This window comes from Mercurialis annua, linkage group LG4 (genome assembly GCF_937616625.2).
Source record: "Mercurialis annua linkage group LG4, ddMerAnnu1.2, whole genome shotgun sequence".
Lineage (NCBI taxonomy): Eukaryota > Viridiplantae > Streptophyta > Magnoliopsida > Malpighiales > Euphorbiaceae > Mercurialis > Mercurialis annua.
In genome coordinates, this window is record NC_065573.1 from 15414900 (window position 1) to 15549575 (window position 134676).

The 134676-nt window shown below is 32.4% G+C and overlaps 6 protein-coding genes across 11 annotated transcripts; 3 read left to right on the plus strand and 3 right to left on the minus strand.

The window, feature by feature from the left end:
- Window positions 1-16912: 16912 nt before the first annotated feature.
- Window positions 16913-18248, plus strand: LOC126678340 (uncharacterized). Its single transcript, XM_050373242.1, has 2 exons — window positions 16913-17315; window positions 17392-18248. The coding sequence occupies exons 1-2, from the start codon at window positions 16913-16915 to the stop codon at window positions 18246-18248; spliced, it is 1260 nt and encodes a 419-aa protein (XP_050229199.1).
- An 11840-nt stretch (window positions 18249-30088) lies between these two features.
- LOC126677240 (DNA topoisomerase 3-alpha) lies at window positions 30089-66799 on the plus strand. Of its 3 annotated transcripts, XR_007640487.2 has the most exons (25): window positions 30089-30474; window positions 31041-31219; window positions 31310-31382; window positions 31636-31758; window positions 31869-31990; window positions 32085-32157; window positions 32254-32370; window positions 32862-32945; window positions 33875-34054; window positions 34189-34317; window positions 36024-36098; window positions 40714-40803; window positions 41051-41155; window positions 41523-41557; window positions 52361-52490; window positions 52899-52951; window positions 53026-53125; window positions 54869-54907; window positions 57736-57814; window positions 58284-58355; window positions 61352-61423; window positions 63296-63460; window positions 64261-64381; window positions 64502-64886; window positions 66748-66799. XR_007640487.2 is itself a non-coding variant. In XM_050371772.2 (24 exons), exons 1-24 carry the CDS (start codon window positions 30187-30189, stop codon window positions 64827-64829), a joined length of 2832 nt encoding a protein of 943 aa, XP_050227729.1. In that variant the 5' UTR covers window positions 30089-30186; the 3' UTR covers window positions 64830-64942. The 3 variants fall into 3 exon arrangements, 2 of the variants coding, with proteins under 2 accessions (XP_050227729.1, XP_050227731.1); XM_050371772.2 differs by lacking the exon at window positions 66748-66799 and having other exon boundaries at window positions 64502-64942; XM_050371774.2 differs by lacking the exons at window positions 34189-34317; window positions 66748-66799 and having other exon boundaries at window positions 64502-64942.
- Window positions 66800-67335: 536 nt separating this feature from the next.
- LOC126677676 (pentatricopeptide repeat-containing protein At4g18975, chloroplastic) lies at window positions 67336-71064 on the minus strand. Of its 4 annotated transcripts, none has more exons than XM_050372426.2 (7): window positions 70802-71064; window positions 69608-69900; window positions 69349-69409; window positions 69073-69170; window positions 68738-68881; window positions 68303-68515; window positions 67336-67960 (listed from the first exon to the last, which is right to left on the minus strand). In XM_050372426.2, exons 2-7 carry the CDS (start codon window positions 69782-69784, stop codon window positions 67757-67759), a joined length of 897 nt encoding a protein of 298 aa, XP_050228383.1. In that variant the 5' UTR covers window positions 69785-69900; window positions 70802-71064; the 3' UTR covers window positions 67336-67756. The 4 variants fall into 4 exon arrangements, with proteins under 4 accessions (XP_050228383.1, XP_050228384.1, XP_050228381.1 ...); XM_050372427.2 differs by having other exon boundaries at window positions 69608-69912; XM_050372424.2 differs by having other exon boundaries at window positions 70659-71064.
- On the minus strand, window positions 70356-85743 carry LOC126678341 (uncharacterized). The gene is made up of 5 exons (XM_056105493.1): window positions 85716-85743; window positions 82075-84302; window positions 72150-72348; window positions 70659-70730; window positions 70356-70426 (listed from the first exon to the last, which is right to left on the minus strand). Exons 1-5 carry the CDS (start codon window positions 85741-85743, stop codon window positions 70356-70358), a joined length of 2598 nt encoding a protein of 865 aa, XP_055961468.1.
- Window positions 85744-98451: 12708 nt separating this feature from the next.
- On the plus strand, window positions 98452-102600 carry LOC126676669 (phosphatidylinositol 4-phosphate 5-kinase 4-like). Its single transcript, XM_050370926.2, has 7 exons — window positions 98452-99851; window positions 100630-100963; window positions 101028-101144; window positions 101476-101669; window positions 101751-101890; window positions 101970-102045; window positions 102123-102600. Exons 1-7 carry the CDS (start codon window positions 98689-98691, stop codon window positions 102409-102411), a joined length of 2313 nt encoding a protein of 770 aa, XP_050226883.1. The 5' UTR covers window positions 98452-98688; the 3' UTR covers window positions 102412-102600.
- Window positions 102601-118269: 15669 nt separating this feature from the next.
- Window positions 118270-120008, minus strand: LOC126678394 (uncharacterized). Its single transcript, XM_050373291.2, has 4 exons — window positions 119869-120008; window positions 119634-119757; window positions 119333-119405; window positions 118270-118626 (listed from the first exon to the last, which is right to left on the minus strand). Exons 1-4 carry the CDS (start codon window positions 119897-119899, stop codon window positions 118378-118380), a joined length of 477 nt encoding a protein of 158 aa, XP_050229248.1. The 5' UTR covers window positions 119900-120008; the 3' UTR covers window positions 118270-118377.
- Between the last annotated feature and the right edge of the window lie 14668 nt (window positions 120009-134676).

Consider the following 134676-nt stretch of genomic DNA (forward strand, 5'->3'; position numbering starts at 1 on the left):
CCTATTTAGTTTCAAACTCTACTAAATAGAAATCACTTTCTTATTCGAAATATATTAAGTATTCACTCAATTACTATATAAAGAGTTTAAAATATACCTAAAAACACAATTACATGCATGTACTCAAAACGATGTTGAAGCCTAAACTGACTTAAGTATCGGAGAGTTAATCGGACCACAACCGTCCGGTTAGCTTCTATCCTGTTTTGCAGGTTATCAACCGGATCAGAAGGCATACGCCATTAATTATTGTTAAATCATTAGTATATTTTGGAAATTGTAAAATGAGCATATATATTTGAAGAAGAAAAATTAGAGTGTATTTTAAAAAAAAAATCAGAGCGTGTTTTTATAAAAATTTCACAAACAATATATATATATATAATATAATTTTAAAAATTATTTTTATTTTAATAAACATAAAAGATTAACTTGCATTCTTCATATATGTTATAAAGAATTTAATTAATTAAACTTGACATCTTATGTTTATTACAATTTAGAAGAAATTATGTTTATTTTATTTGTATTCATTCTTTTAAAATGTAATTAATTTCAATTCATTTAATAACATATTATAGTAATCATAAAATTAAATAGTAAGATATTGAGAGTGTGAGTGAAATATATAATAAATTATTGTTAATTAGTTAGAAATTAAAATTATATAAGAACAAAATTTATAGATAAAAATATATTAAGAAAATATTTTTAGCTTTTTAACTTTCAAATGTGCTGTTGAAACAGCATAATTGAGAGAATGACTTTAAGAAATTAACACAATTGATTTTTTGTCTTTTTATGGCTGAATTAAAAAATAAATTATTGATGGTAATTTAAATGCCACAATCCACGAGTTCTACTTCATTTTACAAAGTGAATGTGACTTCATTTTAAACTTGATTATTATTGTAGTTATTAGTATACAATCCTCGCGTTGCTTTGGGAGAACCGTACTCTAATTCTAATATGATATTAAATATGACATTAAATTATAACTGTAACTTCTTGAATATTTTATAAGAGTTTAAAAATTTAGTATAAGTCTTATATATATAATTTTCATTTTAATTTATTATCTAATTAAAAACGGGAAGTAATTTTAAACAACCTAATTTGCTAATGGAAATATGAAATTTATTTAATTATTCAATTAAAATAGAAACATTTACTTTGACCGTTTGAAAAATAAACTTTAAGTTTTATGTTTTTATATTTTTATTCACGTGTCCATATTTATCTTTATAAATTTGATTTGCATACCACATATAATAAAAAAGAAGAAGTTATAAAAGAAGAAGTTCTGCATTCTGGAAATAAGGACCATGTGGTGTTCCGCATTCTTAGAATGCGAAACAAGTTAATCAGCTGATTAATTAATAATCAGCTGATTAATGCGTGTTCCGCATTCTAGAAATGTGGAACGCGCTGACATTACCGTTGGGAGCTGTCAATGCGGAACCCATTAAATGTTCTGCATTCCTAGAATGCGGAACAATGGCTATAAAATTAGCCATCCGAATCTATCATAACACATAGTAAATTTTAGAGAAAATAACTAAAGAGTGAAATATGATAGTTCGAGTGAGTCGGTTTTTATTTTGAGCGGAAAAATTTTTGGGTCGAGGTGTTTTTATTTCGGAGCTAAACGGATCTATATTTTGGAGCTAAGGAGTTATATTTTTTATTCGATACTAATTATTTTGGAGGATTACAAGAGGTTAGTACGTTTAATTTTTTATTTATTGCTTTAAATAATTTTAGTGTTAGTAAATATTAGAAATGTATGTATAAATTTGATTATAATGTAGGAAAATGTTAGATTTTAATTATAATTTAGAAATGGATGTATAAATTTAATTATAATGTAGAAAAATGTTAGCTTTTAATTATAATTTAGAAATGTATGTATAATATAAAAAAATTATATAATATTTATAATTGTTTTAATTATTAATATTTTTATTAAAATATTGTTAATATCATTATTGTTAGACTTTAATTATTAATATTGTTGTTGTTAAAAATTATTGTAGTTTTACTAAAATATTGTTAATTGTTAAAAAAATTATTTATCAATATAAATTGTTATTTCATACAATTATATTAGGATATGTTTAATTTAATTTTATAATATTTTAAAAAAAATATTAGAAATAAAGTAACAGTAATTACAATTGATATGTTCACGCTATAAATTTAAGATTCGCATTTTAAATATAGCAGTGATGTCACGGCCCAATTTCATGAATCGTGACCGGCGCTAGGGTATGGGTATAGTCGTACCAAAACCCGTAGCAAGCCTCGCGGAAATTAAATAAACATTTAAACCTGCAGAAAACTGCTTGGGGGCAACCGAGACTCCAACTTAAGTCTAGCAATTTATATTACAGTTCTAATATAAATAATTTAAATATCTGAAATATCCAACGGCATGCCTCAAATATAATAATAAAATAATTCAGAGTAATCATGCCAATAATAAATAATCGAATATATCGACAATCCCAAAGTGTAATATCGAATGTAATATATAAACTAGTTCTACTGCGGTCTAAGAGTTCGAAAACAGAAACTAGTTTAATAACATAAAAACCTCCGAAGAATCAAAAGAATCGGAGTGGACCAGCTTTCAAATCATAAACCTGAAAAATTTGGGAAAACAACGGGGTCAGATATACTGAGATGAGTTCGCAATATTATTTACATTTATTAAGTTTAAAACCCTTAAATCAAAATATTTTTTTTATACTAATATAATATGATTATGGAAAACAGTATTGAAATGATCCCAACGTAAGTATGACATAGCATACCGATAAACCCAGAGTGAACGGGAACAAATCCTCGTCATATAAATATACCAGCGTAAGCAAGACTTTAGTCTGCCGTTTCCTAGAGTACTTACCGGTGCACACAGTCTCGATACAAGCCTATCGAGTAGCTCGTTTCAATCCAGATCCATAATCCGTAAAAACAGTTCACAAACATTTTGTCACGACCCGATTTCCGCCTCGAAACTCGAGCCGAGACCGGCGCTAGGGAATGGGAATGGTTGTTCCGAAACCCGTAGCAAGCCTAAAACCTCTATAAATTTTTCGCCTCCTAAATATAAATATATATAAACCTAGATCGTACCTCGCATACGACCCGTTTTCAGAAAACACCGTTAAAACATTTTTCCGTTTAACGTGGAAATTACATTCTGAAAATATTCATATAGGCGATATCGCGTTTTCAGAAATGCTGGTTGAATAACCCTAGTTACTATGACCCACGCGCATTTCTGAAAACCGGTGCGGTGGTACAGGGACTTAGCTCACATGCCTTGCCTCGCAGGCAGCCCTGTTTCAAACCGCGCACCCGAACAATATGTTTAATAAAATATATCGAACACTTTCCTTTTCAAAGCGTTATATCAAACATATTTAAAAACATGCACAGCAGGCACACAAACGTAAGGCCAGCTAAAACTACACACAGTGTCTTTACAGACCAAAGACACGAAGCTTGGCCCACCCGTAGGGGACACCATAAAATACCATATGCCTATTAAGTAGCCACTTATTAGAGCTAGACAAAGTCAGGTTCCTATCAGAGTATATAGACAGAGGAACCATGACGTGGCTACAGGCATATCAAACCTATATACACTATTGCAGCATCTAAGAGTTTAAAGTGTTATTTACATAACAACAGGATAAGCTTCCCTGATGGAAAAGGGTGGAAGCTCGACCAGACCCGGTAGCTAGGTACCTAAAAAATGATAAACAACAACGGGGTCAGAAATATAAATATTTCTGAGTGAGTAGATAGGTTTACAGTTAAATACCAAAATCGCGTATAAACAAAATGTCGGTATATAAAAATATTACCAGTCCTCGATCCAAATGAAACCCTAATCCTGATTACGTTATAATGCTATCATATATATAATGCATATGCACAACTCTTGTTTAATACAGGATGTGCTGTATACGTATGTATCACAGCCATCTTGACTCTGTATAGGGTTGCTGGGCCGGAACTTAAATCACTGCCACCTCAGGACTACCCATTAGGTTTAAGCCGCTTTATAAGCATCTGGCTTAAAACCTAATCTCAATATGTATAGTTATAATATTTACCTCTCATCTAGTTCATTAACACCGGTGATCACACAGTCCTATTGTTGCCCAATAGATAGCTCGTTTCAGTGGATCTTCCTTGGCTAAGTTTCGTACTTAGTGCGATTTATGGATTTAAAAACAATTGATTACTAATATTCAAAAGTAAACAAATGAACTCACAAACACCGCTAGGTCTGGAACTTAATCCTGTGGTTGTGGTCAGACTGCTGGCTAGCTGGTCGGACTAAACACACAAAGCGAACAGGATAAAATACATCAATATATGTTTCCTATAAAACTTCTAGGTCTTTAAACCCAGATCTAGGTCGAACATATAATCATTTAAACATATAGCACTTATGGTCTGTTTTCTTTTAAAACCATATTATAGATTCTCGTTTTGAAAAAAACGTTCTAACTTCTCTCTGGAAGTTATTTTAGGTATCTCTATACCTAAAGAAAACCATTTATAGTATAGACCTAATTGTCAAAACAATTCTCGGTCATATACTAAGTATTTAGCAACACAATTGCTAAATATTTAAAACTGTTTAAACGTTGACTTTAACTCTTTTAAAGTCCATTATAAACGTTTAATTTTACTTTTAAAATCTCCTTTTAAAAGTCTTTAGGTTTATGTTATAAAACCTTTTCAGTTTCTTCTAACACAAGTTATTGTTTTAAAATATCTAACTTTGATTTAAAAACATTTATTAAAAATGTTTTAGGTTCGGTTGGAAAACACCTCGGGTTATTAGGCGAAAGCACGTCGGAATCGCCCCCGGAAAGTTCCCCGAAAAGCCCGAAAGAAACGAACCCCGGTAACCCGTCGGGGTTGTTGTGCGGTCGCACAGCTTGGCTGTGCGGTCGCACAGCATTTTCATGCTGTGCGTCCGCACAGCTGATGTTGTGCGCCCGCACAGCTGATGCTGTGCGCCCGCACAGCTGATGCTGTGCGCCCGCACAGCATAGTGTGCGCCCGCACACTATGCTGTGCGGTCGCACAGCGGGCTGCGCACCCGCACAGCCCCGGAAACGAATTTCCGGGACCTCCCGTCCTACTTAAAACGTCCAAAAACGCTATTCTAACGTCCACAATCACATATACACAATCCAAAATCAATACGGACGTTTAAAACGATAATTCGATACGGTAACCGTTTATAAACGAGTTTATATTCGAAATAATTCGAAATAAACGTTTAATACGGATATAATACCTCGATTACTTGAGTAATCGTCGAAGAAATTGAGTTAGAATCGAGAACGGATCGAAATCAATTCGAAACCCTAAGTTCGGCGTCGTCAGGAGAGGAAGCAGCTCACTTTTCTTTTTGAAATTGAGCAAATGAGTTTCTGTACTCATTTACAAGGCATTTGTAACATATATATAGTAATGGCTAAAGTGCAGTTTAGTACTAGCTCAATCATGCACTTTAAACCAACTTATAAACTAGTCGTCCGTAGCCTAAACGGAAACGATTTCCAAATTTCGTGAAAATTTTACCAAAAATCTAATAAAATATAGAAAGAATAAAAATATTATTTTTATTCCCATCAGACTTATATTTTATTCTTAATAAATCATTTTCAATTTATTAAGCTCGCATTGACAGCGCTTGATAAAATTTCTGCTTCCAAATTTTATTAAATTTTCACGATAACCTTTTTAAAATATTTTGCGAATATTAGTACCAAAAATATCCGCTAGGGACTTATGAATTATTCTGCACCCAATTCATAAATCCATATTGTCTCCGTTAACTATATAACTAATCAAATTTAAATTCTAAAAATTTAAATTTGCAATCCTATAGCCATATTAAAAATTTAGGGACACTTATAAATTAAATTTATCTTTAAATTTAATTTACCTACTCCCGTCTAATAAAATATTAGACACTTGGCTATATTTTAACTCTTAAATTTCCGGGTTATTACATTCTCTCCCCCTTATATAAATTCGTCCTCGAATTTACATATACTTAATTTTCACTTATAATCCAAACTTCACTTATACTTAATCTCACTTCATGCTTCGGAAAGCATAACACCATCTTGACTGGCATTCTCAATCATATCTCTCTTCCTTACTGTTGTTCTTATCATCTGTTTAAACTTCCGTTCTACAAACAGATTGTTCACCTTGTATACTCCTCTTGATCCTATAACTCGTATAGAATACCTTTACTCCTTAGTTTAGCATCCTGCAATGCATTTTCAAGGACTAGTCTCTAGTCTTTTTCTTGCTAAGCGATCCAAGTAAGTAGGTATAAGTTAATACCATTTAACTTATTCCAGGGTTATCATAAAACTAGGTTACCTTTGCTAGCTTCTGATAACTACACTTTTAGTATACCACCTTTGTCATACATACTCATTTACTTTATTTTTCTTTCTTTTGTTTTCTTTTCAACCTTAGTTGTTTGTTTATGGCTCATCTTATTATTGAGATGACTTTTAATATGTTTTATGATTACTGTTTCATAAACTACTCATTCATCTTTTAGTTTCCTTACATTTCTATACCTTATATAGAATGTCCTTTATTTACTCCTCAATCTATAGTAACTTCCTGTTACAGATTGGGTAACTGATCTTCTCTCTTGCCGGAATGTGGTTGAATAGGTATGGGTGTGGTTAGAATCTAACTATCTTATCGTAAAACACCTTTTAACTTCCTTTACAATCACCGCAAAACTATATTTCCATTACTAGTTTTCGGGATATCCAATGTTAATTAGACTTCTTAACTTCTTCTCCATATACATATCTTCCTTGATCACAGCTAACAGTTTTCATAACTGTGCTATAGCTGTTACTATCATGTTTAATTAACTAACTATCAACTTTAGCTCCATTTTTTCAAAACATTTTCACATTTAAACAAAATGTTTATTAAATATTTTCCACTTTTAGTCGGCCATGCACTATGCATTTCTGGCCCGACATTCAAAATACATGTACGTTACATGTATATTCCGTTACCAGTCAGCCTCGACTTTACAGTCATAAGGCTCGGTTCTCGGAATTTATCTTTTGAAATTACTGTCTCACTACAGTTTTCAAATTCTTTTTATACATATATGGAGCTTATGTTGATAATTCCAAGCTAACTAAAGTTTATACTTACTATCGTGATCACTTGCGCTTTTGGCTCACTGCCAAAATTCACGCAAGTTTCACAACATCACCTCCATTATCGAACACCTTGTAACGCTCCATTCAACGATCGTAACGGTTAAAACTTAGATAACCGTCCTGGGATTATCCTATCCCAATATCAAACCGATCTAACGGTTCGATCACTAGTTAATGAGGTTTTACTATACTCTGTTAGTTCCAGATAACATCTGAAACTTACTCCTTTAATTCACTATCTTTTTCTCTTTCTTACCTTGGTAACATTTCCATCTTATGTTAATCTAAGGTTTATTATACTGTTTAAGTATATTGTTTATTCATTAAATAATTAATAATCATTTATTAATGAATACCTTGTTTGACACGACTTCACAAAGTCTGTCTGTCGTTAACATAATCAACGACTCTCTTTATTCAGATCAGAACTAGTAGTGTAACTACTTGGTTCTGAGTATTATTTTCCTTTTCATCATCTAACCACTCGTTTGGATTTAAGAGATATGTCCTTTACTGACATCTGCTCTGTCTGTAAGACCAATCTCATATCCATTTTAATTAAACACATACGTATGACTTTGTTCACCGACAGTTACTTGAAGTCAAACTAACCGAGTTGTGTTTAATTAGATCCCACTCTCTCTTATCTTAATCGCAATTATCTTCTATTATCTACTCTTGAACTTTTATTTATCATAAAAGTCCATCACTAGACTTACCTCTTAGTCTATCTCAGAGTAAGAATGTAAATTCTTTCTTCCTACTCTTCTCAATCCTTAATAATTTCTGATGTTTCGGAATGAAACATTAGAATCCAGATCTTTATTGTTTATTATGAACAATAAAAATCACGACATCTTATCTTCGCTATCTTGTATCCTATCTTGACATTATTTCAGAGTTTTTGTTTGAGTATGCTTACATTTTAAAACAAATACAGTTTTTTTTTTGTAAACAAATTGTTTCTCAACAATTTATTTTCACAAAATTTTATTTTATAAACAAATGGTTTCTCAAACCAATCATTTCAAACATATGTGTATGTACACATATTCACCCACATATACAAGTATATGTGTGTACCAGCTGGATTTTCTTTAACTTTATCTCTTTAAAACTGTGAATCTAACAATTCACATTTTAAAACTTTTGTACAATTGTGGCTCAGGGTGATGACATCTCTCATCCCCAAAGAGTTGCTATATAATCCACTTTCTCTTTGATATACTAATATACATGATGCATGTCCTAACAAAATCATTTTGTATAAGTATATGGAATTCAAGTATTCCTTTTTCTATAGTGATTATTGCAATATGCATTCATGATGCATCTGAGCACAATAATAAATTCTTTTAAAACAAAACTGCAATACTCACTTGTAAGCTTCTTTCAAACTATTTCTCCGTAATATTTCAAGTTTCTTAATCTTAATAATTTATTCTCACATTAGGATTATTATTGCTTCATATCATTTGGTTGATTATCAATAGTTATTGATTTCTATATTTAAGGATGCACGTTTCTAACATCCCTAACTTATCAATTCTCATTTATCATTTAACTTTTAATATTTACTTATATGTGTATTTCTTTTTGTTTAAGGATATAATTTATATTTGTAGTTTATGTTTCCAATTCTGACGTGATATTGAAAACACATAAACAGACTAACTTAAACATCAAACACATAACTAAACATTACCTGACGATGATCGCGAAGACGGAAACGCCTCACGAATCATCGGGCCTTTACCTCGCCCTCCGCGGAATTTCAGTTTTCCCTTATCCTTTCCCCCTCGCGGAACAAAGTAGGGGTTGTAGTGCTTCGCTGGTCCAGAGTTTCCTATCCTAGGAAATGTAGCAGTAAGTTCTTCAGGTTTGGTGTAATAGTACGGCTGGAGGGGTATGTCGTTCCTCCTCAACTTACTCTCTATCTGCTTCGCACGCCCAGCCAGATATGCTACAGAATCAGACTTTACCGCCATGAGTTCCTCGAACTCAGGTCCCAAACCTTTGACGTACCTACTTGCAACTTCCTCACCATCACGAACTAACTCAGGTACTTCTTCGCATAAACGCATAAACTCAACAGTATATGCCTCCACATTCAAGTCTTCCCTAGTGTACTTATCCATATAATCCCTTAGCCTATCCAAACTTTGGTTTTCTTGCACCTCCCACTCGCTCACGTATTCCCATGACTGATTCGGCGAGTGTCTTATTTGCTGTTGAACCCTCCTTAGATGGTCCACCTCAGCTAAGAACTCTTTTACCTTAAATCCCAGATAAGCTGACGTAGCAGTCGATTCAGACACAGAGCTATGACTATTTCCAGTACTGTTTATGTCTTCATTCAACATTCTCTCTAATTCCTCTACTCCAATAGCATCCTCCCATATGTCCATGTCACATGCTGATGTTGAGTCAACAGCCTCTATGGGAACAGATGTATCAGGTATAACAGGCAAACCTGGTACATTATGTGGATCAGACCCCACATGCGTATGAGCTCTACTTGGCCCAGACATACTGAAACACATGAAATTTCAGCATAAGTACCGTATGTAATAGTTGTAGAAAAATCACATTTTCATATAACAAGTATAACCTATTAAACCCATATAAGCAAAACACATAACAATCACACACAATTCAGAGAAAATCTAACTATTTTCTCGAACAAAAATTCAAAAGAAATCTTCGCTTTGTCCTGTGTTCTAACAGAACCATTCTCCTCGAATACTGGTCATCTGTTCTGACCATTCCGCCTCATGATTGTAACGTGTTTCCAACTTAGGAAAATCTCACATGTTCTATCAGTTGTAACGTGTCTCGAACACAAGAACAACTCATGTGTTCCTGATCAAAACATCAATACATACTACACACATGTATAGTTGCTAAATATAGCTGAATGTATTCAATAACTGACAACTGATCAAGACATGACTCGAATCCTATGTTGCTGCAATAGTTCACTAGGAACTCTTATGACTTCTAGTACCTCTACTTAACAAATATCAGCAACAATACTTCGGACATTCAAGTCCTAAAACATTGCTCTGATACCACACTTGTCACGACCCGATTTCCGCCTCGAAACTCGAGCCGAGACCGGCGCTAGGGAATGGGAATGGTTGTTCCGAAACCCGTAGCAAGCCTAAAACCTCTATAAATTTTTCGCCTCCTAAATATAAATATATATAAACCTAGATCGTACCTCGCATACGACCCGTTTTCAGAAAACACCGTTAAAACATTTTTCCGTTTAACGTGGAAATTACATTTTGAAAATATTCATATAGGCGATATCGCGTTTTCAGAAATGCTGGTTGAATAACCCTAGTTATTATGACCCACGCGCATTTCTGAAAACCGGTGCGGTGGTACAGGGACTTAGCTCACATGCCTTGCCTCGCAGGCAGCCCTGTTTCAAACCACGCACCCGAACAATATGTTTAATAAAATATATCGAACACTTTCCTTTTCAAAGCGTTATATCAAACATATTTAAAAACATGCACAGCAGGCACACAAACGTAAGGCCAGCTAAAACTACACACAGTGTCTTTACAGACCAAAGACACGAAGCTTGGCCCACCCGTAGGGGACACCATAAAACACCATATGCCTATTAAGTAGCCACTTATTAGAGCTAGACAAAGTCAGGTTCCTATCAGAGTATATAGACAGAGGAACCATGACGTGACTACAGGCATATCAAACCTATATACACTATTGCAGCATCTAAGAGTTTAAAGCGTTATTTACATAGCAACAGGATAAGCTTCCCTGATGGAAAAGGGTGGAAGCTCGACCAGACCCGGTAGCTAGGTACCTAAAAAATGATAAACAACAACGGGGTCAGAAATATAAATATTTCTGAGTGAGTAGATAGGTTTACAGTTAAATACCAAAATCGCGTATAAACAAAATGTCGGTATATAAAAATATTACCAGTCCTCGATCCAAATGAAACCCTAATCCTGATTACGTTATAATGCTATCATATATATAATGCATATGCACAACTCTTGTTTAATACAGGATGTGCTGTATACATATGTATCACAGCCATCTTGACTCTGTATAGGGTTGCTGGGCCGGAACTTAAATCACTGCCACCTCAGGACTACCCATTAGGTTTAAGCCGCTTTATAAGCATCTGGCTTAAAACCTAATCTCAATATGTATGCTTATAATATTTACCTCTCATCTAGTTCATTAACACCGGTGATCACACAGTCCTATTGTTGCCCAATAGATAGCTCGTTTCAGTGGATCTTCCTTGGCTAAGTTTCGTACTTAGTGCGATTTATGAATTTAAAAACAATTGATTACTAATATTAAAAAGTAAACAAATGAACTCACAAACACCGCTAGGTCTGGAACTTAATCCTGTGGTTGTGGTCAGACTGCTGGCTAGCTGGTCGGACTAAACACACAAAGCAAACAGGATAAAATACATCAATATATGTTTCCTATAAAACTTCTAGGTCTTTAAACCCAGATCTAGGTCGAACATATAATCATTTAAACATATAGCACTTATGGTCTGTTTTCTTTTAAAACCATATTATAGATTCTCGTTTTGAGAAAAACGTTCTAACTTCTCTCTGGAAGTTATTTTAGGTATCTCTATACCTAAAGAAAACCATTTATAGTATAGACCTAATTGTCAAAACAATTCTCGGTCATATACTAAGTATTTAGCAACACAATTGCTAAATATTTAAAACTGTTTAAACGTTGACTTTAACTCTTTTAAAGTCCATTATAAACGTTTAATTTTACTTTTAAAATCTCCTTTTAAAAGTCTTTAGGTTTATGTTATAAAACCTTTTCAGTTTCTTCTAACACAAGTTATTGTTTTAAAATATCTAACTTTGATTTAAAAACATTTATTAAAAATGTTTTAGGTTCGGTTGGAAAACACCTCGGGTTATTAGGCGAAAGCACGTCGGAATCGCCCCCGGAAAGTTCCCCGAAAAGCCCGAAAGAAACGAACCCCGGTAACCCGTCGGGGTTGCTGTGCGGTCGCACAGCTTGGCTGTGCGGTCGCACAGCATTTTCATGCTGTGCGTCCGCACACTATGCTGTGCGGTCGCACAGCTCGCTGTGCTCGCGCACAGCAGGCTGCGCACCCGCACAGCCCCGGAAACGAATTTCCGGGACCTCCCGTCCTACTTAAAACGTCCAAAAACGCTATTCTAACGTCCACAATCACATATACACAATCCAAAATCAATACGGACGTTTAAAACGATAATTCGATACGGTAACCGTTTATAAACGAGTTTATATTCGAAATAATTCGAAATAAACGTTTAATACGGATATAATACCTCGATTACTTGAGTAATCGTCGAAGAAATTGAGTTAGAATCGAGAACGGATCGAAATCAATTCGAAACCCTAAGTTCGGCGTCGTCAGGAGAGGAAGCAGCTCACTTTTCTTTTTGAAATTGAGCAAATGAGTTTCTGTACTCATTTACAAGGCATTTGTAACATATATATAGTAATGGCTAAAGTGCAGTTTAGTACTAGCTCAATCATGCACTTTAAACCAACTTTTAAACTAGGCGTCCGTAGCCTAAACGGAAACGATTTCCAAATTTCGTGAAAATTTTACCAAAAATCTAATAAAATATAGAAAGAATAAAAATATTATTTTTATTCCCATCAGACTTATATTTTATTCTTAATAAATCATTTTCAATTTATTAAGCTCGCATTGACAGCGCTTGATAAAATTTCTGCTTCCAAATTTTATCAAATTTTCACGATAACCTTTTTAAAATATTTTGCGAATATTAGTACCAAAAATATTCGCTAGGGACTTATGAATTATTCTGCACCCAATTCATAAATCCATATTGTCTCCGTTAACTATATAACTAATCAAATTTAAATTCTAAAAATTTAAATTTGCAATCCTATAGCCATATTAAAAATTTAGGGACACTTATAAATTAAATTTATCTTTAAATTTAATTTACCTACTCCCGTCTAATAAAATATTAGACACTTGGCTATATTTTAACTCTTAAATTTCCGGGTTATTACACATTTATAATATTAAAATATGATGTGGTACTTAATAAAGCGGTAAATAGCACTACAAACTCACTGCTTGTTTATCCACGTGATCTTGGCAAACAGCTAACCCGGCGTAGACTCCGAAGCACGAGCAGCCGACGAGTCTAAATTAATAAATAGGTTAATATCCGAACGACCCCTAACTCTAAGATTACTAGACATCACGTAGGACTAGCACAATTAAATAACCAGATAAATCACAGAGAAACACAATTCTCAAATAAACTATAATGTCGTAATTAATTCAAGACTATTGAGTTCGCACTTAAATCCAATCCGAAAATATTATTAAAATGATAAATAAAATCAATTCCTCAAATAGTGGGTTAGCCGAGTTTTTTTCAAAACTACCAAGCTAAACCCACATGTCGGTGACCCAAGTCCAAACCGACCCAACTGATATTCCAGAATTATAAACCACAGTTTATAATCTAATATCTAATAAAATATTAATCAATATAAAAATGGAACTCAATAGCTTGAAACCCAAGTAATTAAAATTTACCGGCAAAACTATCTCCTTAAATAAATCAATAAATAATTAAAAAGGCTAAATTACAAATTTAGCCAAATCACGCTAAGCCAAAATCTCAAATTATTAATTAAATAATAATTAACAATAATTATTAATTTAATTTTTAAATAACTCAAATATTATTTTTAGGTATTAAAAATAATATATCTAATTTGACAATCTTTCAAATTAAATAAATTCCCTAATTTTTATTTAATATAGTCAATATATAAATCACAAATAAAATATAATAAAATTAATATTAATTTAAATTTAAAATATTAATGCCCAAGGTAATTTCAAATTATAAATAATATTATTATTTAAATCGTTAATTGATAAGTCGAAACTAATTCCGTAGATTAAAATCAAAAATCAATTATAAAACAATTACTAGATAAGTTAAGGAATAAATATGTTTTAGGCATAAATAATCAATGACCTAAAAGAAGCTTTAACCATTAAGAATTCAAATAAGCCAATAACACATTGACACAGTATCATCTCCAACCTTATGTTCATGATCCAAAACCATACGTACAAAGTAACAATACAGAAACTCAACTTTCACAAAATCATTACCTTTTAATTATCAATTTCTTTGAATCATAAACAATAAAACAAGAACAAATCTCAAACAAGATTAAAAGAGTCAAGCTAACACAATAAAAAGAAACCGAAACCAAACTAAGCCATTTACAGAAACTAATAATCTGACGAACACAACATCACAGGGACGACTACGGAGATCACGACCTAACGATTAACAATCCGCAACCAAGGAATTTCAGTCAAAATAATATCCCATTATCAAGATCAACAAGAACAGAAACCCATCGGCAATAATCAAATAATACTCACAGTTAATAACAAAACAAAACGGTGAGACGGCGGAGATTGGTACGGGTTCGTTTACGTACCGTTTGACGAATGGAAAGTGTAGCAACGTAGAGGCGTGAGTCTACTTTCACGGGAAACAAACGGAACTGATTTCGACCTCCGAACGGCTGCCAAACGAATTGAAATCCCAAGAGGTCGATTTAAAACTCAAAAACAGAATTTACGTAAATGCGGCAACGGTTACAGCAATTACGAGAACGATAACGTACCGATGTGTGAAAACTAAGCTCGGACTTGTAGATGGCTGAATCTACAATCTCAGGAATCAAACGGAACGAAATTTGGAGCTAAAACGAGAGAGTTATCACTTACGAACGGAGATGTCGATATTAAGCAAAACTGAAATATTCAAGCCTAAGGAAACTTACTGAACGGCAGATTTTTGAAGAGGATTTACTACGTTTTCTTCAGGAGATTCCAGGGTATAATGACGGCTAGGGTTTAAAGAGTATGTTGTATGAATTAGGGTTTGAATCGGTATTAAAAAGACCTAAAAATATGGAAATAACTAAGTTGCGTGCTGCTGAAAAATTGAATGAAAGAGCAGATGTTGATAAATTTTCTAATATTGAATCACGCACAATTATGGCCAAGACTAAATAAGAATTAGCCCAATTAATGAATAGCCCAATTAATAAAACCATAAAGGATGGGCAACAGTACGTGGAAAGGAAAAATGATGAAAGAATCCATGGATTTCTCTTTTCATGTATGACAATGAATATGTGTTTTTCTTTTTTTCTTTTTCTTTTTAAAAATATATTTTCGAAACCCGGACTTTAATTAACCCTTTTCGAAACCCGGACTTTAATTAACACATTTTCGAATCTAATCACAAAACGACTTTAAATTACGTAAACTACTAAATGTTATCGGAATTCGCAATTTTAATTTTTAAAATTTTACGGGATATTACAGGTGATATGTTTGCTGTTTATTAATTAGAAATGACGACTCCAAATATATCTTTGCTAATATGGTGTGATGGCCGTATTGTAAGTTCTCCATGTGGAATAGAATAACATGGGGGTCGTCCGGTTAATATGGCGCTTAGCGAGAGAATGAGTTTTGAAGAATTACAAAATATTTGTAGAAGAGCAGTTTCTACCGACGGGGAAGTAGAAATTTCAAAAATCTACTTCCAGCTTCCAAGAATAGTTGGGGGTGCGATACGCTCGTACTCGTTGTTTTCTGTGGAGAATAACGAGCATGTGTTTGGAATTTTGAACGAGGTTGTGCGGTATCCGCAACTGGATATTTTGGAATTACACGTGGAATACGAGGCTGTGGTTCGCAACGAGACTTTACTGGACCAGTTGGTTTTAGGTGATTCCAGCGGGTCTGAGAGGGGTAAGGAAGAAGAGGATTTCTATGACAGCAACGAAGAGGATGTCGAGGAAGACTTAGGAGAAGATTCACAATATCAGTTGCAACTTCCTGAGCATGTAAGAAGGGCGGATCTTTGCGACTTTGACGTCGCCCCGGAGGCCGATGAAAAGATTATGTGGGATCCTGGGATGGAATTCCAAGTAGGGATGGTCTTCCCAAATCGCGATGTCGTCCGAGCTTGTGCGACTTCTTATTCGTCGGGGTGGGAAGGGAGTACAAGGGTCGTCAGAATTACGAACTCCACAATATTGTTGGTTTGTAGGCACAACCCTCTTTGCAAATGGTGGTTGCATGCTACACTTCTGCAAACAACTCAGACGTGGACGTTGACAAAATATATTGGCCCGCACACGTGCAATCAGCTGTTACCTTCCACCAGAATTTTGGGTCTTGTCCGATCGCAGACTATATCAAGGGTCAAGTAATGCTGCAACGTGACATACATATCGATACCCTCAGAGCTGGAATTTGGCAACAACATGGAGTTAGGACTTCGTATAAAAGAACCTGAAATGCAAAGGAAAAGGAAATAGCTGATGTTTACGGTGGCTGGTATGAATCATTTTCTATGGTTCACAAGTTCATGAACGAGATGATGCATGTCAACCCTGGATCATTCTAGCATGCAGAAGGTATACGCAATAACTCTAATTTGTTATAGAACGAGTTGCTTCAAGTAATAATTCTAATTTTGTTGAACTTGTGATATATAGGCGCTAAGGTGTACACTGACGGGATCCTTCAGCCAAAAGTCGTAATGTTCATCAGAATGTTCTGGACTTTCAAACCGACAATTGATGGGTTTTGTTTTTGCAAGCCAGTTTTGTTCGTCGACGGTACTCATTTGTATGGCAAATACAAAATGACCTTATTGATCGCGTCGGCAATCGATGGGAACAGTCACATAATGCCACTGGCATTTGCACTTGTTGAATCTGAGAGTACTACCAGTTATGAGTACTTTTTTAAACATTTGCGTGAGCAAGTGATTTACGAAAGGAAGGTGGCCATTATATCTGATCGGCACGCTGGAATATTGTCGGTTCTGAAGCGTCCTGAATGGGCCGGTGTCGCTCACAAGTTTTGCATCAGACATTTCTGCAGTAATTTTAAGACCAAGTTTAGGAACAAGGTTTTGAAAAAGCTAGCGGAGAAAGCAGGTAATGTTTTTTTATGATTGAATATGTTGACAAAATATGTTATTATTATGCGTTAATATTATGGTTTGTGTTTTAGGCCGAGCATATCAGAAGAAGAAGTATACTCGCTACATGGACGCGATCAAGATTAGAAGCCCAAGAGCGTATGCATGGATGACTAAGAAAGAAAAGTGGACAAGGGTGTATAACAAAAAAGGCCAACGTCACAATGTGATGACAACTAACTATGCTGAGTCTGTCAACGCGACGTTGAAGAATATATGGGGGCTTCCGATCACATCAATGCTTGAGGCAATTTTTGATCGGATGGTTAAAATGTTCGACACGCGTTGGAAGACGTATGAGGAGTTGATTGCCACAAACGTTCACTACACTCCAATATGCATCCAACTACTGAAGCAGAGGGGGGAGAAGGCCCGTTTCAAAACCAGCCAGACATATGACCATTCTACGATGACTTGCAAAGTGGAAACTAGGAAGAACCACTCCAATGGGAGAGGAGGAAATACCCATACGGTAAACCTTCAGAATAAGAAATGCATGTGCGGTAAATTCCAGCAATTTAAGTTGCCCTGCTCTCATGCTATGGCCGTTTGTGCGAAGGAGAATCTGAACCCTCTTGAGTTTGTGCATTGGCATTATCAGACAAAGTTTGCTATTCAATGCTGGAACACTCCATTTAAAGTGTTACGTGCCCGCACATACTGGAGGAAGTCCGGCGAACCGCACTTCATTCCAAACCCTGAATGGCGTCAAAAAAGGGGGCGTCCAGTCAACCAGCGCTACAGGAACGAGATGGATCAAGAATACAGGGAAGATCAGAGTCCTAACTGGTGTAGCAGATGTTGTAACAGGGGTCACAATGCAAATGATTGTACCAATCCAATCCTATCCGAGATGAGTATATTATGGCTGTTATCGTGTAATAGATAGGAAGTAGTTATGATTGTTATTGTATTTGTTATGACTGTTATACGAAAATCACGAATTTTACACGAACTTTCATTTTAATCACGACTTTTAAAAGTTGTCATATAAAACTACGATCTTTCATTTTTTTTCAAATCTATCACCGATTATTTTCCGGTGTATTTTTACCTTTCATTTTTTTAAAATTGGCCGGATTCCGGTTGCCACATCAGCAAAAATACACTGAAAATTAATTTGATGATAGATTTAAAAAAATTAAAGTTTATGATTTTATATGGCAACTTTTAAAAGTCGTAATTAAAATAAAATTTTGTATAAAGATCATGATTTTTTTTATGAAATTAACCTTATTAAATTTACATGATTTAATTCCATATATATAAGGCTAATATATGTAAAATGCAAATCAATAAAGCATATAATATAATAAATAATGACATTAATAATGTTTTTAAAAATTGGCTGCTGCTGTGTTCTCATACATTGATCATCAAAGCTGAATATTTGCTTCAGCAAGCAAGTCATTTCCTATTTTCCATTTGCAGCATTTTGTATTTTTATAAAAGGGGAATTCCAGTAACGTGTACGGATCGTATATAATGACTTTTCAAAATCCCACTACAAAATTGAAATAATTAAAGAGTTAATCTCAATCGTTGCTTCAAAAGAGTGCAAATTTGGCCGCTCGCATCGCACCGTTTGATCACGTCGCATAATCCAAAAGCCCTAAAACCACTCTTCTCTTATCCAAAATAGATCCTCAACCGAAACGTTTCTTTAAACCTCAAAAAGGAGCACCAGAAAACTAAAAAGAAGAAACAATGCCTGCATCATACCTGTAGATATTGTTAAGACGCTATGAGATGCTTGTTGAATATATCAGAGAGATCAATGTTGGCAATAGAGGCTATAATATCATGGAAAAAAATCAAACGTGCTTTCAGAAATCTCTTCCCTTTTTAAGTTCGGTGCCACATTTATTAGTGGCAGTGGTTCCACCATTAACGATAGCACATCCGCCGTATTTTTGGTATTTAACTTTTGTTATACTCTCATGTCTTATCATTGGCTTGTAACCCATACATACTGATACTGCTTGTTTGGTGATGAACCATGGCTCAGCTTTATATTTGACATTGTTCGACTTTCATAGTGTCTTCTTTTTTATAATTTTTTAATTTACATGTAAATAACATTTCTGTCAAGTGCTTTAGCGCTTTTGGGATCATACATGCTTTCAGACTTTTTTATGTTAGAAATCCAAACATAATGGTGTGATGTTCTAATGGTTTAGGTTATATTTCGTTCATTATTGGTTTAAAACTCGATGCTTATCTTAAGTTCATTGTTGTCATCAAAGGTTCAAAGGTTTATTTTTAACATAACCACCATTTCTTTATTTTATTTTTTTCATCTTGGCTTTTCTTCAGATTTACATGGAAGCATACAAAAAGGCCTTGCCCAGGGCTCCAACAAAGTGTTAATCATCTTGAATTAGACATCATACATGGAGTTAGAAATTTGATATTACTTCGGTTCAGTAAAAGAATTGATTTGTCCATTGCACTTGAGACTAAATTATTATTTTATAAAAGCAATTTGTGAAAGATGTTTAAATAAACTTAAAGGCCAAATGTCGTAAAAATACCAAACCTTTCACAAAAGTTTCACAAAAGTCCTGACCTTTTAATTTTGTCGATTTTGGCCAAAAACTGATTATTTGGTTTCACAAAAGTCCTGACCTTTCAATTTTGTCGATTTTGGCCAAAAATAGATTATTTGGTTTCACAAAAGTCATGACCTTTCAATATATATGCATGCCACGTAGGCGCCACATAGGCAAATTGAAATCAAATTGAGAGTTTGCCACAATTGAAACCAAATAATATGTTTTTGGCCAAAATCGACAAAATTAAAAGGTCAGAAATTTTGTGAAACTTTCATGAAAGATTTGGCCTTTTTACGACATTTGTCCAACCTAAAATATATACTTCCATGAATTTTGAGAAATATAATGATAAATCAAATTGAAAAAGGCTAAAATACACAGTAAACATATGTGATAGAGCTAACCAATTTGTAGCTTAACTTGTAAGTGTGATCGACTCAACAATGAATAGAGATTATCACTTGATTGACAAACAATAATGGGAGATATGAATAATTGACACTACTTCAATAGGAAAGAAAATATAATGACTTTCTTTTGCCAAAAGCGTGTTTTCTCATTTTCTATACTTGGCTTATATAGGCTTTTCTTTGCAGGGGCAAAACTGGTAAGAGGACACCAAAGGTTGGTTAAAAAGTGAGCCATGTAGCTCACAAATCAGCTCGAGAACGTCCAATTCAAACATGCCAAATGTAAAAAAGTGGGTGGAAGAGTAAAGTTCAAATGGCTCCTAAGTGACCCCTACATACAATAACTTGCTGAGTAAGGAGATAAAGTGACCCTACACTTCTCCAAACGGCATGAGCTTGTAAGAGAGAAGCTAAATCATAAAGGACATTTAAGGACAAATAAAGAATAAACATTAACAAAAATACCTAACTGTTGTAAGGAATTGTTTTCCAATCAAATAGGGGCATAAAGGGAAAGCATTTTTACTGTTCAATGTACAGTGAAAAATGCTTCACTTTTATACTTATAATATAAATTGTCATCGTTATGGTTACCATCAAAATCATTATTAAAATTTAATTATAACAACTCTTTTAAATATATAGATAAAATGGGATAATAATGATTAGAAACATAAAATAATTAATTTATAAATTAAATAAAAAAAATTTGATGGTAAATGTTATTTATGTGGTATAATTGATCATTGGTAAATATATTGTTGGATCAAGTCCTTTTGATCTCTTCAGTTTTGACTTTTGAGAATCAATTTAAAGGTTATAATATTATTTATTAGTGTATAGGAACACATTAAAAGCATCGTGGGTCAATTCGGATTCTTTTGAAAAATCAGAAATTTGACATTTCCAGTAGCTTTTCGCGCCCGCTACCTTCAGTCAGATGCAGGCGCGACTCATGAGTAGCGGGCGCTACTAAAGCCTTTCACGGACAGTACCCAAAGATTTGAGAAATCCTTGGATTCTCTTCATGGGTCGCAGGCGCGACTCAGAGACATCACGGGCGCGACCTTCATACCTGTTGCAATTTTCAACGGTCATATTTGAATGCCCCAATGAAGAGGTGCCATGTGGCACATGACCGTTGGCTTTTTCAGAAGCCAAATGAGATCGCGGGCGCTACCCAATGCTTTTCAGCACAAATTTGTTCATCTTCTTTGATGACTTAGAGAAAAGTTGTTAGGGGTTATAAAATACCCCACAACCACCACATTAATGTGGTTAGACACCCTAAGAACAACAACAACTACAAGCATTCAATTCAAACTCTCTTAAACATTTATTGTGCATCAATTTATATTGATTACTTTTCTTCGTTGTTGATTAATCAATTTTAGTGTTTGTAGGTTTGTGATTAAACTTCAAAAGTCACTTAGTGAGTTTGAAATTAGCTCTAGAAAATCTCTTTATAATATTTTGTGTTTAGCTCTAAAATACACCTTTAGTGGATTATAACAAATCTCAATCTTTGATTGAGTAGTGGAGTAAAATCGACTTGTGATTCGAATCACTCTAAATCACTTGTGTTCTTTCTTCTATCCCTTAAACACTTAACCTAACTCTAGTCCTTTTTAATTTTAAAAATACCTTATTCACCCCCCTTTAAGATAGCATTTGGAATTTCAATTGGTATCAAAGCAAGGTAACTCATCTTATTTGCGAGTTCTTCGATCCAAATGGCTATCGAAAACTTCACTCATACTCTTCATCCCTACTTTGATGGAACAGATTATCCTAATTGGAAATTCCGTATGGAAAATTATCTTGATATGGATGGTGTATACTTATGGCACATGGTTCTTGATGGTTATGTTGCTCCTACTCAAGTGAAGGATGATACTATCATACCTTGGCCAAAAGGCGTGAAGAAGAGGTATATGCTCAAGCTCCCAAAGCTAAGCCATTTTTGGCTCCTAAGCCTAAGAACAAGGTGGGTACAAGACCCCCTAGACATACCCATGCCTCTCAATATAGTCACAAATAGAAGAAGAGAAGTATGAAAAAGAATTATTTTCATTTATATCCTTATGCTCATTCTCATAACAATGCTCATGCATACACATATGAACACTCTTGTGCACATTTCTATGCTCATATATGTGAGGCTCCTAGATCCAAGACTTACCAATATTCAGCTCACATGTCCCATAGGCTTCAATGTGTTTATTGCATGAGATATGGTCATACGAATGTTGATTGTTATGTTAGAAAGGTCCAATTGAGGTTAATTCCCTTAGACTATTCTAGTGCTAACTTATAAAGACTCAATGTGACTTGGGTACCTAAAGGTTGAGTTTGTTTTTTCTAGGTGCTGAAGGAAACCGTGGTGAATAAAATCAAATGGTATGTTGATAGCGGTTGTTCTAAAGCTTCTATTAGGGCAACATCTTACATAATGGCCACCTTCACAATAATGGCCACATGTCATCTTCCTCCCATGCTGCCCCAACTTGCCATTTTTTCTAGTCTCGTCCATGTTCCTCTTTTTACATCTTTTAGGCCTTCCGAGTTTTTTCTTAAATTGTGGAGGTTCTATTCTCTCCAACTCAGTTCTAACCCAATACAACTTTCCTGGAACATGCTTCATTGTATATGCATGACTTAAATGTATCTTTTGAGTAATAACGGTGCACATATTCTTGAGGCTTGTCACTGTTGGAGTAGATGGCACACACAACATGGAAACATGGGATCCCAGTAAGGTCCTACTCTCTGCAAGTGCAGGTCCTCATTTTTAAATCAACAATGTGTATGTCATCCTTATCAAGCACACGATTCATCTGATAACCAAAATCCCCATTTCAATCCATCTCCCAATCATGAGACATTTTCTTGTTCTTCTCTAGCTTCTCCATAGCTTTTGGAGCAATGTCTATTATCCATGTAGCAGCAGACTCCTTTTTAGTCCAAATTCTATTCATTACTAAAACTCTGATTTCTTCAAGCATAGTGATAATACTCTTGCATCTTGCTTCTAAGATCTAGCCATGAAGGTCTCAGCTAGTTTATTATCCACCACATTACACTTGATGGAGGTGTCAAATTATACTTTACATCATCTCCTAATGCCATAAGACAATGCAGCTTGTATAATTTCTTTACCTAATCCATCTAACACTTCTAACCTCTGCCTCAATTGAACCTCATATGTAGCCTTTGCACAATTCCAGAATGCCAACTTCCTTTCCCTGCCTCTCCAGTGCTTTGCCCAATTTGCATAAACATGCCTGACATATCTCATGTGCTTTGCATTTGGAAGCAGCTCTTTCATAGCAGATTATAGTCCCTGCAAAAAAACACAACACATTAAGAATTTATTGAACTAACATTGTCAAAAGCGGAATAAAACAATCAAAAAAGTAATAATTATCTTTTTCATATCTGAGATGAAAGTATACCGATCTCCATTTCCCAATGACAAGTCAGTGGTCAGTCTTCTAAGGAACCAACTCCAAGTGGTTTTTGTTTCCAGTTCAACCACACCCCAAACAATAGGAAACATATGATTGTTTCCATCCCTCCCCACAACACATAGCAACATACCTTACATATTCCTTTCAAAATACAACCATCTATCCTTATAATTTTTCAACAACTAGCCATCCTACCCTTTTTACAAGCCTCAAAACAAACATAAAACATACTGAATAATGACATGCCTTCTAAATTATTTAATTTTGATTCAAACAATCAATTGGCATGTAATTGTTTTCTAATATCATTACAAGTTTCTTTGCAGGTTAAGGCAGTTTTGTGCAGTTTTTAGGTCACAGACGATCGTCTGTCTTGATTGACGATCGTTTGTCACTTTAAAACTCACCGTTTTGCAACTCTGAAATCTCTGGCATTTTGGCATGAATCTGCGTACTGCTAACGATCAGACTGACGATCGTCTGTCCCATTGACGATCGTCTGTCCCATTGACGATCGTCTGTCTTGAAAAGACGATTGTCATTAAATCCAAAGTTTGAATCTCTTATAGCCGTTGTAGACATACGATCGTATATGATTTCGTGACGATCGTCTGTCGTGTGCAGACTACTTATTTTTGAAGTTTCTCAAAGATTTATAACGAGAAGAATTTTACAAAAGCCAATGGGACTAAGCCACATCAGTAAGAAGACTTTATATATGTGTTCTATCTCTTTTGGGAAAGTAAGAACAAATATAGCAAAAAGCAACAGCTCTCAACAACATTCCTTCATTCAATTCCTCTTTTAGTTTTGTGCATCAATTGTGTTAATCATTGATTGCTTTTGATTGTTCTCTTTGTGGGTTTCTTGATTTAGCCTTGAAAAAGTCAAGCTCTTGTAAGTTAGGGGTTTAGCTTTGGAAAAACTCCAAGTTGGGTGTTTAGCTTTAAAGCACCATTTTTGTAACTTGTAATCAAGTTTGATTTAGTGGAAAATCTCAATCATTGATTGAGTAGTGGATGTAGGATAGCGTTTTTATCCGAACCACTCTAAAATTGCTTTATGTTCTTTCTCTAATCCTTTATCCTTCCTAAATATTTTTAAGTAGCCATTAATATCTAATTCACCCCCCTCTAAGGTATTTCAATTATCAGTGCTGCATGAAAGGGCAAAGCAAGTTGTTCCAGGGTTGATTTGCTTAATCACAACAGCATAATCATGCAAGAGTCCATACTCATCAATATAATTACCCATCTATTCCTCCATGACATGTTTCTTAGTTGCCATACACATGTTAACTATGACTTTCTGTTTTAGTTCAGACCTAACTAAAGCCCTTAATTCCTTAAACTTGATGTATGGCTGAGAAATAATCCTGGCCCTGAATTGCTTTACTAAAAAGCAGTATTACACAGTTTGCTTTTATTTGTCATATCACATCTATGGTGGGATCTGTATGTTTTCACAGTCCAATTGTTATTAGTATTATATGGACTAGCATGTAAATTCCAAGGACATCCCAACTTACATTCAACTCTATCCCTACTTGTATCATGTTTCACCATATGCACACACGGACCCTTAAAGACAGTGTACCTAGCCACATCATCCTTAAGCTGCTCAAGATTTTGAAACTTTATGCCAGTATAAAAAATAGGTATTCTAGTAGGATCAAATTGGACATGACTATTACTTTTCCTCACTAAATGATAATCATCTTCTGCCCCTTCACCTAAGCTCTTATAAATACCTAAGCCTGAGCTGTTGTAATAAACACTACCATTAGTTAAATGATTGTGCTGATAGGGAGTACTTAGATGATTTATACTTACTTTTCCTCACTAAATGATAAGCATCTTCTGCCCCTTCACCTAAGCTCTCATAAATACCTAAGTCTGAGCTGTTGTAATAACATAATTTATACTTACTTGTATGTCGAATTCCAATAGCAATGTAGGAAGGAAGAAGGTGGTTCACTTTGATGATACCTAGCCTCTGATCAGAAACGCCTCCAAAAGAACGCGTCCTATACGAGTATCCACACGAACAAACCTTAGCCAAAACTAGTGCTTGTGTGCTAACACTATTGCTTCATAAAACAATTTCGAATTATTTAGTGATTGTGTATCTTGCGTTATATTTTGAAAAACACATATGTGAAAACTCTAGGTTTAAGAGTCTATTTATATGAAAATTGGACATCTAGGGTTTACTCAAAACATGTTTTGCAATCATATGCAAACACTACGTTTTTATAACTCTTTTGAGTTCATGTCTATCAAAAACTCTTTTTTGATAATTACACATATATATTAATTATTATTATTATTATATTTAAAAGATAATACCTTAAGGAAAACACTTATCCTTAAATTTTGAATTTCAATTAATATATATTTGTTATTATATATTACGAATTATATATATAATAATCTATTAATCATGTAAATTCATTAGGCTTATACAACCCATAACTGTTTTGGGCCTGTTCTTAGTGTGCGACCCTGTAGGTTCATATAACGTTGGCTGTAGGCCCGAAATTTCTATTTCGACCCACAAGTCATAAGTGGCCTCTAGCAAGACATTATGATTTAACCATTTACAATAATATTTTAATCCCTTTGTCTCACAATATCCTGATTGAATGTAAGACATAGTTCTGTCATCCTTATAATACTCAATCATTAGTTTCCTGATTTCAAGTAGACTGAAAATGATAACTCTTTATCAATTCATTTAGCATGGCCATACATTTCCTTCAGTTTATCTTTTTTAAGGGGCTCATAGATATCTTACTCAAATAAATGAGGGACAAATTCCTTCTCAGTCACTCATATTTCTCACATTGTTACTTTCATATCCAATGACAGTTTATTCCATTATCCTGTTAAAGATAATGTAAGACTGTAATGAGAATTACTTACGACAGTGATCTATGTAGTATTCTCAAGGTGGGTCATCCAGTGCCTTATTTCTCAAATAGCACCTATAATTTGACTTAATATCTCATATACATAATTAGTAAAATATAATCACCAGTCAACATCATACTAGTCTCAGTGTTCTATTAAGACTAGGGATAGATGTAATATAATTCTTTATTAAAGTTAAGGGTTCTACTCTCAATTCACATACTTGATGACCTTAGAAAGAATTAACCATTCAACTATTTTAATTATAATATAGAATGATTGACCTAGTGCATATCACTAACAAATATTCGAGTGTCTTTCCTGCCTAGATGCTCTAACTTTCTCCCTAACTTGTTGTAGTTATTGTTCCTCATCATTAGTGAGCCCTTCAACATTCACACAAATCTCATCAAACGTTTGCTGGTAATCATCTCCTTATACGCCCCCCCGGGTCAAAAACCCGTAGCTTTAAGCCCTCATTAGCTTCAACCCCTCTCTCTAACTCCTAATCAGCTTCAAACCCTTGATCTAAGTCATGTTGCTGTAAGCCCTCATGTTCTAAGTCCCCTCGCTCCAAGCCCCTATATTCTAAGCCTAATTCTACCACTTGATCTAAGTCCACCTCTTCTTCTACACCCTACTCTACCATCTGTTCATCTAAGCCCACCTCTTTTTCTACACCCAGCTATACCACTTGTTCTACCTTCCTAGTTTCTAAAAAGCTAAAAATGCATTGTAACTATTTTTATGATTAACATAAAGATTTAGTGTGTACCGTTCATTTAATAAAATCACAAACCTCAAAGAAAAGTATTTTCGTCTATTAATTTAACAAACAAGCCCACAATGTTTTTACAAAATAAATCAACAGATCTACCATTTGTTAAAAAATGGATATAAAATATTATATTGAGATAGTTCATTTATTTAGTGTCAGTATTTTTATCAACCACCACCCTACTCCCATCTACATAACTACATTTGTTTCCCTCTTTAACTAATTTATCCCTATGACAGATCACTAGTGTAGTGTTTGATTCATTCTTACCTACCACAAAGAGATAGATAATTATTAATATAACTATACAACATGACACCAACCAGGAAACAACAAATATATTATCAATTTAGTACACAAACAATCAAGCAAATAAATTCATTAAGCAATTAATCAATTGAAACAAAACAATGGAAGGGGCCATTGATGACAACAAAAGCAAATAAATTCATTAAGCAATTAATCAATTCAATAAAAACAAGGGGCCACTGCAATCCTAAACCAATACCAATTTTAACTAATATAAATAAACAGCTTTAGGGACCACTGCAATCCTAAACCATTATCAACAATAAATTAATTAAGATAAACAACTTAAGGGACACTACATCCATTTATTCGAAATTTTTCTCCACTTTGTCTTTGACATTTCTTCATCATTTGGAAGAAAATAACCAATCACGGTGCTCCGCCATATAATTTGCGATTAGACAAGTCTTCATTCCATTGGGTTTTTATGGTTCCAATTGGAGTAAAGGAATCAAGATGAATCAATTAATTTGGGGATTAAGATTTCAAGCGAGGGGTTAGGATTCTGAATTTGGGAGTTAATTGTATTTTGCAATCTGAATTTGTGAAGGACCCAAAGCGAATCCTTCGATGATTTTCCTTTTTTTTTATGTGGCAAATTAAATCTCAGTCAGCATATTTGTTTAACAATCATTCGCACTATAAATTTCGTGCAATGCGTGACTTAATGGGAGTTAATAAAGAGACTTACTATGGACATTTTGGATAATGCATGATATATTTTTAACGTTTTTTTAGTTCAGGGACCTAAGTTGGAAAAAAGAGATAGTGCAGGAACCCAAACGTTTGGCCCTTTTCTTACGCACTATCGGAACTCATACCTTTTTAACCAACCTTCTATAACGCTCCTTATTTGATAATATTTCATTTGTTTAATTTTTCAGTGTATAACTCACAAACCATCTTTTCAGTCATCAATTTTTTTATTGACACATTAGATGGATAATATAGCATTGTTTTTTTATATTCTCTCTCACATGTTATATCTCACACACTATATTTCATTTTTAGATTGAATATTAATTATTTTATATATTTTTTTTACTTAATAAATTTATCAATTTTTTTAAAACATATTATCATACTTTTATTCATAAAATTATATGGGAATTTTTTTCCAAATACCTGTTTTTGGCAAAGTATTTACAGCATTTTGCCCATCTTTTTCTTATTTGCTACGCTACCTATTTTTCTAATTTTTTTACAAAAGTACCACTATATATATAGAAGTCTTATCTCATTTTATGTTAAACTTTTACATAACCACTTTTTTTTCTCTCTCAAAGTTCTCTCTCTTTTCTCTCTTCTCTTTCAAAGTTTTCTCTTTTTTTCTTATTCTTTTTCGCTTGATTTTCAGTTTGTCTCCTCCGGTTATTTTTCCGTTCGTTTCTTCCGTTCGTCTACTTCCGATGGATTTCTCGTCGTTTCCGGTCGTTTTTCCATTCGTCTTTTCCGTTTGCACTATTCCGTTCGTCTTATCCCTTCACGTATGGATTTCGCGACTCGTTTTTAGATTTGTGTAAATTTTTTAGATTTTTTGTAATAATTTAAATATTTTGTAAATAAATTATTGTAGATCTATAATTTTTTGTTTATAAAATTATTCTATTATTCATATAACTATTTATTTTGTCTTTCTCTTATTCATAGATTTGTTTATTGCTACTGATTTTGTAAAGAATAAATTGATTTAGTGTGTTTTTGGTGTATTTATAGTGTATTTCTCGTATTTTTCGGGATATCTATGTTTATTGGTGCATTTCTGCCGTTTTAGTGTATCTATGGTGCATTTACAGTGTTTATGGTGTATTTACATTGTTTTCCTGGTATAAAACATAAAAATACTACAAAATGCCGTAAATACACTATATAAACACTATATATACACTTATCTTACACTATAAAAACACTATATATAATACTATTCTTATACTATAAAAAAAATTCCAGGAAAAAAATCTATAAAAAAAGAATAAATTATTAAAAACTGAAAAACAGGGCTGTGCAATCGGTCGGCTAGGTCGACCGAACCGAAAAAACCGAAATTGGAAACCAAAAAAAGTATTTGTGAAATAAAAAAAGTATTTTTCGTAAATAAAAAAAGTTAGAAAAAGTAAAAAATTGACAGGTAAAAATGTAAATAAATTACCAAAACATGTATTTTAGAAAATTACCACAATTATATACTACATATTTTAATTTAATTATTAAAATTAAAAAAACAGAACTAATCTGGTTGAACCGGTCTAACTATGAACCGGTCTATGCCAAAGAAGCCTCGGTTTTCATTTTGGGGGGAAATGCCACTCCCAAAAATCCCACATTTCACCTCCGCATTGTCTTCTTCACCAACAGCACAGAACTAAGACTGAGTGCACACTTTCATATCAGACATGATAAACGTCTTAAACGTAGCGGAGAAGCCGTCGGTGGCTAAAGCGGTGGCGACCATACTCTCAAAGAACCAGCAGAGCAACGGGCTCAGAGTTAGAGAAGGGCGGTCCCGCTACAACAAAATCTTCGAGTTCAACTACGTAATCAATGGCCAGCCATGCCACATGCTCGTCACTTCTGTCACCGGTCACCTCATGGAGATTGATTTCGACGATCGGTTCCGCAAGTGGCATTCTTGTGACCCCGCCGATCTCTTCAATGCTCCCATTCGGAAATTCGTCCCTGATGTATCTCTCTTTCCCTTTCTCTGTTCACATTGCTTAATTAAATTTCGAATTCGGAATTAGGGTTTTTGTTTTCGTTTTACTTGTTGTTTTGAGTTAATTATCAGTGCATTTTGCTTCAGCTGTCCCAAATGTAATTTTGCATTTATTTTTGTATAATGCGATAAACTTGTGATATAGAAGGGAGTTTAAATTGTGTTGAACAAGTTTTATTTATGCAACTTCAATGTGTTTATATATTTTTGAACAATAATTCTAATTCTGTTATCTCCATTTACAAAAAGATGCATGATTAATTTGTTAGTTTATTGTAGGGGCTCTCAAAGCCTGAAAAATCTGTGGTGAAAAACGATTAGTGAGTTGGAATTGGATTATAATATGATACTTTTATTTTTTAACTACATGGTCTAGGTGGTGGACCTTTAAAAAATCTTGCTATTTTACTAGTTTGTTGATTGTTGATGGTTAAAAGTTCTATATGCACTACGATAATGGTGTTGGCTATTGGTCAAATGTCAGGCTATACATATGTTTGCTGATGTATCTTGTTCATTTGGTGTTTTGTGTAGGATAAGGCAGACATCAAAAGGACATTGGAGGAGGAAGCAAGAAAGTGCCAATGGCTTATTCTGTGGTTAGATTGTGATAGAGAGGGAGAAAACATTGCTTTTGAAGTGGTGGAGGTATGTGGATCTGTGAATCGCTACCTTACTATTCGAAGGGCTCGGTTTTCCGCATTAATTGACAGGTTTTTATAGCTATCTTTTCCTTTTTCTGTGATTTTGTCATTTAATTTGACTTCATGTTTGCTGATGTTAATTGATTTTACAAATTCTAGGGACATTCATGAGGCGGCCCAGAATCTTGTTTCTCCTAATCAGTGGTTTTCTGATGCTGTCGATGCTAGGCAAGTAAGTATATTTCCTTCATTGAGTAAGGGCCGATCTCTTTTTTTAGACTCCATTCACAGTTAGTTTTGACAACTTTGTGTATAAACCAGAGCTATCTGAATGCGTTATGTCCCCTTTTCATTGATTTGCTATATTTTCTTTGTGGAATCACCTCTCATATAAAGACTCTAGGGCAATGTCACCATTAGTTTTTCTTAGCTTCTTCTTACTTTCTCTTTTGAGAGGGAATCAACTTGAATTTTTATATTTGCAGGAAATTGATCTCCGGATTGGTGCTTCTTTCACTAGGTTCCAGACCATGCTGTTGAGAGATAAGTTTGTTATTGATTCTGCTCAAGATGATAGAAACCTTGTTCTAAGTTACGGACCATGTCAGGTATGATTTTAGCAGACTAATGAAACAAAATGTACTTTAACTGCCTTGTATTTAAAATCATCATTTGTAATTTTACGAATTAGTCAGTATGCTTTCGTTTCAATTCTCAGTTCCCTACACTTGGGTTTATTGTGGAGCGTTATTGGGAGATTCAGTCACACGAGCCAGAAGAATTTTGGACCATTAATTGCTCTCACAAATCAGATGAAGGGATGGCTACCTTCAGTTGGATGTAAATTGTGAATGCTTGGTGCATTTCCTTTCCTTTTGAGTGAATGAAACTTGAAAGTCATATACTAAACACTGTCTGGTAATTCATTTTGCAGGCGCGGACATCTTTTTGACTACATTTCTGCTGTTGTACTTTATGAAATGTGTATTCAGGAACCAACCGCAACTGTAAGTCATAAAAATCATGAACTCGAAATGTTACCAACTTTAATATAAATTTTTTGGTATAGTTTTTGAATCATTTATTTCAAAATTTCAAATTAGGTGACCAAGGTTCAGCAGCAGGAAAAGCGGAAGTACCCTCCACATCCTTTGAGTACAATTGAGCTTGAAAAACGTGCTTCACGATATTTTAGGATGAGCTCAGAACAGACAATGAAGGTAAATTTAATGTTCTTTTTGAATATGGCATCTTTTCTACTACAACTTCATTATTATCTGAACAATTGTATCCTTCAGAATGGCTACTATTCTGAGCTGTTGAGCTAAACATAATGAATATTGAGTTAAAGTTAATGCATAATACAGCATTGATATTAGGTCATATACTTCAAAGCTTCAGCTGCTTACGAAAAGTATGTACTTTCGTTTTTGCTGGCATCCGAGGAACTGTAGTATTGCATATTAAATATTGATATTGCTGTCATCTATGCTGAAACTTCTTCTTTATTTTTTCTTTGGCTCTAATCTGATTAATTGTTTCCAATTAGGAGTTGAGTTGAGTTAATTTTTGTCTCCCTTTTCTCCACTCATTTGTGTACTTAGTAATTACTATATTTTTGAATTCTTTTTTTATTGGCTCATTTTCCTGGACTGTATTTCTTTGATCATCTTTGTCTGTAACCTATCCTTATTGTTTATTCAATGAATAGGTGGCGGAAGATCTTTATCAATCTGGTTTCATAAGTTATCCTCGTACGGAGACAGATAGCTTCTCCAACAGGACAGATTTGCATGTTGGTAACGTTGTTTCTGTTTTTATTTTTATTTGTTACTTGAAGTGACATTTATTCCGTATCTATTATACATAGAGAATCAAATATGGAAAAATATATGGCAGGGGAAAAAGTTATAACTTAAAAAATAGTTTCATAAGTGATGCGAAATAAGTAAAATGATAAGTATACATATTAATATATGTAAATTTTGCTCTATTGCTTGAGGCTTCTGTTATTTCAATTCTCGTTGAGGGTCATGTACGTAAACTTCTCTTATAATGCAAGATGCTATTTTTGTGATTTAAACATTGGTATCTAGGTCATGATAGAATAACCTTAGTGCACAATTAAGGTAGCAAGATATATGCATGTAACATAAAATTGTTTGGTATTTTGTGGTGCTCCTCTCTGATACTGTTAGTGTTAAATCCTGATTAGAATTTGAGTTGAGTTACTGCTGGAAGGCCATTTGAAATGTGATGTACTTGAATGATAGCTGACTAATTGCTGTTCTTTCAATTGTTACTTCAACTTTCTTTTGCTCAAGTATATGCTGGTTCAGTTTATATGAGTTTTCTGTTAGTATTGCATTTGACATTGGATAAATTGAAGGTGGCTTGTTTCTTCTGTTGATATTGGTCTACGTGTTGACTTTTTTAAAGAGCTGGAATTAGTAACTGGAGTCATTTCAGGATTGTGGTTGCTCATTTTTTTTTGTGGCATCATTGCTTTAGTATATATATGATGTGGCATCTTAGGGGCGTTTGTGCTAATTTCTAAAGCACATTGACAACAGTAACCGATTAAGAAGCAATATAAATTTCTTTGGCCTCTTTGCTGTTATATCTCCCACTTAACATTTTGCTAACTGGAGCTTTATGGGTACAATTTTTGTTTATTTGTCAGTGGCTATTGTCTGGTTAAATTGTAGTCTTAACATGATGCAGACAATTGTGCGAGACCAACAAGAACATCCTATATGGGGTTCATATGCTCAAAGACTATTAGATCCTGGAGAAGGACTGTGGAGAAACCCCAGCAATGGTGGACACGATGACAAAGCTCATCCACCCATTCACCCGACAAAGTTTTCTCCTGGTGAAACTAGATGGAGTCAGGATCATCATGTAAGTATTTTCTATGAGTATTATCACTATGAAATCTATAGTCCAGCTATATTTTGTGACAATATCTTTTGGGTCCAAATAATGGATGGAGGATTTTGCGCTGTTAATTTAATTTAAACTCCGAACTTTTGCAGAGAGTGTATGAACTGGTTGTTCGCCATTTTCTGGCATGTGTTTCACAACCAGCCGTAGGGGCTGAAACTACTGTTGAAATTGATATTGCTGGAGAACAGTTTTCTGCATCGGGGAGAGTGATATTAGCTGTGGGTATTCTGCATCATTCTCAGATTTTAATTTTTTCATATATTTTTTTCACTACACACGTATCACTCCCATTTTGAAATCTAGCTGTTTTGGTTCTTGGACTTGTTTTGTGCAATCCTTTGTCAACTCAATCTTTTTAACTTTTTTTAAATGAGCAAGTCGATCAGTTGGTTTAAGAGTCTAATAGAGTTATTAGTCTCAGAGTTGCTTTACTTATCTTCAAAGATGATGCGCATTTTACCTTTTATTTTCTTCAAAATCTCTCATTACTTAATTGGTCTTTTCGGGCATTTGAATGCTTTAAAGCATCTTTATTGTTGGATATTATACTGGTTGACTTGTTCTATACAACTTCTTGGATAAAGCTAGAACTTATGATCCTTAATAGTCACGGCAGTTTTCCAAGTCATTTTCTGCTGGTCATTTTCTTCAATTTCGATCATGTATTTTATATAGTTCTATTTGTTTGAAACCCTTTTATCCACCTTGCTCGAAGCTTTAGATTTTAATTTAATATTAGATTAAATGTTGTCTGCTTTAATTACACTGTCAACTGTGAACTTGCTATAAGGATCGTCATATGTTGAATTTTCCAGCTAGAGAGCTACCTCAAGGTGTTAATGGTTATCATTGGAGAAGATTATTTGCTAAGTAGCTCAGAGTTCTGTTAAGCGTTAAGTTAGGTACAAGCTGATTTGTGTGTTGCAGGAGCACATGTTTTGAAATTAATCATGCTTAGTCGATAGCAAACCATGATTTGTTTTGATCTGGATCATTTATTCTTTCGCGTCTTTAATCTCCTTCCTTATTGGACTTTCTGTCACTTTCCCCATTGATGTCCTATCTTCTCTTTCCCTTCTGCATGCATTTTGTCAAACTATTCATAAAATAATAGAAAAAAATAGGGCTTAATTTCAATCCTCTAGTTTAAGCAATTTTTGACAGAAAATTCTTTTATCTTGGGGGTTGACCCTTCATAACTATCTTCTAACATATTTCTCTCTCTAATAAATATTCTCGTTCAATCAAATGCCCTCTTGGACCTCTTTTGAAGTTGTCATATTCATAATTGAATTAACAGCATATGAATATTTCATGTCATTCCTTCTGTAATTATATCTCTGTACTTATTCATTATTCCCCCTGTACAGTATGGAACTATAACTGTTTTATTCTCCTGTCAGCATCGAACAAGCCTGTAATAATGCATTGGCATTCAGTGTTACAAAGCGGGCTTTATTGTTTATGAATATTCTGAAGAAATCCAATTAGGTTCCATCATAAAAAAGTGTTGAAGAGTGGGATTTCTTAAACATTTGCACCATATAGTATTTGTGACTGGTGATTGCTAGCACATGAACTTGCAGCTCTGCACCAGTGATGAAAACAAGGCTAAGACCTTTGCTTTGTATCTTAATTCCTGATTTAACTAAAGTATGATGCAATCTTTGATCTAAGGACCTGAGTTAGCTAATCACAGGAGCTCATGATTCATGTGTTTTTCTCTATGTTTCCATACATGTTGCTCAAGTTCTTACATAACTGCAAACTCCTTGATTAGTGCTTTTATTCATGTTTGTGGAACCATTGGTTTGCTGTAGCTTGCATAAGACTTCTGATATGTTTCTTGTAAACCAGTCTTCAAATTTAGTTTTTGTATTTGCTGTAATTTCATATTTGATGCATGTATATCTTTTTTGAACAGAAAAATTACTTGGATGTTTACCGCTTTGAATCATGGGGTGGTTCAGTGATTCCAACTTATGTCAATGGACGACAGGTTTGCTACTTCTCACCAAATCATATTTATTTATTTTCTTAATTTCTGTTTGGCTGGCCCATTTTGTAGTAAATTCATTTTATATGCTGCTAAAATTTGTCTGCCTCATTTTCTATTTTGATGGTGATGCAGTATTAGTTCTCTTTTTATTTAGTTTAAGTCTTAACTTCTATATTTTCTTAGGAAGCTTTATGATTGATATGAATTTTTACACCTTCTAAACTTAATAATCCTGGCTTTTGTATCAGTTTAAGCTTTCCTACTCCCTTAGTATTTTGTTTATAAGTTATTTAACAAAGATTTTTTTTTAAAATTTAATCAATTAATTTAATAATATTATATTAGTAAGTTAATTACATTAAATTTTCCAAGTGAAGTATATTTATATTAATAAGTTGATTAAATTAAATTTTGCCAAGTGGGGTCCCATATACTTCTTTTTATTTTGGGTTAATTTTATAAAAAGTCATGACCTTTACACGAATTTTCATTTTAATCACGACTTTTAAAAGTTTCCATATAAAACCACGACCTTTCAATTTTTTTCAAATCTATCAAAAGATCAATTTTTGGTGTATTTTTGATGACGTGGCCACCATAATCCGGCAGATTTGAAAAAGAATGGAAGGTAAAATTCAACGGAAAAATAATCGGTGATAGATTTGAAAAAAAAATGAAAAGTCATGGTTTTATATGACAATTTTTAAAAGTCGTGATTAAAATGAAAATTCGTGTAAAGGTCGTGACTTTTTCTGGAATTAACTCTTTTATTTTTTATTCTTTTCATGTAATTTTTTAGATTTTAAGAAGAAATTTACAGTGGATTAATAATTGAAGTTCCAAGCTTTTAAATGAATAAAAAAAACTCTCCATCTTCTAAACAAATAACTCTTCATCTTATATTATGAAAAATTTATTGTAAACTAAAAATAGAACATTTAAGGTTTCAAACTGATTCAACCATGAAATATAACTACCCATCTTCTAAACCAATAGTTTTCATTTTTCTAATAGTTATAGATTTAAAGCAGGTAGTCAAAGGTGATGCGCTAATGACTGAAAGCGCCTCTACACCTGCCAGGCACTCGCAGAGCCTAGGCCCTAGAAAAAGCGACCGCTTTTGAGAGAAATTGAATTTGGAAGTTTTTGACTCTTCACAGTTAATTTTGGAATATTATTTCAAAATTATTGATGTGATTTACTCTAAACTAGGCATCCCCTATTAAATAGTCTACATTAATGCTTAATTTGGTACTATTGACTTTGCTATTAATTAGATATCCCTATTCAATATCGGATAGCCTAGATTAATGGATTAGGAATTGTAAAAGGCAAAAATTCTTTAGGAAGTCTTAAAATCTTTTAGGTTTCTATCTAAATTTAGCTTCTAATGATTGACTTTAAGTCTCTTATTATGATCATTTTAGGACTGTCGTTTGCTGAAACTTGTCATTATGGTTTTGCATGATACAAGTTCTTAGGAAAATATTATATAGTTTTTACTTGTTAATGTTTATGGTTTAAAAATTATATATATATATATATATATATATATATATATAGATATATATATATTTAATGTTTATGGTTTAAAAATTATATATATATATATATATATATATATATATATATATATATATATCTATATATATATATATATATCTATATAACTAGTATAAAGATGAACCCAAAACACTGTTCATTTTGGATTCATTTTACTAAAAAACCAAATCTTTTGAAGTAATATCAAGATAACCTCTATAGGCAGAATAATTCAGGTGTCTAATTTAGTCTATTTCTTATATTTTTCTATTAAATGACTATTACTTTCTTACCTTATTACAAGAATACCAACCATGGCTAAATATAAAAAGCCAACTTTGCTAAATTAATTACAATAAAACCATCTGAGTGGCTGATTTATGTACACAGATGGGTCCACGGGTCCCACTCTTTTATAATCTATTTTTTTTAATAATGATTTTACCTACATATGTGAAATATAACAAAAGCAAAATCCTTTAAATCCTAATTAATTGCTATAGTTAACCACATTAAAAAATATAAATTTAATATTAATTTTAAATGATAAGAGTAGTATATTTTAAACTTCAAATACAATCATTTTTTAAAGTAAAAAACAAAAGAAAATTCACTAAGATATATTATACATATTTTTATTGGTTAATTACTATTAAATTTTAAAATGTTTGTTTATTCTATTTTTAATAATTTTAGAAGTACTTAATATAGATACAGAAACATCAATTTTCCTCGAGATTTTTTTTAATCTTGATTCATTTTTATTAACTTAAATCTATGAAATCGCTATATTTCACAGTTCAATAATATATAACACTGCAAATTATTACTAATTGAATTATTTAACCGATAATATTTAGTTATAATTTTTTTTATAAAAGGGCACCCTAAATTCTATAATTTTTTATTTTATATTTATATTAGCATTATATATATTACAAAAGTTCTTATAGTCTCATACATTTACATAAAAAAAACTATTTGAATTAATATATTTTTACATACTGTAAATCACAAGACTTAACTTCTTTTTGTTTACAAAAAATTAAAAACATTGGAAGGAATTACAAACTTGCTATCCAAGTTTAATTATAAACTTGGAGATCAAGTTTATTAATATTCAAATCTATCAAATAAAATTGGAGACCATATTTATCATTGAACGTGATAAACGTGGATAACAAGTTTTTCTATTCGTATATAAATAGCATTTTTAAAGGTTTCTTTCTCAGTTTCTTATTTGCTTTCATATAACTAAGTTTATTTAAGACTTGGTTTTTAATTTTCTTAAATTTTTGAATTAAGCTTAATTATCGACATATTCGATTAACGAATATATACGTGAAATGAACTATATACTTGATATTGATGTGTATTAATGTATTATTTTGATTGTATTTTTCAGATCTTATTTTATATGGTTCATTATTGATTTTATTTTAAAAAAATGTTTTTTAATTTGTTTATGATGAATTTGAACTTCTTTGATACATATTATACAAAGATTTATGAGGATTAGCTGTTTTTTGAGGTAATCATCTACAGTTTTTATGAAAATATTTTTATTTTTCATTTTCTTTTGATTATAGGTGTTTTATTTGTTTTTCATTTGATCACTTTGTATTTCTTTTAATCTATTTGCTTCAAATTTTAAATCTCACTTTAGCATACGTTTAATAAATGAAGATGCACCGAAAATATGAATTTTGAACAAAATATATGATAAGTTTATTGTTAGTTAAGATCTGAAATTTTCAAAAAATATAAAAATTTAAAGGCAAATTTTGTTGCTAATGCCTGCAGAATTTTTTTTTTTTTTGAATTTTTTTAATTGAGTTGAAAATTTTAATTTCAAACACAAAAACAATGTTTTGATGTTATTAAACTAGAAAATAATATTAAATTGATTTAAGTGTCATTTTCATATTTAATAATTTTTTATATTGATGAAAAAAGTAATACATATTTAACTAAAAGTATTTTTAAGTTTTAGAATATTAATTGATTTCATTTGATTTTATTTATATTTATCTAATTTACTATTATATAATATTTAATTAATATAGCACATTATCTATTTTTTTATTTAATTTTTTTTAACATCATACCAGTTCAAAATTAAATATAAATCATGCATTTATCCAGTTTTAATATTAAAATAATTTTTTTCTAATTATAAACATTTAAATAAAATAAATTATTAAATTCAAATTTATATTTTAATTTTAATCTGGTCAATTCCGAAGCGAAGCGAGGGTTTTACACTAGTATATATATATATATGAAGTAATATCTCTCATTACCATTTCAATTTATTTACTAAATTTCATTTTCTTTAGCTTTATGATTATTAAGCTATGCAATATTCTATTTCGGTATGTCAAGATTTTACTTTTTTTTTCTTTGAAATTGCGGTTATGTATTTCACGTTCTTCATTATGTGTAGACATAAAAATTTAAAATATCATTTTAATTTTTTTTTAAAAAAATACAATTTTTAATTTGCTCTCACTATTAATGTGCTTATTTACCAGAGTTATCTTTTTAATCTTTCATCATCATTGCCATTAGTTGATTATGTGTAAAAATTTGAAATTGTATATGATTATAAATATGTTCCATCTCCTATTATATTTAGCATTTATATTTCGCTTAAATTTATATTATTTTGTGTTGCTCAATTTTTTAAATTCGTACAATTATCATATTTGAAGTGTGAACTCTTTCTATGAAATGAGAAAGCTCCCAACCTTTTGAGTAAGGGTGAAGATTATTGGAATCTCCTTAGTTCCTTAGAAAAGGATGAGGGCGTAGCACTTCTGCGTTGTCTGGTTGGATATATTTGAAGGGATAACAATTAACATATCCTTATGATTTGAATTTTAAGGATGATAAACTAATTTTTGTTTTCCTACTAGGATGAAACTGATGTTACTTGTATACTATCTGATAAATTTGTTCATAGTTATAAACTGATACTTGCAAGTATTGATTCATGGTTCTACTTCGTGCTATATGGTCATTTCAAAACTAGAAATTAGAAACTTATTCCAGTTTTGTGATCATGTTGCAGTTTATCCCAACAACATTAACTCTTGATTCAGGAGTCACCAGACCACCACCACTCTTGAGTGAATCAGATTTGCTTAGTTGTATGGACAAGGTGAGATTTAAATTTGATGAGGGTTTTTCTTCTATTATTTCAACATTAATAACCAAAACCAGTATCACATATGGAGAAAAGAATAAAGAAAAAGAGGCTCAAAATGAAATGAAAGCCATTCTTCTTCTTCTATGTATTATTGGAACTAGAGAAAAGAAGAATTCAGAGAGTGTAAGTGTAAAATTATTTCTAGAAGTAAACCTTCAGCGCTAACTATGATTTTTTTCTGTCTTCTTGTGTTTCTGAGGCTGGTATTGGCACGGATGCGACAATGCATGATCACATAAAGAAGCTGCTTGATAGATTCTATGCAATGAAGGATGCAAACACTCGTTTCTCACCGACTAATCTTGTAACTATTCTTGTCTCTAACTCAGATATTGTATTACTAAATTATTTAGCTCTCAAAGTTTGGAGGTCATTATGTTATTGCATAATAGAAACGAAATTTTTAAAATAAACTCAGATATGAAAGTAAAGTATAAGTGGAGAAGACAGTAGAAGGACTGGGAAGTTCACCTATTCAATACTCTTCCCTGCATTAATAGTTTGATACAAAGTAACAAATATATCATGGCTCCCATCTTGCTCTCTTAGCTATTCCTGATGCCTGCACTTTTATTTTTGAGTAGCTTATTAACTGTTCTTCTAGAAAAGGATGTCTCAGCTTTTTATTTGAAAGGTTTTCCTTATTAATTGTACTTTTAACATAATTTCAGGGTGAGGCTCTAGTTATGGGATATGATGACATGGGGTAAGTAGTTATCTAAATTTATGATGGAATTTAAATTTACTTTTCTTAGTGTTTATGATGGAATTTAAACCTACTTTTCTTACAATGTTGGCCTAACAATTTCGGTCTCTATTCAACTCCTCACCATTCTTGGTAGATATTTTTCTTTTCAGTGAGTAGTTGAATGGAAGTAATGATACTTATTGTGAGTTGATGATAAACCACCTTTTTTTTTACTTAAAACAACAACTTATGGACACGATCGGTCTATGAACTTCTTTGCATGACCTGTGTAGACATCAACCACCAAATGTCCGTGTTTATTGAAGAATAGTCCTTTACCAGGATCCCCCTTTAGATATCTCAAGATTCTTTATACCGCTTCAAAATGACTTTGTCTTGGTGAATGCATGAATTCACTTGCTTTACTTGCAGCAAATGCTATTTCCGGTCGTGTATGAGATAAGTAGAGCAACCTCCCAACAAGTCTTTGAAACTTGTCAATATTCACAATATCTTCATCTCTAGCCTGTTCTAATTTTAGGTCGGGTTCAAGAGAGGTCTCAGCCGCTTTACATCTTAGTAAACCTGTTACCTTTAGCAATTGTTGGCCATGTTTGTGTTGAGAAACCAGAATACCTCTTCTTTAGATCGAGAGATCTCCATTCCAAGGAAATATTTCAATGTTCCCAAGTCTTTGATCTCAAACTCTTAGGCAAGTCTTTTCTTCAATTTCTCTAATTGAATATGATCATCACCCATCAAGAATATAAAATCCACATACACAATCAAGATTGCTATTTTCCTTGTGTTTGAATGCTTATGAAATATGGTATGTTATGCTTGACCATTGTACATCCAAACCGTTCAAACCAGGTATCCAATGATTGTTTCAGCCCATATAAAGTCTTATTCGACTTGCAAACTTTATTTTCGCCTAATCCTTTATCAAAGCCTCGAGGTAGACACATGTAAACTTCTTCTAAATCCCCATTTAGAAAAGCGTTTTTAACATCTAATTGATGTAGGGGCCCAATCATGGTTCACAACGAATGATAATAGAACTTGGATTGAATTGAGTTTATCAACAAGAGCAAAGGTATGTTGATAATCGATACCAAAGGTTTGAGTGAATTCCTTAGCTACTAGTCTCACCTTATATCTTTTCACACTTCCATCCGCATTGCATTTCACTGTACAGACCCATTTGCATCCCACTCTTTTTTTTGTTTTTGGTAAATTTACTACCTCCCAAGTACCATTCGTCTTCATAGCATTCATCTCCTGCATAATTGCTAACTTCCATTCTGATCATCTAAAGCCTCCTCGATAGCTCTTGAAACAAACATATTAGACAATTTAGTTATAAATGCTCTATGATGAGTTGAAATCCTATGTTAGGATAGGTATTTAGCAATAGGGTATTGGGTTCATGTTCGAGTTCTTTTTCTAATAGTTATAGGCGTATCAACATGTAATGGTGTATTGCTAGAATGTGTGAGGTCGGAATTATAGATAGACATAGGTGGAAAAATTAGATAAGGATCGAAGTTACCAGAATTAAGTGCAAAATTTTATCATGAGGGTTTTTAATTGGTCTTGTGTTAGAGTGATCAGCTCCTCATTATTCTTTTTTTGATTCTTTTATTTTTGTAAAATAAACCAAGAGCTCAAGTTGAAGACTTTTTTTCTACTTTTGTAGTATTTTTCCCCTTTTATGCGACTCATAATATTAAGATTTTCTCCTTGTTTAATATTTTGAATGTCTTGTTCCAAGACATAATAGAATTTGGCAAGAAGACTTGAAGTTTTCCTCCAAATTTCCCTTTATTTCTCTTGCTGCTCCCCCGAAATTTTTGTCTAGAAAAACAAGGCTGGTTTTTAAAGTGTGACATCCATACACAACAATTTTATTTTGTTACTAGATTATAACATTTGGTTCCTTGTTTGAGGCATATCCTAGAAGCTAGAATTGTCTTGATAAAAACCGTTAATCTAGGCGAGTTCACTAAACAATGAACACAAGTTATGTCTCTTTTGTCCGTCCAACTATCCGCCATATTAAAACAACTAAAGTGCTTTAACGTTTCTTGATAGGTCTTCAATTAAATCAATAACAACATCAATTTCCTTTTTGAAATAAGGGGGCCTCACCTCATGATAACTCGGTTGTTTCATGTTGTGTGAATGGACTTGTGTTTATATATTTGTTGGGCGCCTCCACTTTATACCAATATTTTAAGATGGAATCTAACATGGTATTAAAGCCTTATCCATTCACACAATTTGAGTTTAGCCCGGCCCACGTAAGATGTGCGTGAGGGGGAACTTTGTTGCTCAGCCCGTACACGCTACGCATGAGGGGGGTGTTGAAGTGGGAAATCCCACATTGGTTGTGTGTGTGAATGGACTTGTGTTTATATATTAGTTGGGCCCCTTCACTTAATACCAATTGGTTTTAGATGGAATCTAACACATGTCAACACCTTATTTCCTTATAAGATTAACCATCACATCAAAACTTGGATAATTAACAATATTAAAGGGTATTGTTGTGTTAGATTCCATCTTAAAACCTATTGGTTTTAAGATGGAATCTAACATGGTATCAGAGCTTTGTCCATTCACACAATTTGAATTTGGCCCGGCCCACGTGAGTTGCGCGTGAGGGGGGATTGGTTACTCGGCCCGGACACGCTACGCGTGAGGGGGAGTGTTGAAGTTTGTTAGATTCCATCTTAAAACCAATTGGTGTTAGGTGGAGGTGTCCAACCAATATATAAACACATGTCCACTCACACACACAACCAATGTGGGATTTCCCACTTTAACACTCCCCCTCACGCGTAGCGTGTACGGGCCGAGCAACAAAGTCCCCCCTCACGTAAATCTCACGTGGGCCGGGCCAAACTCAAATTGTGTGAATGGACAAGGCTCTGATACCATGTTAGATTCCATCTTAAAACCACTAACATGTTGCATCATACATCCATTTCTCTTTCTAAATTTCTTTCTTGCGTATGTCATTCATTCTGGTTTGTCTTGATGTCTTTGCCTTCTTTCTAATTTGATCCGCAGTAAGACTAAAATAAAAAATTATGGGTCCCTTTTGCTTTGGCTTTTTACGCATATACACTGACTTATTAATTTGCCTTTTTTGAACTCTTAGATGCACGAATCTCATCCAAGTCTTCATTATCTCCATTAGTCTTGTACTTTGTTAGCACATACACTAGGTGCCAACTTTTTTTCTATACATGCTTTTATTGATGTACTTGAGGTGGGCATTTTGGACAAGCTATAACATTTCTTTTTCCTCCCGCAAGATTGATGTTTCATTCGACAAATCCCACCCTTGCAAATTTTATCACAAAACGTACAAATTAAATCATTTGTCTTTGGTGGATTAGATATATGGCAATAATTTTATGCGGGATCTTTTCTAGTCGTAGGAGTCTCGCTACTACCTCCGTCCATTTATCTGAAAATCAAATTACATTTGAAACAAACACACAATTAAACTCACATAATACCATCATAACATTAAGTTAACCCATAATCAACATTTCAATTGGCATGTACAAGCTTTAAATTTAGTGTTACTTTTAGTTCAGTTGTTAAATTAGAAAGTGATGTGCAAACTGATTACAAACTCAAGGATGTACAAACTGATGACTATTTATTTTGTCCGGTAATTAAATTACATGCAAAGCTTTCCAATCAGTTTCTAGTCAATTACTATTTAAATTAGTTTCTAATCAATTTTTAATAAATTACCAGTTTCTAATCAGTTCAAACAGGCAACTCTTGTATAAAAGTTCCAAAACAGCATAATTGCCCGACTTGTTTCAAACAAGAAAATCAATATGAATGCATGGCATCTGAAAGGATGTATTGAAGAAGAAAACTTAGCAAACTGAAGAGATTGTGTTGTTTTGATGGCTGTTCGGTTGAAGAAGATGAAAAGAAGTATTGATTGCGTGAAGAAGAAAAGACGTTTTGCAGAAGAAAATACGCCTTGAAGAAAAAGACCGGCCAGTTGTTTTGTTTTGTTTTCTATTTTTACTCAAAATGAGTTATATTATAAGTGTTGTTAGGCTAAAGTTTTTTTAGGTTCATAGTTGTTAAAGCGCAAAGCGCACTTGAAGCGCAAAGGGTCCCATATCGCTTTAAGCGCAAGGCGCAAAAAAAGCGCACGCCCGAGTGAAGCTCGGCGCATATATGTAAAAAAATATTAAAATACCAATAACACACAATAATTGTCCCAAAATTAAATATATGCTTTTGATAAAATCATAAGTCCAATAAAGCTACTAGCCTACCGCTAGTTGCAACCTAAAATCATCTATTGGTATGTTTTATATTAAAGGCTTGCTTGGATGATCAGAGAAGAGAAGAGTTGATCCTTATGGAAGTTTGAAAGGTAGAAAACAGAGAATTGGAGAAGAGGAGCAGTCGTTTAAATTTTCTATGTGTAATCAGAAACACTAAAGTTGAGTTGAATTCTCAATGAATTGTATTAGAGAAATCAATAGGTATTTATACACAAGTAGATGCTAAGAGAAAGGAAAGCAATTCCTAAAATCAAGCTAATATAATCCCTATAAACATGCTAATCTAATCCCTATAAACATGTTGCCATATATGATGTATTCACACTAAGTATTCACACTATAATTCTAACACTCCCCCTCAAGCTGGAGCATAGATATTTGTCATGCCCAGCTTGTTACAAATATAGTTTACCCGAACCCCATTCAAAGCTTTGGTAAAGATATCTCCAAGTTGTTCATTGGTGCCAATGTAGTCTGTAGAAATGATGTTGGCTTCTAGTTTTTCACGAACAAAATGGCAGTCAACTTCAATGTGCTTGGTACGTTCATGGAATACGGGATTGGAAGCAATATGAATAGCTGCTTGATTATCACACAATAACTTTGCTGGAGTGTTGATTTTGAATCCAAGTTCGGACAAAAGATGACGAATCCATATAATCTCACACACAGATTGAGACATCGCTCGATATTCAGATTCCGCACTAGAACGAGACACAACATGTTGTTTCTTGCTTTTCCAAGAAACAAGATTACCTCCAACAAAAACACAATAACCAGTAATGGATCTTCTATCATCCTTGTCTCCTGCCCAGTCTGCATCAGAGAAGCACTCAATCTCAGTATGACCATGATTCTGGTAAAGTAATCCACGTCCAGGTGTCCCTTTTAAGTAACATAAAATCTGCTCAAGTGCATTCCAGTGATCAATGGTAGGAGAGGACATGAACTGGCTGACAGCACTAACAGAATAAGAAATATCAGGCCTTGTTACTGTAAGATAATTCAGCTTCCCAACCAAACGCCTATATTTTCCAGGGTCTGCAAAAGGCTCTCCTTCTGTTGTGAGATGAGAGTTTGGAGTCATAGGCGCGCCACATGGCTTGGCTCCAGACTTTCCAGTTTCTGCCAACAAATCAAGAACATATTTCCTTTGAGATAGGAAGATCCCTTTCTTGCACCTTGATACTTCAATTCCCAAGAAATACTTTAGAGCTCCCAAATCTTTCGTTTGAAAGTGATCATGAAGAAATGTTTTCAGAGATGAGATTCCTGAAAAATCACTTCCAGTAATGATAATATCGTCTACATAGACAACAAGAAGGATGATACCTGAAGAGGAACGCCTATAGAAAACCGAGTGATCACAATTACACTTCTTCATCCCAAACTTCTCAATTACTTGACTAAACTTACCAAACCATGCTCGAGGACTCTGTTTCAACCCATATAGAGATTTACGAAGATGACAAACTTTGCCATACTCCCCCTGAGCAACAAAACCTGGTGGTTGCTCCATATAAACTTCCTCTTGAAGGTCACCATGTAAAAAGGCATTCTTGATATCGAGCTGATGTAGGGGCCAATCAGAACTAGCTGCCATTGAGATAAAAAGGCGAATAGAAGACATTTTGGCCACTGGTGAAAAAGTGTCAGAATAATCAACCCCATAGGTCTGAGCATAGCCTTTTGCGACAAGGCGAGCTTTTAAACGAGCAACCGAACCATCAGAATTAAGTTTTACAGCAAACACCCATCGGCAACCTACAGATTTCTTTCCCACAGGCAAATGTACCAAATCCCAAGTATCATTAGCATCTAGAGCATTCATTTCTTCCATCATTGCCTTTCGCCATCCAGGATGGGATAAGGCTTCCGACACAGATTTTGGAATAGATATAGAATCAAGTGAAGCAATAAAACATTGTGAAGGGGAAGATAAATATTTGTATGAAACGAAAGCAGAGATAGGATAAGTACATGATCGTTTACCTTTGCGAAGGGCAATAGGAAGATCATCGGTATCATGACTTGACTCAGAAGGAGGATCTTCTGCCGAAACAGAAATTGGTATTGGACTAGAAGCCGGAGGTTGCTGACGTCGTGAATAAACTTGAGTAATAGGTGGCTTGGGCTGTTGCTGAGGTAACGAAGTAGGATGAATGTGATAAACCAACATATCATTATCAATAATATCATCCGAATTCAACACATTAGTGGACATAGGAAAGAAGGGGAGATGTTCCATAAAAGAGACATCATAAGACACAAGATATTTATCAAGAGAAGGGGAAAAACAACGATACCCTTTTTGAAGGCGAGAGTACCCGAGGAAGACACATTTTAGTGATTTCGGATCAAGCTTAGTAACATGTGGACGAACATCCCTAACAAAGCAAGTACTCCCAAATATACGAGGTGACATGTTAAATAATGGTTTATCAGGAAACAGAATACTGTAAGGAGTCTCACCATTCAACACGGCAGAAGGCATGCGATTGATCAGAAAACATGCTGTAGAAATAGCATCTGCCCAGAAAGGTTTCGGAACCTGCGTTTGAAACAAAAGAGCTCTAGCAGTTTCAAGAAGATGACGATTCTTACGTTCAGCTACACCGTTTTGTGAAGGTGTATTAACACAAGAAGTTTGATGAATAATACCATTCTGAGACATAAAAGTTTGAAAAGGACCAGACAAGTATTCTTTAGCATTGTCACTTCGTAAAGTATGAACTGAAACATTAAATTGGTTTTTAACCTCAGCACAAAAAGCAGTAAAATGTGTAAACAATTCAGAACGATGTTTCATTAAATATAACCAAGTGGTTCGAGAATAATCATCCACAAAAGTCACAAAATATCTAAAACCTGGTTTAGACACAACAGAGCAAGGACCCCAAACATCAGAATGAACTAATTCAAACGGAAAATTAGACCTTTTATTGACTCGAGGAGCAGAAGACAAACGATGATGTTTTGCAAATTGACATGACTCACAATCTAAGCTAGACAACTTTTGAAACTGGGGGCACATCTTTTTCAGCAGAGGTAAAGAAGGATGTCCCAACCGACAATGCTCATCAAAAGGGGTGGATACAGTAGAGCAAGCAACAGGTCTTCTAACGGTTGTATCCAAAACGTAGAGACCACCAGATTCTCGTCCACTACCAATAATCTGCTTCGTCATAAGATCCTGAAACAAACAATGATCAGGGAAAAATGAGATAGAACAATTAAGAGAGCGAGTAAGTTTACTCACAGAAATCAAATTGAATGAAAAACCAGGCACATTAAGAACATTTGAGAGTGAAAGTGATGAAGTTGGATTAATAGTACCAGAACCAGTAACCGAAGAGTGAGTGCCATCAGCTACGGTAACGTGGGAAGGAAAAGTATCATTACAAGAAGTGAATAGTTTAGAATTACCTGTCATATGATCTGTAGCACCAGAATCAATGACCCATTTTGAAGACGAAGAAACGAGGCACTTATTGGAATTACCTGACTCAGCAATAGCAGTGACGGACGAAGAACGCTCTGAAGCTAATGATTCTTGATACTTGGCATATTCTTCCGCAGTAAGAGTGTAAGATTGAGCAGAGGGTGTAGCAGGGGGTGTAGCATCAGTAGTAGCAACCTGAGCAGACCGATACCGTTTCTCCTTAGCCTTTAGAAGAGGACAAGTTCGTTTAGTATGACCAGGCTCATGACAATAATAGCATTCAACAGGTTTGCTTCCATCATTTGGACTTCTCATGTCCCGGGTGCTCCCCCTTGTTGGACCCTTAAAAGAGCGGTCAGAAGTATGCCTTTGGCTATAAAGAGCACTAGAAGGAGGAACAGACGGAGTGGCTGAAAGAACTAGATTACTGCGCAAAATACGAGTCAGAGCCTCCTCACCATCAGGAATTTCAGCACTAGAGAGAATCTGAGAAGTGACTCCTTCATATTCTGAACCGAGTCCACATAAAAATCGGAGAACAAACATTTGTTCTCGTTGAGCTTGAAGGACCGTAATATCTGTGCTCAGAGGTAGCAATTCATTTAATTGCTCAAAGGTGTCCTTTAGCTGCATATAGTAATCCTGAACAGATTGCCCTTGGCGATCAGTAGTATAAAACGACTTATATGTATCATATAAGCGAGAAACATTACCCTTTCCAGCATACAAAGACTTCAAATAATCCATAATTTGTTTGCAATACCCACAATGACGAACCAAGCTAACAATCTTGGCATCAATAGAGTTCTTGATGCCAAGTAAGAGACAAGCATCATCAGCCATCCAATCTTCATCATCTGTTTTCGGGTCATCAGTCAAATGACGTGATTTTCTGATACTCCGAAGATACAACGTAACATTAGTGGACCAATCAACATAATTGGACGCCCCAGTCAATTTATGATCAGTAATCCTAGGAGATACTGCCATAATACCACTAACCATAGGTTTATTAGGTTCATTTTTCTTTCCATCAGCCATACTATCACACCAAACACAATTTCAGCAATCACAAAAAATAATAATACAGCAGTAGCCCTTTACTCACACTTTAGGTTCAAAAAAAAAAAAAAATTTCTCAGTAACTGAAAACTGACCAGATGGGTAAACTGGAAATAAAGTGCTGATATGGAAAGAAGTCGGTCGGAGATGAACCGGTGGCCGGAGGTGGTTCCACTCGCCGGCGCGTGGCTGAGCGTGGCGGGAGGCGGCGGCGCGTGGCTGGAGCGTGGCTGGAGGAACAGAAACCGGAGCAGCAGATTCCGGCAGATCGGAGGACGGCGAGTCTTGTGGGAGGGGTGGTGAGATTAGATGATGGCCAGAAATTGGTCACAAGAAGGAAAGTTGAACCCTAGTTCCTGAACTGAATAACTGAACTGTTTGCGCACAGGGGCAAACAAAAAAAGAAGAAGGATCTGCACACTAGGGCAGCTCCGATACCATGTAATCAGAAACACTAAAGTTGAGTTGAATTCTCAATGAATTGTATTAGAGAAATCAATAGGTATTTATACACAAGTAGATGCTAAGAGAAAGGAAAGCAATTCCTAAAATCAAGCTAATATAATCCCTATAAACATGCTAATCTAATCCCTATAAACATGTTGCCATATATGATGTATTCACACTAAGTATTCACACTATAATTCTAACACTATGCATTCTTTTAATATTTTTAAAAGCCCAAAACCCAACTAACTTTTTTGTTAATGTTTTGTTTTTAAAGGCCCAAAACACAAGCCCAAAATTATTAGGGTTTCTCAGATGCGCTAAGCGCGCCTCAGAGGCTCGCCTGAGCGCTTTAGCGCGCCTGAGGCGCGCCTTGATGAAGGTGGTTGCCTCAGGTGTTTCTGAGGCGCACCACCTGCGCTATGCGCTATTGTAGCGCCTTAGCGCGCCTCAGGCGCGCTTTTAACAACTATGTTTAGGTTGCTAGCCTTTTTCAGAGTTTTAATTGAATAAAGCACATTAAGCAACAACTAGGAAAGTTTTTAGGGTTTAATTAAAAAAAAGTAAAAAAAAAAGGCCTATTTAACCATGAGTTTGCCTGGCCAGTGCCTTGCCTTATCGTGGAGGCGCCAGAGGCGCGCGCCTTAGGATTGTTGCCTACCCCTCGCAGGTGAGGCCCCTCGGCCATCGCATGAGGCGCACCTCTAACAACTTGGGAAAAGAGAATAAGAAAAATGATAGTTTTTCTTGATTAATCACATTAGCTCTTTAGTGTTAGATTTCATCTTAAAATCAATTGGTGTTAAGTGGAGGTGCCCAACTAATATATAAACTCATGTCCATTCACACACAAACAATGTGAGATACTCCCACTTCAACACTTCCCCTCACGCATAGCGTGTACGGACCGAGCAACCAATCCCTCCTCACGCATAGCGTGTACGGGCCGAGCAACCAATCCCTCCTCACGTATCTTATGTGGCCGGGCCAAATTCAAATTGTATGAATGGACAAGGCTCTGATACCATGTTAGATTCCATCTTAAAATCAATTGGTGTTAAGTGGAGGTGCCCAACTAATATTTAAACACATGTTCATTCACACACACAACCAATGTGGGATACTCCCACTTCAACATATAGCACCTATATATAGGCAGTAAATCCCATATAGATCTAGGAGTAAATGGAGACTTTCCTAATCTATGCAATTTGACTACTATCAAAATTACAATAATATATGGCTAGCATATCTATAATTAATCTACCTTTCTTTTCAACAAATAAGATTGATGAGCCTAGAAACTAAATGAATGGATATAAGATGTACACATTAGTGGGTGAATACCTTTTTGGCATAAGGAAAAGTTTGTAATGACTAGTCTGTCAAACTGTAATTGTTTTCAGTTAAAACCTACCTAGGAAAACATTAGAAATGTGGGGTAAAAGTGATAACTTTATTGATTTATATTTGTATAAAGTATAGTTACTGATGCACTCTTTTTATGGTCTTCCATTGATGTGGAATTTATCTATTCAGGTATGAACTCTGGAAACCAAATCTCAGATCAATGATGGAGTATGACATGAAGGAAGTAAGCGTGGGCAATAAGAGTAAAGATGAAGTTTTGCAAACTTGCTTGCAGCAAATGAAAGCTTGCTTCTTAGATGTAAGTTTCTGGATTATCTCAAGAACGATGGATGAGAGCGTTTTCTAGGTTGTGTCTGGTTAGTGAGAGTACACAAGGAAATAGATAGAGAAGAGACAGAATATATGAGTTACCATCTGTAAAACTAATTATTTTTATAGTTTGACTGCTATTAAAATATTAAAATGGAAAATGGAAAATGCCAGTATTTATATCCAGTAAGACATTTAGTACTGTTTTTTCATGAGAAGTGCTCAATTAGTTAAAATATAACTCTTTAATACTCAATAGAAAAAAGAAAACTTTATGTGATTGCACACTCTCCTAAATTTAGATTTTGATTGTATTTAGCCTATACTATGCTACTTTTGCTTTTGTTGCTTACACGGATCTATGTTAATTTTGCAATGTAACTCGCACTTCTTGCAGACAAGGATAAATAAAGTAAAACTTCTAGAAGCCATGGCTGTTTTCTTTGAGAGGTGGGTTAGTATTTGTTGTTGCAAATAACATGTTTTAATTTTCATTTAATGCGTCTTCTTTTATTTGTACACAGTTCCGATAGATCTGGCGGAAGTGACAATCATGCAGCTGTTGACATTGTCCGGCCATGTGGACTTTGCCATGAATCCAATATGGTGCTAAGACGAAATCGGGTAATTTTGTGTTTTAATAATTTTCATGGCTAAGAAAATTTTCATTTCTGTTTCCTTGTGTTTTCAAGTCTTTCCTGACAAACCCATATTGGTTGCTTGTTTGTACAATCATCAATTTCTTTCCAAGGAGGCATCAACTTATCTATAGGTTATTTGATTATTTCCACTTCAAATTTAGAGCCACTATATGGAGTTTCTCTTAATAATCAGTGCTGATTAATTGATTACTGAATGACTAAAGGGTCATTGTAAATCTCTCCAGTAAGCAGTTCACTTTACATGTTGGACTTGTTAAACCTTACATACCTAAAAAAGAAAACTTAATATTAGATGAACATTATATGTATCTGAGATGCCTATGATATTCTCTTCTTCTATGTTTTTAGGGACTCAGTTTTCCGCCATCTCCTGTTTTGTTTTATGCTGCCTAAATATATGATCGGATTAATTTATTTTTTCCTAATGATATAGCCCAAAATGTGGACAATGAAGAAAAAGCAATTGATCCTGACTAAATCAGGCATAGTTGGATTGAGTTGACATTTTCTTAATGATTCATTCTTTTTTATACACAGGAAAAAGAATCTTATTTATCATATTAATATTTATATATTGGAGGAATTGCTAACTTTTAAGCCTAAGATACACATGATTAAATTTTTTTGGTAGCGAAAGAATCTGAAATATGATGTCAAGGCATTTATATATTGGAGGATAGGTTAACTTCTATGCCTAGGGAAAAAGGGATAAATGGGAAGCGTAGGGATAGGCCACCTATTTCTTCTAAAAATATTTCCTATAGTTCCTTGTTGCCTTCATGCCGTGGTCAGTCATGACACAATTCATGATAAAATTGTCAACAGATTTAAATCTTTTGATCTACTTAGTATCATGAATCAAAAACTTCAAATCAACCACGACTCATCAAATATTGGTTGGAATTCTTCGGGTTCATTTATGCTTGCATTATCACCCACTCACTACTCCGAGCTTCATAGAAATAAGCAATCAGATGATTATCTTGACTCCGTTTCAAGGTTCATTAGAATCTGTAGTCCTTGCTCTCTTCTCTGTCTATCAGTTAGAAGTATTATATGTTTGGACTTGGGATAGAAGATACGAAACATCTGTTGCTTTTGGGAGTAATTATTGTCTAAATCACGATGGTGGACAAAAATCACCTTTTTTATTCAAAGTTTACATTGATTATTGTTTGTAACCATTTGAGAATTAGGCATAACAATATTTTCCTTACAAAGATATGTGGTTTTTGTTTTTGTAGAGACTTAGACTTTGTACTAAAAGATGCTGTCTAAATATGCTTGATATAAAGGAATTGAAAATAATATTTAGTACCCAAGTAAAAAGATGTAAAATAAGGCTTGATTCTTTGAGTATGAGCTAGATAATGGCCCATGAAATATCTTGGCCATCCATATTATTGAGGCATCTGTGTTAGTTGAATTTTTGTATGAAAAATACAACTATTTTATATTCTGGTTCTCTTAAAAACAAAGGCAGTAGGGATTTATAGCTTTACTGAGGAAGCAATTTGTGCTTATAATGCAAGCTGCAGTTTCCTTTACTTCTTATGCCTCTTTATTGATAATATTTGCTAGAGTCGGGTCCTTCTTTTAATATGTAATTTTTGATTTTATTATCTTTCAGGTGTTAAATATTCATTGTTCTGCTTATGTTTTTAATATGTTTAAAGTTGTGAATACCATTTTTTTCATTTCACAGGATGGCAATTTCATGGTTGGATGCGTGGGATTCCCACAGGTTTGCATACAATTCGTTTAACCTGTAAATTTTTCAAAATTAGGGTCGCGTGTTTTATCATTAATTAGTTTATAAACATAGCGGCAATGCAGGAAGTTTATTACATGTGATAGTTTATTCATCTTTTTCTTGTTTTAGTGTTGTTGAGTTATGCAAATGTGTTATCTGCTCTTTTAATATATTTTTTTTGGGTCAAGCCAACTAAACAGAATGTACTGTAAACAAGCAAAATATATCCTAAAAACTGGCTTAGGCTATAATTTATCTAAGCCTTTGCCTTTAAATCCGCAAGTCTCTATATTTACATTTATTCTGCATCTTTTCCCTTATTCTTTACATAACAGGAAACCTTACATAGCTCAAAATTCTCGATTCCCTATAAAGATCTTGCTGAAACACAGTCAGGTTAATTTCTCTCCATAAAGCATACACACATTACTTAAATCAATTTAACTTGGCCTTATTCTAAAGTTAATTGAAAACGACTGCTAGATTTTTTTTTTTTCACTCATTGCAAATTTGGGTGACCTCTTCAGTAAGATCAAGAGCTGCTAGATCATTTTGTACCATTTTTAGTTTTTCTCTACCTTTTTTCATTGAATTTGACTTGTTCGATCTTACTAATCGGAGGATCCATTGGTTTATGACATCTTAACATTCTCGTTTGAGCTACACTCATCTCAAATACATGATGCCCTTTCATTACCCAACACTCACTACCAGTCTACCATATATCAAAACAGATATGGTTAAACTTGCCTTCAACTTCATGGGGATCGTAAGGTCACATAAAAGTCCCGTGGCCCTCCTCCATTTCAACTATCCTGCTTTAATTCAATGACTACATCCCCTCTGCAATCACCATCTTCTTGGAGATCGAGCCAAAATATATAAAGCGTGTGCATTGAGGCAGTGCACCATTGCTTAAGGTAACTCCACCTCCCTTATTCGTACACTCACTAAACCTCTAATGCATATACTGTCTTAGTTCTAATAAGCTTAAACCCTTTTGATGCTGAAGTGCTCCTCCACAGCTCTAACTTGTTGTTAACTTCTTCTTGACTCTTATATTAGCACGATATTTTCCGCAAACATCATGCACCAAGGACATCATCTTGTACTTTTTGTTAATTCATCCATTATTAGGGCAAAAAGGTAGGGATTAATTTACGACTGTTGGTGTTCGTGGTATTGAGAGAACTTGGCAAATTCATCAACAGAAATTAGAAGACTGACCAATGTCACTGACTCTTGTATTGCAGCTTTCTATAGTCTTGATGTATCAGGCTATGACAATAATGACACACGATCTCCCTCAAATTTTGCCCTTTCTTATCAAAATTACTTGATCCCTATCTTTGGTCTTTGCAAGAGCGGTATTAGAATGAACAGATGGAGACTAGACAGAACAAATGGAGTAGTTTTTATACGGAGCATTTACAGAATGTATCTTGTAAAGGTGATCTCAGAACCAGAAAGAATCTGAGATTTTGCAGCTTCAAATGCAAAGGGAAGACTAGCTAGAAAGCTCCTGACATCCATCTTATCTGGTTAGCTTGTTGAACTTTAACACAAGGACCGAAAGGCAGTAACATGTTAAGCTCTTCATGGATCTTTTTAAAATCCATGAAATTTTTGGTCAGGGATTTATTCTGTTTTCTACACGATCAAAAGCTTTGCACACCTCATGTTAGAAATATTTCCTTTTCCAGAGTACACGAATTTCAAATAAACCATTAACTCCTTAACAAATTTACAATGATTGATTAAACCAATTACCTCAATTTCAATAGACTTCCTTACATATAGGAACAATTGAGCATCATCTTTAAGCCAAGACCGTTTTAAATCATCCGTAGATGGGTCGTTAGTCGAGCGATCTCCCTTGTCAATGCTTCGTAAAAGTAGCTGTGCTGTCTTGCTCCTTTCCAAATAGTTAGATGGATTAAGCTTGTTCTTCTGTGATCCTGGACGTTGCTAGAACCAAGTCAGAAGCAATAACAGATATGATTTCCAACCCATTGGAAAAAAAATTACGTCTACTAACCACATTTGAATCTGTTTTCAACCATCTCACAATCAACTGACCACAAATATGGATTGTAGAAGGCTAGGTGAATAAGATGGTGGTGACTGAAGATATTTCCGGAAGTAGTATCAGTCTCACACCAGCACAATGAGAAACAGGTGAGAAGCTTTGAAGGTGCATGAGGCTCAGACACAGACTTTTTGGTGACTGTAAATTGGAGACTGGTGGAACTGATGAAGCCGCTCCTCTACAAGCTGGTGTGGTCAACAAATGATGATTTTAGAAGGGTGATCAAATTTTGCACAAACCCTGCTCCTAGAGCAGAAGTGAAACAGACGAGAAAACTATGCATGCAGAACTTTCCTAGGGCTCCGACACCACGTAACTGGACAGATATGAGAGGAAGTGATTACTTTTTTAATTTATCATATTGACGTCTATATATACAAAATTTCAATTCTCAATTAGGAAGATTTCCTAATTGCCTTGATTCCTACAATCAAGCTCTCAATTGATTCCTATGTAATATTCTCTTCCTAAATCATTATGTACATATTGTAATGTTTTCGAACTTTGGAAACTAATTCTTCATCCAGATATAAATGACTGGACTCCTGTCTTTGTTTCTTATATTCCAACCAGGATGTTGCTTGCATGCTTTTTATTGTTGTACTTTAATGGTTAAGAATATATGATTTTTGATATGCAATGAAGTTCTATTTAGTTATTTGTGCTTGAGGATTTATTTTGTAGTTATGTGGCCTTGGTTACAATTCTAACATTGGTTTCAACTCTTCAGTGTAGGAATGCGATATGGCTCCCTGGACCTGTAATAGAAGCTACTGTAACTGCCAATATTTGCAACCATTGCACTCCAGGTTCTTTTGAGACTTAACTTCATGCATCATTCATAGCTTACTTTAACATTAGTTTTGCTTCATGCATCACCTATGGCTCTTCATTGTCTATTAAGGTGAAGTCATATATTCTTTTGATTTAATGGGGCATATCTGAAATGTGAAATATCATTAATAGTCAGTTTTTGTGTCTGTATTTATATATGAAAATGACATTAATCATGAGATCTATGTTTTCCACAGAAATTCTTAAATGTACAAGAACATAATGAAAATTTTCTAATAAACATGCTTGGTGGGTTATATCAAGTCGGCACTAGCAAAATTAATGTTCATTGTCTTAACACAGGTTTCTTCACTTTAATTAAATTGTTCTAGCAATGTATATTGTTGTCCCATAATGTCATCAATTTAATAGTTTCTTTTTTGACAACCTGTATTCTTCCTTTCTTGCTTGAAATCTTGATTGTTTTCATTTCTCCTCATTTAGGACCTGTTTACTTGATTCAGTTCAAGTTTCGGCAGCTTGAAATACCACCGGGCTTCGGTGTCAACCATTTAGGTAAATGCTGTTCATCCCAATGGTACTTTACTTTCATAAATATTGAATTTTCCTAAGTTTTGCTACATGAATAGTACCATATTTTACATATTATATAAGTGTTTTTTAATTTTGAAATTTCAAGTTATGGGAGGTTTTCAGTTAAATGTACATATTAGAAATATTGGTGGGTGTTGAATAATTCTCACTTTTTACAATGGAATGCTACTAGCTATTTATACAAGGATTTTAGCTATGTGAGTAATACTCTAGAACATTCTAGAGTATGAACATTCTAGAATATGAACATTCTAGAATGCTTGAATATAAGACTATAAAAACTATCACTTTTAAATCTAGAAGTTTCTAGAAACTCTTAAATCCGAAATCTTCTAGAAACTTCCTAAATCTAGAAAGAATCCAAGAAAAAGGAAAGAATCTATTCTAATTACTTTACGAATACAGTTGTATATTACCCTATAAATTAGGCTCTAAATTCCAAACCTAAACTAGGAAGATATAGAAGAAGGAAGTCAACTAACCCTCCCCTCAAGTTGGAGCATAGATATTTATCATGTGAAGATGTCATTCAATTTGATGAAGTCTTCCCTTTTAAGTGCCATTATAAACATATTAGCTATCTGTTCTTTAGAAGAGGTACATAGAGTACATCTCTTTAATAGCATCCCACATCTCTTTAGCTGTTGATGCCAGACAAACCAAGGCAGCGATATCAGGTTCCAATGAGCTCAATAGCCAAGTCTACACTGCAAAATTAGATTGATTTTAGGCTGCATATTTAGGATCGTTACAATCTGTCGTAGTTTGAACTATATGATGACCGCGGCCTTGAGATCCCAAGAACGTATGAAACGCTTGAGACCAAAGAGCATAGTTCTTGCCATTACATTTAACAATTGTACGGACAAAAGCACGGAAATCAAAATTAGGCGCGTGGTCTGCCATGTGAAATTAACAATTGTGGTAGCCAAAAAATGCACAACCTCAAACGCAGAGGTATGACCTGAAACAAAGAGGTAGAATACAAATAATCAATCACACAAGAGGGGACTAATTGACCCTCGCAAATAAAGAAGAATAAAAAATTTAGGTTAGGATCAGAGGTGAACGTGCTCTAATACCATGTTCAGAAATAGACTATGAGAGAAAGAAGATAGTATACTTTTGGCCATATGTACGGATTGGACCCTCTCGTTTGGTTTGGTTTTGAATTTGGACCCTAATGAACTTTTTTTTCTTCGATGGAGGTACTTAATGTTATAAAAGAATTTCACATCGGACCCTCCGAACCTAAAATACCACATGTCCGTTAGTGACTGACCAACTCATCGCTAACATATTAGGTTTGATGGCTCACATTGGCCAGTCACTGACGGACATGTGGCATTTTAAGTTCGGAGGGTCCGATGTGAGATTTTTTATAACGTTAAGTACCTCCATCGAAAAAAAAGTTCATTAGGGTCCAAATTCAAACCGAATCAAACGTGAGGTCCAATATGTACATTTAGCCTATATTTTTTCTGTATATGCTTACATCTAGGCTGGTATATTTGTATACAAGAATCCAAGAAAAAGGAAAGAACCTATTCTAATTACTATACTGATACAGCTGTATATTAGCCTATAAATTAGGCTCTAATTTTCACACCTAAACTAGGAATTTATAGAACGAGGAAATCAACTTACAAATGTTATATAAGTAGTATGAAATTGTTCCTTGTTTTAGGTAATTATGGAATTTTTGTAATATAATTTAACCAGTACAGTCAAACTAATCTTTGAAATAGTTTATAGTGTTAGAGATAGTACTATAGTTTTAGCCTCACTTAAGGGTTTGAACTTTTCAGTGATTTGGTTATTTGATATGGTATCAAAGTCTGTATAATTGAAAGATCTGGAGTTTGATGACAATCCCATTTGACTAATTACATGTCTGAGGCAAAGTGGACATGTACTTGTTCACACTTCAAGCCCAAAAAGCATTCTTGTGCAGGGTGTGTTGAAGTTAATACTCTAGTTGGAGCCTCACCTAACATCTTGAGATTTTGGGTAGATTGGCTATTTTACGTATAGGTCTATAACTTGATATAATTAACATCATATTTACCGCAAAATAAAAAAAATTAACATCATATTTTTGAACAATATGCAAACAGATGGAATCTTCTGAGTATTATTTGATCCTGTTTAGAGTGAGAGTTAACAGAAGTGACTTGGAATTGTATTGTGAGGGTACATCTCTCTTTAGCTGACTGGCCCTTGTTACCTATCTTAAGGTGTGCTTGTGTGTTTGCAGCACCACTTTTCCTGGTTGCCACAGCTATTTAAATGATTGATAAGACAGGCGGCCTTAAAAATATGAGCAGCTTACAAGTCAAGAAATAATGTACATCGTTACATTATCTTTCCTTTGCATGAAACCCACTGGAAGAATTGCTGCTTCATTTGGTTCTCATTTTGCACTAGCATCAATTTCCATTCGAATACTGGTTATTCTTGGAAAGTTCTTTAAAGTGTTTGGGAGGTATATGTTTAAACTCAAAGTAATACCTTTCTGGGAAAGGCAATGCTTAACATTCTTAGATGTTAAGCTTTGGTGGGATTCTGACTGAACTAGAAAAACATATACCTTCAATCTTTGTAAGCGCATAGTTTCCTATGTTGATAATATGTTCATAAATATTTTTGAAGAACTTACAGTTTTAACCATTTCAGTATACATTTTGCTTGTATCAATGATGACTATATATAGTTTGATCTCAACTCGTCTTCTAGAAATTCTGCTTCAGGTTCCTCATTAGCCTTTCTCATGTTATATCTTTCTGTTGCCGTTACTTTGCATTTTTTTCTTCCTGTACTCATTTTGTGATAATACCCATAAGAATGTGCATATCACTCTAGGAAATAATTTGTTCTTTAGCCATAGGTGATCATTATCATACAACTTGCATGTGAAATTTGCTCTAATAGATAACTTTCCTTCACACGGTGATCAGGTTGCATTGGTGGCTGCGATGACATTCTAAGACAGTTAACAGAGTTATGTGGAACTGGTTCTCGTGCACAAGGTTTGGGAATATGCTTATTTTGAGTACTTAAACGTGGTTTTAGTAATTCAAAAGAGACTATAATTTCTTTTCATTATCATTTTCTTGTCTTTGTTATTTGTAATGCATTGTGCTTGTGAGAAATGGATTTGTATCATTTATTTTCAGATTACATGATATTATCCCTTAATGATTGCTGTAATATCTTTATTTGAAAAATTGCTGGCTTGACTGGCTGTCATGGCAAGTGATGTGCATGTCTGGCTTCACACCTATGTTGACATGTTGCTACTACCACTAGAAGGATCACCAATCTCTGAAATTCGGAATCCAACTTGTATACTGACTTTTTCAGAAAATAACGCTCAAACTTTTGACAAGAAGAAATATTTGTTAACACAATTGAAAACTAAATGCAACTAAAAACAACGATATACTTGCATGTTATTTTGTTGACGAATGTTATACTAGCTACGGTCCGAACTTAATATGTGTTATAGGACAATCAACTGACTCTTGCTTCAGTGTGAGGAAAACTTGAATAACATGGACTGTAATTGAAGTTTAGATGTATAAAAGACTCATGGGTTTATAAGTTGAACTGGGATTTGGATATAAGCATTATTTGATGTAAAGTTTGAGAATTTTTGCAGGAAGAAGTTGAATTTAACACAATTGAAAATAAATGCAACTAAAAACAGTGAAGTGCATGCATGCTATGCTCTTGACAAATGCTAGGGAAGCAAAGTTCTGAACTCAATCTGTTTTATGGAAAATTTCTTGAGTCTAGCTTCAGTGGTTAGCAGAACTTGATTAACCAGTTTAAATCTAGAGAACAGTAGAACACTCATGGGCCTATAAGTTGAATTTGGATTTTGAATGTAAGCGTGTTTTCTTGGAGAGGTAATGGATGGTTGTTGAGTAAATTATAGATACCTGGCTGTAGGATATCTGAGGCAATATATAAATATTGATATTTAGGGTAATACATAATAGTTTGATTTAGCTAAAAATAAAAAAAGTAGGTACATTGATGAATAACATTTTTGTTGTCTTTGTCCGAAGAAGAGTGTTGTAACACTCTGAATATGGTGAGCAGCGACTTCGCTTTAGGTAAATCTAGCTCTGAATTTTTTGTGAGGTAACTCGGGCAGCCTTTGAAGAAAGAAGTGAGAAGCTTCAATTAGTGGTTGCTATTTATGGGAAAAAAACTAGTTCAAGGTTGTGGACATCACATTTTGAAATAAAGGAAAATGAGCAAGACAAATAGAGGAGAAAGAAATGTCAAGGTTTTGAGAAGATGAAAGATTTTGGTTGCACACCTTGGCGAACCATCTACATGGATAAAGAAAGTGCAATCACACGGCCAACATGGTTGGAGTTGATTTAACTGCTTAGCTGAATGAGCATAATACCATTACTTCTGTTGTTTAATTTTCTCTTTTATTCAAGAAAAGTAAAACTATGTGAAAGAATAAGAATTCTTAAACATCTGGCATGTTGCATGTAATAAGTGAGGAGTCTGTAATGGTTGAGCAAGGCCATATGTAAAACACAGCTTGGTTGTATGTATGATTTTGGGGCTTATATTGTTTCTAGCCTGCTAGGAAATTGATATATTTGTTGTCTTGTAGGAAAAAAAATATTCTTATCATTGGTGTGTGGTTATCAGTCCTGTATTGTTAGGAGTTAAGGGAAGATCAGTTTCATGCACAGTTCTTTAAAATCCCTCAATTCAACTGTTTTTTTTTTCTCATTTATTAGTGGCCCAAATAGCTCCACAAAGAAGGAAAAAAAAGAGTTGCAGCTAACAGATTGCTTTATTGTTTTGTTATTTTGCAATCCTTTGTAGTCTCATGTCAAAACTTTAACTACATTTCATGTGTGCTGCAGCAAGAGGTCGAGATACTAATGCATCAAGTAGCAACTTCCAACAAAGTACTGTCAGGACTGGTTCTTGCATTCACTGTCAGCAAACAGGACATGCTTCAAGTGATTGCCCTTCGCAACTATCAACTTCTCGGCGAGTTCATTCCCGCCCAATGAATCAACAGATGGGTATATATTGAACTCTAATTTCAGCTGATCATTTAAGCCATCTTAAAGAAGAAATGTCTCATTTTTTTAATTGAATTCACATCATATTTTCGGCAGGGATATATAAACATGGCATGAAATACTACTTGTAGATGTGATATCATTGCATCTTATTCCTTTTCCTTCTGTGCGTCCTCCTGCGAGATTTATAAAAGTTTCATGCTATTGAGTACTATTTTAGAATATATATCAGATGCCATAATCATTATGGTTTCCTTTAGATATTTTACTTAATACTGTGCTGATTGGAAGAAATAATTCATACAGCTGACCTTAGTTGACTTGGGATTAAGGCTTAGTTGAGCTGCCTTAAATATTTGATAGCAGATAAGCGTGTCTTGTTTTGAATAGGACTGTAGGTTAGTTTTCTGAAGCCATCCAAAGGCTTTATGGACTCTGGCACTCTGCTATTGATGAGATTACATTCTTCTGTCCTGTCTCCTAAATTAAATAATAGACCTAGTTGATATTATAGTATGTTGTTGAAGACGAAACATAAATGTGTATCTATGCAATATTTAGCTTAAATGACTGATTTTGGAATAAGGATTGTTTTATACTTTTTTTTTTTAGCGAACTTTTATGCTCGTCTATCATCTCTTTTGAAGGTTCCTTTCTAGTCATGGCGATTTTCATGCAAACGTGCCTCTTTTTTCTCCTATAAAATTAACGTAGAAGCAAATAAGTCTATCATCAGGAAAAGTGTATTTTGGTTGCTAGTATAATTTAATGGCTCCTGTTGTCATTTTTCTCTGATGCAGGGGAATCTTCAGTTTCATGTGGGACATGTGGAACACCCTGTGTTTTACGTACTGCTAATACTGCAAATAACCGGGGAAGAAAGTTCTACTCATGTCCATTGCCAACGTGCAACTTCTTTGCGTAAGCAAACACCAAAAATATACAATTTGAAACCGTCTTAGTTTTATAAAATTTGTCTGAGTTGAATATATTGTGTACTATATACTAAGCCCACCTGATTCATAATTTGTTGTGATGCAGATGGGAGGATAACTTGAACAATGGCGTCAATGTAAGAAATGCTTCCGGTGCAAGTAATAGTAACTCGGCATCTAACCTGGGTAGGAGGGGTGGGCGTGGCAGAGGTGCTCAGAATGGAGGACGTGGTGCTGATATGACTTTTGTATCAGCCACTGGTGATCCTATCTCTGGTAGGAGGGGTGGGCGTGGCAGAGGTGCTCAGAATGGAGGACGTGGTGCTGATATGACTTTTGTATCAGCCACTGGTGATCCTATCTCTGGTAGATCATGTTATGTGTGTGGCGATCCATCGCATTTCGCCAATGTTTGCCCTAGTCGTAGATCCTGATGTAGGGCAGATGTTGTAGACAACATGTATATGAATTTGTACACACTAACCTTTCAGGTATGTCTTTGTTTCATAAGTTTAAACATAAAAAAAAATGGAATATTTTTGTTTTAGGTAAATTTTTTATTTCAACTTGGGCATTATTGTGTTATAAAGATGGATTAATATTACAAGATACAAAAGTATTGCGCACTTTTGTCCCTTTATCCTGCATAAATGAGATCCACAAATTGTAAATGCACATCACCACATGTATTCTGAGTTCTTTCCTCAGAAACTTTGCACAGCACACCCGGCACTTCAAAGTTTCATACCTCTTGCTCTTTTATGGTGACTACACAATCATCTATATTTTTCCATCCTTTGAAAATTTTAAAATTTTAATTCTGATTAAATGCCATTAAAATACTATTGCATAATTTTGTAAAAAATCTATTGGCCGTGTTAGAAAAGTGAGCGACAATGCTAAAGATATTAGAAGTGTAAGGAGGAGAGGCGTTTCTTAAGAAAATAGTTCTTCTGGTGGTCATTCTCTGAAGAAAGTAAAATCTTATGTTGATGACTCTTAAGGATTTAGGAGATATTGAGTTATAAATTTATTGTTTAATTTATTTTTGCTCGACTGTTATATATTTTTTCTTATGTTGAAATCAAAAGTTGGTGTTGAAGATCTTTTTTAAGAGTTTAGAACTGATGCGAAGGTGCTTATTATTTCAATTTTAGTTTGTATATTTTACAATTATTAGCAGTAAATGTATTTAAATATAGTGCTCAGTAGATAATCTATTATATCTACTAGTTTTTTATATTCTTAATTGTTAATAGTTTGATTTTTATTGTTTTTTTATTTTAGGTCTTAGATCGCCAGTTTAATCTTTTGTAAGACTAAGTATGATTTTCATATAAAGCGTGATGTTTTATTGTGTATTAAGGAATATTATATAAATTTTCAGTTGGAATTGTTTCATCAAACATGTTTAAATTATATTTTTGATATTTTCTTGTTTTATTGTTCAGCTGCAACTTTTTTTATTTTCTTTTGTTCATGGGATAGGAGTCGAATGATTCTTTCTGAATAATAGTTCGATGTTCGTTCTTATGATTTAAGTTTTAGTATTGAAGAGTTTGTTTTGTTACCGGGTTGGAATGTTTAGATGGGTTGTTGTGAACATGATGAAATTAGCTTGTTGCCTAAATACTTTGAGTAGTTTGGGTAAAGTTAATAAGCAAAGTATTGAAGATCTTTTGAGTACTGCTGTTTTGTATGTTAATTGTGTTTGTAGAAGTGATAGATTTTGGTAAGTAGAATGAATGATTATATATCATCTGTGTTTGAATGTTTCAATAAATTTCATTTTGGAACCACCACTATTAATGCTCCTTATTATAGTTTTCTGTTTGTGTTTCAAGTGCTGTCATTTTGCTGAAGATTTTAGACTTAAGTAGCAATATGCCCCCTGAACTTGCAAGTAATGGGCAATTAACACATATATTAACTTTGTGGGTAAATCAGTACACGAACTTGATGATTATGGGCAATTCGCCCCATTTTGGCAATTTGCCCCCTCAAATTATAAGTTAATTGTCTCTTAAATTGGCAATTTGCCCCCTTAATTTGTAAATTAATTTGCCAAAATGGGCTAATTGCCCATAATCAACAAGTTCGTGTACTGATTTGCCAACAAAGTTAATTTGTGTGTAAATTGCCCATTGCTTACAAGTTGAAGGGGCAAATTGCTACTTAAGTCGAAGATTTTAGCTATAAGTTGGATTTTAATTGCTTGCATATCGTGACGGAGTACTGATGTTCTACCTACTTACAAGAATCTCCATTTCTTTATTTTAGAAGAACAATCTGATTAGTTTTCGAGTCTTTTGTTTTTTAAGATTTTTTGTTTTTAATTAAATTAATTTGAAGATGATGGCGTTATCGTTATTGATGTCATTTCACCAAAGAACGGATGTAGTTATGGCGTTTTCAGCTTTTATTTTTAGATAATGATTTATTTATTTTTCTTTCAAATTATCTTCAATAATGAAGGTGAGAAATTGAATATTCAAGATTCTGAAAGCAGTGATGATGAGTTGATGGTTAAAGAGGGGAAAGATAAGCGACGAAAATAATATCTCAAAATTGATGTATCCTAGATCTACTATTGAGAATCAACTTTAAATTTTATCTAAATAGAATCCAATTAAATAACATTTATTTAGAATATAATTACTACTTGATAACGTAGACTACTACAATTTTATTATAAGTAATTAATAATCAAATAGTAAATGATCATAGGACTTTTAATTAAGTAACGAATAAATTGTAGTTCAGAAATTAATACTTTGTAAATTTGCAATTCCCCATTTAAGAAAATTATTTTATTATTTCAGAGTATTATTTATAAATTTCATGTGTATGGTAAAAATAAACAAAGCCTAAATGATTGGAAAAAATTCTTGAAAAGATCTCCAAGATAAAACTAGGAAACCAATTTCTTAAGAAGTGCCATTTAGATCAAATCCAAATTGAATTCCCTTTCTTTCACTAAATGTTTTGCCATACAGTCATCTAATGGACTTATATACAGTAACTCACATGCCCACCTTACTATTCTCCCACCATCAACTGGTTCTAAGCTTATCAATTCCAACTTACAAGCCATAACAAAATTTCAGTCAAGTGGTGACTTTTTGGCTGCAAAGAAAATTGAGCTTCAAGCAATGGCTAGAAGATACAGCAGTACTGTATTAGCTGAAGCTCCAATCTTTTTACCAACCTGGACATGAATGGAACACAAATAGGTTATATGGTACACCATTTGCCCCTGCCCCAAAGTAAATTGTCGTTACCGCTTGTGCGCCTTCATTTTAACCGCTAATGTTGTCAAACAATTTTCCGTCTGTAACTTAAAATCAAACAGCTCGACAACTTAGCCGAGGTTTCTTTCATCTGGTATGTTTCTTCTCACTCTAACTCTTTCACCATTAAAGTGAATGTACTTCCATCGATGCATGTATTTTTTCAGAAACAACTTTTGCTTGCCTTCTTGGCCTAATTCCTTAAAGGCACCAGCTACTCTTTTGACAGTGTCTTCATCTGGTCTCACACCCAATTCTTCCATATCCGCAAAGATCTGAAATAAGTACCATATAAATATTTTGTATATGAATTGCAGTTCATACTTCGCATATTCTATCACAATGATTTTTTTTTTACAGATTTGTCCACCATGTCATTTGTGATCAATAAAAATTATATCACATCATTAAATGATTGAAACTTCAAATCAATAAGTCGTATTATTGACAACATTTAATGATGTGTAACAATAACATTGAATGTGTTTACAGATGGCGTGGTGGATAAAATCTAAGTAAGAGTTTCTCCACATGAAAGATAAAATAATAGCAACTGCAGAACGGCTTTCATAGACAACTAGGACATGAGCTGGGAATTGGGTTGGATTTTTAATTACCTCGATCACCTCTTCTGGCATGTGATGATGATCGTAGAGAGATATCATCCTTGAAAATAACCACTTTGAGATAGAACGCGCATGTGTGTGCAGAATCATGTTCCACAATGATGCAGCTTCGTCTACCCTGCTGTCCATATCAAACGCCAATAGAAGCAAGTCATACGTCCCCATGGTTGTTCCTTGACCTTTACTCAACATCCATTTTGCGACCTGAGAGCCAAACCAAGCAATAGCACACTTTTACAGTTGTTATTTGTTCAGCATTCACGAGTCATGTTTATGCCGCCAAATAAATGCTAATAACAGATATGGCAAAGTTTATTAAGAAAGTAAATAAGACACTGGTTATAAAACAACATTCTACCTAAAATGACATTCAATAAGAAACTTTATGTACTTTTTGTAACAATAGTATAATTCGAAGAATCATACTTGAATTACACGCTTCCACTGACGGTGCTTCCTCAATATTCTTAAGGCTTTAGCCACAGCAATCAAGGGAAACTCCGTCTCCCAGGCTGTCCATTTATCTAACGCGCCATAAACAGCATCTTTCTCATCAGGTAGTTCGCAGACCTACATTTTGAAGCCAGCGGAGAAGGAGAATAAGTTTGGAAGCAAATGTAGCATTATTTTGTTTTTGGTTTGCATAAAACATTGTGTTGAATTAAATCTCACTTAAATTCCCAGCAAACGTTCTCAAGGATGACAGCAATTGAAACAGGTTAAGCTATGAAATAGAATGAAAATTAGGGAAAGAAAGTTACAATTCGAACAAGGGTCAACGCCTTTTGGCCAGATCTAGCTGAATCCCTTTTCTTCCACAAGTGTTTTTCTGTATTTGCTGCCTTCTTTACTGGTTTTCCTGCATTTACGTGAGGATTTCTAAGCGAAACAATGATGACAGAGCTAAGAATTAAAATTTGGCTGCAACGCGCATATATTGTAGAATTTGGTGAAATAGCAAGAAACAAAATTGTATACATAAAAGAAAATGATGAAAAAGCTTAAGGTAGACATATGAAGAAAGGGAAAGCACCTACTGTTATCTGCTGCGGAATTAGACTTCGATTGTCGACTTTGATTGGCTGAATACTTGGCAACCTGGAGATTAGAAAAGGGAAGAATTTGAGTTGAGCACTCATCCACATAACTCACAAGTGCAACAAAATGTTCTGCTACAAGTTTAACCCAAGCAATGCAATTACATAAAACCAGCTAAATGCGTTGAGATTTTCCATAAAAACAGCAAATAAATCAAGCATGTAAATTCATTCATCAATTCCAGGAAAGAAGCAATACCTTAGGTTGTGGTGACAAACTGTTATGAGCAGTCGATAAATTGGAAGAAGAAACCCCAAATCTTCTGCTCAATTTCTTGGATTTACAATACAATCCAATCAACTTCATATTGCCTACAACCCAACCCGGAGCCTTTGAAGTAGTTGAGTACAGCATCGACGTTGTTTGCAGAGCCATCGCATATACATCAAAACTTATGCAACTTTTTGTTGGCCAAACCCATACTAAGGTCCTTGTACTTTACACTTTTTTTTCGGATAGTCCTTAACGTTAAAGTTTGCTTTATCTGGTCCCTGTATCACACTCTCCGTTATTGAGAGTGTGTAAACAAAAAGTAGGACATTTTAACTTTAAAACACAATAAAAAATACATTAAAACTCTTGTATTTAGTCTATAATACATTAAAACCCTTATAAAACATAAATTATAAATTAAATTAATTAATTATATTATCAAATAAAAAAATACAATGTGTCTACACAGCACCAACGTGGCAAAAATTGTTCTCACCCCTCATCCTTTGCTATATAAAAATGTCCAAATTACACAATTTACAATTTTCAATCAATTTAATCCAAACAATTAATAATGAACAAAAATTAAGTAAAAAATAAACTCTGCAGATTATGATAGCCTTAGAAGAGTTTAAGCAAATACTACAGATCTAAAAGTTGAGTAGAATCGTGCCTTATACTGGATTTTACTGCTACTCTACTCTTGCATCCTACGCTTATACGAGAAATACAGCTAGAAAACCACCATAACTTGTTCATTTCGTCGAACACATGGTGTGCACTCTATCAACTGGACCATTGCATCTAATACCATCCAGTTTAACCATAAACTCTTCATCTTTGCAAATTCTTTATGAAACTATATTATTTTACTAATACACAAACAAATTTTTAATAAATATAAACAAATAAAACTCTATTGAATCCAAATTCATTTTAAATAGATAAATAAATCTAAATTTAAATTCAATTTAAATTAAATTAATTCATTTAGACTAATAAACCAACTTTTTATCATTTACAGCGCTATACCAACCTGTGGTAAAGTGAGGCCAATATTTGAACTTGGTGTTGAAAGGCAAATGATCAGAAAGGAGTAACACCAGAGCTGAGCACATTCACGCGGCTCAAAGAAATCAATAAAATGAATTGGAAGAACAAAGGGAGAACGGAACCGACCGGCAAGCGACTGGTGGGTGACTGCTGTTCTGGCGAGATGTGTGGTTGTCTAGTGAGTAGCTGGTGGCGAGCTTCTGACGGCGGAAAAAGGTTAGCGGCGAGCTTCTGACGGCGGAAAACGGTTAGCGGCGAAGTTGTGACGGCGGAAAACGGTTAGCGGCGAAGTTGTGGAAGACGCGGTTCCCGGCAGAGCATCGGAGGCGAGAGTTTGATGATGGTAATGGTGGAGATGAAGGATATGAACGAAGAAAATGAAAAATAGATTAGGGTTAAATGTGTGAAGGAAAAAAGTGACAATTGATTCCTAAACTTTAGCCATATTATTTTTTTGTTTTGATATATCATATCAATGGTAATTTATCATTTGACGGAGAGTGTGACACACTCTTCAAATTAGAGGTGGCCACGGTTCATAACCCGGCGGTTCCGGTTCGGAATCGCCGGGTCGCGATTCAACAAAATATGGAACCGGCCCGTACCCGTCTAAGTGACGGTTCCATGCCGGTTCGGAATCGAACGGGGTTCTGGTTCTGGGTTATTGGCGGTTCAAAAAATTTAAAATTTAATTATTAAAAATTAAAAAAATTAATTTAAAAATAAAATAACACGTATAGATAATATTTTAAAAAAATAAAATAAATCAAATTTTTTAATTATTATGTTAACAAAAAAATAACTAAAATAAATTTTAATTAGATAACATCCAAATAATACATACATACATATAATATATTAATGTATTTATTTAATTTATTATTAAGAACACATTATTATCTAATAAAATATATTAATATATATATAATTTAATATTAGTATATAGTTACTAAATGCAATATAATAAAACTAATATACATAGATATATAAATATACAATAATACATATTTATTAATTTTTTTTAATGATAGTTATTAATTTATTATTAAGCTTTTGTATCTAATATATATAGATATATAAATTATATTAAGCTTTTCTATATAAATATATAAAATAATATATAATTATTAAGCTTTTGTATCTAATATATATAGATATATAAATTATTGTCACAATTATTTATTAATTTATTATTAAGATCAAATTTTTATAATTTTTATAATTTTTAATAATTAAATTTTTATTTTGAATAAATATAATACTTTTATTTATTAATTTTTAAAATTGATCGACGTCAATAATTTTTATTTATAATTTATTATAACCAGTGGCAGAACCATAAATTTTTGAGAAAATTGTAAGAAAAAGCCAAAATTTAAATCTATTTTCGCACAGTACTTTTATTTCCAAAAAGTTTACATGTGTATTATTTTTATTACAATTTTATTATTTTTCTTTAATACTTTTCACCCACCACGTGAGCTTTCTATTCTATGCCTACACATCATCACTTCTCCATCATCGCTTCCTTCTTCATCACCATCCTCGTCTCTCTTCTCTTCTCCATCATCGCATCTATCTTCTTCACGCCTCTCCCTTACATTTTCTTCCTCTCTATCTTCTGTTCTTTCCGTCGTACTGGCCGGCAATTTCACGGTGTTACTTTGTTGTCTCTGTCGTCACAGTTATTCCCGACGAACGAACGAAGCAGAAAATAAATTAAATAAAAGCTAAACACTTTCAAAGCCATGGTGAGAAGTTGAGAAGTTGAAGGACTTACCAGAGACAGAAGGTGAGAAGTTGAAGGACTTACCAAAGACAGAAAGTGAGAAGTTAAAAATGGTGGTGGTAGTCTTTATTTTAGTGGTGATCGGCGAGTGAAGAACAATTTAGTGTAAAAGGGATGGGCTTTGGCAGGTAGTGATAAAATGGTGAGCAATAGTTGAATTAGAGTGTAGATTAAAGAGTATGAGTTGGGTCTTGATTTGGTGAATGTGAGCTTGAGAAATGAAAGTTTAAAGGAAATAAATGATTTTGTTTTCTTTAGCACTGTTTGAATTGTAAAAAAGTTGATTTCTCAAGAATATATCTCAATTTGGGTTGATGAACCACAGTTCAAGACTATCAAATCTGGCGGAATATACGGTGGTGGAGATTTTATAATTTAATTGATGACGAAGTCTTTAAAATAATAATATATTATTTGATACATTTGCAATACATAATTTGTATATAATAATGACAATTATTACATATTTATACATAATAGATATATTTTAAAAAATATATTTGATATTTGCCGATACATAATTTATACAATATATATATTTTTTATAATATATTTTTTAGTTTTATTATATTTTTATACATATTTGATACATCTCCGATACATATATTTTTTCAAAAAGAAGAACGACACGGTTTATTCGATACATTTTAAATACATATTTGATACATATATGATACATTCTACGATACAAATTTGATACATCTCTAATAGATACATATTCGATTGTCATAACCTTTTTTCTTGTTTTTTATACGTCGTTTTTGGTTGGTAATATTGCATATATTTTTATACATATTTGATACATCTCTGATACATATCGAATACATAATTTGTAGTTAATAATTATTTTCAATTTTTTAATGTAATCCGGATCTCGTAATTTAATGGATACATATTTGATACATCTCAAATACATCTACGATACATATTTGATACATCTCAAATACATATGATACATATTCGATTGTCATAACCTTTTTTTCTTGTTTTTTTATACGTCTTTTTTTATGATATTGCATATATATTTATACATATCTGATACATCTTTGATACATATTGAATACATAATTTGTATTTAATAATTATCTCCAATTTTTTCAATGTAATTCGAGATCTCGTAATTTTATGGATACATATCCGATATACAATAGATATATCTCTGATATATAATTATACGTGAGACATGTATTCAGTATATGTATTTACAATGTATCCAATAAATAATTTATTAAAATTGTATCATTTTTGTATTTTGAATATTTCTGAAATTTAATATATTTATATTTTTTAAAATAAAGATAATATAATTATTTTTAAAATTATACTATATAAATAAATTAGGGTTAATGTCATAAAAATTCACCAACTTTACACGTTTTCTCATTTTAATCATACAGTTTAAATTTTCTCATTTTCATACACGAACTACCATTTTTTTCTCAAATTCATACACGGTGATGAGGTGTCACGACTCCATTGGTGTAATTAGCTGAGGTGGAGATCATTTTACACCAATGAATGAGTGCCACCTCAGCACCGTGTATGAATTTGAGAAAAAGTGGTAGTTTTGTGCATGAAAATGAGAAAATTTAAACTACATGATTAAAATGAGAAAACATATAAAGTTCGTGATTTTTTTTGACATTAACCCAATAAATTATTTAGATATATGTTAGATTTGAGAGAGAGAGAGAAAATAAAGAAGGGAGAGAGAGAAGATAGACCATGTGAGAGAGAAAGAGGTGAGAGAGGAGTGGTGGACCACGTGGAAGAAAGAAAAAAGGAGAGGAAAGAGAATAGAGGGGACCACGTGGGGAGAGAAAAAATGAGAGGAAAGAGAAGAGGTCCCCACGTATGAGAGAGAGAAAATAGAGGACAAGTTAATGCGCTCACATCACGTGGTGATATAAACTATTCTCCAATTTTAGTGGTAAACTAGCATGACACTCGCGCGTTGCTGTGAGATTATTTTAAAAATTAAAAATTAAGCATATATATACATATATGTATATATGTTTTTTTTCAAAAAAATATCTAAATATAATAATTTGATCTTAGGAAAAAAAATAAAAAATCACATTATTTTCCATCCATAATAAAACATAATTATAAAATATTTTATTAATTAATCATAAATAAAAAATTAAATTATATTTAATTTCAATTCTATATAATTTTACACCATTTTAAAAAATATTATAAAACAATATTTACCAATTTATAAAAAAAATTAGCAACATAAATAATTAAGTAACTATTTAATTTTAATGTATCATTTTCTAGAATTTTTTATTTTATTATTTAACAATTTATTTATTTAATTAATTAGTTATACTACTTTTTAAATATTAAATGACAACTGTTCACTATTACTAAAAATAAAATAAAATAGTTATTAATTTGAATTATTAATAATATTTATATATAATTGATTAACAAAATTAAATATATTTAATATCATACATATTTTATTTTAATATATATTATGAATTAAATTAATTGAATTAAATAAATTATTAATATCTTAATTTTTTTATTTTTTATTATATGTAAATAATAATGGATTATAATTATTTGAAAAACTAATAAAAGAAGAATAAAATTTTGAAAAGTCCATATTAATATAAGTCATAAAAAATTTATTAGCATATTTTATTTTTTATTTTTTAATTGACCTATTTTAATAATTGATAAGCCAAGTTTTGCTTCTTTTTAAAAAAAAAATGATAAAACTCTGTTCTCTCCGTTTAAATCCAAAAACTTAACAGCTCTAATTTTTAAAAGCTTTGGTATTCGATTAAAATGCATTATTATTTTCTTTTATTAATTAAAGGTATTGTTTTCAAAATATAATCTAATTATCCTATGTTAAATAAAAAATAGTTTATAATTATTTATTCAAAAACAATATATATTTACAATTATATGTATTTTTATTTCAAATAAGAATTAAAATATTCAATATCGTAATTCAAAGCTTAAAAATAATAATTTCATGTGATAAATTCTAAATCAATTTGAAAATTCAAAACTTCAATATATTTTTGTATGATGAGATTATAATAAATAAAAACATAAAAATGTATAATATTTACCGAATCAAAACATTATGCAATTTTGTTTTTTTAAATATATTTAATTGTTAATAACAGTCAACTTATGTCAAAGAAAATGTTATAGGTAATTATTATTCAATCATAAATTATAAATTATTTTTAAAATTTAATTGGTTTCTAGAAAAATTATAGATTAGAGAAAATTATGGATTGCATTAAATTTTATTTTTACAACAATGTGTTTTAATTAAGTAAATTAATATAATTAACAAATGGAAGAGAAATATAATGAATTTGATAAACGTTAACTGCAAAAATGATTTAAAAAAACCGAGTCATTGTAGCATTTTAAATATAAAGTGCGAAAGATTGGACAGAACCGGTAGTTAGACCAATAATTAGTCCGATTAGACAATAAATTATTTTTAAAATTTAATTTTTCATATTTTCTTCATCTTACAAAGATAAAAAAAAATTATTTTAAATGTTCTAAAATATAGATAAATTTTTTATTTTAATTTGGTTAGTTAAATAAAATGTCAATTTTACCCTTCATTAATTTCTAACACTTATATTCATTGTTAAATCTAGGTCGTTATAAGTGTTAATAATGACCATTTTTATAGTCATTATTAATTATCACTTAATTCAATGTTAAAATTAATACTTTTTCGTCCCATTTTATAACCTTCATTGTGTGTTATAAATATTTTTAAAAAATTAAATTATCTTTATTTTTAGAGTAAATAACAAAAATGCTAAAAAATGGCATGCAATTACACACAATACCACTCTTATCACTTATTTATCATTTTTACCATGAAACACAAAAAGTTTTCATGAATGCCATTCCATTCAAATAAGAACACGCGTACTACTAGAAAGTTGCTCTTCCTAAACTGACGCGCTAGTCTATGACACCAGATATTTGTAATTTGACCCCATGGACCCCACCAATCGCGTGAACATAAGTTTAGACATGATGTCCCTGTTTACATTAACTCATTTACTTCTTTTTTTATTATTTTAGTGCGCATATGTTAAAAATTGGTCATCCCCATTTACTTCCTTTTTTTTAAATACACGATTTATTTATACACTAATTTATATAAATTATACCGAAAATTTATTTAAATTATCGGATACATTATTGATACATAACAAACACGACTTTAATATATAAAATAATATAATATTATTTATATAAAATGTAAATTATTATTTTTAAATAGAGAATATATACTTTTGACACATATCATATACAACTCAAAAAAACGTATCTACCATGTATAATTTTTGTATCGGAAATGTATCTCTTATGTATATTTAAAAAGTACGTCTATCATGTATAAATTATAAAAAATTAAAAAAATGTATCGATCAAGTATAAATTATGTATCTCATTTTTCTTAATTTGATTTGGTTAAGAAATGAAAAACGTATCTACCGTGTATAATTTCTGTATCAAAAATGTATCTGTAAAGTGCATCTATCATGTATAAGATAAAAAAAATATATCGATCAAGTATAAATTATGTATAAATCATGTATCTTTTTTTTTCTTAATTCGATTTGGTTAAGAAATGATGTCCATTTAATTTTTTCTCTATACTTTTGAAGCCCATTTGCATATTCGTTTGAACTTAAACATATACACAATAATATCAAAAAAGGATAAAAAAAACATAAGAGTTTGATAACCAAATATGTATCAAATATGTATTTATTATGTATACAACAACTCAATAATTATATGATATATATAATATGTCTCGAAAATATATCTGCTCTATATATACTCTATAAATAATACTCCAACAATATTAAAATGGAGGAAGAAAAGCATTAAAGGTCTTTATATTATGTAATTATTAAATGGACTTTATTTAGAAGGTATTATTAGAAAGTTTCAATATACTTGCAGTGGCAATTGACACTTCAACTACTACTAATCCTAATTACTCTAATAAACCCACCTTTTTCCTCAATTTTTCTTCTAACAATCACTCATTCTCTCTATCCATTCTTTCTCCTCCAAGCTTAAAAACCACACTCTCTTCCCTTCATTTTCAAGAATCAAACACAGAGGTTAGTACTATTTTTCTCTAATTAATGATGATTGATTTTCATCTGGATAATTTTTTTCTTCTTTATTGTAATAATTTCATTGTTAAAATTATTGTTGTTGTAATCAAATCACCGGAACACCGTACCAGTCCGCCGCTCCATTCTATTTTCGGACTCCAATCTAATTTTAATAGCTACGTGTTTTTGTCTCAGCACCAGCACTGAGTCGAATCGGACCGAGTTTCCGGCATGTAACGAGTTCAATATTTTTGGAGTTTCAGAGACTTGCTCATTCATTTAAATCAAAAGCTTCGATTTGGAAATTAGCTAAAGAAACTCATCGTGAATGGAGGAGGCGGAGAGGTCGACTAACTATTCTAATTATCGAGTCGGAGAAGAACGTGTTTGAACTGAAAATTAGCGAGTCAAAGAGAGAAGAAGAAAAAGTGAGAATATGACATGTGGAAAAGAAAATGGCAGTGGGTGAAAAGATTTGATGAGTTGTGGTACAGATGATAAACTTAAAATCAAAATGGTAGTTGATGTAAAAAAATAACATTTTATGGTTTTTCTTGTTATTTTCTCTTATTTTTATTCGTTTGTCACTATTAATAATGTCTTGAAACTGTGTTTAAAATAATGACATTTATTTGAAGAGTAAAATAAAGGGTTAAAAATTACTAATTTTTAACTTAGATTTTACTTAAAAAAATGAGATTTGTAAATAAAACTATTACAAATAATTTTTTAAAATGAAATAAATGGAACGGATAGAATAATAAATTTAATTTTTTAAAATTTATTTGTAGTCTCAAAAAATAATTAGTGTTTTTTATAATATATAATTAAAAATATTTAGACAATTAGATCAATAATACAATAGAAAATTAATTAAAAACTAATTTAATTTTTGTGTCATGATAAAGTATTTACTTAAGGTTTAATTTAAAACACTGTTTTAGTAATTATCCTTGTTTTTTTATCGTGCAACAAATCTTTGAACAAAGGGTCAACGCACCCCCTGAACTTGTGACACGAGATCATCTAGCCCAATTTATACTTTTTTGAGCAACTAACCCTAAAACACTTCATTTTTGGGTCAAATAACCCCATAATTTTTATTTTTATTTTAAAAAACAGATTTAGAATAATTATATCGCAACAATTAGGGAAGTATCTAATTACTTTTTTGCATTCCTCATTTCCGATTTGTATTTTACGCGTTTTAAAAATATAATTATGGGTTACTTGACCCGAAAATGAAGAGTTTTGGGGTTAGTTGCTCAAAAAAGTATAAATTGGGTTAGATGATCCCGTGACACAAGTTTAGAAGACGCGTTAACCCTTTGTTCACAAATCTTTTACCTTCACGTGGAGTATTTGTTTTACCCTTTAAGTGAACACGTGGCATTGTTTGGTCATATTTTCAATTTGTTTAGCTTCAACGTGTAATTTGTATTCATTCACGACTAATAATCACCCATGACCCCTCATCTTTAGGGGTACGGGCGCTAAACCCCCTGATGTCTAAAAACGGGCGCTAAACCCCCTGATCTTTGTGGCGGCGCTCACAAAACCCCCTAAGCTTCAAATTTGACCAAATTACCCCTAGCGCCGTCTTTTCTGGTCAACTGACATTTTTTATTAAAAAATAAAATTGACGGCGCCACATCAGCTGCCACGTCAGCAAAAGACCTTAAAACTTTAAAACACCCAAAATACCCCTGATTTATTTTAGAAAAAGAAAAAAAACCAAATCTAACCTAAACCTCTACCTTAACCCAACGGTCGACCGAACCACTATCCGTCAACAACCCGACCACCGCCGGAAATTTTTTCGGTCATCTTCTCTGATTTGAAGATGACCGGAAAATTTCCGGTCATCAAAAAAATTTGTTCCTCAGAGGAATAGAGATCTATTCCTCAGAGGAACAGAGATCTATTCCTCAGAGGAACAGATGATCTGTTATGAGGAACAGATCGATCTGTTCCTCAACATGAGGAACAGATCGTCGGATCTGTTCCTCTGAGGAACAGATCGTCGGATCTGTTCCTCTGAGGAACAGGTCGTCGGATTTTTGATGACCGAAAAATTTTCCGGTCATCTTCGAATCGGAGAAGATGACCGGAAAATTTTCCGGCGGTGGTCGGTTGGTCGGGTTAGTTGCTGGGTTAATTCATTAGATTAGATTGAGTTGGTTTATTTTTTTTGTCTTTTTCTAAATTAAATTAGGGTATTTTGGGTGTTTGAAATTTTTAAGGTATATTTCTGACGTGTCAGATGATATGACAGTGTAAGATTTTTTTTTTTAAAATGACAATTGACTGAAAAAACGGCGTCAGGGGTATTTTGGTCAAATTTGGAGCAAAAGGGGTTTTGTGAGCGACGCCACAAAGATCAGGGGGTTTAGCGCTCGTTTTTAAACATCAGGGGGTTTAGCGCCCGTACCCCCAAAGTTAAGGGGCCATGGGTGATTATTAGCCCCTCTTGCACCATCATTTTGTCTTGTTGTTTACTAATGTTATGACTACTAACCTGGCCTTTCTACGGTCTTATACAGCTAATTTAGACTGTCGTTTCAATTTTATGTCGTTTTCTTTCAGTTTTAATGTATAATATAATGTAATTAAGACTCAAAAAAGTACCGTGTGTAATATAGGAACTATTTTAGGATATTTCTGTTATATTCTCTAAATGTTTTTTTCAGCCCGAGCTAAATGACATGTAATTAATAATAAATATTTAAATTATAAACAAAATAATAATAATAAATATTTAAATGATGTATAGATTTTTTAAGAAGCAAAAAGTAAATATTAGAGTAGACTCCTATATTAGTTTCGATAAAATAAAATAAATGACGATAATTAGAAATACTTATTGTAATATATCCACTTTTTTATTTTTTTCATAAATAAATTAAGTTCAAAAATATAAAAAATTAAATTATTGTAATTATTCCCACAATATTACAAAAAAAATTAATTATATAAATAAAATTTTTTAAAAAAATACTTACTCAAAATTGAAAATTGTTTGATTTTGGAGAAGAATTTGAAATTAGAGAAATTATATTGAAAATTAGGTTAGAAATTGTGACAATTAGGTCATATGAATTAGATGAAAAGTTTAGTGAATAAATGAAAAATTGATAGATTAAGTGGAAAAATTAATGAAATTAATTAAGAGTTTAATAAAAAAATTAAGAAAAGAATTAATTTCTTGATGGTGTGGTAGTGGGGCTTGATGAGTATAATTAATTCTCAACTATTTTTTTAAATTTGGCGAAGGAGCTGAAACGGGACAAAGCAATTGCAATTATTTAAATTTTGTTAAATTAATGAAGGCCAAAACGACATGCGTCAGCTACTTCTTTACTAAGAAAATAGTTATATTCCACTGCTACGGTTTAGGGCATGATCATGAACAAAAGTAAATTACACATAATACAGCTGTATCAAGATGAATTAATGTTAGACAATAGTAAAATATAAGGAAAATTAGCCATGAAAAGAGCCAACCCAAACCTAACATTGTCTTGTGCGAATAGTGAAGCACTTATGTTAGAATTTTGAAGTTATTAAACATTTATAGTTTGCGGTTCAATTTGATTTTAATTATGATTCTAATTAGAATATATTTTTAATAATTAATTAAATAGCTAATGATTATAAAACCTTAATTTAGTATAAATTAAAAAGAATTATTCTGTAAATTCCCCCCCCCCCCCCCAATCTGTGCTTTTATATATAGTATAGATATAAATTAAAATGACAATTTGATGTTTGAATTAATATTTATATCAATACTATATATAAAAGCACAGATTGGGGGGGGGGGGGGGGAATTTACAGAATAATTCTTTTTAATTTATACTAAATTAAGGTTTTATAATCATTAGCTATTTAATTAATTATTAAAAATATATTCTAATTAGAATCATAATTAAAATCAAATTGAACCGCAAACTATAAATGTTTAATAACTTCAAAATTTAGTGTTTAGCACTAGTATCAATAAGTATTTTACTAATACAATTAACGGGAGATTCAAAAGCCATTAATACAACCGAAAATGACAATTTGATGTTTGAATTAATATTTATATCAATTTAGTGTTTAAATCGTATAAAAACTGACAAATAAGTATTTTACTAATACAATTAACGGGAGATTCAAAAGCCATTAATACCCTTTTGTTAGTGATATGCACTAGGCCATTGACGAAGCCAGCCCCAAAATTGAGGTAGGACACAAATTCAACTTGAAAAAAATTAAAATATTGTACCATAAAAAATATAATCAAAATATATAATTATTAAATTTTCTAATGTAAAAAAAATGAAAAGTAAAAAAACGCATTACAAACTTAAAGAATTATTGCTTTCTAATTAGACGCAATTGTATCCTACGAGTCTTCATATTCTGAAATCTTTGTAAGATGTCCTCACCATCAATACTCTTAATTTTTTTTTTGTAAAACATACTAGACAATCATTCATGAATTGATTTGCCATCTTACTCCGCAAATCTGTCTTGACGATATTCATAGCTGAAAATACTCTCTCAACTGTTGCAGTCGCAACTGGTAATATCAATGCCAACCGAATAAGTAGATAAATCAAAGGAAATAAACGGTCTTTTCCCTTCTTAACCATCATTTTAGCAAGACCACCAATATCACAAAGATCACAAAAATCGCTTGTATTTCTAACATCAAAAATATAAGTCTGAATTTGATTTTCAAGAATGATAATATCAGTACTTGAAAAATCTGATGGATATAGTTCAGCAAGTCGAAGTAACTTAACATGGGCAAAAGCTTCAAACAAGTTTTTTGTATCTAGACATGATATGCATAAAAGCAATTCTCGATTTGACTCTGGAAAACGATTATTCATTTCGATGGAAATTAAATCTATTACCGCATAGAAAACGTCAAAGCAAAAATGATGAAGGTATGTAATTCGGAGCTCTCCTGCTTTCAACCGACTACGTGTAAGAATAAAATCTTCCATATTGGGCATAATTATGCCATGCTTCGCACAAAAAACATCAACTTCATTTAAGAACTTATCCCATTCATTCATCCTCAAAGCATTCAATCGGTGCTTAACTGCTTTAACTAGACTCATGGCATTGGCAATGTCTTGATCTTTTCGTTGCAAGGCTTGTGATAACTCATTCGTGATTCCCATAATTGTTTTCATCAGATGCATTGTAAACACATACTCATACTCTTCCATCTTTAATATCATACTCCCAGCCATGGATCTTTGTGCTCCATCACTACCTTCTAATTTTATAGTTTCAAGAACATCTAAAACTGCAGGATACATATCTAAGAGTCGAATGATTGTACCATGGTATGAACCCCAACGTGTGTCACACGGACGTTTGAGACTAGTTTGTTGATTTTGCCCTGTTCCAGTACATATCTCTCCTGTTTCCAACCTCTCGAGTGTCTTTTGATGATGGGAATGCTTGAGAGCATCAGATCTTTTGCAAGAAGCTGCAGCAATATTGACAATAATAGATGTATAATTAAAAAAATTACCAACTGCTAGGTTGTTCTTTGAAACAGCGACAACAACTAATTGGAGTTGGTGAGCAAAGCAATGCACAAAAAAAGCTGATTGATTTTCCTCCAATATTATTGACTTTAATCCATTGAACTCACCACTCATGTTAGCTGCCCCATCATATCCCTGTCCTCTCAATTTTGATATGGATAAATTATGCTCGAAAAATAATTTATCGACAGCGCTTTTCAAGAATTTAGCACTAGTATCACTCACATGTTTAATACCTATAAACCGCTCGATAGCTTGTCCGTCTTTATCCACATATCGTAGAACCACAACCATTTGCTCTTGTATTGAGCTATCTCGAGACTCATCAACTAAAAGAGCATAGAATGAATCACCGATATCTTTAATAATTGCATATGTCGTCAATGATGCGCAAGCATTTAGCATATCTTTTTGTATGTCGGGAGATGTCATCTGGTTGTTTCCTGGAGCGTGAGGTCCCACATGTTTTGCAAATTCTTCATTTAAAGACGCAGCAAAATCAATAGTTTCCAAGAAATTACCTTTATTATCTGAATCAAAAGTCTCATCATTGCCACGAAAAGCCAAACCTAGACGTGAAAGATAGCGGACACATCTTAATGTCACGGTCAATCTAATGCGGTATGATTCTTGCATTTCAAGATTTGGATTTGAAAGTAGATATGCCACACTTTGACGTTGATTTTGTAAATCTTCGCACTTTCTTCTAGCCACATTATGGAAACTATTAGATGCACCAATATGAGTTTTAAAGGCTTCCTTAGCGTTTTTCCAATTGATAAACCCATTCGATACAAAAGCTTCTCCACCCGATTGCAATCCATAACCTTGTTTGAAAAGATAACAACATAAACAATATGCACTATCTTTAGATACACTATATTCCAGCCAATTAAACTCATTGAACCAATACTCTTTAAAACTTCTTTTCTTTTCTCCAAATTGTTTTTTAGGAAAATCATGTCCTTTGGGTTGACAAGGACCTTTTAACAAATACTCCATACGAACTTGATCTCTGATATTAGGATCATATGAATTAATAGGTTTACGTTTTTCAGGATCGTGAATAATATCATCATTATTAAACTCTACTCGTGCTCTTCTTGAATTATCAGTATCCCGAATATTAGAAGATTCTCCGACTGAGGGTCGTTATCTTTTTATCAAGAATTTATCTATTATCTACAAAATTATAAAATTTCACAAGAATTAAAAAATAGAAATTATTGCGGTACAACATACACTAGTAAATTCATATTATAATTTTTTATAGGGAAAATGGGCAAATATGCCCCTATCGTTTAGGGTATAGAGCAAATAGGCCCTCTTTGAATTTCGGATCTCAATTAAGCCCCTAACGTTTTAAAATCATACTATATAAGCCCCTCTGTGTAACAGCGTCAACAAAACGTTATTTTCGGTCCACGTGGAATGTCCATGTCATATTCCACGTGGCTAAAAGGGGGCAAATTTGCCCTTATGGTTTAAGACGGGAGAAGATATGTCCCTATGGTTTACGGAAGGAGCAAATAGGCCCTTTATGAATTTCCGATCTCAATTAAGCCCTTAACGTTTCAAAATCAGCACATCCAAGCCCCTTTGTCTAATATTGTTAACAAAACGCTCTATACTGTTACTTCATGCTTACGTCTGTTTATTGTTTGTTTTGAACCCAGCTAGATTTGATGACATACATATGATGTGTTTGTTAGCTCGAACCTATCTAGATTAGAATCGACAAACAGAGATGGTTGTATATTGATATGACAGATGGAAAAAGACGTGGTAAATATGGTGGATAACCAACAAAAGAAAGGAGAAGAGTCGAAGAGAATTATATAATATGAAAAAGGGCTAAAAATGTCTCTAAACTTTTATTTGAAAAATAAAATGATTTTAAAATTATGTGATTTTTTTATCCGAGATATTAAATGATATGGATATTCCACGTAACCATGTAATGACATATAGCGTTTCGTAAACGATGTTAGACAAAGGAGTTTTGATGTGCTGATTTTAAAACTCCGGGGGCTTAATTGAGATCGAAAATTCATAAAGGGCTTATTTGCTTCCACTCTAAACTATAGGGGCATATTTGCTCTCATCATAAACCATAAGGACATATTTGCTTCCGTTTGGCCACGTGGAATATGATATGGACATTCCACGTAGGCAGAAACTAACGTTTCATTAACGCTGTTACACATAGGGGCTTATTGTTAGTGACATGCATTAGGTCAATCATGTTTGACCATGTTTTGACTTTATCATTTTGTTATTTATTGATTGACAGTTTTTATCATTTTATATTAATGATTAAAATACTTGAATGGTTAATTCTTTCTAAGGTCATCAAGTATGTGACTTGATAGTAGAACCCTTAAGTTTTATAAAAGAATTATATACCATCTATCCCTAGTCTTAATAGAACATTGAGACTAGTATGATGTTGACTGATGATTATGTTTTACTAATCATGTATATGAGATATTAAGTCAAATCATAAGTGCTATTTGAGAAATAAGGCACTGGATGACCCACTATGACAATATTACATAGATCACTATCATAAGTAATTCTCATTACAGTTCTATTAGTATAATCCCTTGACCTTGAAATCATCATGGATTTCTACATAGCTATTTCATATTTTGATACAGTCTTACATTATCTTTAACAGGATAATGGAATAGATTGACATTGGATATGAAAGTAACTATGTGAGAAATGTGAGTGACTGAGAAGGAATTTGTCCCTCATTTATTTGAGTAAGATATATATGGGCCGCTTGAAGAAGATAGACTGAAGGAAATGCATGGCCATGCTAAATGAATTGATAAAGAGTTATCATTTTCAGTCTACTTAGAGTCAAGAAATTAATGATTGAATATTATAAGGATGACAGGACTATGTCTTATATTTAATCTGGATATCGAGACAAAGGGATTAAAATATTATTGTAAATGGTTAAATCGGATTGTCGATATTCGTATAAGTTGGGTAGTCATAATGTCTTGCTAGAGGCCACTTATGACTTGTGGGCTGAAATAGGGATTTCGAGCCCACTGCCAACATTATATGAACCTACAGGGTCGCACACTAAGAACAGGCCCAAAACAGTTATGGGTTGTACAAGTCCAATGTGATTAAGTGATTAATTATTATATATATATATATATATATAATTCGTAATATATATATCTATATATATAGTAATAAATATATATTAATTTAAAATTAAGGATAAGTGTTTTTCTTAATTTATTATTTTTTGAAGATAATAAATATAATAATAAATATATATGGATGATTATCAAAAAGGAGTTTTTGATAAACATAAACTTGTAAGAATTGCAATGAGATTGAAATTCGAATTTGTCTCAAACCATAGTGTTGTTGTATCACTATAAATACACATTAAGCAATTGGTTTGAGAATTACGAAATTCATTATTCACTAAATCACTAAAATTCGAAATTGCTTGTGAAGCAATAGTGCTAGCACACAAGCACTAGTTTTGACTAAGGTATGTTCGTGTGGATTCTCGTAGAGGACGCATTCTTTTGGAGGCGTTTCTGATCCGAGGCCAGGTATCACCAAAGTGAACCACCTCCTTCCTTCCTATATTGCTGTTGAATTCGACATACAAGTAAGTACTAATTCTGTTGTTAATCTATTTATTCGAATTACATGGATTTTGGTTTGGGTTTTAGATAAATTTTTTGAAATTCCGCTACGTTAAAAACCTAGAAAACCAACACTTATATGATCTGATTCTGAAACGTTAAGGGCTTAATTGAAATTCTAAATTCAAAGAGGGTTTACTTGCTCCATATCCTAAACGATAAGGGCATATTTGCCTCTTTTCCCTTTTTTATATGATAGTCAAAAATAAATTTAATTGATACTATTAAATATAAATTGAGTTAATATAGAAGTATATTTGTAAATTTAGATTAAGACTACAAAACATAAATTAAATTGATCTAAAAGTACAATTGGTATAAATCTAGATTGAAATTATAAAACTAACAGTAAAAATTTAAAATTTTGTGAAAGAGTTCCAAAAGTTATAGAAATTGAGGGACTAACAATGATAGTTTACAATATTAACTTTTTCACTGTTAAAATTAATTGTTCATCCCATAATGCACAAGTCAGGTTTTGTAGGAAGCAAAAGATATTCATAATTAATAAATAAAAATACCATTTAACAAACATAAATAGCATGTAACAGTTCATAATATGAACGAAAATTAGATTGGTGATGAGAGTTGTTACTAATCACCAAAAACTAACTAATTATTCTAGATTTTGCTAATTGGTTTTAGAATTTAATCTTTTTATTTATTTAAAAGTTCAGTTTAATTTTTCTTTTACAATATTGGCGGTTTTTAAACAATAGTTTGCTACATACACTAATTAATCATTATGTAAATCAACTTAAATTAAATTTGAATTAACACTACAAATGTATATTCAAAATCTTACCTTCAAACAAACGTCCGGCGAGCGGTGAATTCTGACTAGCGATTCATAATTTTTCAAACTAATATAGGAGGATTTAGAAAAAAATAACAGATGAGAAACTTAATAACTGAATTCCCACGTGTGCTAATTTTTTGGCCGGATTTGCTTTGTTTGGGTCCCACCAAAGAGCCTTCTCACCTTATTATGGTTCATGTTGAAAGGAAGTGGAGGTCTATCATGGCAGAAGTGACAGAATGTTAACAATTGTATATTAGTATTACCTGTAAAAATTTTTTAAGTGAGGTAGGGTCCAGGCCCTGCCTGGCCCTACCTCACCTCCGTCCCTGCACTAGGCCAATCATGTTTGACCATGTATTGAATTTATCTTTTTGTTATTAATTAATTGTCACTTTTATTATCATTTTATATTAGGGTTAGTAATAAAAATTCACCAGCTTTATACGTTTTCTCATTTTAATCACGCAGTTTAAATTTTCTCATGTTTATGCACGAATTACCACTTTTTTCTCAAATTAATGCATGGTGCTGAAGTGTAACGGCTCTATTGGTGTAATTTGCTGAGGTGGAGGTCATTTTACACCAATGAATAAGTGACACCTCAGCACCGTGCATGAATTTGGGAAAAAATGATAGTTCCTGCATGAAAATGAGAAAATTTAAACCGTGATTAAAATGAGAAAACGTGTAAAGTTCGTGATTTTTTTTGATATTGACCCTTTATATTATGATTAAAATACTTGAATGGTTAATTTTTTTAAGTTATCAAGTATGTGATTTGCTAGTAGAACCCTTAGACTTAATAAAGAATTATATTCCATATATCCCTAGTCTTAATAGAACATTGAGACTAGTATGATGTTGATTGATGATTATATTTTATTAATCATGTATATGAGATATTAAGTCAAATCATAGGTGCTATTTGAGAAATAAGGCACTGGATGACCCATCTTGAGAATACTACATAGATTATTGTCATAAGTAATTCGCACTACAGTTCTATTAGTATAATCCTTTGACCTTGAAATCATCATGGATTTTTACGTAACTACTTCACATTTTGATACAGTCTTACATTATCTTTAACATCATAATGGAATAGATTGTCTTTGGAATTTATCCAGATATGGAAACCACGATAATGAATATGATTTTCTTGGGAAATATAAATGGAGAAACTTGGAAGACCACATTCATTCATCGAAATATACTCAATATGGGAAAACTCTGCTCATGAAAAACTATGGAATGAAAAGAAGAAACAAACATGAATATTATATTGACTTAGCAAGTAAGCATACCTTTAAAACATTAACTTTTGTGATAAGGGAGAGAAGATAAGAAGAACCACCACACCAGGATGCCTTGGTAATATCAATAATAGTGGAAAACGTTTGGGTGAAAAAGATATTAGATGATCAAGAAAGCTCTATAAATCTTATATCCTGGAAGGCTATCTCGAGATTGGTGGAACACTAGAGAAACTACAATAAGAGTGTAACCCGATTTCAAGAAGTATGGGTTAACTAGATTACCCTCGAGGAAAAGTAGAACTGGCGCTGGAACTATGTGTGATATTCCGTGTGTTTCAAGTTAGTTTTGTTGAGGTTTCAGATAGTTTCTGATTATCTATGTGTTTGATTTTGATTGGTGTGATGCTTGGTATTTGTTTTGAATTGTGTTTTGGAGTGTTTGCATGTATGCATATGAGTTTTTAATCGGGTTTTAAAACTGTGACGTTTTTTAGTTTTGTCCAAAAAGAGAGTTTTTGGTGTTGGATGATCGTCTAAAATGTTTAGACGATCGTCTAGATTTTGGACGATCATCTATCTTGGTATGTATAAAAATGTGAAACTTTATTTTAAATTCATTTTTCACTCGAGTTTCATCTTTAAACACTCAAATTCTCTCAACTCGGACCCTATACACTTGATGTAATACCCCAAAAGATTTAATTGTCTAATTGGGCCACGTGTCCCGCTTTGATTCGCCGGAGTGGCGATATAGAAAAGTTTTCCGAGAAAAATTAAAATAAATAAAATTTTAGTAGGTCGGTTTTGAGAAAGTAATGATACGGAAATTAATGATATATCTTAGTTCTAAAGTTAGAATTGGAGCAGAAAGGAAAAATATTGAGAAAAGCCTTAAAATAAAATGCAGGGACTAAAGTGGTAATTTAGCCAATTACGACTTGGGAATGGAAATTTTAGGTTTTGACGGAAAAGTATTAATATCGAGCTTCGTATTATTTATTGGATATAAATAATACGTATAAGTTATAATAAAAGTATTAATTGATTTAGTTATGGATTAAATTAAACAAAAGAAAAGTTCAAAAGTTATTTTGTAACAAAGAAAGAAAAAAAGGACTAAAACGAACTTTGAAAGAAAGGATCAGGAGGTAAAGGAAACCTCCAGAAGCTATATTCATTTACATAGATAAAAACTTCGTTCGATCGCCGATCTCTTCGAAATTGGAAACTCTATCAATATCAAGCTTCGTTTTAAGGTAAAACTTCGAGAATTTTGTTGAATTTCGAATTTAAATGGCTGTTTTAGTGAGGATAACGTGTTAGTATCAAATTTGACGTTTTTGAGGTCGTTTTGGTGTTTTAGTGAAAACGAAAATACGGGTTTTGTCGGAAATGATGTTAAAGGGGTGTTGGAAGTAGCGGGAATCGGTGAAACTTTACCGGGGCTGCACACCGAAGTGTGCGGACACACACTACACTGTGCGGACGCATAGTGCCTTTGTGCGCCCGCACAGTGGGTCCGGAGGACCAAAATGTGCTTTTAGCCCTATTTAATCGAGATTTCGATATTTTGGATATTAGACCGTAATATTTAATTAAGGACCCCGATAAGTTAAAAATTGAGAATTTAGCTTGACGTTTTACGCGATTAACGATAATAGAAAACGCTAAGGATATTATACGATTTTCGAGTACGAGAAACAGAGTTCGATATATCGTGAATACGATAAAGGAATATCGAGTTCACGAATAACATTAAGAATGAAACTAAACCCTAGAATTTGAAAGTATTATACGTATAAACACGTGGTTAACGTCTAACTATTAAACATTTTATCGGACGTGTCAGCGAGCAGAGAGGTCAGTAGACGTGGGATAGCGAGAGCATATCATTACATCGACCACGTTATTGATTGGATAACGGTCACAGTGAGTTGCACTTTACTTTCGTGTATTACATATTAAAGTTATTTAATACTATATTTTATACGCATTGATTGGATAATTTATACGCATCGCATTATATTTGATTTGATTAAATGTTATATGTTTCTATCAAGTTTACATACGATGAACTAGTATGCGATCCTAAGAAACTAGCTACCTATTGAGTGTTAATAGGTTGTGTGATAACCAGTATCGAGTCAGTCTAGAGTGTTTGCATATGATAAATGGTTTGATGTACATGTATGATATGAATATGAATTTCGAAGCCGGACAACGAATTCGATACGAGTGAGCACTCGGTTACGGTGTAGCCTGGAGTCCCCGTATCTAGTGAGTTGGACTCACACTTTGGGATTAAGAGATAGGTCGCGATCGACAAGGTAGAGTGTGAACGCTCCCGGGTCGGACCATTTGGATCAGTATGATTTGATTATTCGAAAGTTGTGTCGCATGCTAGGATATTAGTTTTGAACGGATCAAATACATGTTTATATGTACTATTTTATATTATTGTTTCCTTTAAATACGATGTTATGTTTTTATAATAACGCCGTTAGTAAATTGCAAACTCACTCAGTATTTCCCAAATACTGACCCCTCACTTTTGATGTCTTTCAGGTGCTTAGTGTGTGGACTTAGCTAGAAGCCAGTTTTGGAATCCGGAAGTCAGCTACGTATGTATAGTCCTCTGACTTCCGCAGTGCTGCAGTAGTGGTCCAGTGTTGACAGAGTCGTAGCCTAGACAACAATACATTTTGATTGTACATACTACTTGCTGTCTTGTTTATATCTTTTTGGTAGGCTATGTACGATATATGCTGTTCACGGCACCAGATGCCAGTGATATGTTTTATACACTAACTTATGTATATAGTACTGCGAGGCCAGTTCGTACAGGATACGGTAACTAGAGCCCGCGAGGTTTTTGAACAGTTAGTGTAAATATTTGATTATATGTTATATATATGCGTATTTTCTTTCGTTGTGTTATTTGTTTATTATTTGCAAAAAATTAATAGTGGTTTGAGGGTTGCTACGGGTTCCGGAGTTACCACTCCCGTTTCCTAGCGCCGGTTGCGGCTCAATATTTTGGGTCGTGACACTTGATCTTCATCATACCTTGATCCTTTGAAGGTTTTAAATGATCCTTGGGCCTATTTATACAAGATTTTGTAGGTTTTAACTACATGCATCAACTTTGAATACTTGGGATTTTTAAAGAGCTTTAATCCATCAATTTCAAGTTAATATTCTAAGTTTTTGTGGATCATCAAGAGGTACAATTTCTGGGTTTTGTGTTTCATGTAAGTTTAATGCATGGTTTTCATGATTTTGGTTGAATTTTCATGCTTAAGTGCTGGCTAAACTTGATTATATGATTTTATGCATGATCACCATGTTTAATTTGACATGCAACATGGTTAGAGATAGTTTTATAATCTGATGCTGACATACAAGCATAATTACCATGATTGAAGTTAATTTGGTGATTGATTATATAGTTATTTAAGTTGAATTTGGTGATTACATGCTTAATTTTGAAGTTTATGGTTTAAAGTTTAGACTATATTGGCGTGATTTGCAAAGTTGTGGTGTTATTATGTTGCTGGAATTAAGTGCATGGACTGTTTGTATGATTTTGGTGATTTGGTATGCTTTTGGTGTTATTTAGCGAAAATATAAGTTTAGGTACAAAATTGTCATTTTTGGGAATTTGAAAGACCAATTTATTTTGGCCGAATCTGAGTAGTTTGACATTGACTCTTAGGGGCTGTTTCCATGTTATTCTGAATGAATGTATGTTTTGGTTTTATTTCGTAATTTTCTTTGAGTCAGTTATTCTCCGAAACGGTTTTAAAGGTGTTTTTACGAAAAATAACGTTTTCGTGATTTTCCAGATATTTTGAGATTTTGAAAAAAATATTGTTTTTAATGATTTGGAAAAAAATAAATATCTTTTCGTGGTTTAGGCGAAATCATATTTTTTTACGAGATCTCGGATTTCGAGCTCAAAAGGAACGTGGTTTTCGATGTTTGCGGTTTGTATGCGAAATTTTGCATGACACTCATTTATTTTATGTGAAATTGCAGTTCTTTGCGGTTTGTATGATTTTCGATGTTTTGAGTTGTTTCTTTGCTCCTTGCTATGTGTGGTTTAGAAATCTCTAAAATTAAGGGTTTTGTGTTCCGTATTGTAATTTGAGTTTTTTTGTAGACCCGTCGACGTCCCGTGGTGTGGGACCAGACCGTGCTTGCATGGAACTTACGTCAGAGTTTATTTTGGAGTTTGCAAGCAATGAGTGATACTTTTATATTTTTTTATTAACTAATATTTCAAATGCAAGCAACGTTTTTACGAAATATTTTGAAACGTATTTTCAAATATTGTTATGGAAGAATTGAAATGTGCTTTCCTAATGGGCGACATTAGGAATGCGTGCACACCGGTTTGATCGAGTTGGAATATTGATTTTCATATACGCGTATTGTGCATGTTCTTATAGCGATGCACTCGATAGATTAATTTTCTCGGGCTTCGCTAGTTAGGGGTGAGCATTAAACGGTTAAAACCGAATAATCGAACCGAACCGAACCGAATTAATCAAACCGAAATATAATTTGAAAATATGGTTTGGTTACGGTCCGAATTTTTAAAATTTTGACTATTCGGTTCGGTTTACGGTTTTTACCAAAAAATAACCGTAATAACCGAACCGACCGTATTTAAAAACTAAATTATTTTAAACTTTCATATACACACATTTATATATTAAACTTGTTTATTTTTATAGTTTTAGAATAAAAAACGATAAATATAGATTTAATTTAAACCACATATACTCTCTAGGTTAAATTTCTCCATTTTTTTATTTATTTTTTAAAAAACTGTTTTTTTTTCTTTCTAAAAATCATACAAAAAATATAACGGTTTTCGACCAAACCGAACCGAACCGAACCGAAATATTTCGGTTTGGTTAATACGGTTTTGATATAATTTGGTTAATACGGTTCGATGACCGAAATTTTTAAAAAACCGAACGGTTTTGAATTTTTAGGCGGTTCGATGACCGAACCGACCGTTGCTCACCCCTATCGCTAGTGATCTACTCGATTAATTAAATTTTTTGGCTTCACAACTTGTGGATTAAGTGAAGTCGATGATGTACTTGTTGGATTAAGTTCTCGGGCTTCAAGACTCCTTGATATTGATCGGGATTAAGTTCTCAGATTGAGGGAATTCCCAAAATTTAAATTTTAAATCCTACAGCCACCTTATATTTTTTGGGAGACTTGTAAAATAAATTTACCTTTAAATTTAATTTACATACTCCAATCAATTAAAATATTTGACATGTGGCATAAATTAATACTTTAAATTTACGGGGTGTTACAAATATCATGAATCAAATATAGCTATGGGAGTTTAAAAAATGGGCCGTCACGAGGACAATCTTGTACTGGCGCCATGGCGCCGGTCCTTAGGTGGAGCATGATTTTGTGTTGAAAATTTGACTTCTGGACCTACTTTCGGACTATTTCTTTACTGGTATTAACGAGCTTGGCGTTCTTATAATTTCAGGATAGAGACGCATTTCGTACGTCAGGTAATTTTCCCTAGGCTCGATAGTGGTTTGGAACCAAAACCGAAGGTTCTGATTCTAAGAAAGTTAGAACCAGCCCGAACCTGGCCTTCTCATGGTTCCAAGCCGATTTTTGCCTAGTTCAGAGTTTAACCGATTTTGGATCGAATTTGATAGTGCTAGTTCACAGGTTAAACCAGTCCATGACCATCTCTATCTATACGTGCATTTTTTTTTATTTTCATACGAAAACAAAAACCTTGAAAATTAGTTAATCCTCTAAAATCTCTTTAATTGAAAATGTCTTTTCGAATTCAAAATAAATTCAAATCTTGAATTATATGTTTAATTTCAAAAGATAAAATTAATTCTATTAATAATTGATAAAAGGATAAAAAAACGATTTTTTTTGAAGTTTCATATAATTCAAAATTGAGCCACAATTATTTTAAAATTCGATATTTAATACATAAATTTATAAATTAACTCCAATTTAAATAAAAATTGGCATTTAGGTGCGGAAAATCGCAATAGACCTCTTAACTTTCTTATAAAACAAAAATCAATTTTTAAAGTTATTAATTAATTACAAACGTTGAAAACTTTCAATTGAGTTCAAATCAAATTATCTTTTAGAAAATCATATATTAACTATCATTATTAGACATTAGCACATCATTAAAAAATCTGCATCAAAATTACAGTGCTTACAATATTTAAATCCTTACCCTAACGAATAACATAATTCTAGATATAATATCATCTTTTATGTATAAAAAAAGAATATAATAAAAGTTTATTATTACTATATATCCCTATTTTTAGCGTTTTTTCCAATTTTTAGCCAACATATATATACTTTGATTAATTGTTAATTTGCTCCTTGTGACCTATGCATCACTTTAATTCAAATTCTTAATTATTCGTCCATAGCCTTTACGGAAACGAATTTTAAATTTCGTATAAGTTAACCCAAAAATCTAACAAAATATAAAACGAATAAAAATATAATTTTTATTCGCATTGGGCTGACTTGTTTACGCACAACACTTTTTTCGGTAAAATTTACATATTCAACATTTTTATTATATTTTCACCTTTTTTGGCTAATATTTTACACCTAACACCTTTTTCTTTCAATTCCTACACGTGCTTAAAAAATTAAAATGCAATTTACCCTCTTTTGCTGACATTAGCGACTGATGCCAATATTTAGTGGAAATCTCAATGTTTAATTGAGTAGTGGATGTAGGATAGTGTTTTTATCCGAATCACTCTAAAATTGCTTTGCGTTCTTCTCCTAAACCTTTACCTTCTCTAATCTTTTCTTAAACTTATTTTTGATTAGCCATTAATCCTAATTCACCCCCCCTGTATTTCAACTTTTAATACTTCAAATGTAAATATCGATATAAACTCACAACTTGCTATTCCTAAAAACTCGATTAAATAATTCCCGTCAAAATTCCTGAGCTCCTTGCCCGATAGTAGGTTACCTTGCCGGATCTAAACAAATATCAAATAACGCTCGAGTAAGGATCTATTTCTATAGACATCTTATACTCGAGGTATGCATGTAGCCATAAATTGTCGTATTTTATTTGCATCTAGCTCGATGCATTTCTTTTATTTATTTATTGATATAACATTTTCCGATCAATTCTTAATTTTATTCCACGAATGTTGACGTGAAATTTATTAGCTCGGAATTTATATTTTGTCTTTATTATATTTATTTTCTTTAATCCCGCTAATAATTAATTTATCAAATAATAATTTCTAACTAAAAATTATTATTTCGCTATCCGCTTAACAAATTTATCCCGATTATGTTTCTTAACTTAGTTCTCATTTCCGACCTACTTGACCTAAATTTTCTAATTTAGAACGTGTGGCACAATATATTATCTTATTGATTTCTGGGTTATTACAACTGAAATAAAAAAAAATGCTAAAGATAAAAATATATAGTAGTAATAATTCTATAATTAAATAATTAAAAAGTTTTAGGTCAATATTGTGATAGTTTATTGAGTATCCTTTTAAGCCAGTGTCACAAGAAATTATTACTAGACTACCACACCATTCATGTTCTGAGTTAATAATATTATAACACGTCACTAAAATGATGATATTATTGTAATATCACTATATAAAAAGTAAAAAGAATAACAAACGAAATTATACTAATACCATTATTTTAAGAGCTTAATCACTCAAAAGCCCCCCACTTTTTTTTTTCAATTGTACTATGATGTAGGAAAATCCTTTCAGAACCCCCTATCTTTAGATTCTGTTTCAGTTGTACCCCAAAGTATTAAATTGACCTCTTTTCACATGAATTTTTTTTAATTAATCTTTCATTTTTAATCTATATTCTAATTAAATACTAATATTATTAATAATATAAAAAATCATTCTTCCTAAAATTATATCCAATAACTTTTTAAAATCAAAACCATAAAAATTTCCAATTTAGGGTACAATTGAAAAAAAATCTAAAGGTGGGGGAATTTTGAGAGGATTTTCCTACGTTGGGGTGCAATTGGAATGTAACTTTAAAGGTGAGAGGGTTTTGAGAGAGTTTTCCAACATCAGGGACGTACAATTAAAAAATAAAAATAAAAGTGGAGGGTTTTTGAGTCCTTATTTTAATGACGTGTTATAATGTGATTGTTTTTGTATATGAATAATGTGGTAGACTAAGTTTATGTATAATTTCTCCCCATGTCACCACTCACCTTTAAAACCAATTTCTAAACTCAGTTTGATTTTACATTCACTTAGTTTAATAAAGGCGTAATCACCAAAAACACCCCCACTTTTTAGCCCCTTTTCAAATGCATACTGACATTACAATTTTGTCAGTTGCACCCTAATTTGCACTTTTGGTTTTCAATTCCACCCGCAAGTGCTAAATTGATCTCTTCTCCATTTAAAAAAAGTTAAAATAAGTCATCCATTTTTAACTTTTTGTGTGGAAAAGAGTTCAAACAAGTACTTTATAAGAGTTTTTATGAATTTTTTCCGAGTGAAAAAGAGTCCAATTTGATTTTAAGGGTGGAATTGAAACATAAAAGTGCAAATTAGGGTGCAACAGACAAAATTACAACGTCAGAATACAACTGAAAAGGGGTTAAAAAATGGGTTTTTTTTTGGTGATTAAGCCTTTAATAAATGTATTGAAATGAAATTTTTTCAAGCTGAGTTTTGAATAGTTATTACACGATTTTGATTCATTTACAATTCTAATGACACTAAAACCATGTTTTTTTATATGAATAAAAAAGCTACGTTTGGTTAATCGAATATAATAGTATGAAATGGATATCATGCAATGAAATAGCTAATAGAATAGCTCTTTCATTGCATAATATTTCATTTCATGCTATTATATTCAATTAATTAACCAAACATATAGTTTTAGCATTATTAAAATTATAAATATTTATTTCATAAAATTATGAATTAACAATTCTATAAAATTATTATTATATAAAACAAAGCAAAGAATAATCATTTTATATGGAATACTTATTTTATTATGTACCAATTTCATGAATTAAATATAAAAATTAATTGACTGCTAATAAGTTATCAATTGACCGTCAGTAAACTTTAATTTCTTTTATCAGAGATAGAACTACTCTATGTTAGGTTAGGGGGGGTTAGCAAGAATTAATTAGTGTCACTATTCATTTTTTCAAATGACAATATGTGATCTAAAAGCATCAAAATTCTCATCTCTAGTTATAATAGATGATAAATTGACCAATATCCAATTAAAATGAATATATCTATTTTTTTTAATAGTAGAAAAGCGAATTTACTATTTTAAAGTGAAATGGTTTATCCATGCACCACATGTAAACGCAAAGATATATTTAAATAAGAAAGCTTTTCTTATTTCAGAAAATTATGGTTAATTATAAGTTGTGAATGATTTGCATGGAATTATAGTTTAAATTTAGAAGTTGTTATGCATGCCCACTTAGCTTAAGCCAAATGTCTCATTTTCACCAAAGATTTTGCATCAAATGAATGTGTGAGAATAGAAAAGAAAAAGAAATCCAAAATAACTAAAAAAGAAGGTGATGAAGCAAAGACATGAACAAAAATTAAACACATAATTTAGGATTAACATTCTTTGATTTTTTTGTTCTTTTCTTTAACATTTTTTTTCATGATTGATCACAAAAAAGAGTTTTCAAATCCAATTTCATGTCTCATCATTGACATATAGAACAAATTTGGAAATGAGTAAAGAACAAAGCGGAGTTATAAAGGCATGGGAAGCCACCATAAGGAAGACTCAGGCAGCCAAGAAAAGGGCCAACAGCATCTTCGGTACGATCTCTGTCGCGCATGCGGACGATGAAAATGAAGAAGATAATGACAACAATGGAGGCGTTCAGCTGGAACCCTACCATGCAGAGAAAATCTTACCCAACGGAGATTATTATACAGGCCAATGGAGCGATAATTTCCCATGCGGACAAGGCAAATATTTATGGACAGACGGATGCATGTACATCGGAGAATGGAGCCGAGGAAAAACAATGGGCAGAGGCAAATTTAGCTGGCCATCGGGTGCAACTTATGAAGGAGAATTCAAAAGCGGCTATATGGACGGTACCGGCGTTTATACAGGGCCTAGCGGCGATACATATAAAGGACATTGGATCATGAACTTGAAACACGGGCATGGAATCAAGAGTTTCGCCAACGGAGATTTATACGACGGGGAATGGCGGCGGGGTTTGCAAGAAGGGAACGGAAGGTATCAATGGCCGAACGGGAATTACTACGTTGGCGAATGGAAGAACGGGATGATAGCCGGTAAAGGAACATTTGTTTGGAGCAACGGAAATAGATTTGATGGAAATTGGGAAGATTGCTTGCCTAAGGGGAATGGAACATTTCAATGGGCCGATGGGAATTTTTATGTTGGAAATTGGAGTAAAGATCCTAATGAACAAAACGGGACTTATTATCCTTGCTCTTCGACATCGTCACCCGAAGGACAATTAGACAAATGGGATCCTCAGGATGTGTACAAGGTTGATTTATGTGAATGTCACATTTGCCCGGGAGAGAAGGTGTCGATTTTGCCGTCGCAGAAGAAGCTCGCGGTATGGAATTCGTCGAAAGGCGGGGTCGGTGAGAAACCGAGGAGGATATCGGTGGACGGAAGGGTGAGTGTGGGCGGAGAAAGGGCATATGATAGGATGAATATGTGGGATTGTAGTGGCGATGAAGGTCAATGTACTTTGGAAGGAGATCAATCTTGTAATGGTGAAGATGGAAATTCAAGATTTGTTCCTATTAAAGTACCAAAATTTGTTAAGAGACAAGGGGATACCATTTGTAAAGGTCATAAGAATTATGAGCTCATGCTCAATCTCCAGCTAGGAATCAGGTAACCAAAATTCATACTCATTTTTCTATTTTTTTTTCTTTATTGTTTCAATTGTGAACATTTATTTTCTCACTATGCTTTTTGTTGGTATTATTCATGCTGGTTAAATATATTTTATTATATATGTTCAATATGTGTTTGTGTTTTAAGGGAAATGGGAAATGATTTGTAAATTTTATTATATTTTTTTTGTCTAACATTTCTTTTCCATTGTCCATATGAGAGATCTACGTGTATATAAACATATATTGTAACATATATAATTGTAACAAAACTTTGAGAATTTTTTTAGAAAAGATAAAAAAATTTAGTTATATTCAGAGACAGATACAATACAAGGCCAAGGGGGGCACCCTGAAATAAAAAAAAATATTAAATGAAAACTCACATACTCAATAGAATATCTATCTCCTAAGTTTGAAATGGTAAGATGTTGTGTCTCACGTAAATTGCACAACACACACAAAAATGTCACCAGTATTTCACCTAAATTTCTCAAATTTTATATTTTCGTTTAGTTTAGATTTTTAGAAAATGCTTTTAAAAATTCAAAATTTTGTATTTATAATTAAGCACATATAAAAATTACCACTTTTGTACTAACGAATAATGCTACTACAGCCTATTTAACCTTTAAAAATATTTCAAACAGTTCTAAAAGTAATTTATATAGTTTTAATGTTTTTATTTAAAATTCGGACTCCCTCTAAAAACATGCATGCGTCCGTCACTAGTTATAATTGATAAAGAACGCAAAAGTCTGAATTTAAATTGACAGGCATTCAGTTGGAAGACCTGCTCCAAGTGCATCTCTTGATCTGAAGGCTTCAGCTTTTGATCCGAAAGAAAAATTATGGACAAGATTTCCTCCGGAAGGAACTAAACATACTCCGCCACATTCATCATGCGAATTTAAATGGAAGGACTACTGTCCATTGGTTTTCAGGACTTTAAGGAAGCTGTTTAAGGTGGATCCTGCTGATTACATGCTGTCAATATGCGGGAATGATGCGCTTCGCGAACTGTCGTCTCCCGGAAAAAGTGGCAGCTTTTTTTACTTGACAAATGACGATCGATATATGATTAAGACAATGAAGAAAGCTGAAGTCAAAGTGAGTTCTTCAATTTTGCCTTTTTATTGGTTTCTTTGATTCACCATATTTGGGTTTGGTGCAGGTGCTTATAAGAATGCTTAGTGCCTATTATAACCATGTTAGAGCCTTTGAGAACACTTTAGTCACCAAGTTTTTCGGTCTGCATTGTGTCAAATTAACTGGGACTGCACAGAAAAAGGTACTCCCTCATTAACATTTTCAATTAAAATAAGGTTGACATGCATATTATAAAATATATTACTATGTAAGGCGCTACGTCAGATAGCGACCAACGTTACAGTATATTCTAATAATATGTTTTATTTGGTTGTCAAATGTGATCGAAAAATGATGAGGTATCATAGTCTGGAATAAAAATTACCATATTTATATCTGCACCACATTAATAGTGATATCAGATTGAAATATAAGAAAAAAGTTTGAAATAAATCGGACTTTTAATCCGAAAAGCGTAATTCGTGAATCTAGTCCAATATAGATACATTGATTTAGTTTGATTAAATTGACAGGTGAGGTTCATCATAATGGGAAATCTATTCTGTTCCGAATACACAATCCATAGGCGTTTCGACTTGAAAGGATCTTCTCTCGGGCGGACAACAGATAAACATGAATCAGAGATTGAGTCAACAACCATACTTAAAGACTTGGATTTGAATTTCATATTCAGATTACAAAAAGCATGGTTTCAGGAGTTTTGCAGGTTCATATCCATAAATTTATTTACCTTTTTTATTCATTTACGCTCCTCGAATGAATCAACGTATTCAATATATGTGAACAGGCAAGTAGATAGGGATTGTGAGCTTCTTGAACAGGAAAGGATTATGGATTACAGTTTACTTGTCGGTCTTCACTTTCGAGAAGTATCACCTACAGGAGATCTCATTCCCTCGCCATCTCGCCCTGTTACGACTTCTGGAGGTTCATTTTGTTTAGTTTAATTCATCCATAAATCTTCATCATTTCCAAACCACTTACGAATAAGTATCTTGATCAACAGGGGAACTTGAGATCAATGACGCAGCTCCTCGCCTTTCACGAGCAGATATGGACCATATTCTTCTTGACCCGGCCAGGTAAATTGCGACAATAAATAGCATAACACGGGTTCTAAAACTGTGTTTGATTTTTTTCTGAAATCGAAAAATTGCAGGTGGGCTCGGATTAGATTGGGAGTAAACATGCCTGCGCGAGTTGAAAGAACAATGAGAAGAAACCATTGCGAGTATCAGCTTGTAGGAGAACCGACAGGCGAGTTTTATGATGTGATCATGTTTTTCGGTATTATAGACATCCTTCAGGATTACGACATTAGCAAGAAATTGGAGCATGCTTATAAATCCATTCAGTATGATCCGACTTCCATCTCAGCAGTCGATCCTAAACAATATTCGAGGCGCTTTCGGGATTTTATATTCAAGATTTTTAAAGAAGATTCTTGAACCTGACTGCTCCAATTTTCTGCCAATTAGTACCTACAATATGTTGTTAAATATCCTTGTATATTACCCACAGAGTTTATTTCCCAATTCCTTCACCGATTTTGTTACCTTCAACTCAATTCTCTGTTTATAAATATATATTCAGTATTTACATAATGGGCAAGATTGGACAGGTTTGTTTGGATCCAACTGAATTTTGACTATTTCATATCCAAATCTAAATTTAGTTATATATATATATATATATATATATATATATATATATATATATATATATATATATATAAGCTCTAAAAAAAATACTTTTAACACAATATCGACATGTGGACTCCTGTACTTTATGAAGGTGTACTGAACATATAGAAAGTGAAGTATTTTCATCATAATTTTTCACTTCCTCTTAATATAAACATCATCGTTACTTTAAAACTATTCGTCTCCCCTTCTCAAAAACATCATCGTTATTTTAAAACTATTCGTCTCCCCTTCTCAAAAACATCATCTATCAATTCAAAAAACATTAATTACAACAATCAACACTATATTTTTTTATCAAACTAACGTTACAATAATTAAAACTCTTTACAAAAATCTTAAACACACTCACATTCAGTACAATTGCATATGCACTTATATAAATACTCAACATCCATTTCACAGAAAAAACAATCAATCTTCTCACGACCATTACCTGCTGAATATAGTATTTCAGCTGTCTTTATGGCATATATTTCAGCAAATCTCTTAAATAATGAGTTCTTATACACAATCTCTAGGTATTCCCAGCATTAGATTTTTTATTCTTATGCAATTGTGGTTCTAATTCCGATATTTGGAATTTTGTGTTATTGTTTATATTCTTTGTATGGCTTAGCTATATATATATACTAGCGTTAGGCCCGCGCGTTGCACGGTTTTTATTTAAATTTTTTATTGATTTTAATTAAAAAAAATCTAATTAATAATTATAAAAATACTATATATAATATATAAATTTTTAATTACTACATATTTTACATATTTAGAGACACAAACATATCTATGTATTACAAATTTTCTACAATATAAACAGATAAAAAAATTTAATATAAAAATTGCATATTAATATTCTAAAAAAATCATGATTTTATTAATTTATTTTTAATTTATATAATATACTATATATTTTTTAATATGACATTAAATATAAACAAATACTATTTTTTTTTAATTATTTTCTTTACCAATCGTCCTCAATTTTTATATTTTTTATTAGATAATAACAAATGTTATGCATAATTGTCAAATCATATATAGATTTATAATATTTTTTATTGACCGATTATTAATATTTTAAAAAGATTGATAAGAATTTTTTTTTATCAAATCTTAAGAAATCTAATGCTTATAATTTACCCTCATTAATGCACATTACACTTTTTGAATTCCAACAAAAGAATAGAAAAAAATTATTTTCTTTTGCTTTTAGATATTTTTCTATTTGCTTTTGATGATTTTTTTATCATTTTTTTTGTTGTTCGAAAGATAATATATTCAAATTCAAGTTCTAAAAATATTTTTATTAAAAATAGTAAGTGATAGTGATAACTGATAAGAAATGATCGACATTAGTAATTACTATAATAGTGATTTATGGGCAATTCAAAAGAATTTTTTATATTAATGACATATTAAAAATAATGAACTAAGTAATGGCTGTCATAAAGCTGAAATTAATTTTCTTATTCCTTTGTATTTTGAATCTTATAAAAATAAACTTAATCAATCAAAAAATCAGAATAAGTAAAGTTATCAAATTAATTGTAAATTTGTAACCAAATGTGTGAAACATTTAATATAAGGTCACAAATTATCAATAATTATGTCAAACCATATTTATTATCTATAATTTTTTAATTTTTTAAACATATAATAAGTTATATTGAATAATATTTTTTATTAAGCAAAGTCAAACAAATCTATCTATTACATTGGACTAAATTTATCATACTAAATAAAAAAAAATAATGCAACAGTTAGAAAATATATAATAACTAATTAGATTATAAAGTATCAATCAACTATAATATTGGTTTAATTTAATTAATCCTATCTTTGAATATGAATTATTACTAATTTTTCCTTTTTGTTCTAAACACTCAATTAATATAACACAATAAAACGAATAATAACAAAACATTCATAACTTTATCAAATTAGATTAACAAATTAATTTCTACATTAAATTTGACCAATTTTTTCATATGAAATAAAAAGAAACGATGTAACAATTTAACACATTAAATTTACCAATTTTACTATAATAATTCAAAAAAATATTATAGCAATTTAAAAGAAAATAATATTTATAGAATGTTACAGGAATTTTGAAAACAAACTGTTACCAAATTAAAAATATCAACCAAATTTTACTATACTAATTAAGACAATAATATATTTATAATACTATTTCTAAGAAAAGTAATAGATAAAGTAATTATCAAAAAAAAATAGATAAAGAAGTGAAGGACCATGACTCGAAATGTCAAAAACATAGATTTAATTAAATAAACATCATTAGCTATATTATCCTCCAAATCACTCTCCCTGATTATTCTTTTAACAATATTCATATCCAAAATTGGCATATATTTGTATTTAAAATGATAATTAGCATAAGATGGTTAATTTTTTTATTTTTAAAATGATAACTTTTTAAATCATTTTTTAAAATATTACATGTTATAATAAACGATTATTCCAAGACGTAAAATCAAGTTTCCAAAGTGAAAACAAATCAAATCTATGTTTTTGACATTTCAAGTCATGGTCCTTCACTTCTTTAGCCATTACTTCTCTAAAAAATAGTATTATATGTAAATAAAAAATAGAACTATCATTTAATAATTAAAAAGTTGATTGTCAATGTAAATTTAGGAGGAAACAAATTTCAAATTAAAGAATTTTATGGTAGCATATTTGGTACATATTTCCAAATTTAAAGCAATCAAATAAAAAAATAGTACAAAATTAAAAAATTAAAATTAAAATGCTTATCACTGAAATATGTCGGAGCACCATTATCTTATCGCCTGACTTGTATCAGGTATCAATATTTGGCAAGTAAATCATTGAAAAAATAATACTTGGCAGTGCTCGATCAATTACAACAACCTTCTCTCAATCAACCCTAAAAAAATAGCTTGCGCTTTATTGAACCCATTAAAATTACATAAATAAAAGTAAATTATTATTAGCATCTCTAATATAAAAGCTTATAATGCGAGAACAATTAACATATCTAGCAGGAAGGTAATGCCAATTTTATATTTGAAGCGACAACTTATATATTCTTGCAACTCTTCCTTCAATCTTGGCAAAAAAATTCCCACCACTTTTAGTAAGATAGCATATGCAATTGTGCGGAGCACTTCCTTGAAAAAGTTTGTAATTTATAGAACATATTATCAATAAAATATATGTAAAAATTAATTAAAAATATAATACATGAAATACACCAAGGGACATTCTTAAAACTGATCACAAAAAAACCTCAGTTATGATTAAATAAAAAAGAAAGGAAGTTTAGTTGATTGTTGTCGAAATCCTCCCGCAAATAGCTCCTAAACTCATAGGTCGAAACTCGAAAGCAATTTAAAATGACCATTTTCATCATTTTTACATTCTTCCAATCAAAGCAAGAAACATAATAATTTCTAAAGAATATCAACAAATATTTTCGGTCAAATAGCAACTGACCTTACAAAAAATGGCAAATATAGATGTGTATGAACAAACTTGAAACTACAACATGAGCTTAAATAGAAATATTTTATGCCATTACATTAATTTCCAACGTATTTATTACCTATTCAATATTTTTGACTGTTACTCTATTTACTACTAAGTTGCTTCAAAAAAGTCTTTTCAAATCTCTTATTTTTTACTATTACCTTAAGATTCCTAACGTTGTTTTAGCTATTAAATTTTATTGGCTGTTACTTTATATATTGTTAATTTATTACAAAATCTCTTTTAGTTAGCTAACGTTTTTAGTAGGAATAACATATTTTATTGTTGTTACCTTATTCAATAGTGTTTGTTAACTTTTTTATTTCTTTAAATAGGTGTTAAATGTGAAAATCAAGTCAATGAACAAAAATAATCAAAACATTAAAATAGTAATATTTTATTTAATTTAAATCACAAATCATGGAGATAATTTTTTAAATCTCTCTTATAAAATTAAAACCATTTTTTAACATTTTTGTTAGCAAATTGATATTGGTATTTTTACCTTAATAACTGTTAACTTACCATGAAAATCTCTTTTTTTATTAGGCATTTTTTATAGCATCTATTTTAATTTGATATTACCATAGAAAAATTAATCAAATTTGATTTGATTGCCATTTAATGTGATTGAATGTCTATTTCTATAGCAAAACATTATTAAAAATGAGAGAATTAATGTGAAGATTAAAAATACAAGGAAAAATGTGTATTTTTAACATCTTTATTAGCAATTTAATATTGATATTATTACCTAAATAATTGTTAAGTTACCATAAAAATCTCTATTCAAATCTCTTATATTAGACGTTTATATTTATAGATTTTGTTTTGATGTGATTTTATTTTTACCATAGAAAAATCAAATCAAGTCTAATTTGATTACCATTTAATGTGGTTGATTTTCATTTAATTAAAGAATGCAATTATAAATTGACAATTTTATAAAGTTTATAACAATTAAAAAGAAAAAAATTGTAGAATGAATGTGGCAGTGCCAAGTGTCAATCAAAGGGAGAAAATGTCCTGCTTTATATATATATAGTAGATGCGTGCTGATTAATCGACTTCTTTTTTTTCTACTACTCTCAACATTTTTGTTTCATATATGTTTGAAATTCCCCATGGGGTATTATGGCAAACCGGGTGTTTGGATTGTAAATTGAAAGATCAAACTCTTTAAAAGCGGAATAAAGAAATTAGAAAGAGTTTAAAGAATAGAGAAATTAACACAAGGGTTTAGAGTGGCTTGATTTACAAATCGGTCATACTCCACTATACTCAATCAATTAAGATTTAAAATCCACTAAATGAGATTCATAAAGAGTTCTCTAAACTAACTCCAAATCTAGTGATTTCTATCTAAACACCAACATTTTTCAAATTCCTTAATAACTAACTTATAAGGGTTGAGTTTTCTCAAAACTAAACTTTAACTTACAATGATAAGAAGTTTACAAACTTACTCCAAAACTATAACAAACAAAAATAATTTAAAGTTGAGAATTTATTGTTTCAAGTTTTATAAATCTTTAACCTTAAAATATTGCAAATGAGTTTATATTTATACCTAAATCAATCTTCAAGCAAAGCACAAACAAAAAAAATCATTTTTGTTGACAGACTAAATGGTGTGCCCGTTGTCTAGAGTGTCGCGCCCCCGACCTTGCAAGATGACGGATTCTTGCAACAGCTAGTGCCACATGTCATCACTTCATTAGGACTTTAGAAGTATATTTGTTAAGTCTTCAACAGTCTTATTTGTCACACTCGTGATGCTTCTGTCGCGTCCGAGATGCCTCTATCGGTCGAATAGGGTTTTGTCAGATCAAATAATGGGTCCGTGAGAAAGAGGAGTCCCAATCGTGACATTTGATTTTCGCAAGTGCGAAAATGCCACCGGACAGCTTGAATCTCAAAAAATTGATTTCCGATATAAGGCTCTGAATTGATTTTTGATGGTTTCTATAAGTTCCTACATAGTTATATATAAGATTAGAACATTCACAGTTGATTGTGAAAGTCAAAATCAAGTAGTATGAAAAGACAAAGGTCCAACATTCTACCCTTTTTGAATTTGACAATTAACATGGTAAAATGGCTAAGTTAAGTAAGAGACAAATTGATTTTATCTCCCCCTCACTTCATGAACATAAGATAAAAGCAGAATTTAAGGCATAAGTAAGAAATTTTCGAAATTACTTAGCAATAGGGATGGCAATGGGGAGGGGTAGGAAAGCTATCTCCATTCCCGTCCCCACTTTTATGAGGAATCCCATCCCTGTCCCCATTTATTTGATGGGGATCAATCTATCCCCAAGAAATTTTCGAAATTACTTAGCAATAGGGATGGCAATGGGGAGGGGTAGGAAAGCTATCTCCATTCCCGTCCCCACTTTTATGAGGAATCTCATCCATGTCCCCATTTATTTGATGGGGATCAATCTATCCCCGTGGGGATCCCAACATCCCCGTAAAATTTTAATATCAAATATTTTTATTATATTTATGAAACATTTGAAAAAACAAATATAAACTATTAAATATCAATATTATAAAATTAAATAATCACAAAAATTAATTAATCATCTAAAATATTTAACATTTTTAAATATTAAAATAAAATAATCAAAACAAAATAAAAAGTTCTCTAAACTTTTTTATTTCGTTTCGTAAGTAATTAAAAGTCTCTTTCAAACAAAAAAAATAATTATATTATTTTATATAATTAAATTATTAAAAACATGAACAATATATTAAAAATTATAATATAAATTATATAAAAATAGATCGGGTCTCCATGGGGACTGAGATGGGGATCCCTTGGGGGTGGGGACTACATCCCCCATCCCCTCCCTAACCCAGTGGATGAAGAAAATTCTTCCCCCATCCTCGTAGCTATGGGGGAAATTTGGAGAGGATTCCCAGCCTCATTAGGGGCGGGTCCATGGGGATTAGAAAATCCCCTCCCTGTTATCATCCCTACTTATCAATTTTAGCATAGATACTTCTCTCTCTTTAACAAACACAAAAATAATAAATGCATATTGAAAATATAGTTAAAGAGCTAATTGAAAGAGATTTTGAAAACAAATGTTAGTTTCTCGTTTAATTGAGGCGTAAGGAACTTATTTAATGTGCATATCAAGTCTAAAACTCAATTATTGTAGTGATTACAATGATAAAAAAATAGACACTAATTTATTAAATTGAATTATGAAGGCAATGTCTTATCATTAAAACTGTTTTAAAGCATATCAAAATTTTAGAAAAATATCATGTAAAAATTTGATTCTCCTCCTTAAAACAACAATTTTTAAATACATGGCATAAAATGAATCTATGTTTTAAAAGATTGAAAATATTTTTAAAACTCAAAGGTTATGATACAATTTTACATATCTTGTCATTTTTCAAAATCTTCCTTGGATGTTCATAGAATGCATCCTTTCTCCTTAATCATTCACCATATGATATTGATTTTTAGTTTAGTGGACATCAAGTGTACCTACAAAGCAAATCACATAGGTATCTGTAGAAACCTATTTTCCGGATAGGTAAAAGGGGCTAAGGAACTGAAGCGTCCAACGATAATTTCCAGAGAAATTCATCCGGGTGACGAGCTATAGATTTGCTTGCTGGAATCCAAGCAGGCGTAATCAGTCCGGTGCTGCAAGTTTGGAGGATTAAAACATAATTAGGCGTAAATAGCCCATAAAAATCCAAAGAGATTGTAGTCTAAGTTCATAAATTGAACTAATCGCAATGTCTTGGAAGTTTATGGGCCAATTTGCAAGTTTTATGGACTGAAATTGAACATACCCAAACCCATGTGTCCCAAGAGTCGTTTTTAATACTTTAACACTTTTAGACATAATTATCACTTAATTAATTAATACGAATTCAATAAGTAAAAATTCTAAGGTAAATAATTTAAACCTAATCCTAATCCTAATAATCTATCATTTAATACTCTTTGACTATTCGTGTATATCTAAAACTCTAACTAAGAGAATTTAAAATCAACTTAACATCTAGGTAATCCTAGGTCACTCCTAACTACTATAAATAGAACCCCTAATCAGCCTAGCCAAAGGTGGCACACAAACCCTAGAATAAAAGAAGCTAAATTCGACCCCCCTAGGATAGTATAGCCGAAATTTACACACACCACACAAAAATTTCCGATCCTAAAAACACCTAAAACAAGTGTTGAGTCTCCAAGAACGCAACAGCCGCATCAGATTCGAAGCTGGATTCCACATTCACTTCGCCATCAAACGAGTTAAGGACTTAGACCGATAACTTTGAGGACCCTCTAATACTCCATGTACTACTTTTTATATATTATATTCATATTTTCTTAATATTTGTGAGTTATGATGCATGATTAGATTAGTTTCATCATATTTTCCATAATTGCCAAATTATGCGTTTTTATTTAAATTGCCATGAAAATCGATGAAAAAGCATGTCAATGATTGATTTAATATGTTTTATATATTCAAAATCCGAAACCCAGTTAATTAGAGCTATTAAGATGCATATTTAGTGAGTTTTTAACCTTGTTTGCCATGGAAAAAGCTATTTTAAAGTTGCTGTAATTTTATATCTTTTCGTTCAAATCACCTTAAAACACTTCGCAATTATCGTTTTTGCATTCCTTGTTCCATTTTGTGTGGTTTTGACTACTTGTGCATGAAAAACGAAGTTGAAACAGGTGAGAACAAAGCGAAACAAAACGAGCTCTGAACTTGCCGACGAACCGCCGCCGCCGCCAATTGAAACCGATGGCGCCGCCGAAATAAAGTAGCGGCGCCGCCACAATAACTTGCCGGCAACGCCAGCTTAAATTAGCGTCGTGCTCTTCCTCCCAGATACTCAGAACCTGCTTCCCAGATCCTCCCAGACTTGATCCAGACTTCCAGACACATTTCCGGGCTCGTTAAGGCCTGGTTTGAACCTAGACATAGCTAATTTAGTGTAGATTAATACTCTGTAATATAATGGTTCAGACCCGATGTAAAACGGACTCAAAAGTCCAATAGTGTAACATAGTGTATAAATCGGGCCCACGAGCCCGAGGCCCAGACGAGACGCATAACTCTAGGGATCTGACCGAGAATCCATTCTGATGAGACCGATGGTCAAAACCCGCGCGAGTGCCAGACACTCAAAGTCAACAAGGTTAAAAAGTATTCTTAACCTTGTATGTATATCAAACTGCCTCTGAGCATGCCATAATTGTTTACCGCTTTCCAAAAAGCATTCCAAATCAAATAATAACCAGTTAAAGGACTAATCACATTGAATTAGCCAATTAATGCAATTCCAGCCAGTCACTTAGAGACCGTATGACTACCATAAAAATGTAGTAACGGTTGTATAGGTTTTTGAAGATCGCCTAATAAAATCAATCAATGAAACGTCCACCTCCGGTTTAGGCTTTGTGCATGTAATCAATCCAGACCAGCCAGACTTATGCTTATTTGCTGAAAACCTCTAAGGTTAGATGTATGTTTAGGAGTACTTGCTACTTGCCTCAGATGCTAGTCCAGATCGAGTCATATGTGTATCAACCGTGTTTACTGCTTTCATCCTTGTTTTTTTTTTCAGCTTTCATATCCCATGAACTATATATACTGTTGAGATGAGAATAAAACGAATATGTCCAGTAAATAAAGCCCGTAAAAGATAAGCCTAACACAAGATTCCCGGGGAGGTCCACGAACCCTAGTATTTGGTCTGATGCACGATAATCTTACCAGAGGCGAGTAAGGTTATCTAGCCGGTTAGAAGGCATTTCCTAGTTGAACTAGATGGAGACTCCATTTTTCATACCATTTTCATATCAAGAAGTCAGTCATAAGTCTTGGGCGAGCGGCCTCCAAACCCCGCTCCACTTACAGTACCCATGCAACTTTGGGTCCTTGAAAGTTAATGCTTCAATAGTTCAAAGGAACTAACCTTAATTGATTTTTTCTCACATTGCAATGAATATTTTGGTGACAAGATTTCATGCAGTAAAAACATTAAATTATATGGTTTGCATATGACTACATTTGAGGTAGTTTGACTCTAATGGTCTCATAAGAACAGGCACAATCATGAGAACAAGTAAGAGCATGTGAAAATGCATCAGCATGTGAGTTTGTATTTGCTTTCTTGTTCCACTTGTGACTATATTGAGAAGAATAGTCATGTCTAAATGGTCTTGTACCCTTGTTGCTCTTAGTCTTTTAAACCAAAAGTGGTTTTGGCTTTCTAGCATGCACATGAACCTTCTTTGTCCCAATTGGTTTGACCAATTTAGGAGGAACTTCTATAGAAGAAGTTTGAGGCAAAGATGTTTTGAAAAATTTAGTCACATTTGAACTAGAAGAATTTTGATTATAGGCAAGTTCAAATTTTATGGTTGGGCATCTTTGAGATACAAGGATTGTATCCAACGTCTCCTTCCCTTTTTTGAAATTTATAAAATGAATATTTTAATCCAAGAATCTCATTCTTTAATTTATCATTTCCCTGAAGTAAGTTATCAACATTTAAACCTTACTTGGGGACAGATTATAAAAATAACTTGAGAGCTTTATTGTAATACCCCGTACTTTTGTGACGTCAATTATTAACATATGACGTGTCAATCGTCGGAATCTCAACATGACATGTATTATATGTAAGGCAAATTAATTGGAATCATATTAATATAGACCACGAGTTAAGAAATTTTATCAAAATTAAAAGTTCACATGACAAGTGAGACATTGAACGAAATGTGACTATGTTTTGTTAAACAATTTGATCATTGATGGAATTGAATTTCATATATAGTGAAGGAAAAATGGATACATATGACTCATGTATGAAGTGGCATAATAAGTATACATATTAGGATTAATTTGAGATCGTTTTGATTCATTTTCAAGAAGTTTTCAGGACAGTGCGCAAATGCTACCCTGCACACTGGCACGATTTAGTAAAACAGCGATCTATTCCAATTGAACCGTTGAATTGAGACGAAACTTGATGGAGGCCTTTCTAAGAGATAAATCTATAAACCGATTGTTGGGATTTTGAATCTGGCAACTGTTGAGTAGTGTACAAACCCACAAAGTAGGTGTATGAATGCACACCCTATAAATAAAGGGGTGTGCGAACGCACACTCATTGTGTGCGAACGAACACCTTCTAAGTCGGCTACAGGGCGTATAAATAGGCCTTGTACGTACCAAAAATAGGAAATATCATTTCCCCTTCGTTTCAGACCTCACAAAACCCTAGGAATCCATCTCTAACCCTAATTTCTCGTTTTGACTCTGATTTCTTTGATAATCTGCACCTATACGAGATACTAATTGATATTTATAATTTGATTTGATATAATTTGGATTATATTTGAATATATAAAGTTAATCGTATTGAATCGATCAAATTCGTATCAGTTTAATATTTTAACTATAGATTTGAATTGGTTTGGCATCAAATTAAGTTTTTATGCGTTTCGGGGGTCAGAATTAGCATCGGAATAGCTTGAGAATTGAGTCTCGATGCTGTGCACAAGCACAACAAAACTGTTGTGAGAACGCACAACACTGGATGTGCAAACACACAACCATTTTTTCACACTGAATAAATGTGTTTTGCCCTAACTCAAATCCGACGTCCAATACGACTTAATAGGACTTGAAAAACGTATTTATAGGCGTTCTAAAGGTTCAATTGAATGTGGATATGAACTGTAATTGGTTTATCAAATGAATTGATATTTGATTCAAGTTATAGACGTTTTCTCAAAATTGAATTGATATTTAATTCAAGTTAGTCGTATTCTGACATTAACAAACGATTTAATATTTAGATACGACCAGTTTGAGACTTCAAACGCTAGAAGTTAAAAGAGTAAGGATTGGAATAGCAAGTGGTGAGCACACTTTGTTAATTTTTGATATTCGTAAAACCAAGTATTTTATATATTATTGCCTATACCTTTTACAATGTTATATATATGTATGTTTGGATATGGAATGTTTATTATTTGTTTTAGAATGTGTTGTGTTTGTTAGTACCTAAGATATAATAAAGGTACTATAGAAATAAGGTATAGGAAATGAAAATATAAAATACATAATAATAATGAATAATAAACAATTATGGACATATATAATATATGAAAAGAATCCTCAATAATTAAGGGTATGAGGTTAGCGTAGTATATGCTTAATCATACTTACACTATAAAATTAACAATGAGATAGTACATCATTGTTATGTTCTGTACTAGAAATTAGAAATAAGGTATAGGAAATGAAAATATAAAATACATAATAATAATGAATAATAAACAATTATGGACATATATAATATATGAAAAGAATCCTCAATAATTAAGGGTATGAGGTTAGCGTAGTATGTGTTTCTAGTACAGAACATAACAATGATGTACTATCTCATTGTTAATTTTATAGTGTAAGTATGATTAAGCATATACCTACTATGTGTTATCGTTAGTTGGTTGTAAAGGAACATAGTTTGGTGTAAGACTCATCATGCAGGTGAAGTTAAACACATTATATATACAACAATATGAGAGCATTTAATATTACATGAATATGATACATCATTTGCCTTTACTATCGATGTTTGACTAATAAAATACATCGGTTTCCTTTATTATCGATGTCAGGCGTACAAGAAAAATCAGATGGCTTCGCTATCGATGTAAGGTGAACATGATACATCGGTTGGCTTTGTTATCAATGTCAAGCGTAAAGGTTACATCAGTTGGCTTTGCTAACGATATCAGACTTATAAGATACATCAGTTGACTTAACTAACAATGTTTAGTAGTTAGAATACATTGGATATCATTTTTATCAATGTTATACTGGTGAGGTTAATCAAAAGTGATTATAAGTCAATAGTCTTAGTCTTATGACTCTATTGCCTTCCAAAATATTTAGTATAAATATTTCCAAGGTATTTATAAAAGAATAGTGAGTTTAAACAAAAAATAATTGTAAGAATATTTTCAGAAACTCTAATTTACATCAAGTGATTTTAAAGTGTTTTAGCCTTATGTAATATTTATTAGTAATATTGTGAACTCATCCAATTTTATATTGTCCCTGTTGTTCATCCAATTTTACAGAAAAGTCCAAAGTGACTCAATGAAAGCTTTTGAAGTTTATTTTCTCAGGAGTCATTTCATAGGAGACGTGAAAGAAGATTTGTACTCTAGAAGTCTGTAGTAGTCTAGTAGTTTAATGATTATGTATCATCGTTAAAGCATTTTCCAAGCATGTGTACCAATGCAACAATTGTAATACTATGTAACATATTAAATGAATTAGGCTCGATCATTTTTTTTAAGTAAGGCTCGATCGTTTGAAAACACCTCTTCTTCTTCTTTTGTCTTTTTTGTTTATTGTCTTAATTTTTAAAATCGTCAATTTAACAAATTTTTTAATTTTCAGTTTTAATTTTAATTATATGTTTAAATTGAAATAAAAAAAGGTTTAAATATACTTTCTATGATTGGAATTCTTATGGTAAAATAGTGATATTAAACGCCATAGGTCATTAGGGTTACTTTGAGTTACAAAATGATCACTAAACTTCATTTTGTTATAAAATAATCACTAAACTATACCTTCTATTAAAAGGGGGTGTCACTCGTATAAAACGCAACGTTTTTACTTACATGACAAGCCAAAATTATAAAAAAAAATGACATAGTTTAGTGACCTTTTTATAATAAAAAGTATAACTCTGTGACTTTTTTCTAATTCATGAAAAAATTAGTGTTATTTTGTAACAAGTTTTGCGTGAAAAGGGTGCGTTTTATATGGGTGACACCCCTTTGTAATAAAAGGTATAGTTCGGTGACCATTTTATAACGAAATGAAGTTTAGTGATAATTTGTAACTTAAGATAACCCTAGTGATTCAGGGAGTTTAATATACAGTAAAACAGAAAACTAGAACAATATGGACCAATATGTGTGGACACCTATTTTACGGACAGGTAAAAAAGTGAAAAGATTTGAAGCGTCCAATGATAATTTCAAGAGAAATTCGTTTGCATGACGAGCTAGCAATCTGTATGTTTGAATTCAAGCGGTATAAATCATTTCGTAGTTGCAGACTTGAAGGATTAAAGCGTAATTAGTCCATAAAACTCCAAAAAGGTCATAATAAAAGTCTAAAAAATTGGACTAATTGTAACGCCTTATAAATTTATGGGCCAATTTGTAGATTCGATAGACTAAATTGACCATATACCCAAATTTTAGTGTGGAAGCCCTTTTTGTTACTTTTAGACACCAAAACAACATTTTTACCACTTTTTGCGTAGCATATATTGGTATATACGAATTTGAATACCTAAGATGGACTTATAACTTAACTCATACACTTAGCAAACACAGACCGAACCTAATTAATCTCTAGAAAACCCTAAATCTTAACTAAACATTATTAAACAACCTTAACTCACTAGTCAGTGGCGGGGGACAAATCATACACAAAAATCAAACACCAAACACAAATATACAAGCTTTGGACGAACCACCCAAGTCAGCCACACACCACACTCAATTCCAGACCAAAATCAAGCTAAATACGCTTAATCAGTGAAGACGCACTGCTACCTATCCATACAGAGCTAAATTCTGCATTTGGATCGCAGAAAACAAGGTAAAGACTCAGAAAGGTACTTCTGAGGACCTAATATCATTCCTATCAATTTATTGTGATTATAATGTATTGTATTTTCAATTTTGTCAATTAGAATGCATGTTTAGCTACAATTGCCATAAACTGCTATAACTGATGTTTTTGCCATGATTTGATCATGACATGTTTTAGGGTTGTTTTTACTGTCTTTATGCATATATCTTGAATATATTAAATTCTATAATCTTATTTGCGTGTTTTCATCATTTTTGCAAGTTTTTTTGGACCGCTCCCATACCTTTTCCGAACCTGCCTGGGACTAGGAAATGGTGACGCCAGCCATGTTCTTCGCTCTAGATGCCTTCCAGATATTCTATAATAGTTTTAAGCTTCAAGTTTGGAAATAGGCCACGTTTGAGCCCACATATATATAATTAGCTGTAGGACTTATTTTTGTAATTTCCTAAACCCAGACCTAGCCAGATCAGCCTGCCACATCATTCTAGTGGGCTTCCATGTTATCACAGGCCTCGAAGCCCAATCTCGTTAGGACCATCAACTTTCAAATACGATTATCGACTCGTTTGAACTGGAATCAACCGTAGTTTGAACCAACAGACCCGTATTGACCAGACGAAGACTTTTGTGTTTTGCCTGAATCCAAATCCCGACTGTACAGATAGACAGATGGCAGACAACTTCCAGACATTCTGGATCTTCAAGGTTTAAAAGTATTTCTAACCTTCTATGTGTATCAACTGTAAATGTGTATGTTTACATTGTTTACCGCTTTCTAAGTGTCAAGATACACTTGTTTTAATAGGATTAACAAGATAATCACGTTAATTAGCCTTTAATTTGATCAAAACACCTAAAAATCTTAGGAATGCCATGAAAAAATAACTAGAGGTTGTATAGGCATCCAAGTCGACTAATAAAATTAATCTCATTTAGACATCTGGTTTAGGCTCTATGCATGCAAAATGAATAAAATACACCTTTGTTTGTTACATGATAGAAACCCCAAGGTTAGATGCTTGCTTGGGAGTACTTGCTACATGCTCACATGCTAGTCCAAATCGAGTCATATGCGCGTCTCATATGATGTCCAGCTTTCCGTTTACAAGTTTTTCACACTTGTTTACTTTCCAGCACCATTATGTTGTGAACTGTTTGTATGATTGAGATAAGATATTACATATATGTCCAGTAAATGAATGCAATCAACAAGTCAAGTACATGAATTCTTATGGTATCCATTGAATCCGATCTTTTGGTCTGATGCACGATGATCTCACCTATAAGCGTGTGATATAAAAGACATTTTTTAGCTAAGTTAGCTGACGATTCATCGAAACTCGCTCCGCTCACGATACGAAAGAAATATTTTTATTCTAATCTGAACAAATAACTATAATAAATCTGAAAATTTAAAAATAAACTAGAATTGGTAATTTTAAAAGTTTGAATCATAAAAAGAAATTCGAAAATGTGACACATTAATTTTCAATGCATCAAGATATCAAATTTTGTTTAGCCTAGCAAGAAAGTAAACGGTGGCAGAGGTGACAATAGGAATAAAGACATCATTTGGGACAGCTTTTGGAGCAATCCTTTGCTTGAGAAACAAGGCAGCTGCAGGAACTCCAAACAGAAAAATAAAAATGTCTTTTGATCCAAAACCTGTAAATCCTGTTTTAATTATAACTTCTTGTAGCATTTTCTGAAACTCTTCTTTGGTTACTGCTTTTCCTTTATCTTTGCAGTGTATCTGTCAATTTAGAAATTCAACAGTAATTTCTTATAGTTTTACTAATTTTTTAATTTTTAACTATGTTTTTTATTATTTTCAATAATTAGTTAAGAGAATATATATGTATATCTCTTTGTAAAGATTCATGTTAATATAGCCTATCACATGCCATATAAATAAATTTTAAAATCGAATTAGAATTGCTCTCAATTATAAAATTGTCTAAAATAACTAAAACTAAAACTATTGTAATTGCATAGCTTTGTAAAAATCGCAAAGGTTAGATATATTTTGGTCATAAAATTTTAATCTATTTCAATTTAGACAGGAAACTTTAAAATTACAAAGTCACGATAAGTTTTTTATTGGTTTCATGTCAAATTGAGTTTATATATCAATCAAATCTTGTCACGTTATGGAGCAATATAATCTTGTTTTTATTTAAAACATTAAATTAGACTACGAAAATTTAGTAACATTATTGTAAAAAAAAATATAACGTGGCAGGACCTGGCTGACTTATATACTCATTTTAGTTTGAAATCGCTAACAAACTTTCAGTTGCCTGTAATTTTTAATTTGGAACCTAAATTGAAACGAAATAAAGTTATATCTATGGCAGATGAAATATTTGAATTGGAGCTTAATGAGAGCCAAATATATAATAATTTATTTAACAGAGAATCTATATGTGAAAACATTTATAAAGAAATGAAACACATACTTGATAAACTTGCTTGAGTTTCTCAGCATCCGGTGTCCGAAACTGTGTGCTTTTGAGCTTCTTGTTAATTTCTCTGTTCATCAAATAACTATTTTAGTCTTGAGTTTAATTCAAAATCACGTAATTGATCCTGAAGACACTCGTACCATCATTTTTTTAATATTTTGGCGATCAAATTGTAAGTTGTTTAATTAGCAAATAGTAAAAAACGATAGTTTAGATACCATCGTGATCAATCACTCCGAAAAATCAATTATCGCGAAACGAAAAGGAAAATGCCATAATTCCTGAAGCCTCTTACTCAATAATTTGACAAACTGCTCTGTAGAAATCAGCTAATTCCCATTGTTCAGTATCAATAAAAACCTTGTTATACCATTCTTCTATTGCACATTCGATCTCATTTTCCTTGTTCTCCTCATTTCCTGCCATTTATAATTTGTGATCTTAATTATAAGAAAAAATATAAATTTTGTTTTATGGTATACATAATTACATTTATAATTTCCGAAATAAATTAAATGAAGATAAGGTACCTTGAGAAAATTTAATCAGTGACTGGCCCATGATGAACTCTTCTCTTTAGTTTAGCCTAATCAAATAGGGTATGAGGAAGAGGGTAAAGGTTTGGCTTCTATATTAAAAGAATTAAAGAGACTTGTAAGGTGCATAAGAGTATATAATCTCATTCTTACTTTTATATCTACGAAACTCCAAAGAATTTTCTTTTTGCTCACAAATAAATTTTATTATTATATATAGGCTTAATGCTAAAAAAAATCTAAATTTTTACGACTTGTAGTAATTTAAACAAAACTTTTTAATTTTTGTAATAATAGTCAAATTGGTGGTCAAACTTGTTATTTTCAATTAAAATATTAAACTATTATTATTTTTTGATGTATAATAATATACTAAAAGTCATAAGAAGTGGCAAAATAATTCAAAAATATTCATATAAAAAGTGAAATTTAGCTGTTATTATAATAAAAAAATATAATTTTATTATTATTATAAAAATTAAAATATTTAATTTAAATTATAACAAGTCGTAAAGGTTTAGATTTTGTCATTGCCATTAAACCTTATATATACATGCACATGATGGCCGAGGAATTTCATATTGAATTCTTCTTTTTTCTTTTTGGATTTAATAGTTTTCTTGGATTTGGATGATCATATTTTGTGTCTTATATGATTTATATTTATGCCCTAAACCTTATCAGTTTGACAAATTAGTTAAAATCAATAGTCACTAATGAAACAAAGTAACTTGTTTAATTATAAAACAAATGTGCAATGGTGCTAAAAAGTCAAATAATTTTAATTTTTTTATAAATTAATCCAAATCTTTCAAATCTTTATAAATCTATCCCAATATGATAAGTTTGTTGTAATTTTATTTATTTTCTTCAATCAATTCAATTTTATCGATCTTTCACCTTAATACAATTATTTATCTTTTTTATTCATTTCAAGTTTGAAAATGTGTTTAGCTTCAACCACTGAAAAATAGATAATTTAGAAATGAATTTTATTGTTGTTTCTGACTCTTTTAGATTACGAGTTAAAATTTACAATTTTGAAAAATGAATTTTATCAACTAAGAAATGATATAGAAATTCAACAAAAATTTAGAACAATGAAATTGATTAGAAAAAATTGAATAATTTTTGCACCAAAATTAAAAATATGACCAAAAAGCCGTAAAGTCCATGTTCTTGTCAAAAGATAGAAAAAACTAGGGTAATCTACACAAATCCCCTGAAAGTGGTCCTATCTAATGTTTTTACCTCAGATTTTTTATTTTGGCAGTAATCTCTCAAAAAATTAAAAAAAAAATTCATAAGTCCCTCATAACCCAAAAATATGCTTGTTTTATATTGAATAGGACATATGTGCACATGCTTGTTCTTTTGAACCCGTAGGAATGGCATACAATGCAACTGTCAAAGCACTGCCAGCAGAGTCGTCGACAAGGCGGAGGAGACAACGGCAAGGATGGTGGCAGACTAAAACGGAATTATAGCAGCAGTCCAGCGGAGATCCGTTGACGATTTTACGAAGGTTTGTTTCTCTTTGGATAGTTTCACCTACTCTAATTAGATCTGTATCCACCATCGAATGGTTGCCGGACTTCGGTTGCAACTCATGGACATGGAGCCTCTTCTCTTTCATTATTTTTTCAGCTCCCATCTCCTCTCTTTGTCTTGATTATATAGGACTTCATAAAAAAAGGAAATTGTGTTTGGTCATGAAAATTGTGTTATACCAAATGATTCATGAGAAAGATAAAACCAGATGAATAGATTGGTAGAATTTGATGAAATTGAAATCTGAAAAGTTAAATTGCAGTGGTGATATGAAATTAAAAAAAAAAACTTAACTTTCTTAGAGGTGGTTGGAATTTGGTTTTATTTTTTGCAAAAATAATGATGTAGAAAAAATATCATTGATTTGATTCCTCTCAGACAAAAAAAATTAAAGGTTATAGCCATATGAATAGTAGAATTGTAAAACTATGGAGCTTTTTTGAGTTTTTGAATGATAATTGCATTGGTTATGGTGGTAAAAATGAGGAGGATTAGAATAGGACGATGATGCATTATTAATGTGGTGGTGGTGGTTTAGTTGGTGGAAGTTTGAGTTTGAAGAGGTAAAGAATTAGACTTGAAGAATTAGACATGGTTCCGGGTGTTCCTCAAGTCTCTTTTGCTCACCTGTAACTTTTTCATTTTTCTGCAATTTCTTTTTTTGTTTAGGTGTTTGGTATTTTATATAATCAATTGACTCTTATTAGTGGTTATTTTAGTTCTTTTGTTTTTTGTGATTTGATGACTATTTGTTTGATGGTGTATGTTGTTGAATAATAAATTAATTTTATTGATATAAATTATGAAATCAGAAGTTGGAATCATATATTCCCTCCGTCCCAATAAACCTGTCCATTTTACCTTTATCACACGGTTTAAGAAAAACAATCATTGTTTATGGGTTTTGTAAATTTTTTCTTATTTTTCTTATCATATCTTTATTTAATATAGGGTCCACTTGCAATTTACTTTCGATTAAATAGGGGTGATATATGAAAGTTGATTGTAAAAATTGTTACTTTTTAAAAGTGGATAAGAGTTGTGGGACAAAAAAAATTCTCAAAGTGGACAACTCTATTGGGACGGAGGGAGTATGTTCATAATAACTATACCAAAAAGTTCAATGTGTGGTGTTATTTCAGGTTCACATATGCTTCACATCATGTTACTTTTCAGTTTTACAGATTATCAATTACATTTTATTTAAAAATAGCTATTCAATTCTTATAATAGACTATATCTCAAAATTCTCTTGACATAAAACATCAGATAAGATTGTAAAGACCAGTAAGACAATTTTTATATAAAAATAAATCAAGGTAATTCAGTTGATATAGGTTCATATCAGGTTCACATTAGGTTTATTTTTGATTTTATAAACTATCAAATACATTTCACTGAAAATTCGTATATTACGCTAAATCTCAAAATTTTATCTATGTAAAATGTTAGTTTAGATTGTAAAGAGTAATAAGACAAATTTTATAAAACAAAATGAATTAAGGTAGTTCAGTTGATATAGGTTCACATAATGTTAACATCAGGTTGATTTTCGATTTTATAAATTGTCAAATACAATACACTTAAAAGTGATATTCAATTTGTATATTACACTGATTTCAAAATTCTCTCTATACAAAATGCCATTTAAGATTGTAAAGAGCAGTAAAACAAATTTTTATTTAAAATTGAATTAGTTCAATTGATATAGGCTCACATCCGGTTCACATCAGGTTGACTTTTGGTTTTATATTCTGTAAATTATATTTCACTTAAAAGAGATACTCAGTTGATATAGGTTCACATCAGGTTAATTTTCGGTTTTATAAACTGTCAAATACATTTCAATTAAAAAATTTATTCAATTCTTATAATAGTATATATATATATATATATATATATATATATATATATATATATATATAAAAGTTAAAATTGTAAAAAACTGCAAAATAAATTTTATTCAAATTGATATAGATTGATATTAGATTGACATTAGGTTGATAAATAGTTCATATTGAATTCACATTAAATTTATACTGAGTTCACTTTTAGTTTATTTAAATTTACTTTCAGTTGAAATCCTTTAAAACTTTAGATAGTTATTTTCATCTTATAATTAGTTTATTTGTCACTATATAAATTATTTTAATATTGTAAAAAATTAATAAATTAATTTAAATTAAGTTGACATTGAATTAACATTGAATTTATACTACGTTTACTTATAGTTTATATTTTGTTCACATTCAGTTCATATTTAGTTCACATTGAGTTCACATTAAATTTACATTCAGTTTATAAATTTAACTTTTATAGTTTAAATTATTAAAAAAATTAATTTTAAATTTATAATCAATTTAAAAATAAACTCAACATTTTGTCAAATGCTACAAATAAATCAGAATAGCATTCACAATCAAATGCAATAAAAGGATCTAACTTTATTTTTTTAATAGTTATTGTAACTACACTCTCTCATATGTAATGATAAATGACAGCCAAATTAAAGCAGCCATAGTTTCCATGAAAATCAATAAATTTATAGAATGCAATTTTTTAAATTTTGATGTCAATATTCTTTGAACAACATATTTCAAAGCTAGCAGTAGATACAACACAAACCAAAAAACCAAATAAATGGAACAAAGGCTCATTATTACTGGCCAAAAAAAATTCAAAAATAATAGGAAAAAATGCACAAATAAACTTCAATTGATGAACCAACCAATTCCTTGTCTTCCACCACTAAAAGCTTCAAGGTTTTGTTTATGTCAGTTTTCTTTAAAAATAAACTCCGCATTTACTAACCTTTTTATGCTCAAATTACGAGTGATAAATATCTATAATTTATCTTTGTCCCAACTTTTGGTTTCACAATCGGAGAGCTTCCATAAGACCCAACTACAACCAGTTCTATAAGTTTTTCTTCCATCTCAACTTCACAATTTGATACATATTCATCAAATAAATCCTCTTTAATTCTAAATTTGACCTCCGCTTCACTATTTCAACCAACAAAGCTCTTCTCCTCCCCTTATAAACCAATCTGACAGAGGATCTGCCACAATACCGACATAAATAGCAGCAGCCATAAAATAAACCAGTAAGGATATGAATTGGAAGAGAAGATAAAAAGAGGCCGCCGCCGCCGCCTCTCTGAACACTAACGGTCTGACCACTTGTACCCATTTGTGCATGCCAAAGAAATTGGGGAAAAATAAAATTATAGTAATGGAGAAGTGAGGTAAAAAAAAAGTGGGGGTGGAGAAAGCGGGGGGCAAATTAACTAAATCATGTACATAATAATAATAATATTAGAATAGGGTTAATTTAGTAACTTCTTATTGAAAAGGGTAGAGCTGAAAAGGAACAATTAAAAAAAAGGGAATTTTTGCCAAAAATATTATGTTGGATCACTAACATAATATTTTCAATTTTTAGGGTATATGGTGACATTTTTTCAAAAAGGTACAGTGATTAATTGACTCTAGAGGTTGACTTCAGAAGGTTAATTTCAGAAGTTGACTCTAGAGATTGACTCCAGGGTTAATTTCATAATTTGAATTTAGAGATTGACTCCAGAGGTTAATTTCATAAGTTAACTCTAGAGGTTGACTCCAGAGGTTAATTTTAGAGGGTGACCAATAATTCCTCATAAAATTTAGAAGGCCCAAATACATCTACAGAAGAGTAAGTCCATATTTAGAATGGCCATTTAATCGTGTTTAAATGGCCAGAAGTCCAAGGATATTTTTGTCAGAAGTTCAATTTGCAGAAACCCAAAAAATCACGTGCTTTTTTTTGTAAAGCGACAATTCAGGAGCAGTTTGTAGAAGTGGAGAGGTGCTGTGAGAACGTGTGCAGTTGAAGATGACAAACAGTTTCTACAAAAGTTAAAGGCTATAAATAAGAGAAGAGCAGGAAGATTAATGCCCCCGATCAATCATCCAAAAAACACGCCCAAAGGCTAAGCACTCAAACACTCTGCAATTTCATTTTTTTCAATCAGTAAAGAACTTTATGATGGAATTCCTGTATTTTTCTATTTAAGTTTTCTTAGCATTACTCATTGGAGTACTTGTAGTAAGGTTAATCAAATCCCAGTCGCTTGTTTTTAAGAATTCAAGTTACGCAAATTGGAATCTGCTTCCTGGCACGCCCGCAATTTTTCACACACGTGTTGTTACGGTTATTCACTACATTCGCAAAACGTTAGCAACAATTTTTGGCACGCCTAGTAGGACACAATAGTTATGCCTAGAACTCAAAGTGAGAAAGGAAACGATGTTATTGTATCTCAAAACAGTGGATGATCCTACCTCTGCAAATGTAGGACATGGAGATTACGTGGCTCGCATGGTCAAAAACATCGAGAAATAGAATTTACCTCTCCATGGAGAGGTGAGTGATGATGTACTACGAGGTTATGAAAGGCAACAAACACCAACTCGGCAAAATTATGAGCCGAGATTGGAGGAAGCCCTTGATATGGTGTCAAAGGACATGGTTGAGATGAAACAGAATCAGGCCATGATGGATAAGAAGCAGTTCGCCATGGAACGCTACTTGGCCGAATTAATAGTTGCTGTGAAATTATCATCCCATTCTGATTTACCAGATGTTAACACGGCTAAACAAGATCCTAACTGACTCGGGGGGCAATCATTTGGAGGAGTCCATGAGATTGGAATCACTAGCCATGTACCAATCTCGAACCGATCACCCCCTGAAGAAAGACATGTACCACCTCATAAAAGAGATGAGCATGTTCATATTAACTCTTTTAAAACTAACAATCAAACTGGCCGGAATTCTAGGCCGTTTAATGCAGGTGCTGTCAATCATCCTTCCATGGATGATCCAGAGGTTAATCAAAATTATGTCCAACCTTTGGGCACAGGGGGCAACTATTTTTCCCAGGAGAGAAACCCACCTCTGCCACTCCAACCTCTAGGGAGATTACCTGACGTGGAGGCTGTAAGAGAAGACATTCCTCCTTCCATGGGTGATCCAGAGGTAAATCAAAATTATGTCCAACCACTTGGCTCAGGGGCCAACTATTTTCCCCATGGGAGGAAACCACATCTACCACCCCAACCTCTAGGGAAACCACTTGACATGGAGGCTGTAAGAGAAGCCATTCATCCTTCCATGGATGATCCAGAGGTAAATCAAAATTATGTCCAACCTCTGGGCTCAGGGGGCAACTATTTTCCCTAGGGGAGGAAACCACATCTGCCACCCCAACCTCTAGGGAAACCACTTGAGATGAAGGCTGTGAGAGAAGCCTTTCATCCTTCCATGGATGATCTAGAGTTTAATCAAAATTATGTCCAATCTCTGGGCTCAGGGGGCAACTATTTTCCCCTAGGGGAAGGACCCACCTCTGCCACCCCAACCTCTAGGGAGATTACTTGACGTGGAGGCTGTAAGAGAAGCCAATAAGGAGCTATATGGTCCAGGTCTAAGACAAATTAACCAACCACAATTTCACAAACCGTATCCAGATCTTATTGACAAGGGATCGACAGTGAATATTAAACCATTCACCACTGCAACTAACATGGTGGAAGTTTGCTACTATGATTTGCCCCATTCAGTTTACTGAGAATAATAAAAAGGGCCAACCAAAGGAAAATAAACCTTTAGAGATTCATCAAGAGGTTAAAAAGAAAGTAGAAAAAATATTAGGATCAACGGCTATTGTTCCATACAACAAGTCGTGCTCCTTTATCACTATCAAAGAAATTCATGATTAAGCTCATCTCTGGTAAGTTTGCAGCAGCTGCATCTGCAATTTTGAGGGAACGTATGCAGCATATTATGGAAGAAAATGTGGAGGAGAGCAATTCGGCAGAGATTCTTGATGCCGAAGTAACATTTCAAGAAGATAAGTTAGTATGAAAATTGATTCTACCCCCTAGTATTAAAGACAGGAAATATGGAAAATGGTCTTCCAACTGGGAAGGACCATTTTTGGTCCACAAAGTGATGAAAAAAAACGCATACTGGCTATCAAGTCTAGAGGGTAAGTCTCATAAAAAATTCATCAATGAAAAATATTTGAAGAAGTACACTCCCACCATATGGGAGAAATATAATTTAGAGATGACTTGATGACTCTTTAGCCATATATGTACTGCAAATTGCAAGTTAAGTATTTTCATTTAAAATTGACAGTACATAAGTTGTAATGGCTTTTAGCCATTTCTATGATTAAAGTCTTAGAGGTTTGGCTATTTTGGCTAAGCTAAAATATTTTTATTGATGTTTTAGTTCATAAGCTGTAATATAATGACTTTTAGCCATTTTTATAATTAAAGTTATAGAAGTTTGGCAAACTCGGCTAAACTAGTATTGTTTATTTCTTTAATTGTAATTTAATGGCCTCTAGCCATTCTTCTAAAAAAAAGAGGCTATGATTAATTGACTCTCGAAAGTTAATTTCAGAAGTTGATTCTAGAGGTTGACTCTAGAGGTTAATTTTAGAAGTTGACTCCAGAGGTTAATTTTAGTTGGCGTGGAAAATAGTCTAGCCACTTGGAAATAAAAATAGAAAGTTTGGAAAATGGTCTCCTAACTGGAAAGGGCCATTCAACCTCATATCGACTGAAAAGTTTGCAATGAGATTCCTGTAAAAGACTATTTACAGAAGCTTATATGTTAGAGCAGAAGGGATAAGTCATAGCCAATGAATGGCTGATTTAAAAAAAAAATTAGTTTATATTTTCCACTATCCTACTGTGAATTTCCTATTGAAAGTATGCCAATTAGTCACTTTCTACCCAGAGGTTTTTTAGTTCTCCTAGACTTCTTAACTACTGTTTGTGTCACGATCCAAAATATTGAGCCGCAACCGGCGCTAGGGAACGGGAGTGGTAGCTCCGGAACCCGTTGCAAGCCTCAAATCACTAATAATTTTTCGCAAATAATAATAAATACACAAAACAACGGAAGCAAAAACTTATATATAACATATAATCAACTAGTTACACTAACTGTTTAAAACCTCGCAGGCTCTAGTTACCGTACCCTGTACGAACTGGCCTTGCGGTACTATATACAAAAGTTAGTGTAACAAAACATACCAGCGGCATCTGGGACCGTGGATACAACATACTTCATGTAGCCTATAAAAACATATAAACAGGACATCAAGTAATATATATACATCCAAAATGTACTGCTGTCTAGGCTACGACTCTGTCAACGCGGGACCACTACTGCAGCATTCACAGAAGTCAGGAAACTATACATACACAGCTGACTTCTGGACTTCAAAATTGGCTTCTAGCTAAGTCCACAAACTAAGCACCTGAAAACATTAAAGGTGAGGGGTCAATATTTGGGAAAATACTGAGTGAGTTGGCAATTACTAACAGTATTATTATAAAAATATAACATTGCATTTCAAGAAAACAATAATATAAAATAATAAACAGGTATTTGATCCGTTCGAAACTAGTATCCTAGCATGCGACATAACTTTCAAATAATCAACTCATACTAATTATATATCGTCCAATCCAATTATTACATCTCAAGTTGTGAGTCCAACCCACTAGATACGGGGACTTCAGGTTACACCGTAACCGAGTGCTCACTCGTATCAAATCGTTATCCAACTTCGGAATTCTTATTCATATTGTGTCATACATATCAATTTATTTCTCAAATGCAAACACACTAGACTGACTTGATACTGGTGATCACACAGCCAATTGACACCCAATAGGTAGCTAGTTTCTTCGGATCGCATACTAGCCCTCGTATATATACTTGATAGAAATATCTAACGTTTAATCAAATCATATATCATGCGATGCGTATAAACAGTATAAATATCTATATAAAATAACTTTAAGATATAATACACGAAAGTAAAGTGCAACTCACAGTGACCGCAATCCAATCAATGACGTGGTCTATGAAATGATATACCCTCGTTATCCCACGTCCACTGACCTCTCTGCTTGCTGACACGTCTGATTCATAATAATTGACGTTTAATAGTTAGATAATAATCTCGTATGTTACACGTATAATACTTTTTAGTTCTAGGGTTTAGTTTCATTTTTAATATTATTCGTGAACTCGATATTCCTTTATCGTATTCACGACATATCCAACTCTACTTCTCGCATTCGAGAAACGTATACTATCCTTAGCATTTTCCATTATCGTAGCTCATGTAAAACGTCGAGCTAAAACTTCACTTTTTAAATTATCGGGGTCCTTAATCGCTTTTAGGGTCTAATATTCGAAAATACTAAAATCCCGCTCAATTAGGGCTAAAAGCCCAATTTGGTCCCTGCGGACCCACTGTGCAGGCGCAGGAGAACATTGTGCGTCCGCACAGTGTACTGTGCGTCCGCACACTTGGAAGTGTGCGTTCGCACACCGCAAGTGTGCGTTCGCACACCGCAAGTGTGCGTTCGCACACCTCAAGTGTGCGATCGCACACCGAGTGCAGCCCCCCCGGAAAATCCATTTTACGGGGTTATTCGTCCATTCCGACGTGCTATCACTTAACACACATCTATAACACTCCATTTCCTTCAAAACTCGTAACTTCATTTTTCCAAAAACGCTAAAACCGAGCTAAAATCAATAACTTTTCCATTTTATACTAAAACCGCCATAATAATCCGATTTTAACACCAAATCTCGAAATATTACCTTGAAACGAAGCTTAGGATAGATAGAGCTCTCGATTCTGAAGAGATTTCCGCAAAAATCACTCGATTCGGACGTCGAACGGCGAAACGGCGGCGAAATGACGGTATCGGTCGAATTTTCTCCAACTCTCTCGACTCTTCTTCAGCTCTCTGATTCATATTTCAAAACCTTATATATAAATGTTAAAAGCTCACTTTGGTCCTTGTTTTTTTTATTTGTTATTATTAATCTTTTAAACTTTTCTTTCGTACGATTTAGTCCATAACTAAATCGATAAACTCTTGAATTATTACTTTTACGTATTACTTATATCCGATAAATAATACGAAGCTAGATATTAATACTTTTCCGTCAAAACCTAAAATTTTCATTTTCGAGACGTAGTGGCTAAATTACCACTTTAGTCCATGCACTTTATTTTGGGCTTTTTTTGATATTTTTCCTTTTAATTCCAATTCTAACTTTAGAATTGAAATATATTATTAAATTCTTCGCTATAATCTTTTCCAAAACCGACCTACGAGAATTTATTTATCTAAATTTTATCGGAAAACTTTCTGATAACGCCACTCTGGCGAGTCCAAACTAGACACGTGGTCCAATTAGATAATTAAATCTTTTGGGGTATTACAGTTTGGCTACCTAAGCTAAAAGTTCAATAGAAAAATACAACAAAAGGGGAAAACGACCACATAAATGCAAATGCATGGTTATAAGTGACACATGTGCATTGTCTGTAAAACAAATCCTGGTATTGACATTACATCACTACACAAGTATATGGAAAAAGCCATCTTCATATCAGGAACATAAACACATAGTAGAATGCAATGCATGGCTGTACCTTCACGTGAATCTTGGTGTGGAACACAGAAAACAAACAAATGGCAGAAGAGTCATCTTCACACTAAGACATTTGAAGTTTAGAAAGCACATGTATGGCGTCTCTGTAATGCAATGCGTGAACAAGTGGAATATGTGCAAGTATTCGTGTCATAACAAGCAAGTAGTGGCCAAAAGGTCGTGTGAATAAACGTGTCCTGATATATAAAGACAAGCCAAAGGCAAGGTCCTATGGTTTAACAAATTCACCTAACAAACATCCTACCCATGGTCAAAATTTATACATGCAACAAAAAAAAAGTTGCACAAGTTTAAGAAATTAACCTGGGCGTGTTGCTCAAATTCGTTGCTGTGGTAAAATTTGGTGAGCACGGTGGAGTCCTTGTCGTGGTGTTGTTGTTGGTGACTTCCAAGACTACCTTTTTTGTGAGAAAACCTGCTATTGCCGGATTTGCTGCCGCCGTTGGTAAAATTGCCGACTTGGGACTGCTTGGTGGAGACGCAGCGGCTGGGCTAACAGAAGACGCTGGCAAGCTTGACGGCGACGACCGGCTAGGCGAGCGACGCGCTGGCTGCTGGTGAGCTGAAGCAGCTGCTGCTGGGTCGTTAGAGTCATCGCACGCTGCTGCTGTCGCCATGGGAGTTGCTGATGGAGACGTAGCGGTTGCTGGGTTTGTGGCCACCGATGCCGAGCTGTTGTTTATTGGTGGCCGGCATATGGACCTTTTCTCCTTCAATTTTTAACAAATTTTGGGGATTGATGCTTGGTGGATTGAAAAAAAAATTGATTTTAAATTTTTGGAAACTAGGGTTTTTTAAAGATTTTGGAGAAGGAGTGAAATTCTCTTAACCTTCTAAAATCTCTAAAAATAATAATTCTAGCTAAAAATAATAATATAAATGACTACTTGTAAAAGAATTCTAACTAATAATCAAATTGTGATACCTTTGCAAAATTTGAAAGTTTTAAATATATTTACAAAAAGTCCGAAAACGTTTGACTTTTTAACCCATTAAGTATAAAACATAATATCACTCGAATTCGTCAAATGACATATATAAAAGTACAATGTAATCTTCAATATTTATATCGTTGATTTTATCAATTTCTTCTATTATCTTTTAAATAAAAATTAATATAATTTTTTAAAATGGTAATAAAATTATTAAAAAATAACTAACAATGTTAAAATCTTTAATAATATAAAATTATTAAAAATAACTAACAATTTTAAAATTCTTTAATAATATAAAATTATTAAAATAGTTTTAATAAAAGTTTATTTTAAAATTTTATTATAATAGTTTCACATAACATTTTGTAAAATATATAAAAAAAATTGAATTCAATAGAGAAATATTATATATTTTTTTATTTGAAAATATTTTGTATATCATTTTGAGAAATTTTTCTTTTGAACCATGTCAATGAAATACTAATAAGGAATAATAACAAAAATATATAAAAACAAACAGATAAATATAACAAAAATATTAATTTTGTGGGAGTGTTATATCTTCACCTGTAAAACCTGACAGATTACAAGTTATACGCACTCTTCCTAAACTTGACAGGTTGCAGGAGAGAGAGAAAAAATCATGTGATTCATTTGCCCAACCAATTTGATGCGCGCCACCAGCAGATATCCTAAGAGCATCCACATTCTTTAGACTGTTTTTAAGTTTGATAAGTATGCCACATCAGCTTTCTATTAAACTCAACTTTATTAGATAATATCTTACGATGGTTAGACTATAAAAAATAAACTGATAACTAACTACATACTATTTCTTTTTATAAAAAAGACATTATATTCATATATAATTTTACAACATTATATATAAATAATTACGTATAAATTATAAATATAATTAAAAATATTAAAACGGATAAAATATTGCATCTACTTTACATAAAATTAAAATTACATAAAATATAATTTATTAAAAGATAAATTGTAAATTATTTTTAAATAAAATTCAAAAAAAAATTGCCATATAAAAGAATTATAATATATAGTATTAAATAGTAAAATATTAAATCATTATTTAAAAATAAAATTTTTAAAATGTATATTAAATATTATTTAACTAATAAAAAAATAAAAAAAATAGAGGCCCACCATTGAGCGGTTGGTGCAGACCAACCGCTCAATTGTTATTAAGCAGTTCCCATTTCTTTATAATGGAAAATGCTTAATATTAAGCATTTATTGAGCTAAGCAAATTCATCATTGTGGTTGCTCTAACAAACATTAATCTACCACACGTAAATCTTATTCTTTTCTTCAATTACTAAACATGCACCAATTATATAACGCCACATTACCATTATGCATCATATCATCATTATTCATATAATAAATTCAAAATGGAGCAGAGATATATTTTCAAGAAATTAGGACACCTATATTTTTTATCATAAAATAAATATATTTATAATAATGACATAATATTCATACTTTAATAATTTATTTATTTCATGATTTACTTTTATTAATAATAAATAAGTTTAATATTAAATTTGTTATATACTTATATACTATTTTTTAATTATTTATATATATAATATGGAAAAAAACTATAAAAATTCTAAAAGAATTACCTTACAAAAATATACTATAAAGTTATTAATTTCATACATTTTCTTCTTCTTCAATTAAAATTCAACCTACTAAATTATTATAGAATTCATACAAGATACATCAATGATACACTATTTATACCCATTACATATCAAAACGCACTCATAAGACACATTAATTATAATTTGAATAATACATCTCAAATATACAAATAATACATATTAAATACAACATCTCAAATTCATAATAAATACATCTCATATACATAAAAAAATATTAAATATAGTTTTAATAATACATCTCAAATAAACAAAATAATACATATTAGATGCAGGTTTAAATAAATACATCTTCAACACACAAATAATACATATCAGATACATATTAATGATATGTCCTAAATATACAAATGATATTTTTCTGGTCTGTTTAGATTTGTTTAAAAAACGAACGTTTATCTTGTTTCTGCTATTTTTGCAGGTGCAATACATGTGCACGCTTATTTCTGAATCTTCAGTTGTATCTTACTCATGAATATGTCAAAAACTGTATGATACAATATATGAAAATATGTAGAAAATATGAATTTTTTTTATTTTTATATAAAAATTTAGATTTCGAAAAAAGTTGGATACATCTAAAAAACATTTCAAACACATCGAAAAAACATCTCAAATACATTCTAAAAAAACAGACATTAAACTTTTTATAACTAAAACACTTATTTACTACAAATAAAGTGAAAAAACATAAAAGAAAATACACAAATAGTAACATACAAATATGTAAATCACCTAATACATACATGATGCATCTCTGAAATACTGTTAAAATCACTACTAAAAAACTGTATTTTAGCAACGGATTTTTCCGTCGCTAAAGGCTGAAATCCGTTGGTAAATTCAGTTTTCCGTTGGTAAAAGGCTAAAATCCGTCGCTAAATCAAAAAACTTCTGTCGGTAATTCTCTGTTTTCTAGTAGTGAATATGATATATTCTCGATACATAAATAATATGCATTATATACAATTCTAATAATTAAAATAGAGATTTAGTATGAATGAATCTGTATAAAGTTGCATTGCTCCACGTAAAACTTTCAGCTGAGTATCAATGAATATGTATGTTCACAACTTCCTTAT

Excerpts from the sequence above, each read along its gene's own strand:
- LOC126677676 (XM_050372426.2), bottom strand. The coding sequence starts at position 69,784 with ATGGCTCTGCAAACAACGTCGATGCTGTACTCAACTACTTCAAAGGCT. Across the intron at positions 68,882-69,072 it reads CGTTGACCCTTGTTCGAATT|GTCTGCGAACTACCTGATGA; the intron begins GTAACTTTCTTT and ends TTCAAAATGTAG. Across the intron at positions 68,516-68,737 it reads AGTGGAAGCGTGTAATTCAA|GTCGCAAAATGGATGTTGAG; the intron begins GTATGATTCTTC and ends TTTGGCTCTCAG.
- LOC126678394 (XM_050373291.2), bottom strand. The coding sequence starts at position 119,899 with ATGGGCCAGTCACTGATTAAATTTTCTCAAG. Across the intron at positions 119,758-119,868 it reads ACTGATTAAATTTTCTCAAG|GAAATGAGGAGAACAAGGAA; the intron begins GTACCTTATCTT and ends TATAAATGGCAG. Across the intron at positions 119,406-119,633 it reads GCAGTTTGTCAAATTATTGA|AGAAATTAACAAGAAGCTCA; the intron begins GTAAGAGGCTTC and ends TTTGATGAACAG.
- LOC126677240 (XM_050371772.2), top strand. The coding sequence starts at position 30,187 with ATGATAAACGTCTTAAACGTAGCGGAGAAGCCGTCGGTGGCTAAAGCG. Across the intron at positions 52,952-53,025 it reads ATGGCTGTTTTCTTTGAGAG|TTCCGATAGATCTGGCGGAA; the intron begins GTGGGTTAGTAT and ends ATTTGTACACAG. Across the intron at positions 58,356-61,351 it reads CTTCGGTGTCAACCATTTAG|GTTGCATTGGTGGCTGCGAT; the intron begins GTAAATGCTGTT and ends CACGGTGATCAG.
- LOC126676669 (XM_050370926.2), top strand. The coding sequence starts at position 98,689 with ATGAGTAAAGAACAAAGCGGAGTTATAAAGGCATGGGAAGCCACCATA. Across the intron at positions 99,852-100,629 it reads AATCTCCAGCTAGGAATCAG|GCATTCAGTTGGAAGACCTG; the intron begins GTAACCAAAATT and ends TTAAATTGACAG. Across the intron at positions 101,145-101,475 it reads CTGGGACTGCACAGAAAAAG|GTGAGGTTCATCATAATGGG; the intron begins GTACTCCCTCAT and ends TTAAATTGACAG.
- LOC126678340 (XM_050373242.1), top strand. The coding sequence starts at position 16,913 with ATGTTCATCAGAATGTTCTGGACTTTCAAACCGACAATTGATGGGTTT. Across the intron at positions 17,316-17,391 it reads AAAGCTAGCGGAGAAAGCAG|GCCGAGCATATCAGAAGAAG; the intron begins GTAATGTTTTTT and ends TTTGTGTTTTAG.
- LOC126678341 (XM_056105493.1), bottom strand. The coding sequence starts at position 85,743 with ATGAGAATTACTTATGATAGTGATCTAT. Across the intron at positions 84,303-85,715 it reads TACTTATGATAGTGATCTAT|TCGGAGAATCTTCTAATATT; the intron begins GTAATATTGTCA and ends AACGACCCTCAG. Across the intron at positions 72,349-82,074 it reads AATTCATGAATGATTGTCTA|AGACAACAAAGTAACACCGT; the intron begins GTATGTTTTACA and ends CTGTGACGACAG.